Raw genomic sequence first — 108795 nt, forward strand, 5'->3', positions numbered from 1 at the left:
AGTCAAGTCTGTAATAACCTTGGTGTGTGGAAGTACTGAGCAAAGGCACCTGCTTGTTCTTCCCGTCCTTTCAGCACACATCCAAACAAGAAACTATTACTAGACAGAGGTGTCTAATCGAAACGTTACCAGAAGCAGCCATTTGGCAGCACCATGAGGCAATACTTGGCAACATTAATCCTCAAAGGGAAGGCAGGAAAGTCTTTTAATGATGGGGGGGTCTGAGTGAGGGGCATTGAGGGGGGCTGCTTCCCTCCTCCGCTCCCCAGTGCTGGGCTCTGGGGCATCAGTGGCAGCGCACACGGGGTCAGGGTGTCATGCCAAAATGCAAGCTGCAAAGAAAGGCACGGGAGGTCTGTGCCCCGGGAGACTCCTCCAGGTTTAGAAGCACGCCTTTCCACCAGGCTGCAGTTCTTACCCCCGCCTCCTTTTGGAAACAAGGGACGTTGCACTGATTTGTTGCTTTCCCTTTGGCTTTGCAGCTGCTTAAAAAGTTGCCTGGGAGGACAAGTGTGCGAGTCGGCGTAAGGGGCAATTTCAAGAGGAGGGTCTCTGTTAATGGAGCCCAGCATCTGCCCAGCTGGGCGAGGGATGGGCAGGTTTGTTGTGACATAACTCTTTGGGGGATTGTGGCAGAGAGAGGCAGAGAGAGAGAGATCTGGAGTCTGCAGCACCCCGGCGGTGGTATCAGACACGGGATCTGGCAGCTGGGGGGTAAGCTGCCACCTCTCCGCTCCGCCACTCCGAGCATCCTGGATCTCCAGCTCAAAGGAGAGAGCGAGCCGGCAGCGGCAATCATGGCAACGCCAACTGGTTTTATTTCTTCGTGACCCCTCTCTTCTCCTCTCTCTCATCAATAATTCACCTGAGGGCTTTTTTTTTTTTTTTTTTTTTTTCCCACCCACCCCCCTCCTTCTTACTCTCTTTTTTTTGATGTGGAGAGAGGGGAGAAAAGGGGGAACCGGGAAGTGTTTATTTTGTCCGGCTGCTTTTTTGCGGCGGGTTTGAAAGAGGACTCGGGTAAAAAAAAAAAAAAAAAAGACAAAGTGGTGGCGGGGAGGGGGGGGGGCGGAGGAGAAGAAAAGGAGAGGGGGAAAAAAAAAATAAAAGAGGCAGAGGGAAGAAGCCGGAGGAAAAGCGAGAGGACTTCGGAGCGGCGGTGCCGGGAGGTGCGGGTGCGGGGCAGTGCGGGGCTGCCGGCGGGGCCTCCCGCGGGTGCGCGGTGGCCGGAGCGGGGCGCGGAGCGGCGCGGAGGGGCCGCGGGTGCCGACCATGGGCTGGCGGCTGCTGCCCGCCCTCCTCCTCCTGGCCCTGGCGCTGGGCGGCCCCGCGGCGAGGGCGCAGAACGACACGGAGCCCATCGTCCTGGAGGGCAAGTGCCTGGTGGTCTGCGACTCCAACCCGGCCACCGACGCCAAGGGCTCGTCCTCCTCCTCCCCGCTCGGCATCTCCGTGCGGGCGGCCAACTCCAAGGTCGCCTTCTCGGCCGTGAGGAGCACCAACCACGAGCCCTCCGAGATGAGCAACAAGACGCGCATCATCTACTTCGACCAGGTGGGCTGCGGGGCCCGGGGGGGGTCCCGGGGGGGATTCCCGGGGGGCTGGGGGGGGCGATCAACAGGTGCCGTCCCCCTCGTGTCCCGCGGAACCGGGGCGCCCTGGGGTGATGTTCGCGGGGAGCCCCAGCCCCAAAGCTGGGGAAATGGGAGGCTGGGGGCTCCTGAGGAGCCGGGGGCCTTAATTCCAGTCCCCCCCCCCCCCCCCTCCCCCCGGGAAGGAAGGGGCTGCCCTCCCGGGAGGGCGGAGCGGGGCGCGGAGGGGGGCGGCCGCCGTCGGGGCTCCGGGGCCGTGCGCTCCGTGCCCTCCGGCCCCTCCCGGCCCGGCGGTGGATGGCACCCGGCAGGGTGGCGAGGTGAAGCCCGGCCGGGGGGGCTGCGAGGCCGGGAGAGCCGGGGGGGAGACGGCCGGGACCCTGCGAGCATCCCCAGGGCAGCCCTCGGGGACCCCGAGGCGCTGGGGGACCGGCGGTGCCCGGGTGCGGGCAGCCCCATCACACTTCGGTTGGCTGGCAGAGCCTTGGAGGGAGGAGAGAAGAGCGGATTTTAAGGAAAAATAATTCAAGTTTTCTCTAAAAAACACAGGTTCCTAGTACAGCCCCTCTCAGTCAGTCATGCTTTAATATACAGGTTGCGGCACGTATTTCGTATGCCAGGTCCTGTCCTAGGGCAGGTAATTGAGACTGATGGTCATTTTACTTCCTAGATCATATCAAAATGAGTAGTAAATTATCCTGACAGCCGAAGCCAGATTTGTTACGTAGCTTTATGCTGGCGATCTGAATCGCCCTAACTTCGTGGGCATTCCTCGTGGCTTTCTAGGGCTGTGTCTGGCATAAAGGAGCCTGAAAAATATCAAAAATAGAGCATAACTGAGTGGGAAGAAAGAAAAAATTAGTCATTGAAGAAGAGATTTAGCATATGTATGATGCACTCGTCTGGTCCGTTCCTCTCGGTTCCTTGTCTCTGTTTAATCAAACCCAAATTATTATTAGTGCTTTACAAAAACAAAGCAGCAAAAGCTCACAGCCAGATCTCGCTCATATGCCAGGTATTTCGGTAGCTCAGGCTTACTCTGAACTGCTGAATGAATTATAGCATTCACACACACCCTTCCTCACAGCTTGATACTTTCAGGAAGGCGGTGTTGGCTTGGCCAGTGCTTTTTAGCCAAAACCAATATGCCACTCCCAGAATCAGTGTTTTGATGTCATTTTTGGGGAATGATGAACAAAAAAATGCCTTTTCTTAATATCCTCTAAACGTGTAGAAGAAAGATCTTGTGGGCATGACATAGTAGCAAAGTAAGAAATATTCTCCCCCTAGCTTACTTATAGTAAAGTTGTACGATAAATATAAATAAACATCCATTTTATCAGAAATATTTCAACTTAGGTGGTAGAACGATGAATGAAAAATCAGAGATGTAGATGGACAAATATCTATGGGGGAACAGTTAATAGTCTAAATGTTTTATTTAGCGCTGAATATGTGTACTAATTCCCATTGTGTACTTTCTGTTTGTAGATCCTAGTAAATGTGGGCAATTTTTTCACATTGGAATCTGTCTTTGTAGCACCAAGAAAAGGAATTTACAGTTTCAGTTTTCACGTAATTAAAGTCTATCAGAGCCAAACAATACAGGTACGTTGATCAAGTATGACTATAAAATCTTTTACTTAAATCGTTTATTCGCAATAGAATCTTGACCGAACACAAGCATTTAATAAACTTTCAAGGAAGAATAGCTTAGTTTAAAGCAACTTGTGGTGTACAGTTCCTAGCAATAGAGTGAATATATTTAAACCGAACAGCTGGAATGAGGCAGGATTCTCACCTGAGATAAATTGTCATAGTTCCACTTCTGTACTCTGAGAACTAAGTGTCTGGGGTAGTATGAAGTATTGAATAGAATGAGCCAACGAAGAGTAAAATATATCTCTGAATTTCATTCGATTGCATAAATACTATTGAAAAGTCATGTTTTGCTACTGGTTAAACTCATTGTCTTGAACACAGGGGTTCTGATACATACCACAGTTGCTTGTTTTGGTAATGTCTTGTCACCTGGTTGTCAGATCACGATGCCAGATAGACGCTCATGAAACCAGTCTGCTGTGCTCTGCTCGTTCTGCAACTACACCAGAATGTTGTGCAGCTATAGGGATATCTTCTAGGGAACCTTTATAGCATTTTAAACTTGCTAACTTGCTTCGCCATACAATGCATAAAAGATACCTCTTATACTAAAAAAAGGTGCAATTCTATGCTTTCTTTTGCAGCTTAATAGCAGCTGAACTGCTTAATTAAATATAAATATGCACTAGCTTAGAGGAAAAGCCTCTAAGTTCCTGAACATCGCCTTGCTGAGCCAAAAGTAAATTCCTTAAAGTCATTCCTTAATCTTCACCCCAGGTCATACAATTTCTGTGACATATATGCTGGCTTTCTAGATTTGGAATAATGTCTGTAGCTTTCCCCACTTCCACCTACGAGTCCACTGGATTCATGGAAGTATCTGATGCTTTTACCCTGCTTCGATTTGCTCCTGAATATGGTTTTCAGTGTACAGGACTGAGAGGAAACTGATTTCTGCAGGAGGTGTGATCAGCTCTCTCGTTGTGGCAGCTCTGGCTTTGGGTTGCCAGAAAAGCTCCTGAGAAAAGTGTAAATGGTATAGAAGGCAGAGGAAGCTGGTGTAAGGCACATTCTCATCCCTGGGGAAATTCACCTTCAGTTTACAACTTGAAATCTTGCTTCCATTCAGGTCAAAGATAAAAGTCTTAGATGAAATATTGACATCATGAACTCCCCTATAATGAGCTTGTAAGCTATTTAATAGGACCAAATGCTGTTCCTCTCACTCTCTGAAATGCTGAGGGTTGAAAAGGCCTAGAATGACTGTATGTCAGTCACCTTCATTGGATTTAGAATACATATTGCAAGGAAAGATGTTCAATCTTGCGTTCAGAAAGTCCAGTGCAGTCTTCAGTGTTTTATGGGGAATTTAATGACCTACCACATGACCTAAAATCTTTCACAGATCAAGGTTTTCAAAAGTGATGGATGAGTTTGGTTAGCTCCATTTTGACACAGTTAATGTAAGATCACCTGAGGCAAACCTGTGGTATGTCTTGTGCTGTAATCCAAATAGTTGTAAGATGACCTGCAGGGAAACCTGACCAACAGAGATGGTACAGAACAAATAAGATGAACCTAAATAAAGCAACAAGTTAAATCTTGATGACCTTTTTATGTGTGTGATAATGAAGGGGAGGACTGAAAACCATTGCAGTAGAGCAAACCAGCTTGAGTCTCAGCCACATGCAGACTTAAACACCACTAAATCACCTGAAGGCTTCCTACATAAGTGATATTACTATGCCCCTGAAACATCTGTTAGTGCCATTAAGTATTATTAAACTGAAATTGGTTCCCTGGGGACATCTGATTAAGTGGATATTCCAGATAAGCAAATCCCAAATCAGGGCCAGATTCTGATGCCCTGACTTATGCTGAGCAGTAATTTATTCCACTGTGACTCCCATTAAAATTAATGTAAGCATATGCAAGGCCAGAATACTCAGTATAACCAAGCATTTCTTAACTCACCCTTCTGTGACTGTATTATAGTCATTCAAAAAGAAAAAGAAGAGGAAAACTAATAGGAGAAATGAAAATGCCTGGATCTGTCCATTCCTTTGACCCCTGCCCAACTTTATTTACACAATTGTCTGTATGGTGTGGCTTTCACAGAAGAGGCTGTGTGGACGTCCAGAAGTGTTTTATGGACAAATGAATTCAGTATCAAAAGACAGTGCAGTGGTTCCTAAAATTGAAGGGCTGTTCTAGCCTTTAAAATCAAGCTGCAGTCAATAATGGAAAGGATGTATACTTTGCTCTCAATGAAGTGTAAGCTCCCAGCCTACTGCAGTACTTTTGAAATCTCATTAGGTGCCTACATTGCATCTCTGGCTGCCTAAGTTTCTCTAAAATGTCATCTTTGCTAGTATAATACCCCGTTTAAATACCTTCTGAAGTAGGCAATGTGAAACAAAACCGAGGTACTAGCTCAAAGGTCCGTATCACCAGAGAGTTAGCATAGACAGGGCCGTCCTGCCAACAATTAATGTGCATGTGCAACTGATGATGACAAAATCTCATTTCCCTTTCACACTGTCTGAGCCTGAGCCATTGTAGTCCATGGGCAGCGTCGCACTGACCCCATTCAGCCACAGACCAAGCCCATGAAACACATCCACATTGTGTGAATGTAATTAGTTAAAAAGAAACAACAACAGCGAACAGCAGGACCTCAAACAGACCTCTGGCACTGCAGTTAATATTCATTGGGACTTGTTGACGTTTTCCTGTTAATTAGAGCTTTTCAGTGTTTTTTCTCTCGTAGGTTAATTTGATGCTAAACGGAAAGCCAGTCATTTCTGCTTTTGCTGGGGACAAGGATGTCACACGCGAAGCTGCCACTAATGGAGTCCTGCTCTATCTAGACAAGGAGGATAAGGTTTACCTGAAATTGGAGAAAGGTAATCTGGTCGGTGGATGGCAGTATTCTACGTTTTCTGGCTTTCTGGTCTTTCCCCTGTAAAGTCAGTTTTCCTGTGACATTCATCCAGGTGTGGACTCATCATTGCCCCTGTTACATGAAGATCATTTTATCATCATGGGATTGATGTTTCTTTATTGTTTTTTCATGGGTGAATATGGATTCTCTTTATGGATTTTGGCCCCATCTGAACTACTCAGAAGTTTCACAGAATTTCGTGTGTTTAAATACAATATGTTTGGATTGAAACTAAAGCAGACGATAAATATCTATGCTTAATGTTACAGTCTAAAGCTGCCTGCAAGATTTATTCAGATTTCATTTACTGGACTTATTGGATTCATGAGAGAAGTGGATTTTCTTTAATTACGAAAAGACTGGCAACCAGGTCTATAATTTAGGAAAGTTTGAGTTAAGACTTCAATCAAGAGTTAGTGTGTTGCTGCCAAAGAACTGTATATTGATATATTGGTCATACATGTTTTTGTCACTGGGACTTAACTGACATGATTTATTCCATTGTCTTGAGAAAGGTAATTATTATTGATATGTGATTGACTTTAATTCTCCTCTGCGTGTAGTCTGTTGGATGGCTCACCCATATATCTACGCTCTGTCACCGGTCACAATCATGTCTAGCTCACATAAAGCTAAGGGGTTATGATTGTATTTTAGTTGTGTATGTAAGGTATTCCTCTTTTCCACGTGGTGTTTTCTAAAAAGAAGAGCAGATTATTATAACCATTAAGAAAAATACTCTTACCAGGGTTAAAGGCGATCATTCAGGCACAACTTTGCAAAACAGCTTTGCCCTTCAGGAAATCTCACACTTATTAATCTCACAATTTTAATTAATGTGATTGATAATAACTGCTTTATTAAAAATCTAAGGGATTCCTTCCTTAGACACAGCCACTTTATTAGCTGGAGATGAGATTCCCCTCTTTGTAATTATGTCTATTTTTCAAACCTTCTGTTGTGTTAAAGGTATCATCTAGTTTTGCCTTAACTCCACAACTGTATATAATTTTAGATCATATGTTTAACAAATATTAAATCCAAATAGCCTGTACCTAACTTGGTGCAATATCTTTTTGGCTTTTTGTACAGGTCATATGAACTCATAAACTTATTTATTATGTCATTGTTACATAATAAAGATTAATATATGTTAGCTGAATTTTTGACCTTTGGATTTTGGTAGTCACTTCATGCTATTTTTTTATTGGCTATAATAATTATATGCAAAGTGTAAGCTTTTAGGATTCACAGAAACTGTCCTTGGAGGCAGGCAAACTGTCACAGTTTAGTCTGGCAGAATCCTACAGGTGATCAGAATGATCTAGAAGTAACCTATGCATTTTATTTGAAAGTATTTAGGTAGAAATCCTGGCTTCACAGAAGTTAGTGTTAGGAATCACATTGATTCCAAAGGATTTTGGATGAGACCTGTGCTTTAGGTTTTGCCATCAGCATTAAACTCCAGTGCAATGAAATCAAATATCAACTGAAAATGATTTTCACATGAACTGCTAATGAAACGTCCCTTCCTCATGTTCAAAAGTACACACTGAATTCGATGGACATTTGTGCCTTGCATATCATGAAGGATATGGTTCTAATTTAAAACATACTATGTAGTCGAGAAAGATTCTGGATGCAAGGATATCCAGAAATCTAGGACCTTTTCTAAAATCCAGGCTTTGGCTTGAGCTGCTGTTTTAGTTGTTTCCAATTTCTTCGCATGTTAGCTAAGTGCAGTATATCATATTGCTCTAACTGTTGTAAATGGTTATTTCACTGATATAAAGTCTAATCGTGGCTGATGGTTGATATCAGATCCTGATAAAATTTTAGAGAATCACTGGCACAGAATAGTACCCAAATTCCCTATTTTTATGGATCCAACATACAGGGTGGTTTTTATTTTTATTTATCTATTTATTTATTTAAATTTCAGGAAGATAGGTGGGTACATTCACAATCCTACAGGGTAAGTCAGATGAGAAGAAGGTCATCTGATAGACAGTATAGTTTCTGCACATAACACTGAAGTTTGAGAGAACTTGGAAAGATCTGCCAAAAAGGCAAATGATTTACTTCTTTGAAAAATATAAAAAAATGTTTGTTTTGATTAATCAAAGTTTATCACCACTACACCAAACAAATGTGTATATATACGTATATAGATATCTTAAAAAAACTGGGATTGCAGCACATAATATGCATGATACTATGAAAAATATATTTGCCATAAGAGTTGATTCAGAGGGGAACATCAGTATTTTGTATAAAATTGGTAAAATCTGAAAGCTAACTTTACCCATTGGTATATATGTAATGTAAAGGAAATATTATTCCTGCACAGATGGAAGAAAAATGATATTAAAGTTGTCAGTATACATTTTGGAATGATCAAATGCATCTAACTCCTTTAGTTTGTAAACATCTGATCTCTAAAAGCTGCCTTTAGCATTCAGCATTAATACTCAACTATCTTAATATACTGTTGATTTCCCCTTGGCAAAACATTTCTGATTGCTTGACTCATTAGCAGTTATTTACTTTAACAAGAGAGTCTAGGAAGTTATTCAATTAAAGAGAGATATTTTGATGGAAATGTCCTAAATTTTTCTGCTCAGCCTCCAAAATTGGAATTCCTAGCTAATTATTTTGGTAGCGAAGGGAACAAAAAGTGTCAGGGAAGTCACTGAGAAGCAGCTCGTGTCACCTGTGCACAGCGCTGAGAGCTGAGGTGGCCTCTGGAGGTGGGCAAGTGCACTCCAGTTGTCTCGGCTCACATTTAAACATTTCAGCAAGGATAAACTCTGGCTTTTAGGTTACAGTTTGAGCTATCTCCTAGACCCTGAGCTCATTTTCACTGCATTGTCCCACACTTCAGTTGCTTCAGTAGGAGTTTCTCCCAGAAGAGGTGTTTAGCATAGCTCACCAAGTCCATGAGGAGCTGGGTTTGGCAATCACCATTTTTCCTTTTTTTCCTCATTCCCTTTCCCTTTGTCTTCCTATGTTAATGCTACAGCAGTCAGCTTTGTAGCTGATACAGAAGGCTGAGTGTGCAAGAAAACATTCTGGCCACGTGTGGTTATCAGTGTTTGTTACATTGTTATCAGTGGTCTCTTTACAAATAAAATCAGTATTTTTACTTTTTTTAATCTGTATTTTAGTTATGCTTCATCCATGTTTTATTATAAGACTGAGGAAATAAAAAGGACCACTTTGTCATGCTTAGGTGATGTTTTTTAGCAGAGCTAGGTATCTGGGAGAGCCAGGAACACCCCAATCTCCTAAATTCATCCTGTATAGAAAACAGCTCTCGTCTTTGAATCCTGGTTTTTAGGATGAGTTGAGGATGTATGTGCCAAAAGGCTGTGGAGCCAAAACCGATACTGTTTAAAAGAACCTGGGTAACGGAAGGCACTGAGGTAGCTTTGAAAATTTCACAAGCACTTTTCTCTTTATAAAGAAAGGAAACTTTGGAGTATCTTTATAAAGAAAGGAACTTTGAAGTATGGAGAAGGAAAAAGCAACATTTCTTTATTTTTATTTTATTATTATTATTTTTTTATTATTATTAATTTTTTTAGGCAATAATTTGTATTTGTTTTGCATTATGCCATTTTCTAGTGGTATCAGAATATTTTCTGAGTGTCGATTAAATCACCTTCCCCAGGCCATGGCAGAAGTATTGTGACCTTGGTGTCACTACTGAGGAATGGGAGATGGGTTCGGAAAACAACCAGTGCCGCATCCGGAGCGCAAACACATCCAGTGCTCTTGCTGCTCCTGTTCAATCTGTGGGACTGCTCCTTTTTCTGACAGAAGGCATTTTTTGAAAGGATGTTTTGGAATGAATAGCATATTGCGATATTTCCTCTTACATATTATCTAGATCTCTATTTCTAGGAATATGAATGCAGTGAACTGGACGGTTTTAAGTGTCCTGAGAAACTCAATATTTGTTATTAACTCTGTTTTTTTAAAGTTATTTTTATTTTTATATTTTCCAAGCTCACAGAAGAACACAGCTGCAGAATGTATACTATTTTTACAAGCAGAATTTAGGATAGAGAAGATAAATGCAAGAAGCAGTGTATCATAATCACAAGACGGAAGCCGAACCATTAACATGAAATATGGGCTGAGGCAGAGAAGCAGATATATTTTCTCCTCCTTTCATAAGGGTTTTTGAGTTGGTTACATGCTTTACCTTAGCAATTCATTACAGTTGCCCTTCATGTTGTAAGAGCTCTTTATAATATTAAAACTCTTTGTCTTCTAAAGACAAAATTAACCAAATGACTCAATGTAAACAAATGAAGATCCCCAGAGAATGAGTTTAGTGGTTGGCACATGCCATGACACCATATATTTTGTGCTATTGTTATCCAGATGGAAAAGGCTCCTCTGAGAAAACACATTGTTAGACTCAGACACTGAGCTAAAGGTATGTATCTGTTGCTGGTTAGCAAAGGGATGGGGTGGGGGGAAACCTTTCCTACCCTAGAGCACTAAGGGGAATGCATACAAAGAATAATGATAAAATCAGTCACCGTTATATAAGCGATGGATGAATAATGGAAATGTGGCTTGAATAGTCTGGTTAGTGAAAGCTGTGATCTAAGGCCTTTGATAGAAACAATCACTATTTTAATCTTCACAGTCTGGGGAAGGGAAAAAAACAGTTGCATCATTTTTAACAGGTTCCTCTGCCCCTTTTTCTTTCTGCCTTGTGGTTCAGCTTAGCTGTAAAAAAAATATGTGATCAGAAATGATCTAAGAAAAGTTCATTTCTGAAAGGAGATGGGAGAGTGTTTTTTTTTTTTTTCCCGTGTCTAATGTGGGAAAAAAAATCCATAAGAGAGCAGGAAAATAACAAAGTTGACTTCCATGCAACTTGACTTAACTCAAATACATTCTTGACCTATTGTCCAGTTTAGTGAATTGCCTGTGTTCTGCTTATATGCATAATACTTTTCTACAACGCATGATGCTGACCCATCGTGTTAAGGCCACCATATTGTAATCTGATGGCTTTTATCTTGCTGGAGGAAACTAGATGTAGAAGTGTAGTGCAGAGCACTGGAGATTGGCAAATAAAACAGCTTTATCTCTGTACTTACGTGTGTGCATGGATTTACTCCTGCAAAGCAGGGCTGTCACCCCTGGGCCATTTGTGGTGCAGAGGGCAAATATGTGTATGAACATTTACACACCTGAAAACAAGCTGAGCGTGGTGATTTCTGAATTCCTGCTGACACAAGAAAAACTGTACTCTAATCTCATTGTGAGGACATTTAATGTCCTAATGCTGGAAGGAGGCAGATCTCCATGGGATCTGGGCAGTGACCAAAACTCTGAAGAGGGAACAAGACCTGATGGCAGAAGGAGGGCCTAGGTATTGGGGCCCTCTGTAGAAGCTTTTGAGCAGTTTTATATCAGTTGGGCATGTTATCCCTCCTTAAGTTTTACTGTATTTAAAAGTCTATTTATTATTATTATTATTTAATCCCTTTCTTTGCAAATGAAGATCTATTTACAGTGAACATATTCTCAAACAAAGGCAGTCTTTAAAATGAGCACTGTCTGAAAATAAAGCTAGGAAAGAGGTCTCCTAATTACATAGCAAAGCGAAATTTCTCTTAGGTTGAAGGCATGCAGTTAAGTAGCAACCCAAATTGAAATAAAGATACGTCTGTGCTCTCCTACGCAACCAAACATACAGGAGCAAAATTGGTTCTGGCATCTATCCCACGGACCTGCAAACCAGCTGAAAAGCTCGGTACAACAGAGTAACAACTGCTGATGGTGGCTGCTCCCACTGGGCAGCAGCAAAACCACTTGGCCAAACTGATCTGGCTCCTGCTAATGAGACGCTTTTCGGCACGAGGAAGGCTGGTGCTGGTGTCAGAGCGTGCCCCTGCAGCAACAGGGCTCCGTGCGGCTCCGTCAGAGCCTCTCAAGCACCCGGACAGACCTGACCAGCCTTTGAAATGATCCGAGCCAGAGCAGGTTGCAAAATTTTCCTTGAAACAATTTGCTGTCAGGGAACACTGTTTGGATTCAGTTGCTGCTTGCAAGAAGCAGACCCATTAGAAGGTTTTTTTTTTTTTTTTTTTCAAATAAAAGGAAAGAATTGTTTTGGATCACAAAACTTCTGTATTTAATTTTAAGCTCAGACTTTACTTTGAAAGGGAAAGAACTAAAACTGAAATAAAACATTTAAACTTTTGAAATAAATATTTGAAAATAAAACATTTAGACTGGTTTAAAATAATTTATTCAACCAGAATTTCATATGCATAAAGATTATACAGTTTTGGTCGTTCATTCAGACTTTTTGAATGATTATATTTCCACATCTCTCATTATGTTTTTTTTTTTTTTTAAACAGAAAGCATAGGTATTCCCACAAGCGTTACTTCCATCCTATTAATCACGTTGCTAAAGTATGCAAAACAGCTTGTTGAAAAGTCTGCACAAAGTTTTCATAAACAGTAGTTTTTGATTTCAGACAATATCTTTAATAGGCTGAGGAACACTGCTTTAATCTTCAGGGAGGATCAAAGAGCAAATTTCCTCTATTGAGAAAGCCCCGCTCACGTTAAGCACGCCTGGCTTAGAGGTTTCACTAGAGCCTCACTGAAGTTCAGCAGAAGGTTCGTGAAGGCCTTCAACACTTCAGGGTCAGGAGGGTCCAGGTTTCACACAAGATATGACTTTCTTTGTGCCCACAACCAGACTCCACCTTCAGCCCCAGTTACTGCTTCAAGTTAGGGCCACCCAACTTAGGTACAGAAGAGTCAGGTCAAAGTTACTGCTTTCCCCTGAGCTTGTGTCTTCTAGACTTCAATAAATCTTTAAAGCCACTAGGTTATTTGGTGGTAGGTGACAAGGGGAAAGTCTTCAGAGAAGCAATGCCCATCCAGATCAGCCGAGCTTTCACCTCAGCATGACATGAAATAATGTTAGAGGCTTGCTTGGTGCTCCTAGCGGCTGTCAGAACTTGTGCTTTACTGGAGGTTTCTGCTGAAGGTGAGAAAGCCATCTGCCTTCCCCTCTTATGAGTGGCTGTCGATAGACACGTCCTCATCCCGTACATTCCTAGTGACAATAGAAACCTATCATTTACGTAGTAAATAAATCAGTAACCATTTAAGCACTGTAGGGCTGTGCAACTTCAGGAGCAAGACAGAGTTGCCTATAAGCTTAGTCTTTTTCCCTCTACTGTAAATCTGAGTTTAAGGTGTTCAAAAGGCATTGTTAAATATTTTTTTTTCTCTTTTCTTCTGGAAAGGCCAGCTAAGGAATTTGGTTTTCATGATGCCCCTTAGGGTCCCCACAAAGTAATAAGTCAGCATCATTTTCTAGCTGCAGTTGATAACATTTATTGCTAATTCTTTAAACCCTTCTTTAAAAGAAAACAACTCTGCAACCTGCATTGCACCCACAGGAATAATCTTTCTTTTCCTCAGTTTGGTAATTCAATTGTGACTTGTAAACTTGTGCAGTTGTAGCAAAAAAAGTATACAGTCAACTCCAATCTATCTTGAGGAAAGTAAAAAGTGCTTACCACTACTGGTGTAGTAAATCCTGGCTGCTTTATTAAATAAATGTAGAATTTCACTCAGAAGCCTTAAGGAAGAAGAGTTTTAGAATATCTGAACAATTTAGCACAGTTTAAAGCTGAATAAAGACTGATTCAATTTTCAAGTGAGATTTAAACTGATGACATACCAAATCCAACTTAAATTAACTTGAAAAGTGTGGGCATTATTTATGTCTTTTGAATTGTGAAAGGCAAACCAGCCTACCGGATAAATTCTTGAGTATCATAATCTTGGGTACTGGAAAAATAAAGACTCTAAAAAAAGATCCCACGACAGTTTATAATTTTAAGTCAGCCCTTAAATAGCCTTTTTTTACATAACCTTTACACATGTGAGCAGGCCAAGAACCAGTGGACAGTTAAGCACAAGCATAAGGCTAAATGCTGAAGCCACTTCACTGATTTTAATATACCTGTTTCTGTGCCTAAAGTTATGCCTCTTCTTAATTCTTTGTTGCATCAACAGAAAAGACTTTACAGGGATAGGAAATACTTTAACAAGCATTTTGACATGTTGCTCAGAGACGAAATGTCCTCCCCTCTTCCAGGGTCTTCTGTCTGAGCGGTAACAGTGCAGGTGGACTTAGGCACCAGACCCCACCTTCAGAGAACAATGGAGCCAAGATGACTCCTCACATTAGTATTCATGCAATATCCGCTCTCTTCTAGCAAAGGAAGGAATATGACAAGATAGAAAATATTAAAAACACCCCCCTCTATAAGCCAGGAGGGGCTATGGGAGCATATATTGCTTTATCTATGGTGCTGCTGCCCCCAGCTCTCACCCCACCTGGGCTGTGAGCTGGGAAGAGAAGCAATGCCAGCACAGGACCCACAGCAGTGCCCTGCCCTTCTGCAAAGACCAGGCATGGGAAGATGCTGGCTCTCACGAGGCTGTTCTCATGGTGTAATATGTTGGCACAAGTCACCATTTGTCCCTGGTGTCAGGGAGGAGAAAGAGGTCCCTCCTGGATCTGTCCCCAGAGGAGAGTTTCTTTCTCTTGAGGACCAAAGGAGATGATCTCGAGGCCACTGACCTCCCGTCGGCGTTGGTGAGCCCTCTCCTGTTTGGGAGGACTCCTTGCCCAGCTGGTGGGAAGATGAGCCCTGCAGAATTTCTCTTTGCTGTGTCTTGGGGCCATTTAATCTTTCTCCCACTTGCCAAGAAGAACACAGTGAGAGCTTCTTGCCAGAGCACTTGGTCTCTTAGCTGTACCATGCCTGGGGACTTTCCCTGGGAAGCTCCTAAATCACTTTGGGTGCTCTTGGAAAGACCTTTTGCCAGGTGAACTAAGAACTGGGGGTGATCCTGGGGCATATTCCTGCAGCAACGGGGTGCTCCCCCAGCTGCTGGCCAAACAGCTGTGACCCTGCTTTCCTCTGTGCAGTCTGTGACGGGAGAGTCGGCTCTGGCAAAGCCCTGAGAAAGGGACCCCTACAAACTTATAAAAGCCACAGTATCTTGTTCAAACAAAGAAAGGTGGAAAACACAGACAGAAAAATCTCCTATGAGCAGAATTTACTATCATTACTTCCTTCACATTATTGCAAAAAGCTGGCGAAGTCTTACAAAAGAGTCTTCCTAGTCTTTGTATGAGTCATGGTAATAATGTGAACCTTATGCTGCTTTCTCCATCTGTGGAACCTCTCTTATCTCAGAACAGTCTAACAGTGCAGAGGTGTCCGTATTGTAGCTGTAGAGAAACTGAGTCATAGACAATTTGCTTGGTTGGTCCCCAGACACAGAGGGAGCCGTTATCAGACAAGGACACAGAACTCAGGCTCCCCGTGTCTGTTCCCCAGGTTTAACCAATCCTTTTGCACCTAGCAATTATAACTACTTTAAGCAATGATCTTCATTGTGATCTCTCATATAGACTTCTGCAAAGCTGATCTCCAAGCATTTCATGTATTTTTATTCCTGCAAATAACCAACGCTGTCGCCAGCATAGAAGTACTGGCACAGAGTGGGTTACAAGATATATTGTCCTTTAATGTATTAAAGACACTTTCTCAAAATTCATACTGGCATTGGGAATAGACAAACTCCCTTTGGCAGTCCGTCTGATGTTGTCTATACGGATTGAAGTGAGTGGTTGGCATTTACCTTTGAAATGGTTAGGAACTGGATTATTTATGTATTTATGCATCATGGTTTCGAGATGCTTATTCTTTACCAACAGATAAGGAGTCCCAGTTTAGACTTATAAATGTAAGTCTGGGTGAAGCTGTAAAACTGGAGAATATTACTACACTGCTAGGAACTGTTTTGTAAGTGAGATTAATTTCTGTGGCAATGAGTTGCCAGGTCACTGGCCTTGAACATATCTCTGTGGTTAAAATGCAGTTGAAACAGTACTTCAGAGACAATTATGAATGGCCTTCAGTATTGCTCGTATGACTGCATTTAATTAGCTTGTAAAATGAGATTTCTATGGGAAGAGGCTGGCTGTCCTTGTTAGTTAAATATGTAAAAACTAGTTTTGTCATTAAGGTGAGCTAGCTAAATCTAAAACTGTGTCCAGTATCCACTGAATGTACCTGAAAGAGGGGGAAGGCACTGCCTTGTGAATGTCCTTGGACTCTTCTTTAAGAAGCTGCTTTTGGGAAACTGAGTACCTGAAATGAAACAGTTTTAAATCATTTTAATTTATGGCCAGACTCCAAGTTCAATTCTCCACAGCTGTAAAAGTTGTAGCAAAATGACGCTTGCCCTTTAAACATTGAGTAAAATGCTCAAAGGCAATGCAAAAAATACTACACCAACAATATAATTTTTTCCTGTTTGAAGCTGATGAATTTTGGAACTGGTCACAGAGAAAGTGAGAACCAGGCAGCACAGGGACATTTCTTTGCTCCCAGCTTTCTTCCCAGCTACTATTTTACAAAAATATTGCAGAATTCAACAGCTTAGTATAGCAAAGTTTTCCTTAGCTCTGTGCTCATTACTGTGGTTCTGTAGGCTACAGAAATACCTGTAAGCCACATAAAAACATTAATGCACTAAGTGAGTGTCAGAGCTCAAAGAGCTTAAAACCTGGTGCAATGTTCTGCTTCAGTCCAAATCAGCACACAGGTAGGGGACTGGTGGCACAACGGCCGCCAGCGTGAGCAGGGCTGGGGAAGGGACAGTTCAAGCTGTGCCGAAGCCAGAAGGATATGCTCAGACTCACCTTGGCTGCTTAATTTGCAAGCCTGGGGAGATTTGGGGCTATAAAAGGAGCAGAATTGACTGCTGAGTCCAGGATTGGAAATCAAGCAAGCTAAAGTGTATGAATGAGGTTACAGGAGCCTCCACAAGTGTTGTTTTTTTTTTTTTTCCTTTTTCTTTTCTTTCTATAATATGACCTCAAGCCCTCAAAAATAGGAAAACCTACGCTTTATTGCCGTGGTCTGGCCAGAGCTGACCTACTCAACAGATGGTACGTGTCCAACAGATCCTTAGATCCTCAATCAGATCCTCAATCTTCTGTCCTGTTACAGAAAATTCCTTCTAGAAAGTTGAAAGAATTACAGTGATGTGTGAAGAGAGTTCTAAGCTGCAGTCTTGAATTTTAGATTTCTGGGGATGGGAGAACTGAATTCAATGCTCAGAATCCTAATTGACCCTTGTGGTTTTAGTAAAAGTCGTATCAAAACTGAAAATGGAATTACTGCTACAGAAATGGTGGGAAAGTAATCATACATATTTCATACGGGGACTTCAGCTTGATTCATTCTTATTCCAGTTTCTGCATATTTACAACTTGGCAGAGCTCTCGGGGTGGACTGGATGATTTGCCTTGAAGTATGTGAGATTTGTCAGCAATTTGAGACACTGGTGTGGATGCCCATTTACACTGTCTTAAGTGTCCCATATTTTTGTTGTGAAACAGCATGTTACAGCTTCCAAATGAATGCTCTGTTTAGGGATAAAATAAGCTTACAACTATGTAAATGAATTTCAGAGGAGTGGCGGGGAGGTTTATGTTGTCCCATACTTAAGGCACTTTTCTCCTGAGCAAATACATTCAACATTTTTAGTGTACTCTAATTTGTATACTTTATATCCTTGGTTGATTCTCTTCTCAAACTGCTTCTATGCAGAAAAAGCCATAAGCAAACAACAGCACTGGGAGAGCTTGGTGTATTTTGCCTTGACACGCTGTGCGGAGCGGCGCGGCGTGGTCCCCGGGTGTGCAGATGTGCAGGCCGGGCAAGCAGTAATCGAGGGAGCAGCAGTGAGGAGCAGAGAGCTGACAACCCATACAGTTAGTGTGGCCAGTAAAGCACAGATACTGGGACTGAACCAGGTATTTGGTTCCTTTCCAGACCAAGAGTTTGTTCATGACACTCGTTCAACAGTTTTAAATGCAAAGCATTTGCAAATTCAGAGGCTGATTCACAAGTGTCTAACTTGCTGATTTGTGAATTGGGCCAGCTCAGCTTATTTCTGCTTTCCATTTGACATGGCTAAAATCTTCTTACTTGCTTACACGAGTCTTTGGCTAAAGCCTTCCATTTACTGGGTCTGCAGTTTCTCAGGAAGAGAGTGAGGTACTTTCTTTTGAATTGGGATTTGAAACCTATATAGACTTAGCCTATTCCTAACCTGGAACTGAGCCATGTTTTCTTTCTCCAGACCTAGATGTGATGGCATTTCAGCATCACGGATAAGCTATTTTCTTTATGAGAAAGACTGCAGAGCCTATAAAACAGAAGTCAAATTAACAGGCTTGAAAACAAGGATGCAGAGAAGTTGATCTGGTATTTCTGTGTGGGGGAGATTGGCATTTGCTTTCATTATGGTGCTAACAAATGAAGTTGTTTGCCTCATCCTTTCTGGATACTTCAGGCATTCAGTATGTGGCCAGAGCTTAGAAAAGCTGCATTTCAAGGAACTCAGTTGCACGTCAAGGAAATTAGTCCTAATTGTTAACCAAGATATATCGAGCCACTGATGCACTCAGCATCCCCGTTGCATCCTGCTGATTGCTTTCACAAAGTTCTGCTCTCTGCTGTCTGCCGAGGTTTTCTGAATGCATGGTGTAGGCACAGATAGCACAGTCTCAAATAAATAGCAGGTTACTGATAAATCTTCAGCCTATTTACTAAGGCTGCCCTCCTGCAGATTGCCACACTGAGGCAAGTTGTTGGACAGAGTAGAAGAAGGCAAAGAGCTGTACAGAACAGGAGAGGGGTTACAGAAAATCCGCCTCAGAGAAGAATCCGGCCTGCTTCCCATTTCTGTCAGGTCACAGCTCAGTGTCTTCAACGCCCAAAGTAAAAACAGGTGAACGCATCCGTGTCTGTTTGAGTTCACTCAACAGAGCCATAATAACTACCACGTCTGACTAAGTAATTGAGGATTATATAGTTTAAAAATGGCTTTACCGTCATATGGGAATAGATATTTTCATGTTTGAGAGGGACTCCAAGGGCTAAAAGTACTATGAACAAGAGACCTCATGTAACAAGAAAATTTGGTACTGGTGTAATACTATTAGGAAAAAGCCTTGCTGCTAGCTGAAATCTTAATGCTGGATCATAACCCACGTGTAGTCCGGTTCTGAATGGGCAGATTATAGGTCAAAATTGAAGGCTAAAAGTACAAAAATAACATTTCAGGGTAATCAGCTAAAACCTTTTATAAATAAGAAGAATTGAAGGTTGCAGGTAGTTTCTTAAAAAAACAGCCCTGGTGAAGAAAATTCAAACACTGGCCCTGGTTACTAGAAATCTTCAGGCCGATGTTTGAAAAATACCAGCCAGTAAGAATCTGGAAAGCTGAGTCCTTTGGAAGTCATTTGTTAGTTAAACTCTGGTTTTCTCCACCAGTCCCTTCCTGTCCTCACCAACACCTATGGATTTAGCTGTGCAAGGTCTTTAGGATTCAGCCCTGCAAGGATCTGCAGCTTTTCTTGACCCTGGTAAAAATAAACCCTGTCTCATTGTCTTTTATGAAGCAGAGCAGCAGCAGCAACATCTGGCAAAACAGACACCGGCTTGTGTTATGTGGCAGCTTTTCTCGTGGTGCTGTTTCACCCTTCTGTAAGATGCAGAGAGGACTTTGCTAACACGTCAAGTCTCAGGTGAAAACTGAGATCTTTTTTGCCTCGCAGTGTTGCAAACTGGGCCATAACTGAGTCCATCCATGCAGCTGCCTAAGACCGTTTAATTGCTTTATAACTCAGAAACAAATGGTGGTGATTTAACTGTGTTATAAAAGAGGCTTTGATACCATTTCTTTGCGAAGTGCAAAACCCCAAAACCCTGGCGCTTTTTTTTTTTTTTTTCTGGAGAATTTACTGTCTTTTAAAATTTCAAGTTAATAGCTCTTCTGACAAATGTGAAAGAACTGTATTTATGACATTATCATCCTAGTTCTTACATACCTCAGTCTTGGGATATGTCAGCACTTTTATTCAAGTGTTAGCTTTTGTTGTATTTTTTCCTTATTCCAGTTTTAATGAAAATTTTAAGAATGTAATGAAAATATAATCCTGATGTTTAATTATGGCATTCGCTTGTAGGGTTTATGCATAACAAAAATTTCAAGGCCCATATATTCTACTGGAAGCCCTTACTTTTAAGCAATGAGATTAATTATTCTTGATCATCTTGGAAGTTTATTGCTTCAGATAAAAGCATTCAATGCAGCTTCTTTACTATGATTTCTCAAAGACAAACAATGTAAAATAAAGATAATTAAAGCATCTTGGACAGACTTTTTTTTTTTTTTTAATGAAGTGTGTTGTCTTAAAAAAAGAACCTCCTTAAACAAATTTACTAGAAACCACTTTGCACCCAAAATTTTACGCCAGGCTAGATCATAATTTATTTTATTCCGTGCCTTTAAATATACCATTGTTCATTTACATTGGTAATCTAGATGCCAGTTTAATTATCTAATGTCAGCTTCTGTAAGACTGATAAAACTATTAAAACAGAAAGTCAGTGCTAGGGTGGAATAACACTAATAAACTTGAAAAATAGCCCTTTAGTTCTGTCAGCAATACTGACACTGCTAAATCTCCTTCCAATATAAAAGGTGTTCGGTGTAAGTGCTACTGAATGGAAGTCCGTGACCATATTATGAAGACACATGAAGCTAAATCTGAGGGCCGTGCCTTCAAGAATTGCACTAAGCTGTTTTATTGTGGTTAGGATTTTGACACTAATGTGATTGACTGCTGTATGCATCTTCTGGAGGAGGAAAAAAAATCCATTAAAACGTTACACTTAAATAAAAGCCCCCAGCACATTACTTGCTGCAGTGAGATGTTTGCATGAGAAAGAAGCAAGGACATAAGAAGCTTTTTCAAAGCAGTAGTATATGTTTCCTGATTAAATGTGCAATTCTTGCCTTCTCATTGTGCATTTTAGTCATCATGTCTAGTTATAAGAAACTCAAACTGATTTTTATCAATTTGATTTAAAAAAATGTATTTTTTTTTCCAACAGCCAGGTTTAGTTTTTTATGGAGCAACTTTTATTTTGTTTAATCAATGATATTGATTTCCCTTTAAATATAAGGATTGCACAGTTCAACACTGGAAGTAACAACAGTATTTTAAAGATGAAGTGACTGCCTTGTTTGCTAAGGTCTCTTCTCAATAAATCACCCTGAGTTTAACAATTTTGGTTAGAATGAATCTTCATGAATTAGTGTCTTTTGATCCTTGATAGTGAAAGCTTTATAATATGGTAAAACAAAGCTCATCACTTTTCTGTATACGTTCTAGATTATTTTTTCTAATTAACTGTAACTAATTAAAAACTATCATATGGAATTCCTGGGCCTCCTTGAGTTAGCTTCTCTTATTCTTTTAAAATATTCTCTTTTTCCTTCCTCCTGTTGCTCATGGAATTATGAAAAATTACTAGCCTATGGTAAGCTCCTCCTTGTCTCACTTTTCTAAGACTTTCTTGTAAAAAATGTTGGAGAAAATTCACCACAAACATACAAACAATCCAAACCCGATCCCCAACTCATCCTCTTATTATGTTAGGTGTTTTCCTTCAATGTATGTGAATGTGTACTTAATATATACATGTAATAAATACGAATGCATTCTCAGCCAGCCCTAGTCCCCCTTTTTCTTTCTTTTTCTTTTTTTGGCCTTCCACCAGCTTTTTCCTGCAATAAAACAAGGAAAAAAGAGAATTCTTTATATTCTCCCCATTTCATTTTGTTACAAGTTTCTCCAAAAGAATTTAAGAAATGTTAGATAGTGGTGGTTGTAGTGAGGGGCCTCTGTGCTCCAAATAACTCTAATTTTCCTATGTAAGAAATTGAAAGGACCTAAGTTTTTAATTCAAGTTATTAGACTGGAATGCAGCTGAAAGAAGAATGCCTATTTCATTCTGGACTGAAACTTCTGAGGAACCTTTAATGGAAAATTTCTGAATGGATTTTGAACACCAAAAAGAATTACAGGAAAAAGAAAGAGGAACATTTGACCATCTGCAGCATGAAATGTTGAAGTCTGATCTTTTTATCCTTCTTGTAAAGAAAGGCTGATGCCTTTTGAGGAGAGGTATTTTTGGTTTCTGCTGTTCATGGTTTCTGCGTGCTGCTTTAACATGAGCTCAGAAATCTGGAGGGCTAGAGATGTTCATTCTTAAAAACATTAATATTTATTAAATGTAATTAATGCTTTTACACACCACTTACACCTAACAGAAATGATCTGTGAGCTTGCTACAAGGTGTGAAATGCATCTATTTATAGTATTCAAAAATACACTAAATACTTTCACAGCCACTCTACATAGTCAGCATGAAAAAAAGGAAGCTATAAGAAAACAAAGAAACCCAAAGCTTTTGAATGAAGCTCACTCCTGTATGGAGGGGTGAGTTAACCAGGGATTCAGAGAATCAAAATCCTTGCACTGATGCTGTGCAAAGGAGTAAAATTCATCATAGTGGAGATAAGAGGAAAACTGTAGCAAGACTTGAACTAGGAAATATGAAATTACACCACTAAATTTTACGAACTTTTAAACTCCAAATGATACATCTAACGTAAAAACAAAACAAAACAAAATGAAACAAAGGAACCAAAATACTGGTTTCTGACAGAGAAAAAATGTAATGAATTATCATGGCAACGTGAATTACTGAATATTTTTGTTGAAGGTAAGACAAGCCAAGTACAGAGGCTGGTCAGAAGATTATCATCCTTTCCCATATAGGTATTTGGGTTTGCTCTATGCTGTCCTATACAGAGCTGAGCTGATTACACTCATCTGAGAATCACTAGAGCAAGCTGTCAGTAAGACATGAAGTAGGAATTAGAAACGTTTGCTCTCCATATGCTCTGATTTGAGAATATCTTCAAGAGGATGACTGTGAGCAAGGGCTGTGTGTTTGGTGACTTTGGGTCTTCCTAACAGAACAGCAGTTATCATAGAAAACACACTGTGCTGATAGCAGACTTACAGATTGAATGGCATATACATATTAGCACAATTAAGCACGCTTCCTTTAACATTAACTGTTTTTATGAAATCAGTGAACCTACTCTGATTTGTTCTACCTGGAAATCAGGATGATATGCTTTTGTACAGTCTCAGGAAAGAGAGCAAGATCCTGAGTTTAAGAGTTCTCTAGCTCCCAATTCATGCTAGTGGCTTCATGTCTTTCCACTTTGTCCTGGGACCCTCAAAATTGTCTTTCTTATATCATCAAACCCTATTAGTATTGCCTCTATAGCATAACACATTTGATATCCTATAATTCAATAACAGTCAACTAGTCTACTTTTGACATCTGAATTATATTAAGAAAGGAAAATCATTACAAAATGAATATGGTGAGTTTCCAGGACTCTGGATGATGCCCTCCTAAAGGCTGCTCATGTGCCACTGAAGCCAAGGAGAAAAAAAGGGCATCACAAATGCCTTAAAGATTTTTTGACAGTCATAGTGTTTGAATATGAGCAAATTCTTATTTACTTTGTTCAGTGCCACAATTAGTGAAAATCAAAGTGTCTGTAGCTGCATTTTATGCTGTAAATTATTAGGTAATTAACCTTAATGCACCCTGCTCAGACTCCACAGCTTTCAAACATAGCCAAGAGCATCTTTCAAATGCAACAATACATATGACTGCATCACTGCTTAATTATAAATAAAACAAGCCTCTAATGCAATGTGAGGGATTTGGATGGTGCTAATGGAGAGTGCAGGAGGAAGAGGGAAAAAGAGAGATAGAGAGAATGAAATCATCTTTCAGCAGAGCAGAAAGACAAAGATTCATATCACAAGGATGCAAATAAAAGAGCATCCAACCAAAGGATGCTTTACTTGCACACTGATTTATTTTATTATGTTCATTATCTTCCACAAGGGATTGTGTTTATTCTCTTTCACATGCAAAAGTGTTTTATATTTAATAAAACAGGGATGATAAATAATTAAACCAGACTGTCTATAAATAAAATTGAGATTTTGGAAATCTGTATCAGTCCTACCCATTTCTGGTTTTATGGCAGAAGTGGGCCCTAGCAATGCCAGGGACCGCAAGACCGAAACTGGTACGTTCACAAAGATTTTCACAGAGAAACAGCTAATGTGATTAGGTTTAATAGAGGATCCTGCCTCCTAACAGACAGTAGGAATATGCATAAAGTAACAGGGCCTGCTTAGATTTTCCAGTGTAAGAGTGCTGATGTACTCCTGGAGGTCGAAATATTTCCATCTAAGTGTACCTACTGTATTTGACAGGAGCAAGACAACATTAATCCTAGCTACTGGAACTATATTACATGTATTAAATAAATTATCATTCTCTGTATTTGAGATGTAGGGGAGAGAGAGTTTGTATCACCGCTGGCTATATAGCTCGATTTCAGTTTGAGGCACTGAAGTTGCAGTACATGAAAGTTTTACCCTCCTCATCAGAAAGCTCAGACAGGGCAGCTCAAAGCAGCAAATTTTCCCCCTCCTGGACAAGATGGCGTTTGTTCCCTAGATCATTCCTTTGCATTTCACATCTGTGATAGCTGGAGCCCTAGAAAGAGCAGTGATGTAGAATAACCCAGAAGGGATGCACAACATCCTTAAGACAAAAGTGTTACAGATGGGGTTAGATGAGCTCCATGTTAGGTAGCACACCACCATCAGAGGCAGAGCCCAGGAGGGCAGACTCCCATTCTCTTGCTGCAGCCAATGTATCTTATCTTAGATGTGCTCCACCTTGTCTGTGAAAAAGCTCATCCAGATTTGTCAAAAATGAATGTGTTACCTTTTGCCTTCAGCCTTGCAGCTGGAGCTATTAGGAGGAAGTAGCTAAATTACGACTTACTACCCAAATAGTACTAATATGAGAAATGAGGTATTTTCCCAGTGAATGGAATTGCTGTGACATTGTGTTTGTATGAAAAAAAAAAAAAGAGAAGGAAAAAGAAAAAAGGACACTCATCTAGTAACACGTTGCTGGCCCCACGGCTGTTTCAAAGGACCAAATATAGGCCATTCTTGTGTAGTCTGAACGGGGAGGAAGGAGGAACAGGTCTGATGACACATATGAGATCTGTCGTTAAATTGCAGCATTAAAAAGAATACTTCAAGATTTCTGCATGCATGTAAAGAACTGAAAGGGCTATTTGTCTCCATGGGTGTGAATAACGCCTATTGACATTAATGGTTTAATTTATTTTGTGCACAGCTCAAGAGGTGAGGCTGGTTTATGCACTGAGTAACAGTGGTGAAGCTTGCTGGAGGAAGCAGAATAACCTGAGCGGAGCTGCTAAGTCTGGCAGAGCCTTCAGCTCCTGCGTGCTGTTAGCAATGTGTCAGCTCTCCACAGCCAAGTGAGGACTGCAGACTTCTTAAAACAAGGGAGTTGTAGCTGCAGGTTCCCCACTGTGAAAGCAAGTATAAATGCAAGTGTCAACACAAAAGTACAGGGCTATGAGGAAATGGCAGGAAACAAGCCTTTACACAGCAGATTATTCATCTCTTGTGCTGTAGCTTTCTATCCTGTGTGCTGGCATATAATATGACTGCAAATATTGCACTGTTCGCACTTTAAAATACACTAAATAACATTTATAAAACAGTCAGAACTGAGAAAAAAAGGATTAGGGATAAAATTCAAGGCTGTTGGCTCTGGATCTGCTCTACGCATGGATGCTGCTGCAGAGGTTGGTGCTCTGCGTGGCATGAAGAGGAAAGTAGACCAGTGCCTGAGTACCAAGCAGTAGGGTGGGTAAAGGCTCCCATTTTCAATGGGAATTTTCTCTGAAGTCCCAGGGATGTTTTGCCCCCATACAAGCACTATTGTAAGGGGACAGGCAGGATGGAGGACTCAGGCCAGTTCCAACAACCAATCACAACTACTGCTACCTTGCAGGACTTCTCTCATAACTCAAGAAGAAGGGATTATTCTCCTCTGTCATTTCAGTTGTCACTAAACAGCCAAAGCCAGCAAGCACCTTGTGAGTCACAGCTTCAAAAATGGCTTGTTACAAAACGGCTATTCCTCTAAGAGCTGAGCAGTACAGGTCAGGTCCAGACACTGTCTGGGCCTTTTCATCAAAAGGCAAAGAAGGAAAGAGGCTTTTCACTTGTGATCTTGATCCAGTCAGCTGGATTTTTGCTCTGTGTGAAAGCAAGTACCAGACACGCTGTCTTTCCCCTATCCTAGATCTCACTCGGAGGCTCAGCATCTTCCTCAGCATCAAACACAGCATTGTCCCTGTGAGGGGACAATGGGACCTGTGAGGGGAACAATGTTGCCTACCTATTTATCCCATGACTCCACACAGTTATAACAGTTATACTTCTGGAAATGCTGTGCCAAGACCAACAGTTAATATTCCATTAGGAGTTAAACAGGCAGGGGTTTACAATTGCTAGGCTACACAGCTCCAGCAGCCATGTCATCTTACTTTAATGGGATATCCGAACCCGATTTCCCTAACCAGAGGTCATTGACTTTTAGCACATAGAAAGGGAACATATTTTTCTCCATCTTTTTTTTTTTTTTTTTCAAATTAGGTGTGTCTAAAAATGTCCATATTCACGAAAGACAGCTCAGCAGAAATGTACAATATATTATATAAACACTAGAACACAAATCAATTTGAGAGGTTGAATCCTCTGTGCAAAACAAGGAGCTCAGTACCCCTCAAAGATGAGTCACAGAGAAAGAAGCTCAGGACTGCAAAAATAAAATATACAAATTTATCTGAGAATAATCACTATTTCATGCTTGCTTATAATTATAATTTAATTATAAACCCAATTTTGCAACAATTTTTTAAAGTAGGCAGTTAGCATTGAAGTATTTTATATGCAACAATCTGCTATTGAACTTCCTCATTATACAACAATTGCTATATAGATTTCCCTGTTGTTTAAGCATATTTTTTTGCCACTTGCAGATTTCAGTTGTAATCTGATAATACAAACTATTTGATCCAAGATCAATGGTACTATTTTACATGCCACATTGCAAGAAATGGTAGTTGAATATTTGATATAATACATATCGATGGAGAAGCTCGTATTTTTTTCCTTTTGCGTGCAGACGGATTGACAAATAGAAAACTTTTGGATATTTGATAGTCTTCCCCACCCCCATAATCATTCATCTTAGAAAAAAACAAATCTATTTAATAAATCAGATGTTTACCCCATGTGAGGGCCCCTACTCTTCAGTGGAATTTCTAACCTGGCTGAGCAGAGGGAAATCCTAGATTAAAGAATAAATTATCTCAATTTCATGCGCTTCCCAACTGGTTCAAACCACTGAAGCTTCACCGACTTCAGCAGAACCAGGGCAATTTCTGTCATTTGAGGATCTGTCACCTAACTTCTAGAAAGAGAATAAATTTCTGCCTCTCGCAGTGCACAAAACTAGCTTATCTCACAGGTGTGACAACTGGGTCTCCAAAATCATCAGCAGCTATTCCCTTGGGAGAAACATTGCTTTGTGGTGCAGCCACTGTTCTGGTAGGTAACGTCATGCAATCAATATGTAGAAAAGGACCTCACATTTTATTTGAGCCTGCAGGGGTCTGTAGGAATCATATTGTGTAGGGACTTTCCTATGATTACATATTGACTCTTTCACAATATGATAGAGAGAGGAAACTATTTCGTTTGAGCTCACTGAGAGAAAGGGGAGGAGGCAGAACGCAGATTTTTCTCATCAGGCGTTCCCAAGGAGGCTCTGATTTTTTATTGTGTATATGGTAATAGCTTCGGACAATTTTAGCAAATGGCATGAGTTGCACCTTATGGGGAAAAGGAGAAAGACATTCTTTCACAAAGAAAATCAGAACGTATCAAGCTATAAGTGCTTGGGGATAGTTGTGAGAACATTTTAAATTTGGGTGACTTTTTGCTGAGACTGCCACGTTTTGGTGTGCAGTTCTGAAAGCTACAGGAAGAAAATCCTGTGTGTAACACAGAGCCCTGGCAGGAATAATCAGTTCAGCCCCTGAGCAACGCTGGCTTCACAGTGCTGTTGCGAGGTCCCTGAGCTACACCAGGCTGTGCAGAAATTCCTCATGCTTTTCCACACATTCAGATGTGTTGGGAGAGGTATTTGGTGAGGCTCCCAGACATTTCTTCAGCTCCGTGGGAAGACCCTGTCACCACGTGGCTACAACTGTTGCCAAATCAATTATATTTGCAAGCACAGAAAGGCAGGGAGAAGGGGAAGGGCTGGGTTTCCATGTGGCATATGCTCTTCAGTTTTCCTGCTCTAAACTGTCATGCAGAGTGATTTAGCAGTATTGGAAAGACTAAAAGAAATTGATTTAGCCATTAAAAAATAAGAAGAGCTCTCAGTGTTGTATCAGCTGTAGCTGGAAGGAGAGTTCAGGCTGGCACTAGAAAATTTATTAAATTGTTAGAGTCCACAGAGAAGATGAACTTACAAAAACTCAGTGGTTGATCTATTTTAGTATTTTTGGAGAGCAGCAGAGTGCTCATCTCCTGAAGTACCAGCAAAGATTTCAGGGAGAGTTTTATACGACCATAGCTCTGCTTTGGCAAGAAGGGTAATACTAACGATAATAATATATACAGTTCTATTATTTTTTTTTAATCTGAGCTATGAAAGGCATGATTATCCTGGCCCCAAACTGAGATGCATTGTTTGGCTTCCTAGGGTGGAGCTGGAATTGCTCCTAAATTCCACTGGGATAAATCAGAGAACAAATCTTTAAGTTTTGAATGAAAATGTTCTTCATTGAATATGTTTGCATTTAATAGAAATAAAACGAACCCATGAACATACTAAACTAGGGCAAATCAACCTCAATGAATAATATGCAAGTCTTTGAAGTGAAGCTTCCCACTCAATTTTTGTATCTATTTACACTGATACATTAATTAATGCTAAGTAATTCCTAATTGTAGTGATTTGATGGCAAACTTTTAAGCATACTGAAAAAGGGAAGAATAATAAATAAAAAGAGGTGAGAAATTTCCAGTAGCCTGAACTATTTTCTACTAATAACTTCACTTGAACGTAAAATACTACACAAAACCAGCTAGTCAATTAATTAACAGTTGGTAAATAAACATACATTTTATTTCTGGAAGATATATGTAGTTATTGTGTAGCATCTATATTCAGGAAGCCGTTGTAACATGAAAATATACCTCACTGCTGTATTAGTAATCATAGAAATGTTATTCTGTCAGCATTATAAAATATTCCTAGATGAAATTTACGCTGGTAGGATGCAAGCAGGTATGAGTCAGGGAGTTCTGGGTTCTTATATACTTGAGTCGCATTTGAAATAGGCATATAAGCACAGATTTCTCCAGCTCTTACATGTGTAGACATTTTTAATGCTTTCTGCTCCAAAAAAAAAAAGGGGGGGGGGGCAGGGGGAAGAAAAGAAACAGAAAAAAGCTCTGCCCTTTGTGCTTCCCATTGTGAATAGAAATTGTTTTCCCTTGGATTGATAACTTATTGATAGTTACCTTGCTAATCTTGTAGAGTTACGTCAGCTGAATTCATTTAAACAGTGCTGTTCACTAAATCCCTCTGATCTCAGAGAGAAAGCAGGGCTTGCAGAAATCAGAAGGCAGCAAAAACATCCAAACTACAGAGAGTGGCTGATGATGAACGTCTACTCCTCCAGGTCCTGCTGGATCCATCTTGAGCAATGCAAGACATAGACTTGACTCTGATTGTCTGAACAAATGACCACCAAAGGGTTTTTGCTTCAGGAATAGCATAAGCAATTTTATAATCACATATTACAGACTTATGAGACAGGAATAACATGAGAGATATGATCATCATAGCTTTGTACTGTTCTTTCATATTTAAAAGCACAGCTGGAAACTTTCTGGAGATGAAAGATATAAGATTCAAGTAACAAAGCACAAGAATCTTAAAGGTATGAGATAATATTGCATATATCACAGAACAGTCACTCACCGTCCCCAGATTAGATAATTCAAGAGACTGATTTCCATGAAGTTGAGATATGCAGTTCATAAAATGCATGTGTAATTGCTTTCCTAAACTGATTAAGCAATTCCCATATCTGTGCATCCCAATCAGTAATTGCAGACCTAACCATCCATTTGCATATTTTCTGTTACTCACTTGGCATATACAATCACTGTGCATGCAAACTAAGAGCAGTATTTTACATCCTAACAATTTGAGAATCAAACCTCTAAGCCTTTTTCTTGTCTAACTTTTGTAATAGATTTCACATTGTTATATTTAAAGTGGATTTTGGCCATTCCTCCTTCAGAACAAATAATAGGAGCTCTTCACTGTAAACTGAGATAATGAATCAGACAGTTTCTGGAGGGGTTTCAGATAAATATCTCCTGTAATTAATAAGGCTAAATGAACACACATTGATCTGGTTACTTCTTGTCCACCACTGATACCAGTAAAATACAAAGTTTGTGAAGAAAATTGAATATTTATGTAGGAAATTAATAGAAAAATAATAGAATACAGCATTCCTTGTTTCTCATTCTTTTCATGTCTATCACCTTCTCTATGCTGCACTCTTTTATTGGCTTTATCAGCTTCCTCCTCCCCCCCCCCAAAACCCTTTAAAAGAAAAAAAGAAAAGAATTAATTATTAACTGTTTACTTTGTCACCTAAGGTCTCAACTGCACCTGCCCCAAACTGCATGTAGACAAAAAAAGAGAAGATGGTTTTGGAATGCCTCTCCTCAAGGTAAGACTTTGCTCCATCCCATGTAAGCATTAAATCTACCTCTTGTTGAGAAGTGAAAACCTTCAACAGGGAGAGGGAGAGTAGCACCAACATGGGACCAAGGGCACGTTCCTGGGCCTCTGTCTCGGCTCCCCATGCAGAGGGTGGAACTGAACTGGGTAGGTGTGCTCCATCCAAAATGAGCTGTGTTCTGCTACCCTTTGTTTATTATAGCAAAAAAGTGACCCTTGCTTCCCTTTAAGAAAAAAAAAAAAAAAAAAAAAAGAAGGAAGGATTTTTATGAGGCAATTCCTCAGGTGACCACAGAGTAACATAAAGTAAGAGAGGTAAATGCTGGCCATTCCCTTCCCAGCCAGTACTGGCAACTCCCTTACTAATGTGCTGTACCTCATGAGACTTATTCTGAGCTGTTCTGTACTTCCCCTGCATTGCAGATGGATGCATGCACAAATCCAGAGGGGTCAGCCACTGACAGATGAGATGCTGTGATGCTTCCTGATGCCAAAGTCCAGTATGGATGCAGTTATTTGTTGTCTTTTCCAAAGCAGTCAGAATTGCTCATCTCTGAAACTATTTAGGTGGTTCAAGATGCAGATAAAAATGACAATGTTTTCTAGGAATAGATCCAAATTTGGGATCCTGATCCAAAAGGTAAAGTGTTGTAGGTATTATAGTGCTTTACCCATAGTACACATAGGCAGGAGACAAGTACCCACCCTCTCCATCATCAGCTTAATGCACGAGATTCTGAACTAACATGAATCAAAGCTGCAGGAGATTTTTATACATTTGTAATTTTACCAAGTCAGACTTTATGGATAGAGAAAATGAATAACCTCATTTTTAAAGGGGTCTATATCTCTGAGATAGTAAATGCATAAGCCACATCAGTATTAATGGAAGTAATGTGCATGCATGTGTAGCAGAATAAACACATTAAGTGCTGTTAATCATCACTTAAACATAGAAATCTCTTTGAATATCAACAGCGCTGGCAGCTCCCTTGACTACAATGTTTTGGGATGCAGAGCCAGAAATGTCTTTCACTTTTTAATGATTTTTGAAATTATGTTTTATTTTATGGATTAAACTCTGAGGAGGTGTTAACTGACATAGCAGCACTAACTTTTATGGAGTAGTGCCAATTCATTCTTTAAGGCAATCTGTCTCTAGATATGAATAAGAGGTAAGATTAAATATAAATAATATGGCAGAAACATCTTATTTTTAACAAATACAGAAAAAAAATACTTCCTCACCGTTTTCTTGAAAGTAGCTTTTTGTAGTAAAAAAATTTAGATTTTTTTCAAAAAGTTGATTTTATTGTACTATAATTGTATACACTTAAGACTGTTCAAAAATAGTTTTCATATCTTTGAAAACAGCTGCCATCTTGAGTGTTTATTAATACTAGTGTTATTATTAATATGAAGATTACTGTGGACAACATTTGCAGCCTTCCAAAGTTCAGTTTCATTGCAGCTATCCTACTTAATCCAAAATTAAGCTACTGAACCACGGGTCAGAAGCACCGCAGTTGACGCAGTAACAGTAGATAGTAAGTTGATACATGGGAACTGCATGCAAGGCGGAAACCTCAGGCCAGTGCAGGAATAGTAGGGACTTTATAACTGTTAACAGCCTTGAATTCTTTCCAAAGCCATACACCACTATATAAATTTATGTTTCTTATTGATCCTTTTGCATCATAGAGAATCCGTATGTAAACAAGTGACAGGAGCTACTGTACGCTTCAGATCCAGTGACTAGTTATGCATATGTGTACACAGGGTCTGAAGCATGGACTCATATCAAATAGTATTGCCCAAAGTATGAAGGCAGAGTTAATTTCAGTGTCTTGCTTGCTTCCCTGCATCTGTTTGGTTCACACAGCCTGATAGAAAAAGACATTCTTCAAAGACTCACTGAATCACTTTTCAGAGTACTTTAGAGCTTACACATCTAACGGAGGGTACCTTCTCCTGATTTCTTGCCAGTCGCTGGCTACAGTCCCTAGGAAAGGTGGTAGAAAGGGAGAAGACACAATCCACTGAACAACCCACCCCACTCAGCCTGCATCTCCTTTGCTCTCAAACTATTTCTGTGTGGCTTATCAAAACATGTGACAGCAAAATAACTTTGGTGCCCAGCCCACGTTTTCAGACATAAGAAATTAAATTATTTTGCTGTATTAATTATACTCTTCTAGGTGCAAAGGTTATACTGTAACTCCTTTAATCTTACCAAACTGCAGAAGTCCAAATTACCTAGGCCTTCCAAAGCCTTTCAGCCCTTCTCCCAGCTTTAAGTTCTACAAAACTAAAATCATTAATGTAGTCAATGTTAGGATTCAGATACTGGCCAAGGAGAATAAAATTTTGGTCTTCTAAAACACGGATATCATCTGGAGGCCCCAGTTGCCACTGAAGGTAATAAATTCCAGGATAAGACGTGTGATTCAGCCTCACCACATCATGTCACTTTGAGAGCTAGCTCCTTCCAGATGAAATATTTCTGTATTCTGTGACATGTTATCTACCTCCAGCTCTTTGAATGAGGTTCAAATCAGACTGAGACCGTAATAAGGAGGAATAAACAGAGTTTCCAACTCAGTTTTTCTAATGCAGCACTGGACTTATCAGTGCCAGTGCTGAAGGCTGCCAACTCCTCCTGCAAGTCAGGTATCTCAGATATAGTCCCAGAGGCAGCTTTTCTTTGAGGTCAATACATAACCAGAATATAGCTGGGAACCTTATAGGGTTTAATTAATCATCTATGATTTTTGAGGAAAAAAATACAGTCAACGACCCCTTGATTTTCACTCAAAAGATAAGATTAGCCAAAAGATTTTATATGCAGAGACAGTAAATAATTTTATGTTCTTTCTCCTCCAATGCCTTTGGTGGTCCTCATGAGCAGAGTTCCACCAGGGCCACTGTTGTGATTCTGTTTCCAGCAATAAGAGATGAACGTACCTTTGATACATTTACTATTTGGAGCACGCTTTATTGCCAGTCTGCACTGTGTATTTGCCTGCCAGGGAAGTTATAACACAACTGGGAGCACCAGAGTGACTGTTTTATGCACAACCAGGATTCAAGTGTGGTTCCATTCCATTGGGCTACTAAGGAAAGAAAGAGAACGAAATACCTGCTGAAGTGGATGGCCAGAATTTCTTGTCTTATACAAGCCATTTATTTCTGTATCATTTGTGGGATATATTTTGGAAGGATAAATATTTTTAAAACCAGTCAGTATTTTATTGCATTCTCACAACTTATTTAAAACCTCAAAGCAAATGCTTTACTCTATTACTTAAATATATATATATATATAGAGAGAGAACACAGCTGTATATCATCTGTAAAAACATCACTCACTATTAGTTCCTTGTATTAAAATGCAACTTTATTACCTACTGCAATTATGAGAAATTTAGTCTGGTTCATATATTTTCCAAGGTATGGAGAATTACATCATATTATTTTTGGTAGTAGACAGCAACATATTGTGCCTTTCTCATAGCTAAGTCTAAAATTATATACTAAGACAGTGATTCCATTACAGAATATGATTTTAAGATATTCTTCTAATTTTTTCATTAATGGCTTGAATGGTCACAGCAAATTCCAGATGATGTGTGGTAGTAACTGCTTTTCTGGTTCCATCAGATATGAACCATCACTTAGCCTAAGAATTTCTTTCAGCTCGGCTGTGATTATATATACAGAAGCAGAGAAAATAGTACTTCTGTTAGAATTAGTGACAAGCTAGCATAAGTCATTGGGACCCATCAGCGAAGATCACTCATGAGAAAAAGCTTTCTGTATTGAGTCCTAAATCTTTAGGATGAAATTCTGACCCTACTGAAGAACTGATCTAAATTCTACCTATGCAGTACAAAGCAGCTTCTCACAAAGCAGGTGTTTGTATGAACCTACTTTTTTGTTTAAAAGTCTGTTTGCATTTTCTAAACTCCACGGAGCAGGCTGAAGAGAAGAAATATTTTTAAAATTTAAACCACTGAACTTGAAAAGTTTTCTGGATCTCATGCGAAGGGAAGTTAATATAAATAAAACAAGACTTCAGTACCTCTGAAATTTTTATTATAATAAAACAATTTTCACTGTGTTCACAAACCTGAGGCAAAATATTGCTCTCAGTGATGTAAATAGGAATCTTTTCAATATGCATAAAAGGTACCAGCCAAGTCCTAAATTCATGTTTTTATTAGAGAAAACTGATCAAAAAAGCTGTTTTTAAACATTATTGGATTAGATAGCAACATCATGCATTTCCATCTGATAATCTAAAGTTATTTCTGAGAGTTCCAGCTCCCATGCTAGCATTGCAGAAGTCTCCCCCAAAAATTCTCAATGTTTTTAATTAAAAAATGCCTGAAAATGCTTTTTCTTGACTTTGATGCTGTCACTTCAGGAGCAACAATGTCCAGAGAGGGCAGCATTAATGCTTGATTGGTGAGAGATGGGAGTGTAACCAGGGGGAGGTGGGAGACAGAGGGGCAGATTGTGGGTCTGAGGGCAACAGGGGCAGTATTTCTCCAGGACATGAGCCAGGGAGATGGAAGAGGCGAAGCCTTTTAGGCCAACAGACATTTAAATGGGCAAGGGATTGGACTGTGGACCCAAGCAGAATAGCCTGCTTAGTATCCAGAGAGGGGTCTGACTGCAGCTCTAATAATTTACTAGACCCTTAATTACCCGAATAATTACTAGGTGGTCAGTGTGATGAATTTGGTCCATCTGAAGTCAAGGCACTCTACTTTAATTTTTTTCTCTTTTTTTTTTAAATGGAATTAAACTGTGTTGTGATAGATTTTTCCACTTTGCATTTGTAACTCATAGCATTCAATTTTTCACAGAGAGGCAAAAGTTATGTTAAAGCAAATCAAGTATAGCTCTGCCTTCCTTTTCCACTTTTTCAGCTATGGAGAAATATATTGCTAATCAACATGAAATGCAATTTTGACTGCATGAAAACTACTTTTTGCAACTCTAGGCAATTATAACAAGTCTATTGAAAAATTTGCACTCTTGCAGTACTATCAAAATGTGGTATTTTTCAAATTACACACTGGATACAAATACTGTATTGAACAGACTTTTTCCACTACCTTGGGATGGACTCTTATGCCCTTATCCCTGCTGAATAGGTATTTCTTGAAGAGCAAAGCTATTGACTTCTGAGGTGCTATTTGCAGTATCAAGTTTTAAGAAACTCAAAAACTCATCCTGAAGCTATTTTCTCCCCTTGGTTTCAGACAGTTATTAGACAGAACTGAGAAGGGGCCCAGGATCTTAACACCCAGAACAGCACCCAGAGCTCCCTCAGCTTCTGCCTTTACTAATTCAGATAGTATTTCACTCAGCAAAAACTATTTTTTCCCACTTTTCTAAAGTCAGTATGAAAGCATTCACAGGGGCCTGGAAATTAAACTTCCTCAGCTGTGATTGTGTAGGTCTGAGAAACTGGAGCATGGTCAGTTTTCAATGCTGAGTGTACTAGCACAGGTGATGCTGTAGCCTGGAAGAGGTAGAAGGAAGCCTGTGTTTGCTGTGTTCTGAGCCATCAGGATCCAACCTTTCTCCTGTTTTGCTTGCAAAAGTCTCTTGAGTTCCAAAACTGAGGGAACAAAAGCTGATTTTCATCCTCTGGATAGATTTTCTGATTTTAAAAAAGCTCATTTCCTATGTGATTAATATTAAGAATATGCTCAACTCCCATTGCATTCAGGGGGTACTAAGAGCATAGTCATGGCTTTCTGGATGAAAAAAAAAATAATAATAATAAAAAAGGAGTTTACCACTGCCTAAGAGCTGTGATTTACAGTTTTGCTAAATTACAGGATTTCCCACAATCTCACTGCCAATCTCACTCCAAGTTCAATGAGCACCAAATTAGGCAGTGTTTGCATGCAGTGGTGCACACACTGCTCAGTGCCCATACACAAGCTACTGCTATATTTGCCAGCTATGAATCATACTCCAAAGTGGATACTTGGTTTGTCACACTTATTGTGCTGGCAGCTTATTGTTGTTGGAGTAGGATAGTATTTCTTATAGATGATTAAAATGATGAATGAGTTAGGAGAACCAGAAACTGGACCGGGAGCTGAAGTCCTGTACTCAAAGCTTATGGGATTATATTTATTGGGATGTAACTCATGGAAGACAGGGGCTCTTTGGAGTACACTGGGGGAAGAAGCTCATCTATCTCAGGTGTGAAGGTCCATAAAGCAACAGGTAACAAATCACCGGCAGAATTGTTGGTGGACAGATGGGCAATGTGCACCAGCCTGCATCCACCATCCACAGAGTGTCTGTCCTTGATGGTCTCTGTCTACAAATCTGGGCTTTATTGCTCTTAACTTTATTCATAGAAAAGAGTATGCAAGCTGTGCTGGTTTATAGTTCAGAAGTTCAGAAGTGTTATACACACCTGGCTTGGGTTGCAAAACTATGGCATTTATTCCCAGTATATAAGGAGGGGTACTTGATTTCAGAATATCCTTTCAATTAAAGGAATACTTGTACATAACCCAGAATCTTATTATGCAGTTCAGGGCTCCTTACTCCTAAATTCCTTTTTTTCTGTCTTCTTCCAAAAATTGTTTTAGTCTTCTTATATTTTTTGCTTTAATTTTCAGTTTTATTCATTTTTATTCTAATTAAGCTCTGAAAAGCCTTTCTTCATATCATATGCAGATTGATAATTAGTTTGAAGGTATTCGTCAGTCTACAATATCTTTTGTTATTGTGGAGTTTTTATAAAAAAAAAAAGTATTAAAATAGTGCTACCTCCTCACTCCTGAGAAGCCTGTAATCCAACATCCACAGATAACAAGGAATAAGGTATTAGTTCTGATTTTATATCTTTTAAGCACTGGTCTGCAGAGCAAAAAGATATATAGATTTATATAAAAACATCTGTTTAGTCAAACACTGACACGCATTTAATGGAAAACAAGGGTGATTCTAATAACATTCACTTAATCTATGACAGTTAATACTGACTTCCTTTCTTACTTCTATTTCCAGAGTCAAAGATGGGTAATCCAAGAAGGACACACAAAGTTTTCTCCCAGTGTGTTAGTGCTAGCGTCAGGTTATTTGACCTTCCCACTATCTCTGGACAGATTCCCCCAAACACAGTTGGACAGGAATGGACCCTTGACAAGAATGCTAAGTTAAGTAATCCACCAGCCTTGCATGTAGTGTTTCATATATTTGTTTGTATTTATTTATTACCTTACCAGAGCTCGTTAGAAGACTCTTACCAAGGGTAACACTGAAGCTGTTCAGGTCCGTGTAGGGAGGCCTATGTGAACACTGATTCAGTGGGGTTGGATAAAGCCCCACCGAGCATTAGTAGCATTAGCATCATATCCCTTTATATGATGTCACGCACGCAGTTCCAATTGGCTCTCTCATAAGTGAAACTCCTTGCAGACATATAATGAGGATTTGGTATTTTCTTAATAGAAAGTACTAATACTGAAACAGATGGTAGAAGAGGGGGAAAGTATCAAGAGAGATTATTGAGTTTTTATCTTGCAATCTGCCAATAATCGTGAACTGGTGCCCTGGGATGAAGACAATGAAAGAAATCAGAATTAGCAGGTGAGGTCAGGCCTGTGAAAGCAGAGGGGATAAAAGGAAGAAAAAAAGCCTCCTGTCCTCTACTTGACACTTTAGGAATCGATTTATTAGTCTGTTTCTTTGGGGAAAAGCAACAGCAAAAAACAATTTGCAATTAATTTTCCTCCTAACAAACTTTATAATAGTTCCTAATAGCTATTTATTTTGGCAGTTTGATGAAGAAATAGTCCTTGTTTCATATAGTTGCTGTGGATACCGCTGAGCACCCAGCGGTGCTCCCCAGCACATGCCCACCAGATGTGCTGTGCTTCTGCTCCGCCGAGCCGCCCAAGCACTGGTGGACACTGGAGCTTCCTCCCAGCACTGGTTTTCTCCCAAGGAAGATGAGGGCCTGTACAAAGAAGACGGAAGGATGGGAAAGGCCACAAGGCAGAACTGCAGCAGGCTGCAGCTGGGACACCAACAGAAGCATCCACTTGTCAGTGTTAATGAAGGAACGTGACTCATAGGAAGCGTACGAAAAATGAACCTGCAGATTTCATCCTTCCCAATGCTAACACAGAGAGTCAGAGCCTTCTATGATCAGGTAGTAAGGAAACTTGTTTGAAAATAATTATTGCCTAGCCTTTTGAAGGATCAGGGAATAAGACAGAGAAATATGCTGTGGCCCTGAACATACATTTTATAAAAGCCAAAAAATATTCTAGCTTCAAAGAATTTGGAATGTGCTGTAAATCTAGAATAGGGTGTATGTGTTTTTCCCTTCATGAGAAGCAGCTTCTTAAATCCAGTCTGAATGTGAAAAAAATGAGTCAAAAATAGGCAGGTTGCTGAATGCTAGAATTAATGAATTCTAATTCCTATGGATTTGTGTTGCCTGATTAAATAACTCCGCCTGAATTCTACCAAGGTTTCCTGTCATCTGCATATACCACTTTCTGCATGTAGCTACCATCTCCTGAGTTAGATATATTGATGTATATCGATCCCCTGCAATATTTTCTAGCGTAGACAAGCCCCTGGAGTCTGGCATTGCTACGTTTATAGAAGAGTCCTGAGCAGCCTGGCTTTACCCAGCCCCTCACAGTTCCCATCAATAGTGATTTCTGAATGCTAGGAACTAAAGCAATCCACCATCCTTTTCTTCCCTCCAATCCCATCAGCCCCAAGCACTGAACAGTCCCCAGACTCACCTGTTAAGGCCCTCATGCAGCCTCAGATGTATCTCCTGGCTGGAGCATGGTGTCTTCAGAGTTTGAAAGCTGTTTTCTCTCAGGTCACAAATTCCCCCCATGTGAATTTCTGGAGCTCAGGAAGTTGTATGTCTGTGTAAAGTTCTTCCAGTATTTTGAATCTTGAAGTGTTTATAATGCTGCTGGCTGCTGTAGATTCTCTGGTGTTTAATAAGCTGCAAACCCCCCCCCCCCCCCCCCCCCCCCCGAGAAAACTGAAATGAAACAATGGGAATTCTTAGAAGTGAACACAGAAGGACAGATGTACATGGGTAAACCTCCCACCCACCCACCCCCCAAAGTGAGGATTTCCTCAGGGAACCAGGCTCAAAATGAGAGAAAACATCCTGAAGAAAACCCCCAGTGTTTTACATATCTACAAGATTGCAGCGCCTTGAATACAAAATGGTTGTCTACCTCAAAAGCCCGAGGATTCCTTAGAGATTTAAAGGTATAACATACAGTGAAGGAATTTGTAGTAGTTATCTGGCTCAATACAACATTCAAGCATTTTTTGGCAGAATGAGCTTTTCTATTTCTGCTCTAAAAGCCATCCAAGAGCAGAACAATCCTTTAGCAAATGTCAGCAGCAAAAATATATATTCTGCTTTTTATTAAGCTAGTCTGTGCTAATCTGTTTTAGACGCTGGTTTCAAATTCTTTAGCCAGAGCCTTTTTTGTTGTTGAGAATGGGGTGATTTGACATGCCAGGTGCAGAAGTGTCTTTTGCATACTCAGACACAGTCTGAATCTCTGCCAGCACTTAAAGAAGGTCCTGCTGAGACCGTGCTACAGAAAACTGCTTCTGAAGCTGGAGAGCTTCTCTTCCACAGCTCGTACAGATGGTTAGGGCTCATCTACTTGACTTGTCAGCACTAGGTACTGTCAGTTGTGCACTCACCTGGAGTTTCCCAAGGATCAGTAAGGGCTGATTGACTACCTGGCTCATGTTTCACAATAGAAGGAAAATTCTTGACAATGTTACCCAACTACCCTCTCATTCCCTTGTTTTGATGTGTGTGCATTTTTTCAGGGAAAGGGGTTTTCATGCCAACAGGCACAGTTGGCAGCAGGCTGGAAGCCTCCTCTGCACAGTGCTGGCAGCAAATTAGCTGAAGATCACAGCCTCCACCGAGCCAAGGAGCAGTTCAAAGAGACAAGGACTGCGCTCCCTGGGAAACTGGTGTAGATAAAAAGACGAGGGGTCATGTAGTGTTTGTAGTTTAATAATTTAATCTGGGAGATCTTAGAAAAGTTTGTGATGTTTCTTTGTCCAATCCAAGCAGGTTGATAATGGGGCATGCCTGGCATTCCCTCCCCAAGCGGCCCATTTGCTCTCTGTGTGACACTGGGCAAACCATGAGGGACAAGACTTTCATGTAGCTCTGAGGTTTGACATCTGTGGCTCTTCATATAGATCAGAAAGTTTGGCACACTGAAACAATTGCCAGCCTAATAAATCTTACCTACTGTGAATGTGCTAGACTTTACTAGGAGATTCACAGAAATAGCTATATGGTTTGTTTCACACCTTAATACATGAAACAGCCATTACAGCTATTCTAAGTAGTCAATACAGAGAATTCCCCCCAAGATGTCTGCTCAGAGCAATAATTTTGGAAAGAAATGTAAACAATCCTTAGCTTCTGTCATATTAGAGTGGTTTACACTGTGATACCAGGCATATCTCAAATGCACCAAAAAAAACAAAAAAAAAAGCCAACAGTAATAATCTGACTAATTATAATTACTTACATTTTGCAAAATCAGAGATGTTACATCACATCTAAAAAAAGGAAAGCTCATCCATTTGCTGGCTACAGTATTCCCTGAGTACTGTTTGTTAGAGACTGAACAAAGGCTTCAGGCATGAAGCAAACAACCAAGAACAGACCTATCTAAATTATGGTACTTTTGAAAAACAAAACAAAACAAGAAACCCCAATCAAATCCAATCCCAATTTTATTGTTTTTCATAAAATTTTAATTTCACATTTAACACCTATAATTGGAAGACCATGACATATTGCCAAGGCCAGTGTGTATCTCCAGAGTTTGCATGCCATGCTGAATGAGATGCGCTATTAGGTAGGGCCACCAGGGTTGTGTTGTGTTCTTCATCTGTGATACGCTAATGGCATTTGTCTAGTTAAGAACTTGTTATAATTATTGCTCTGTATATGTGAGTTGCAGCCCAACTACAGCAGGGAATTCTGCATATGAAACAATTTGGAAATTTCATATTTTTGGTAATGCTTAGTGCTTACTTTAGAATGGAGAAGCAGAACGTCAATATGTTTGTTTATCCAAGGTGTGTGTAAGCACCTTATGCAGGGATGGTTAACCTGTGAATGATTCACAGTTTCTCAGTAGTTCAAGAGCAGAGGCTGTATTTTTTTCGCTGTCACCTGTTGCTAGATGCCCACAGTATCAGGAAAGTAGGTAGGCTGATTAGTGGATTTTCAGAAGAGCCAGAATCTGGCACCCAGTGCATTTCATAGAATATCCCAAGATGGAAGGAACACACAAGGATCATTGAGTCCAACTCCTATTTCCCAGTTTCAGTGGGAATTTCCTACTCTGCCAGTAGCCGTTCTTTGTCCATCACAATATATGTATCTTTAGCTACCTAAACGTCCTTCTGCCTCTCAGTTCTGTCCCTTTTTCAAAGTCAGTCATTTTTCCTGTCTAGAGACTAAATGGAGAGATTTGGACTTTATATTACAAGCACCCAACAGTCAAATACATGAAAGAACTCAAGTCCCATACAAAATTACACAACACATGCAGATTTTCAAAGATTTTGATTTTAGGCCATTTCCAAAATCCTAGGGTTACATACATTGGGTTTTAATTTATATTATTTTCTCCCAGATAAATCAGAAATAATGCCACTGGGGTCAGTGGAACAGCAAGGATTTAGAATCATCCTTAAAGGAATACATATTGAAAGGTTGCATGGAAGCACATTCTTGAGGGCAAATGTAACAGGTATTTGGTACAAACCCTTACATTAAACACTCTACAAGAATCAAACTATTCAGATTACTTCTGTGTCTCCTTTTCTAAAGCCTTGACTATCAAGCTATATTGGAAATGGCTAGGTTGATTAGCAGAAGTCTTGGCAGATATCAGCAGTATATTGTTGAAGGTCTTTTGGAGATCAGCTAATTTTCATTAATCTTTTCTTTTTCCATGGACCTGAAGGGTCTAGGTTCCATGATATTAAGTAAAGCTAGTGCTTTAAAATAACTCTTCAAATGTAGTCAATGTCTTATTCCCCAGAAGTTTATGCAAGAAGTTAAAGTAAAAAAATGAAGACAGTCAAGAATTTTCAATGAGAATGGTGGTTTAGCAACCATCATTTTCACCGAGAAAATATAATTTTCAACAAAAAGTTGATGAATCTGGCATCTGACTCTTTTCCAGGAAAAGGGAAAAAACAGAAGCCAAAATGCCCATTTGATGTCTCTGTAAAGAGTTTTTTTTCCCATGTAAAACTGGAGAGAATTCTGTTTGGGAAAGGGTTGCTTTGTGTTTTGTTTTTGTGGCTGGTTGTTTTCAATCCCACATTAAAAATGAGATAAAAATTATGTTTTCTGGCCATCAGTACTGGCTGACTTCCATATGTATCTTATTTATTTTCTGATTCTACATTCTTTCTTTTATTGCCAATATAGACACTTCCATTACTGTTGAATACAAACTAAATGAAAATCTGTGGTCCATTGTACATTCCTTTTTCATTGCCTAGGAAACCATGAAAGATTAGCAAGGCAAACTTGTGAAGACACATAATATCCATCATCTGTATGGCTGCATGAAACTGTATCTCAGGTATTAATGCTTCTATGACAGTAAGACAGTGGATTTTTGTATCCAAGGCAAAAGGATGTCAGTAAATCCCTTCTGAAACTGCAAAAGTGAATAGTTCAGGTGACGTGGCCTTGGATCTGGTCTTCATTCCCAGCCTTGCCCCTACTGTGTTAGCCATAGCAAGCCACTGCGTCATCCTGTAAGTGATCATATTATCCTAGGCTTCTTTTTAAATAGAACTTTATTCTAAGGGCTATCTGCTGTCCTGTGCCTGCTTTCCCGTAGTGCATGCAGATCTTGATTACAACTGAGTTGTCCAGACAATGCTGCAATAGCTGAATGTAATGAAGCACCACGCAAAACCAAACATATTTTTTTCCTCTTGATTTCCTTAAAACCTTCCTCTTCTCTGTAGCCATCATCTCACCTAAATTACAGCCCATCTGACTCAACACAGCCTCCCAAGTCTTGTTGAACTCCTAAAGCCTCTGCCTTTGCTGTGCAGAGGACTGGACCAAGCAGGGGTATGTCCAAGAATAGTGTTTCCTCTGCCTTGTCTTTATACCTGTCTACATTGAAACATGCCATGGGAGCCATTAAAATCTCATAAGTTGCAGTATCTCCTTTTTAAAGTATAAGAATATGTTACAATTACTGCAAATGCCTAAGGCAATGAATCCTGAGCTTTTAGCAGCATCCATTGTATGCATGTCTTACGGTCCTTTTTTGCAAACCAAATATTTGATGGAATTATAGTTCTGGCATCATGAAAGGGAATGGTTATCTGTTACTTTTTCAGTGTTTCCCAGCCTGGGGCATCTGTCTGCAGATGACAGCAATAACACAAAGGACTCTTATCCCAGTAACCTGAAGTGCTCTGGATCTCAGACACATTACAGATTTACATTTACACTTTGTTGGTACCCTCGATGAAAAGAACTGCAAACTCATCATTATAAAGAGATATGCAAATCCCTCTTTTGTTTTCAAAGAAACCATTTAATTGTCTATTTTTCATCCTCAGATTTTTCCCAGCAGTTTCATTAGCTGACATGACAAAATGCCAGCTCATTTCATATTTAAATACAGGACCAATTTGAAATAATATATCTTTACTTTGGGAGCAAATTCATCTGTTATTATTCTATGAATAATATCCAAAAGAAAGAACTTAAGCCCTTTTCTCCCATTTGCATTATACTGTAGAAATGCAGGGTGAGTTGACAGACAATTTGTATTTTCTGTAATAAAATAAGGTGCTTTTAGTTGTTTTCTTTTTTATTTTCTGCAACTGTAAATGTTTAAAAACAAACAATGATCAGAAAAATTGAAAGAATCCTATAAAATCTAGCAGCAACATTTTCTCCAAGCACCCACACTGACTGTCTATTTTAATGCTCTGTGTGAATAGTAGACATGTCTCATACCTTACATTTTGGTCCTCAACCTTCTACTGAGAGATATATGTATGAATCTTCCTCATTCTCCTTTTCTCCTTCACCAAAAAGCCCTCTCAGAGTTCCTTGTTACAATATGCATCCAAAATAACCGGGCCATCATTCTGGCACTCATTTTTGTCCATGCAAGTGACTAGAGCTGCCAAAAACAGTTCTACCTGCTGTCTCCACACAGTGGGCTTGCTAGTATTTGGGCTTGGAAGTGAATGTTGGTGAGTGGCTCCCCACCAAGGTGGCCGGGTGAGTGACCACACACCATTGTCCCAGGCAGCCAGCAGCACCCAACAGCTGCTTACAGATCCCTGGGTCCTTCCAGACTCATGAAGAATCAGTGGGAGCCCTGCTAGGTTTCTGAGAGGTTTTGGATTCTCCATTGTTGGAAGAGTTTAATTCACTCCTGATGACTATTTTTTTTTTTTTTTGTCTTTAACATCTACAAGTATAGGGGGTGTGGAGCATTGTGCTTCTCCCTGAAGAATCCCTGTCCCTTCCTAAGTGCAGATTTTACTGTCTTTTAGTGTAAGTCTCCCTCTTTCATGCATGCACAAAAAGGAAAAAAGAAATGTAATTACATACATTGCTACTGATATATCCATTGAAGTAGTGGATTTTTTGCTAATAATAGACAATAAATGAACACAGTAACAATGGATCCCATCTGAACTCTCACTTACACCAAACTGATAAAAGCAAATTCCAATTCCTTTGCTATTTTTATCAGATACTTTCAGTGTAAGTGACTCATATGGTGGATAATGGTTTCCAATCCCTGCTGCAAGATTAATGCCTTAGTGAAGTCCATGAATTTATAGAGAACATATTTGTAAGGTTTGAAGCCTGGTTTTATTCTTAAGAGGGGACACAGAGAGGTACATCTTCTAGGCTCACTCACAGTTCTACTGTTACACAAGTACCTAATGATTTATTTCAAAATAATTAAAGAGGAATGTGACAAGCAAGCAGGAATCCTATGTCCTCTCTATCTTACTAAGAAAATTCATCCTGAGACAAAAGATCTGTAAAATGGTCTGTGGAGTTACTTAAATCCAGCTTTGAACACTTAGAATATAGGAGCGAGGGTGTCTATGTGATGACAATGCCATTTCTTAAAACGAAAGAAAAGAAAAGAAAACAAAAAGGTTTCCAGCCCTGGCCTACAACTTAGAGTCTGTGAAAGTCCACAAAAACCCATGGAGTTCCTTCTACAAGGAGCAGAGTGCATTCATGATCCTTTTACATTCCCTTCTAAGCTAAGCAGTTTTTTCCAGGGAAACACAAATCAAGCAGATATATAACACGTATGAGATGTTGCCTTCATTCTGAAAAATCACACTCTAGATACTGCTAGGCTGGTTCACCCAGGAGTTGAAGATGAAAATTTTCTGTGGAAAGTGAAATAATTCCTTTTTTCTCCCACCAGAACATGCTGACTCATTGAAATAGGAACATTTTCCAAGTTCAGTGTAAAATTTCTAATCAAAACATGAGAGAGAAGGAACTTACATAAGACACAGAAACCCTGAGGTCATATCCCACCCTGCCTGATTATGTCCAGATAAATGTTCTAATTGCAGAGCTATGGCTAACTGGGGCAGATCTCACTTCCTTTTCTGAAAAATTTCAAAAGATTCAAGTTTCATTCTCTTGCAGAACAAAAAAGTCTGCTTCAGAACTCCTGATATTTTACAAAACACATATTCCCAGACAGGTATAATGCCTGAAATCAGTGAGCTTCAATTTTGCCTTCTTCAAGGAGGACTTTAGAATACCAGCCACCTCATATAACCTCCTCAGTTGTAAAGAGACACAACAGCAACACCCCAGCCTCACGCACATCTGCCCACTACGGTCCATTTTTTGTAGGAACTGTGCTATAAATATCTTTTCAGAGTAGTTTAGCCTATGGTTGAGTGCCAGCTATGAAAAATTGTAAAAAATTCTTACTCCAGCCATAGCATCACAGGCTATAAAATCTGGGGAGAAATCTAATGGGATATAGCACGTGCAATGCAATAAAAAGACAGTGGCTGTAGTAATGTGGCAAAAAACCTAGGTAGGTGACGGGAAGGGTTCGAGGCAAAGCCCTGCCTTTGTGAGAGGCAGTTAGATGCTATGTTGTTTTGCACAGCTGAACATCATTCTTGCCTGTTCTATGCTACATCAGGTTTTGCTTTAGCAAGTCACCGAAGAACACACTTCAGATCAATTATGCAATCACATGCTTCCTTGAATGAAAGCCAGACCTTCTGTGACCTAGGAGTTTTGTACCTGGAAGACTTATTTTCTATCCATAAATGGTATTAATTGTTTGCAGTCTTGAATGTTTTAATTGTTCTCTTTTGCTTTTGTTGCGCCCTTAATTCCAAAGCAAAGCATTTCCTGTTGTCATTACCACAAACACCTTTCACGATGCCCTTAACCTTGGGCACATATCACTGTCAAAAAAAGGTATTTCTGTAAAACTGCATTGTCAGTAGAACAAGTGCAGCTATTTTCATAAATATCTGCACCATGATATTACTGACAAGGACTGACAACAATTCCATGCACTGACAGTCCATAGCAGGGAAACATAATTTTATAGGAATGATGAGGAGTAACATTATTCCACTGTTCGACCCAAATTATTTGGTATTTGACCAGATATCTTCCTTCAGTATAGCTTTTATTTCTGTGAGGGAAGGGAGCTCTTTTGGGATTGGCATGCACTGAAGTTCATAACTCATCAAAGATAATGTAATCATGGTGTTGTATTAATTGATCTTATTCAAAATGACTGCTGCATGTCATGCAGGCTATTCCACAGCTAAAGCAGACAGTAGGATACTCCTTGATATATTATTTAGAGCAGGAGAATTCACTTCTTACAATGCAAGTTTTTATTCTACCCAAGTTTCAGAAGCTCTTGTTTGGGAGATATTCAACAATAAGGCAAAGCTCTGATCTCCTTTCTCATGAATGATGGAGGAATTCTTAGATTTATTGCCTAAAATTTCCACTTTATTAAGCTGTCAAGTTTTGCTTGCTGGCCTACTACAGAGTGAAATACTAAATTTGATTTAAAGGTCAGAGGAGATGTGTGGCACCTACAATCTGCCTTTGAATTGTTTTTGTAACACTAAATAGAGTTTACAAGGAGAGAAAATTGGAACTGGTCAGCATAAGTCATTCCAATCACAGTGTCTTTGAAAAGACAGCTCTACTTTTAACTACACTAAAGGAGATAAAGGAAATGGATACATTAGTGTGTTGCTCTGGGATTTATGAAACTCCGAGCAGAATTCTGTGACTGTAATTGTAACAGCTAAGTAAGGGAAAGGCATCAGGAAAATGGTTCAGGTTTTGCTATTAATGCAGTAACCACAATTATAAAAAAACACTGATTTGTGGAGATGTTTTAATCTGAATTTACTAGAGTTTTAAATAAACTTGCAACAGTAAGCTCTGACCACTCTCCCAACAGACCTTTTTATTATCTCTGCATCACTACATCTTTTAGTTCACAAGCCAAATAAGGCCCCAGAAGAAATTACTTTCTTTTAAAATAATTTTACAACTGATGCAAAATATATTATCATGTTAATTAAATATATGAAGTATAACAAGGGCTGAGATATACATTTGTGGAAGAAGGAAACTTAATTTAATTTCCACCTTTTATATATAAAACTCTTGAAATATAAGAACTCCTAATATCCTCGTTTACCTCTTAGTACAGTCCTTTATCATGAACATTTCATTAGTCACACAGATAAAAGAAAACAATTACAAACTAGCTGTTAAGTCTATACGAGACATTGCTAGGTAACAAAATTTGGTATTATACTAAGTGGAAATTTGTGTTTCAGAAAAAAAGAGAGGCAATTTCCTTCTGCCTCGTTAAAGGAAATAGAAGTTCACTCATAATCACTATCTAATTCCCTAAAGGTGTCAGACTTCGTTTTCTGATTTTCTTGTTTGGAAATGTAGAAGAGCGTATCTCTTGCCTTGATTAAGAATCCTGAAAAAGAACTAAACCTTCAAGGACTTATTCTGTTACATTGCTCTCCTCTGTAGATAGAAAAAAAACAATGGACAACACTGAAACAAATGAAAATATTGACATTCAGCTGAGAAAGGATCAAGGAAGCAAATCTGTCCTAAACTTGCCTCCTGATAGAGGCAATGAAACACAAAACAACTTGGGTTTGCTGCCTGGGAGCACATTGCTCAGATTTGGCATAATCCAAGATCAGAGTAAGCAGAAATACACTAAGGGTGCTCTCTGTGTTTTGATCTGACAGTTGCCATTTGGGCTGTGTATGTAAAACTTCATTTTGGAAAGCTCACACTTCTCCTTTCCCCAGGTGTTTCACACAGTCTTCAGTAAAAATATCTGTAACTCATACATGTATATATATATATATTTTTTTTTTCTTTTGGCATTTCCACTTATATTAAGGGTCATTGTGAATTAAAAATATGGTTTGAAGGGAAGTGGCCATGGTTTCCAAGTTTCAGTTTTTGACTTTTTCTTTGAGGTTTCACATAAAACCCTTACACTGAAAGCAAACCTGAGACTTTGATCCAAAAAGGATCCGAGTATAGTTCTAGTTCAGGGCTGCTGAAGAAATGTGACATTTCAGAGATGAAGTCAGATAAAATTTATGAATTCTTTAAATCAAATAGATTTGGCATTCCCCCCCCCCCTTCAGATTTACAAGCCATCATTGCTTTTCAGCACAGAATTGTAGCATTGTAAAAAAAAATACACCACCAAAAAACAAAACAAAACAACAAAAAAACACAAAACACATTATATGTGTCTTTTCTGAAGGTGGCATTGCAGTTGAAAGAGTCACTCAGTGTAACCAAAGAGACTTTGTCCCCATATTTTGTGTGCAAGCCAAGAGACTTTTCAGTTGGGTTAAAACATCTCTGGTCCAGCACTATTTGTACATATGACTTGCTGATCACTACCTGGCAGTACAAACATTTTAGCTTCTGTACTTGAAGTGATGGAAAATTTGAACATGACTGCATCGTGGTATATTTTGGGACATTTTGGGAATAAGACACTGTAAAATTAGGAAACTGTCACTATTTAAAGCTGTCCTGAACCCATTAATAAGTCACCGATCAAAGGATTGCAGAAATTCCAGCCAACCTTAGCAATTTTAGTTTGCAGTAGAAATTAACAAAAATTAATGTCTCTGAGCTGAGGGGAGAGAAGTAACTAAACAGAAGTAGGTACCATTTCTAAGGCTTTGTAATAGGGAGTCTGACATGCCATTATGTTGATTTTTGAAAAGGAACCCACATAAAGTAAAGTAGGTTAGAACTGAAGAACAGCACCAAAACAAGAGCCCAGTAACAGCAAAGTCTGGATTTGGATGCTCGTTCTGGAATGGCACAAGAGAACCTTTGGTGTTTGCTCTATGTATGCTGCCAAGATCTCTCTGATACCTCTCAAAATTGAGGCCAATTTCTCTGCTGGAATCAAAGATATAATGTCACAGAAATGTTTCCCAGAAGTATTTCTAAACTGCCAAGCTAAACATATGCTTATCATCCGTCAGATTTCACTTCTTATACAGAGATGGATTCTGCTAAAAAGTGTGACTTTAGGAGTGTCCTATAGGCTAAACAATGATGGAGGGATTGCTTTTCAAATAGAGAGGGATTTTTTGATAAATGGGGCTGGTGGGGTCTGAACTTTAAACAGTAAAGTGGCTGCATGCCAAGTATGGCAAATTGCTGAGGAAGACAAAAATTAGAAGTATATCCTTTCAGTTGATCACTCAATCCCTTGGGACTGCCCCTAAAGCAGTAAATTCTGCATACAATACGTAGAAGTTCTATAAGCATTTGAAAGATACTGAGTGCCCTCAACTTCTATTGATTACAGTTCTGTATCTTTGTAGAATATAAATGATGAATTGCTTGATTCAGTAGCTCTAAACAAAAGAAGAGCCTAGATGGAAAATGTTTAGAAGAACCCATTTAATAAGCTAGCACAGAAAAGATGTCAAAGCTTTCTTCATACAAATACTTTCAGCAGCAATCATAGAAGCATATCCATGGATTTATGAACTCTCATTATTTTGATGTATTGCTGCATTTCTGCCTAAAAATAAAATGAAATGTGTTAAGTTTGGCCTGAGATGAAATACTGAGTTTCCAGTACTAAAATGTTTCAATTATTCATACTGAAAGATCAGGAAACTAGCAAGGAGATAAACATTGTTGTTCATATACTGACAAAGTGTGCCAACTGTTAGAAACATGTGTTTCTATTTCAGAATAATCTAATTAACATTAGCAGGAGTGTCAAGTTATTAACGTATTCTTCTGAACAAAGTTATCAGGCTCTGATTTAAACTTCACTTTCACTCAATTAAATGTATAGCTAATTTTGCCATCATTCAAGTAACACTCATAAAAAAAAAAAAAAAGGAGAGAGAGAAAGAAAGAAAATCATACATCATACACCTGTTACTGAAGATTTCAAATTTCTGTATTAAAATGTCATTGTCAGGAGTTCTGGCCTGAAGATTTGATTCACAGCTATCTCCACATAAGAGTGAGCACACGCAAATCAGAATGGTGTTAGAGAGAAATCTGAGAGCCCACTTGAGATACATACTTCAGAAATATCTCCACAGGAAATAACTCAATAACTAAGATTAAACAAGGTGGGGTCTGGTTTAAAGTAACCTTGGTTATATCTCTTTTCTTTTCTTTCCTTTTTTTTTTTTTTTTAATCTGTGTTTTCCAGTTTATCACTAAACTCAGTGAGAAGGCTCCCTTCATTTTGATGGAGCCACAGAAATTTCAGAAGCAAGATGTGGTTATCACTGCTGAAATTAAACCAAGGAAAGAGAAGATCTAGTTAGTGGTCAAATAAGCACTATTTATACTAGAAGACAATATTTTTCAAAACCTTTGAAGACTGATATTCTCACAGCATGAAGGACTACAACAATGTTGTGAGGTAACTACAACTACAGATTAGTAAGCAAACTTCCATGATCAGCAATCCAATGTTGTTGGAAAAAAATTTTTACCTATCTCTATTTATTTATTATTGATTATCATTAATTGTAAAGACTCTGACTACTGCAATATCTGACTGATGATTTTTCATTTTTCATGAAGGTCGTTAGCATATTCATCTGGATATTGCAATCACTTTCAAGTATTATAACTCAGCTGCCATACAGATTACCTAATTATACAGCATTCACCTATAAAGAAAAATACCTCAGATATGAGAACTATACCAATAAAGGCAACGATTCACAGTCTGAGCGGAACTTTATTTATAATTTGCAGAGACGGAACTTAAAATATACTCAAACATTTGGAAATTCAAAAGCAAAACCCCTTGCAAACAGTACCTTCAATTCAACATAGCAATGCTCAATCTGATCAGACTGTGATTTTTCTTTGAGCCTGAGTATTGATGTTTCTTTAAGTTGGGGTTTGCACAGAGCTTTTATGGTGGCATCTCAAGGAAAAAAAACAATGGGGAAATGGGAATGTCTTCACTTATCTCATAAACACCATTGATCAGTTCTAGTTGTCAGTGAGGGATGACATGATTTGCGAGCCAATTCCCATGCAGAGGTTGGAGTTGGGGGCCACTGTACAGCATGGAGATGCTCAAAAATTGTATTCAAGAGTTTCTGAAGCTGCTCAGTGCCCTGGTTATTTATACAGCAGCTACAGCACCGTTATGGTTTTCTTTACTCTCATCTGTAACGCTGAAGTATGTCAACACATCCCGTAATAGTACTCTCAGCACCCTGAAAGCCCTCCCTGCTGGAAACCTGCAGCTCTTTGTTTCACCCTCACGCTTGGATAGATGCTCGGATAACTTTATCATCATCTTGCATGTTGTTTGGCTTTCTGATGAGACCTCTTAAACCATGCAATGGCATCAGGATTCAAATTCAAACTCTCCTTTTCCAAAAGTATATTCTAAACTCAATCAGCTGTTAGAGGGGTAACATTTGAAACAGAGAATGGTTTATACAATTGATGGAGCTCACCCCCTGTATCTTCACTAGTTTGTTTCATCTAAAAATGTCCATTATATATAATATCATATGTTTTTACTGAAAGTTTAATAAGAAGTGACTTCTATGAAGCTCAGTTAGAACAGCAACAGTAAAACAAAAAGATCCCTATCAAACTACTGAAGCAATGAAATATATATCAGAGTCCCAAATGACCTTCATAAATTCTTGTTCACCAACAGTGATATTTGTTAACAGCAAAATTAACTTTTATTACTTTCTTTCTGTGACTTGTATTTGCCAACACTCATTTTTGAAGCTCCTCAGATCAAGCAGAACAGATAAATTAAATTAGTTTCAGTGGCCAAGATGCGAAGACACAAACATAACTCTGAGGTTTATATTAAGCCATGATTTGAAGAACTTCATATAATGTACTATACACTGGAGGCTAATGGAGAGAAAGAAAAGGAAAAGAGCTGCTCTATCTGATGCTTGTACAACATCTTCTGGATGCTGTATACATAAAGAGCTACCTCCCAGCCTGACACGCAGCATACAGTACTCTGCATGGGGGGAAAAAAAAAAAAGCCTAAATAAAATCCAGTCTTTCACTGATGAAGTGACAATAGGACTGTGCTCTGAGCAAATACTATGGACAAGTTTTCAACATAGAGACACAGATGAGACTCTGAGGTGCCAAAACAGAAGCAGGCGTAGTCTTCTCTTGATTCAGATGAGAGTAAAAAATGTCTGAGATGCAAAAACGTGTTTACTATTTCAAACAGGAGGGGAAATAAAGTGGATCCCAATACTTTAAAAATTTTTTTTTTTTTTTTTTTTTTTTTTTTAGTGAAGGTCATGCAGGTGACAACAGTAACAGATGATCGTTTTTTTGGAATCTGTTTTACTGGTTACCTCAATAGCCACAGCCATGAGACTGTCGAACCTTGAGAGTACAGAACTAATGGGCAGGCCATGGCAAGCCCATGGAGATGCAACAGGTGATCTGAGCTGATCTCTTGGGGGGGGGGTGGGATAAGTACTTCCCACAGGACCTGAGGGTCAAGAATGAAGTGTCTCCCTTCCAATCGCTTTATTGCTTTCTCTTTTCCCATCACCCATGGATCCCTGCAACCTTTTTTTCTCCAACGTTTCTCTGTGGGTACCTGAAGGACCAGGAAATGCAGGGAGGGAGAATGGCGTGTAGACACATCTGGACAGCTTGACACACCACGGGGTAGGATCATGACACTTTTTATAATGGTGCTGCTGCTGACTACTGGGCATACCTGTGATGCTATCATGACACCAGTATTGTACCCCTGCAAGGCGCTCATCTAAGTGAGAGCCATAGTATCTTTCAAGTCCTGCAAAGGTTACCACGGGGAAGAGCCTCTGCTAGGCTAGTTTACTTGTTTTCTGTTGTTCATACTGGTGTCTCTGTCTCAGTGCCAAGGAGATAGACTTAATACAGCACCACTGAACACTAACCTTGGCCCTCACTGTGAAAAATTTGCTAAGTGACATATAACAGGGACATATGATTCATTTTTATCCTATCAAGATTGTCTACAGGCAGCAGGCAATATGTTTTTTAACATACTGCCTTTATACTGGAGCTTTCCTTGACATGTTTGTGCTGTTTATGAAGAGAAGAGGTTAGGATCCTTGGCAGAAATGTAAATTGCTTTAATATTTTCTTAACAATTCTTTGGCTTGAATTTATGTGAGAAACCAGATGTGAGGATTTATGAAGGACACTTATGATAGGTCTGCTCTGCAAAAACTGAAGAGCAAAAATCAATAAATAGCATTAAAATAAATAAATAAATACAAAATAAAAATTGAAAGTATCTCAAAACTACTCTGCTCCATCTATATGCAAGTTCCTAGAAATGCACCAATATCTTCTAGTGCTCTGCCTGTGCATTAATCAAATGATTTGAAATGAGACAAGAGACCAATCTGAAGTGCAAAAGAAACTAAAGAGATAAAATTAATCTTGCTCCAACTTGACTTCCTAAATTTTGCAGCTGCTCCAGTATTTTGTAAAGTTCCTGAGGCTTATCTAGTGAAAGTAACTATGAAGTACCCATGGGTAAATGTCAATGCTTTAGTGTAGATTGGCATGAGGCCTTACCCTGCCCCCCTTCTGATGATGGAAATCCTGTATGGGGTCTTGCTTTGGTCCAATGAAGGGGAAAATCACTATAGCCCGAACTGGAGATGTGTTTGCTTGGTTAGCTGGGAATGCAAGTGTGCAAAATTTCTTAAAGAAGCTTATTCCTAAAACATAAACTCTAAATGTGCAAAAGCAAGTTATCTGTGAGTCCTTAATTTTACTGATGGGTGACTTTTGGCATGGGACATGTGGCCTTTGAAAGAAGGAGGTTATTTTTTAAAAAGTTAATAACCATATATATGTATATATACATTTGAGAATCTCTATCTACGGATAAGGAAAAATAAATAAAATCTTGCCTCATGGATAAAATCAAAAAATGGCAGAGCTGGGAGAAACATTATTTCATGGATATCAGAAACTTTAGTCTAAAATGACTGTTGTGTGCAAACATTTTTACTATACCAGAGCAGGGTGCCCAAAGAGCTAGCTCAAGGCTCCCTGTAGCTTTTCCCAGGTCCAAGAGACAGGTATTTCTAGAATTCCCACTTCAGACTAACATGTTATTCTTACTCCAAAACTTACTTTTTTTTTTTTTTTGGAAATAGTCCCCATATTCCTGAAGAGTCTTAATTTCCCTTTCCCAAACATGTTGAAAACTGCTGCCTTTATACTTCTCCAGGAAAACACTATAGCCTGGCCATTCATATGGACTTGAATCAAATAAATTCACTCCAGAATAGCCAGTATAAGAAATTACCTCTGTTTCTGAGAAATACCAAATAAATCAATTTCCAGTGTTGTATGTCCTTGAATCGGCTTAATAACCAGGACTTATATGTCCCAACTGGAGGAAAAACAAACAAACAGAAAAAAAAACCACCCGATCTCCAGATTCAAAATTCACATTGGTGTTACTGTTACCCCAAATCTTGGCTCTGCACTGCCCTGGATGAGGCAAAGCACCAGGCCCTGCTGTGCAGGGGAGGGTGCTTGTCTTTCGGCTTGAATTGAGAGAAGAGCACAGTGCTGCAGTCCCTGTCCTGGATCCCAGGCACAGAGCTTTGATCGGCTTTATATTTCACTGCAAAACTTTGTGGTAATGTCAGACCCAGAGATGTTCTCAAACATGAAACGTTAGAGCCAGACAATCGTTGTTTGGAAGACAGAAATGTGTGCTCTATGCTGAGACTGCAAAGCAGCAGCTGCAGTTTTAATTAAAACTTATGTCCTGTATATCTTTGTGTGTTTGAGTGTTTCTTTGTTTTTAATGAATTTTTTAGATAAAGGGAGCTTTTTTAAATTATACTTCTGCCTCCTGGTGCATGCCTTCCTTATTCATTTTTGCTATCATGCCTTTTTTTCAATTTACATTAACAGATTAGGCCATATCAGAGCTTCTGAGTATATTAAAGGTGACGGTAGCAAAACACAGCTCCATTTCTTGATCTATTCGGTAAGAGTCTCTTTAGCCACCCCTCTTTGTGCCCCTCCCCACCACACACACTGTAATTACTGTGACATATATGGATCTTAAGCATATTTGACAAAGTGTAATGAATGAAGTCTCAACGATCATCAAGAAAATGCCTCAACATTTGCATAAATTAACATTGCCATCATTCTGGGGATCTGTAGGTTAAGATTAGGGATTTTTAATGTGGGTGATTTGACTGTAATATCAATTCCTGAATAGCTGTTGTTCCAATGGATTTCATCACATAGAGCAGTTTGACCTTTATAAGAGCTGAACCCACACTTATGTCCAACAGAAGTCAGAGGAGAATTTTTTGGCTGCTTGAAATCAAAACCTTAGATCTTTGCAAATGGGCAAACATGAGGAACAGGGAAGCTAAAGGAAAACTAGCGGGAGCTGGAGATAAAGCAGATGGAAGCCAAAAGCTTTAAAACGAGAGAAAATAATTAACCAGAAGAAGAAAGAGTTTAATCTAATGTGAAGTTAAATTAAAATTAAGAAGCAAATCACAAAAGAATTGAAAAAAATAGCATTAAACACAACACATGGATCATGGCCTAGGTCTCCAGATACAGGACTCTGTATTCATTGTTTGGATGATACATGAAAGAGAATTCCTTGCCATTAGCTTGATAACACAACAAGAGGTGATAGGAATTTGCCTGCTTGACAATTAATAAATAGATTCAAGGAAACAACTGAACTATATTAAAATGCTGGCAGCTAATTTTCCTGATGTTTTCTTTCTTGCTTGCTTTTTCTTGCTTATGCAGACGACTTCTTTAGTTTTCTTTTTATAGGCTAAGACAAAAAGCAAATCTTCCTTCCTATGTAGAAAGCAGAACAATTTTAGTAATTCTGTCCCTTGAAAAACAGGGAAATTTAATTTAAATTTGGTTCCAAGGAACTAGGCAAGAAAAAGGATAATTGGGATGAAGTAGACTTAGTTCTGATTTCCCAGTCCTGCCAGAGATTTTTTCTTTTTTTCTCTTCTGTCAAGACTCAATATCTTACAAGCTGCTTGCTACAATTTTACTCTTCATGCAAAATAATTGCTGAGCATAAACTGTGTTTATATCAATCATTGTAGAAATGTAAACAAAATAGAAGCAGTAGAATTATGAATGAAGACTTGATTAAGAAGTGACAGCAAAGATTTGTGATAATGAAAGGATGAATAGCACTTGTTTGGTTATGTGCCAGTTACTTGCAATTAATTTTGCTAGCTAGCGAGCAGGACACCTGCTGGCTTGCAGTCAGAGTGGGCATTTTCTACTCATGTCGGTATGCATCTATCCATTCTTCTGTACTAAGATATTTGTAATTATTTATGATTATGGGCTGGAATAACGAAAGCACAGAAGGTCTAACAACCCTGACAGTAGTTCCTGTTGAATTTTGGTGCTCTGATCATAAACTGTTGTCTCCAGACCTTAGAGCCCTGGCTTTTCACCACAGGTGCTCCTACCTGCCTGCTGACGAGCATGCCCAGAGCCCCCACTTCACGGGGCTGACAGAGCAAGTTCTCAATTCACAAACTAGTTGGAGGGTGTTCGCCTTTCTAAACAGATAACGGGGCATCCTAGATTGATCTACCATAAAAATCTACACCTTGCAGATGTGAAATGAACGCTAAACCTTATTATATAGTACCAGTCAATGCGAAAGATCCCTTGACTCATAGGAACGTTGTCCAAGGCATCAGCTGCTGGCAGCTTGGACACAAGCCTGGGGAGCAGGCACTGCGCCCTGGGTGCCCATACCTTATCACAGAAAGGTCAGATTCTTAGAGTGAAAATAAGTGTCACAAAAATGCCATAGCACAGGATAGTCACTTGAGAAGGGGCAGATATGGGTCCTGGATCCTGCTCAGTAAAATGGTTAGCCAGGACCAAGAAGCCTGGCTTTTCTTCCTAGTGAACACATTTGCATATAGAAGCAGTTTTCCATGGCGAATTCATGAGTTTCGTTTATAGAGATGGATTAACTGAAATGGATGAGAAGAGAAAATGTCATATGATTTTTTTTTTTTTTTAAATCATGCAGCAAACAAGTGACAGACCAGGACAGCATGCCCGTGGTGTAATGATACTCCAGTCTCTCCTTCTGATCACATGCCTATCTTGCAGCTCACTTAAAGAAAACCAAATAAGCCTAGATCAAACCTCTGGAAAAAAAACATAGCACAATGTGTCCACACGTTCAATGAAACTATTCCCTTATGCTTCTTAGACTCTAAAAAATGCACATTTTTATCTACTAGCTGAAGTATTTAACTAGTCCCAAACGTAGGGTGATGACTAATCAATCCCTGGCCGATCAATCTATTGAATTCAGGAACAACCAACAGCTCACCAGTAGCTTTGCAAAAGCCAGTGTATGAGAAGAATTTCAAAACAAGATGCAAGTTTGAACAGGTCCAATGTTTCTTTCTGTTACAGACAAATTACAAAGAAAGTTGTCTGAATCTTAGTACAGAAGGTAAGATTATTAAAATGCAAAGTGTTTTTTTTTGCTGGTTGTATGATTAGGACCATGAAGGAAAACTAGGATGTGAAAGTAAAAGAAGGAAACCTAATGATTCTTTTAATTAAAGGAATGATTAAACTTGAAGACTTGTTAGATCTCACATTTTCATTAGCAAACATTTCTATTTATTTATTTATTTATTTATTTATTTTTCTTCATTTGTTGAAACTCTTCCAGATACTGTGTGCAATTTACCAAGTGTGATTTATGGAGCCAGCCCAACCTCTGCCGAAATCCACAGGAGGCTTTACATTGATTACAAAAGTCAGTCATTACAGAAGCAAAAAAATTTTTGATGAATTCTCACTGCAGCCATAGCTTTGTGAATCCCAATGTCTTTATGTTAAATACTACTGATGTCACAAAATTTTAGGAATGCAATTAGTTTTTTTTTTTCCCTCTAATATTACTTAGATGTAAATAAATTTAGGACCTATGAGTGGAGATTATAAATTTCCTTCCCTGTTATTATTCTATGTCATTGTAAACACTGGACGTAGTCAAATTATTGAGATGTCTCTCAATCTTGAGAGCCAGCTAATATAATGATATCTGCTAATTTATCAGAACAATATTAGCAGTTAATGAGGTTGCATTTAGTTGGTGCCAAGTAATTAAACAGAATGTAATGAAGTGCTAAATATATCTAAAACTAAGCTTTGGTATTTTAATATAGAAGTTGTGTGTGTGAGAGAAAGCAGGAAAAAGAGAGAGAAAGAGAGTCAATATCATTTAATCTTCTATGCTTCTGTCATTCACTGAAATACACTTCACTGCATAGCTGAAAACTAGAGAAATGAAATATATATTTTAATTTGTAGTTATGCTGAAACTTTCACCAAACTCACAGAATTAGCTCACCTAAAGTTTTAGTCAATTAAAACTGTTAAAACATGGTTAAAACTGAATGTACATGTTCATGCATACATCCATACTAAATAATTACAGTTTAAAAATTAAGTTTTTCTCAGAGGTACCTTTGCATACAAAATTCAGATGTCAAGGTCCAAAAGACGAGGTGAAACTTCCCCCAAATCTTTGGTCACTAAAGTTTCACAGAAAATCTGCAGAACAGTGAAGCTATTTGTCTTGCAGAATTTCCTGACAGATACAGCCCAAAGGCACCCTCTGTTTTGGCACACATAGCTCAAAATGGAGCAAGAGAAAGTCTGGTCCAGTTCTGGATCCATGCCTGGCTTTTGCTGGGCAGAAACTGGAAATTTAAAATGCTCAGCGTTTTCCCTACCTCAGGCTGCTGCACATTCTCTACCTGTTCCTGATTCAGTATCTAACAGATATCATTTTCTCTTCCCAGTTAGATAACACTATGTAATGTAGGTGAGAAATATAGTGATCAAGTGAATATGTAGCTAATTGCAGACAGGAAGATATTTCGATTCCAGTAGTTCTTTATTGGTTTGAATTAGGTTTAATCCTGCTCAGAACTCTGCTTTTAAAATCTTGCTTCCAGTATTTGGGAGTAAACCCACTATCACTCACCTCTTGTTAAAATAAACACATCAGTAAAGATTCATCTTTAATAAAATTTCATAGGTTATATATGCAGAAATGCACATATAGTAGAATATATATGCTGTATTTTAAAATCATTAAAAACACACCATTTTATTGATAAAAACACTTAAACTCTCTCCTTTTCTCTCCCTGTGCTTCTCTCGGGAGCTTTAAACTCAAACGACTCTAATAAAATATGAATGCTTCCATTGATTTATTGTTAATAGCAAATAAATAAATTTAGGGGAGAAAATGTACTTTGAGGCATTATTGTCACTGAGGGACCAACAATGTCTTCAGTTTTCATATATCTGTACAGAAATCTGTTGAGAATCTCTTTTGCATATTCATGGACATGATCATTCTAGTAAACACTATCTGTAAGTAAAACTTTTCATTCCTTTACCATACTACCTAGTTTACAGACAAAAAAAAAGTCATTATTAGCATTTTTGGTAAAAGTTAATATTAAAAACATAATTTCTAGAATGAAGCAAGGAGGATGCTTATACAAATGATTAAAAAGAAAAATTAGCAATAGTCTCAAGATCATTGCTTTAGAGCTTCTCTATGAAATTAACTTGCCATGTCTTTTCGTCACTTGATACACAGATGCCTGTTGTGCCTTTTTTTAGTGTTATTTTGCTGCCTTTCCTCTTAAGTGCTGTTATTTCTTTGAAATGTAAAATCATTTGTAAAATTATGATAAAGACATACTTAAAGCATCCTTCAGAAGATTTAAAAGCACAAAAGTTTAAAAGCAAATATCCGTGCCTTTTATATGAATGGTGAAAATACCAGAAATAAGCAAACCCCAAGTCTGGATCTGCTCGTGTGGATTGCAACACTGGCTTCCTGCAGCCTAACCTGCACTACAGCAGACAGCAGTGCAGAGTCTGAAAGAAAGAGCTCCTTTTCATTTCTGAATCAATCCAAAGTTGCCAGTAAGATTTCCATTGGACCTCTTGGGTCTCCAAGGGCACTGCACAGTGCTGTGGTGCATGGATGTACCAACACAGGCAGAGAATTTTGTGGCATGATGAAGGAAAAGTACTTTGGAACACCTAAGGAAATTATCTGGGCCAGATTTTCATAGTCAAATGTCCAAAGCAATCCACACGCTGCAGTTGTGCAACAAGAGAATACAGACTATTGTCGACTACATTGCTGAGTGAGATTTGCGCTAGCAGTCTTCAGCAATTACCCCATTCTAGCAGCCACTACTCAAAAGTAAGAATCAGAAAGAGCCAGAGAAACCTCATTGGGGTAGTCGGTTTTAGTGACAGCTGTGAGTTTTCCTGGACATTTTCTTCCTACCAATTTATTGATCATTGTGTATAACATAATTCATTTGTATTAGATGGACCTTTGGAGAGCAAATGTTCATCAAGACCTTTTGGTTTTGGCAGAGACTGGGTGAAGATGACCGACTCCTGCTGCTTACTCAGCACTTAGCTTATGCCTGAGACTAACGGAGATCTAGAAAAGAAGCTTTCTTTTGCTTACATCTGCTAAGGAATGTAATGAAAGAAAGGTGTTGTCACAGCACATCTAACACACTGTTATAGCAAGGGTCCTATGAAATTGACTGGATATGGGCACTTCATTACTTTTTTTGAAATAGGACCTCTAATATCTTGGTAGAACACCAGAGTGGAGCAAAAGCCTAAGTCAGGTTGGTTTCAAGTTGTCTTTGGTCTTCACTGGCTTTGGGACTTAATATATATATAATATATATATATATGTACTTTTAGTATATATGTGAATTTGAAAGGATCAAAATATCTTTGAACATTTGGCCTTTAATGATGATATGCCCCCATTTACCTATCTGTATGTTGATAATGATTATCTTTTACCTTTGAGGTCTGCAGATCAAAGGGACCTTTTGAAATGATCTCGAGAAAAGAGATCCCTATTAACTGTAAAAGTTAAAGCTTACTGAGCCCAAATCAACTTCACATTAAACATGATATTTTTATGGTTTATGCAATGCTGGCTCAATGTTTCCCATAACTTCTGATTTCTCTAAGAATTTCCTGGAAGAAGAAAATTCTTCAGAAATCGCTGTTTCTGACTAAAATGCCATTGAAGAGTGTTTTTTTTTTTTTTTTAATGGGTCTTTGTGCTTATTAAAAAGCAGTGCAATCAATTGCTGTAGCTCTACAAGGTTTTCCTTTAGTTATTCTAATGTTGATAAAAAAGGAACCAGGAATAGCTTGAACTGCTTTATTTGATACGGGTATTACTGGCAATGTATTTGCCTTAATGAGAAAAGCCAACACCACCGTGGACTTTTATTTTTCTTTTTCTTCTGTTGTTTTGTTTATTGCTGTAGCATTTTAAAATACTTTTATTTCAGATTCTGTGCTCAATTTAGGGCTTAAAGTAAATATTATGCTTTGCACTGCTGCTCAAATGAAGCTCATAGTGTAGAACCTACTGGTAGCAGAGTTTGACTTATATTTCACATTTCACAAATGTTATGAAGTCTTACTTAACAAAAAATCAGAGTTTCACAGCCTAAAGCTTGTTATTTAAAACCAACCTTTTTTGGGTAAATCAAACTCAGTACAACTTAGTAATAAAAGTTTACCTCCAGTACCTCCATAATTCCCTACAGTTGCTGAATAAAAACATGCTACTGCAATGCCACCCAGCTTTGTCAAACAGTAAGAAAATACCTCAGAAAGCATTCTTCCTAGTTTCACAGAGATTTATGAGCGAAAAAGAAAAAAAAGAAGCCCACTCTGTAATAACTTTTTGCAGCTGAAGGCTTATTTACAAAAATGTGATATTTGTCTTAGATTATAATTCACTGTAAGTAGAATTATTTCACAGATTTTTCATGCAGATTGGGTGCTACACATTTTGCCCTAATCCGTTTAAACAAGACTATCATTCCCCCAATCTAGACACGAGCTGTGATTCACCTCATGTAATTTCAGCCCTGGAGAAAAATCTGGTTTACAGGGGAAGCCAGCGGCTCAGCTCCCTCCAGAGCTGAGGGAGGGAAGCACAAACCTCTCGGGAGCAATTCCTCTCCTTCATGCAAGTCTAATGTAGGTGGAGAGCCCTGCTTTCCCTCTGAGTTGAGAAGGAGCCTAAATGCTGAGCTGAGCTCCAGATCTGGGGGTCACCTGCACCCAAACCCGCACATCCGAACCTTGCACAGGCATCCTTGCTAGCAGCACAGTTGTGCCTTCCTCTGCTGGTCACCCGACAGGGCCTTGTGTAACTGGGGCTGTAGGAAGTCCCTGACAAAGAGCAATAGCAATTCATTTCATTAAATGATCAAGAAGAACTACAGGCAAGGATTTATGTTTTCCAGAATCCCTTGCACCGGTAAGCTGCAGCCGAGCACTTACAATATAAAATCCTTGGACAGAAATTGAGACCTGCCTGAAGTGTACTTACTGCAGCGGGGTAGTGGATGACCTTGGATGAGGTGGCTGGGTACCAGTTCAGATAAATATTAAGTGGAACAATAAACTTAATGGTTCTTTTGAAAAATGCAGCGTGGCTCAGACTCTAATCTGGTTTGTTTAACAGTGAAAAACATTTTCCCTCATAAGCTTCATTTTTTTTTTCCCTTGCATGGACTTAGTTCAATTGGAGACTTCTAACTCTGTGCTACAGAAATAAAATGACTTAATGTGTACCTTTAAACCGGGTCATTAATCTTCCATCATTCACCTCCTTTATTATGCCTTAGCTTACATTTAATGGAATATTTAACTGCCTTAAGAGGAACAATAAATTGAAGTCAATGCTTCCCTTCAAGTTTTTATCCATAATTTCACAGAAATAAAAGAAAAACTGTTGACTGGGAACCATTGTGATGTTTTCTTAATAGCATTTTTTTGTGAGTATACAGTGAAATTCCATTTCAAAACGTGCTAACAAAATTAAAAAAAAAGAAAAAGAAAAAGGATGGTTTATAATTCCTCAGCTTCAAAAGCTGCAGAGTGTAATGCACGGAAGGGTTTTTCCTTGGTTATCCTGGGAGACCACACGCTTTTTAGTGCTTGATGCAAGGTTCTAAAAAGAAAAGCTTTTCTCCCTTGATTTTGAATAATATATTGTTCAAAAAATAAAGCATATCTTTGAGGACAGGTATCCTCAAAACACTTTCTAAAAATAATGAATTCAGAAATTCCCTTTCCACTGCTCACACCCAAATTTCTTTCCCCACAGAGGATTCAGATAATAGTGAACCTTTCCCAACCAAAACCTCACCCCAAGTATTGAAACGTGGAGCATACCCTGAAGATAGCAACACACCAGGTAGAAAATAATCCGTAACAATTTTCTGCAGAGACATCAGATCTGTGGGCTGGTGCTTCATGCCCACCGCCAGCCTTCCTCTCGCAGGGAAATCCGTGGGGTTTCTGCAGTCAGGAGGGGTGAGTCCCTCTGCTCCCACAGAACAAGCACGTGGATGGCATCACCAACGAATTGTTTGGTGGAGACATAGGATGAGATCATAACACCAGGAAGCTAATTCCCCTCTGTTCCCAGTCACTCACAGGGAATCTATTTCACACTGGAAGAGCCCCAGAGTCCTACTCGGGCTGCAGCTGTCCTGGCACACTAACTACAGAACAAGACCCAGCAAAAGAGTGTTTCCATCCTATTATACCTGCCAAAATCATGCTCACATGACTGTTACGGTTTTAGTATGCCCCGCCTGACCTGCCATTGTGCCACAATTTTTAGAGAAATGAAAACTGGAAAATCCCAAGAAAATATTTCACAATCCCACATGTAAATACTCTGGCAGCTTTGAGATTCATTTTGCCATGTGCCAGGATGGTGGCGAAATGGCTCTGCCAGTGGAGTTCTGGGGACACTACAGAGACATGCTGGCTGCCAGATGACTCTGCTGAACAGCCTTTTCCAGATCAACATCCTTTCCTTTCTCTTTCTTCTTCTCTAATTATTTATTTATTTTTAAGGAAGAATGCCTACAACATTAACAAATAGCTGTCACTGTACATATGCCATACCTCTGTGCCCACCAGAAAGATGGGATGTGCTCTGATGCATACCGACAATGATAAAAACTACAGTGGAGCCAAAGGGCCTGTCTGCTGCATTGAAAACTACTTAGAAGAAATGTAAATGAAATGTAATTTAAAAAGCTTTTTTCATTATTGACCAAACTTTTTTGTATTATGACATGAAGAGAAAGCAGTCTCTTGCCCCAACCCAGGCGAAGGTGCTGCACGAGACTGGCCCTTCCCCAGTCAATGCAGGCAGCAGTTTCCTGCTCTGTAGGTTTTGACCTTGTCCAGATGGTCTTCACAAGTTTCAGATCCTATTACTCATTCCTCCAGGAAGTACAATTTCTGGTGCCATGTAAGTGCCAAGAAGTAGGATCAAACTGATAGGTACATGGAGCACACTGTGCAGGCTTCCACAGCCAGGTCAGTTGCACTGCTCTGCAAGCTTTACATATAAATCACGGTTATTGCTATTTACCCTCTAAGCAGGGAATCTGGCAAAGTTAGGAGTGAGTCCAATGCATCTGAACCAGATGGCCTTTGAAGAAGTTGTCCAGGAAATCATATATTTGTATCAAGTGTGCTCTGAGAGGATAGAAAGGAGCCAGGAATCTTAAGTGCCTCTCCATTCTCTGCTCGCTTATCCATCTCGTGGGATAGATCCCTTTCAGTCTTATTTGAGAACGAATTAACTTTCAAAATTGCTTTAGAATCAACTGAATGTGAATGGCAAGTTTTCTGTTGGCTTCAGGAAGCAGCACTGCAAGTGGGGATTTTTTGTTTTTATTTATTTTTCTGGGAGATTGCAAAATAGAAACCTCCCCCAGATTTCTTCCCTTTCTGCAGACAGCACACAAGATTAGTCCTAAGTGTAAAAATCCAGCAAAGAGTAATAGAGAAATGAGCACAGCCTCGGTGTGTGCCAGGGACGGGGTTGCTCAGGGCTGAGGTGACACGTGCTCCTGCTCACCATGAGGCTGGTGGCTTTAGCACGCCTCCGGGATGAGCAGCCACGGTACTGTGCTCAGCATCTGCCAGCTGCCGTGCCAGGCTCCGCAGTCAGCCTTGGCGATGCCAGGGCAATTTGTGCCGACGCAGGCAAAGATCACAGAAACCCTCGTCACTTCTCTTGGCAACCTCTGTAATCACAGATGTGCAGAAAAGGCTGGGACAGGATGGGGTGTCAGGAGTCAGAAGTAAGGCCAAGTCAGATCATTAGGAACTGTTTTCCTCTGTCCCTAGTTTTTGTACACGGAAACAGCTCATCTTTTAAGGATAACCTTTCTGTTATCAGGGAGTCTCTGGCCTCTTTAACGACTTATCAGGGAAAGCATTCCAGAGAGGTATGGTTATTACACTCTTAGATGTGGAAAACCATGAACATATACTACAAGGGCGTTACCAGATTTCACTCCTGTGTGAACAATTAGAGTTACACACATTCTGAGCAGATATTGTTAGAGATTAAAATGTGCTTAGCTTGCATGCTGACTGGAGACACACTGCTTGAAAATCTGCCTTTGCTCACATCTCCTGAAAAGGAGAGAGTAAGGTGCTAAGACACAAGCCTATATATATATATATATATGTGCAAATTTCGTGCTTTGCAGATGTGGGTCAACGTATTGGCTTCATCAAAAGGAAGCAGCCGAGCTCTCCTGAAAGGGAGCACACCTGCAGACGTGCTGCCACACTGACTCTGTGCACTGGATGTGGTGGAATGGGGGAAGCACCCCACAAGAGCTGTGCAGTGCATACATGGGGCCTGACACATATCATGCTCAGCTGTCATCCTACCAGGACTCTCTCTTGCTTCAGGGAAACAGGATTTGTCCCTTAATAGTGTTTGCTCCAGTCTTTGCAACTGCTATAATGTAGACCTTAAGCAAAGTTATGAATAAGACCAATTAGGAAAGTAACATTATTTTATTAAATCACATTAAGTATTAAGGGATCATAATTTACACATAGTCAGCATACATAATCTTATTCCTAGGGCAAAAAGTGTAACCCTAACTCGATACTAAAACCGGAGAGAAAATGAATCTGCATAACATCAAATTATTTAATGTCTAGATCACAATAACACACTGCAGGTAGTGAAAGTTATCTGGGCATCAGGCAGTAGTGAGGCAGCTTTAAAATGGCTTATATTAATCCTGGAAAATCAGTAATTCTATCTGAATTGGTATTTTCTCTTCACAGCTTTTGTTTGGATAAGCAAAAATTTAAAGAAGGAAAACCATTTTTTTTTACAGTATTGTAGGGAGTTGAATAAAATTATTCTACTTTTCACTAACTGTAGAAGAGGTGTTTTGGTTAGACGCTTATCTAATGTCCTCTTCTTCTAGATTTTGTATATTGTGAATGTTTCAGGATCAGTTGGGAATGGAAATCCAGATGGCATAATGGAGGTAAGAAACTTCTATTCGAGTCCTAAGGATAGCAATGACAAATTGCTGTAGAAAGGTCAAATACTTTGTGATAGTTCAACTCACTGGAGGCGGACTAGTTAATGAAAACCTTATCCAGTTGTTGCACGTTACACTCTTCCATGGAAAATTTTACTTTTAACTTCTCTCACCCCCGTGACTGTTATAGAGCAGGGATTTGACTTTCCTCCAGTGTTTAATGAGATAGCGAAGGAAGCAGATGAAGACGGTATGTGACGTAGGATGGATAAGCATGGAAAATATCAATAGTAGCTCAGTATACACAACAGTGAAGGGTCAAAAGGATGAATACGTGCTGGCGTTAAGTATCAGCGCTTCCAGCATGTAGATAGCACTCTTCAGAAGCAGAAGGCATAGTCTGCCCAGCCTCACGCCTGCATTTCCATTCTGAACACTGAGAGCAATCACATAAGCTCTGATAGCATTTTGGTAGGTATGGCCTGTTGTGATGAGTTGTAATCAGCGTTTACTTCACAGATAAAAAGAGCTCTAAAGTCAATGACAACAGAAACACAATTTTTCCTGTTGATTTCTTTCCTTTTGTGCTCCTAAAGTGGCTTCTTTTCATTTCAGCCCAAAGAGACCACAGCTACAGTTCACTTCCATAATGACACAGCTAGGAAAGAGCAACTCATTTCAACCAAATCCTGCTTCTCCTGGAGGCCTCAGACACTTAACCCTGACAGTCTCTCTTTGAAGGACAAATTATCGTTATGCTAGTACTACTGCCCAGGAAAAAAATGTGTATAGTAGGGTTTACATGCCAAATGGCTGATTCTAATCTACTATTGTCATCGTTTAGTAATCATAAAGGTAATAGGTGTGTTTTATCTAAGCACGCTGCATAAGTGTTTTGTGTTTTGGAAATCCCAGCCATGTTTCCTGCTCACCTGGTGCATGCTATGGGACAAGCAGATGTTCAAATATCAGAGTAACTATTAAATTTCCATCAATCAAACCAAAATAGGATGCATGTTTCTAGTTTGAGCCCCCTGCTATTTGATCTGCGTGTAAAATGTAGTTATTTTTTAAAAATAATGCAGTTTTAAAACACAACATTGAGCCATTCTAAATGAGTACCAATACTTCGCAGAAGCCTGGACTCTGACCTTTCCAGGATACACTACCACTAATGATACACCTTAGAAACTAGCAAAGCTCCTTTATCCATTATGATTAATGCAGTTTTATTTGGACCATATGTTGTTCTTCCAACATTAGACAGATCTGATAGCACCAGCTTAGGAACTGGCTTAACTTCTGAAGATATAAATAGCCTTACTGAAACCAGGGAGAGCTCAGTACACACTAAAATAAAGCCTGTGCTTAGGCAGTTTGCTCCGTTAGGGTTATAGGTGTGAGAGAGAGACTGAAAGTTCAGGTCTCGTGTGCAAGAGACCCGGCTGAAAGATGTGTAATGGGTGCAAGTGAAAAAAGTGGGGAAAAAAAAAAAACGGGGTGTTCAGGGCTGTGCCCCACATCCCAACACAGAGCAGACAAGGTGCGATGCTAGAGGTAAACCTGGAAGTAGCATTTAACTGACAAATGTCAGATGTATGTCCCTAAGTTTAGATCCCCAGACTGCCCACTCCCGACACCACTGAGCCCCAAATCTAATTGGTGCAGGATTTACGTGCTGCTGAGGCTCCCTTCTTCATCTGGCTTGCAACGCTCAAATTAGCAGGCACTTTCAAAATGAACCTAGCAGAGTAATTTCTGCATAAAACACAACCTGGAGAGCAGAGAACCAAAGATACTGCTCTCATATCAAAGCAGCAGTGTTTTGAGGACCTGTTACTGCCCCACAGGTGCTGTGGTCCCAGCCCGCGTGTGGCTGAGCAGAAGGGATGGCACGCGGATGCAGCCAGGGAAAATAGTCACTTTGGGAAATTGTGCTCCATTCCCACCCCTTCATCGCAGCATCCCCTGACAGCTGAAGAGCTGCGATTTGATCAGTTTCTGCACTGATATTAACAGACCTACAGTCCAAGATATAAAGCGCAGCTGAGAGAGGAAAAAGTCCAGAGGCTTTTGCTTGAAGGGCTGTAATAGTTTTATTTCTCCTGCACAGATTATAGAACAATTTCACTGTCTCAGGTTTATACGGTGAATAGAAAATTCAGTTTCAAGTGATTGGGTTTAGATTTCCAAGTAGCTGTTAAAATAGAGCCCAAATATAATGGAACATTGCTGTCATCTGAGGGCTCTTTGGTGTTCTTCATGAAAGGAGCTCAGTTCAAAAAGGAATGAGTACCTACAACCTAAAATATCTCGGCACATTTGACAACCTCATTGAAAACCTCAGCGGAGAGGCCTATTCTCAATTTTACAGGTGACAATCGAGGCAGAAAGTGTGGGGTTGCGTGAATGTTTCTTCTACTGATGTTCACAACTTTGTTTGAACAAGTCTTCGCCCAACAGTTTTGCTCATACCCCGTATCAGCAAAGCATTTGGACACATTCTGTACCTTAACAGTGTGAGTTTTCCCAGTGAATTCTTTGACAGTTCCCTGCCCTACAAATCTTTAAAGATTCAGGGCTTGGATTCACACAGAATGTGGCACAAGTAAGAAAGAAAAGTATGTGATGGTTTCTTATTTGTTTCTGTATTTGTGGCATTTTCTACTGCTTTATAAAAGTGCTCATTATCACAGCCTCATCTACCTTGTCATCTGTACTGAGACAAGGAAAGAAAACATTTGCATATATAATGAAGAAGGTAAATAAAGCACTGCCCTGTAGGTTCTTCATGGAAAAACCTAGGATATTGCTGATACTGTTGCCCCTCTTTGGTTGTTTTATGCGAAGATTCAGCCATACATGTCAGAAATGGTGCGTGGATATGAAGAACTAATCAAGAGCAAGCTGCTGGAGAGCACAATACACACAATACTTAAATGGTACCAAGTTCCAGGGTCTCACAGCATAAATGGAGATGTCTCATTAAAGAGACCCATCACTGTATACAGAATCCTTTTTTACTAATCATCTCCTCTTCTCCTTTTTTCTCACTCTCAGTGCTTTGGTTTGTGATCTGCTTCCAAAAAAAAAAAAAAAATAGAATTCTCTAGCTTGGAAAGCAAGAAATCAAATTTCAAAGTTAATACCTGATTCTCATCTTCGTGTATATTTTATTTTGTTGTTTTCATTTTTAGCTGCTGTGTAAATTTTCCCCTCTCCCTTGAGAAATTTTGCTTGGAAACAGACCTGAAACTTCACAGCTTTTATTCCCTTTTTCCTGACTGTCCTAATCCTTACAATACATAACTTTGAGTTCTTTGTGGTTGTTGAGCTGCTTCTCTATTCATCTTTGAACCATCTTGGTGGCTGAGAAATAGATAGCAATACTAACATTGAACAACAGTAAAATAGAGGTAGTAAAAGGGCTATTGCCCCCAAATGCACAAAAACAAATCTCCACATGATTAACAAACAGCTTTTTGGCTGGTTGAATTCAGCTCTGCCTGCAGGCAGAACTGTGCTAAGGATGCTTGGGTACCTCTGCCACCACTTCCAGTTCCCAGCTGGCACCCAGGGTGAACGTTCCCAGGGGAAAGGGATTTCAGACCACAGGAGCTGAAAACCCAGACTGCCTACTCCTCAATTTTCAGTGTTTGAGGAGAACCAACCTCGAGTGGACCATAGACTTTTCAGTGTTCAGACTGCCAGCTTTCCCATAGCAATGTATTTCCGGTGGCAATACAGGTCCAGAACTATTATGTTCTACAAGGACCAACCTGTGTTATAATTTGTTTAAAGAATCCATACTGTTATTAGCTGAACATATCCACTTTTGGCTGACCCCTACCTATTCATAGCAGAGAGAACCAAGGGACAAATTATATCCTTCTGCTTCTGATGTAGATAAATATGATCATATAAAAATTACTCCTTCATTTACGGAAATTGCCTTTCAGTCTTAAAAGAGATGTGTGTGTCCATTGTACCTCTTTCTTGATCAGATATTATTTGAATCATCATCTCTATGATTCACAGTATGCACCCTTATAATTTTTCCAGCTACATCTCTTAGTAATATCTCCAGAGAGAACTAATTATGCATGCAAAGACGACTCACAGAAAAACTGTTGCTAACAAATCATCCAAAATCCCAATTCTTAGCAAGTTTTTCTTTTCTCTTCCTGCACTGATATGATCTTTTTGTTTCAACCCCCTTTTAACTGTTTTACCTCCAGTCCCTGCTCCTCCAGTATCTTTCGAAAGGAATGATGCTAATAACAGACAGAGTTCAAATCAGTTATTTTTTCTTTTTGTCAAAACTTACTGAAAGAAAAATAAGATAAAGATATCAAAACCTGTCCAATAAAGAAATCTTTGCCTTCCCAGCCTCCTCAAGGAATCATCTCGAGGAAGTGTGATTTGTCTCTGATGACAGAGACAAAATTAGAGAATGTACTAAACAGTCACCTGTGAGAAGGTGGGATTGGATTTTTCATTACATTTTTTAAAGTATAAAAGCCCTCATCACTGTTCAAAAGAGAACCATCACAGAACCTTAACATGATTTTACATCTGGTCAAGAGATTGCTCAGAAATGATATGTTAGTAGAAAACATAGAATATAATGTGCCACACAGGAAGAAATTCATATTGCTTGGACCATCAAGGAATGGTTTTAATATTTTTAATTTCAGGAGGGCTGTATTTGGTAACTCAAGCAATGGAAGCTGATTACATAGCATTTTAATTATACAAAAACGCTGTGTTTTGAAGGCAGCAGACTCCAAATGAACTGGGAAAAATCTTGCAGAGGAATCAGAATATCCTTGTCATTCCTAAGAGTCCATAGAGTTTCTTGTGAAGAATTTTTTTTTTTTTTTAGAAAAAATAGTTTTACTCTGATGTTGCACAGCAGCAGACAAACTCTGAGAACTTGCGAACACTTCCTTTGTCTTTTCTTGCCAGATTTGACTCAGAAAGGGCAGCGAGTACAATACAGACAAAACCCCCCAGTTTAGCAACACTACACCTTACCCATGCCACTTGTTGGGCACTGTACTGCTCTATGGCTCGTGTCCTTGCACTGGGTGTTCAGAGGCTGGTGCTGTACTGAAAGCACGCACAACACGGACTCCTGATGGCTCTTGAACAGGAGGACGTTTATTGCCATTTTTCACCACTACATATACTTTCCCTGTAGCCCCACACGCTGTCCACACGCCTGAATCTGTGTTACAATCGGTTAGAGACCCTCGGACACGCGCCTTGAGCCAGCCGGCAATTGGCCACTGTCCAAAACTCATCTTTAACACTGTAGCCAATTTACTTTATCTCGTCCTTGCTCAAGTTTTTGGTTCTACCCCTGTTTTCCTCGTTATCTCTACCTCAGGGACGTGTGAAACAGCGCGAAGCCACCTGCGAATTCCTTTCCCACAAAACAGCACAAAGCTCCCTGCGAATTCTTCTCCCACACTCTACCAAACTGCCCATTTTACAGACCCTTTCTGTTCATATTTTTAGTGATTTTTTTGGTCTTTATAGGACCCCAGGTCAGAAGGATTGTTATAACTAGAGGTGCACAGCTAATTCTTCAACTTATGGAGTTCATTAATATAATTCATTTTTATTTAATAAAAATTGGCTATTTCAATTTGCTTAAATCAACAGGAGTATCCCATGCCCTCAGCACTCACAGTAGTATCTGAGAACCTAAGAACTCATTGGTTTAAAACTAAAGGCTTAGACTGGAGTTCTTTGCTGGATCAGTGTGCAGAGGGACTACCTTCCTTGTAAAGCTATCCCAAAAGTTTTATCAATAGTCAGAATTTCCTGTTTGGCCTCACATTTCTCCGACATTTTGTGACAAGGGTTTTTTCATATGGCCCTATGATTCCTTATACAGATGAATCCTGACTGCTGATATTTTCAAGTCATATTTAACACTATTGTACAACAATCATTCAAAAATGTGTTCACATTCTTCCTTTTCTAATCAATAGCTAAAGCAATTGTCAGTAAAAGTCAAATAGGAAATTATGAGAGCTTAAAGGAGAAAATTGCCCCAGTATGCCCTTCTCAAAAGTCTATAAGAAACTGATTTCATTACAAGTTATTTCCCTAGGTTTGGGCTTTTCTCAATTGCTGATGATTGATGTGGCAAATTTTATTTTCACATTTAATAGATTTTAATCTGTAAAACATTTCTGTATCAAAATGAATCTGGAGATGCTTTTTATGAGGTTTACCTCCCAATAAACTCCTGCAGAATTCTCCCAAGCTGGCAATGAGCCTGTCATTTCAAGCTTAGCAGCATATTCTCAGCAATAGTTAGAAAAGCTGTACCCTTGTGACAGCTTTACAGTGCAGTAATATCACTTTGTCCATAACCTTGAAGAAGCTGCTGTCCGGGTTACTACTGTCACATTGGAAAACATTTTTCTTCTTTCCTGTATTAAGTCTATAGGTCTGCAAGTGACAATAATTAAACACAAAGCTAGGGTTTGGGGCCCAGTGCACCACCTAGAATAAGCCGATATAACTCATTTGACATAAACAGCCCTGCGTTGCCTCTCATACAAAAAATCGTGCCCTCAATAGATAAGAATTTGTAAAGCAACGAAATAAATCAATTGCAGAGGCAATCCATAGATTTACAATATCACTAGAAAAGAAAGAAACATCTTTTAGACAGAAAAATCTTGACTGCGGTGGAACCACCATTTGGCAACACCTGCTAATGTGGAAAGAAATATTTAGTCTAACTGAGATTTTTTTTTATTATTTTAGTTCTGAGGATTTCCACAGTAGAAGTTAATGTCTTACCCTAAAAGTAGATTTTCTCTCTTTACAATAAGTAAATAAATAAAAAAGAAAAAACCCTACCAGCAAAGAACTTTACTAGGAAACTGAATTGCCCTCTCAAAAATGCAGCCATCAACAAAAATGGAAATCTTGACTACAGCCATTTCTCCTGGCTGCACATCTCTTAACAAAAAATAATGGAACTGAAGGAACAGCAAGAAGGTTAGATATCAAAGAAGGATTTATCTAAGTGAGTGTGAGCTTTTCCATATCTATCTGCATACAGAGCCACCTAGAAAGGGACAAGTTTTGTGTTTCGGGAAGCTACCTATAACCTTGGCCCATTACCTACAGAGGCATAGTCTACATGCCTATCTATGACCCTTCTCAGAAAGTCAACAAAGCTCTGGCACCAAAAATGGGAGAGCCTCTGCAAGCAATGGATCTGAACATTTCTATATGAAAAGAAATCTTATGCAAATAACTGTGAGATCTCAACACATGCAAATACTTGCTTGTATAAGGCCCTAGTGAGATTACAAGAAGAGATACAGTATTGTGAGACAATTCCACATACAGCTCCAGCATCCAAACCTTTAGAAACCCAGGCAAAGTCCCATGTTTCAAGTAGTAGCTGTTATTCTATTACACAGCCAATAAATGTAACTAACATATCTGTCATTGTAAAAGGGTATTTTGAAAACCCCAAATGTATAACTCATATTATTTGACCTTCCTTTAGCAACACACACACCAAGTGGAGTACTGCCCATATTCACCTGTGAAAGCTGTATTGCTCATCTCCTGGAGATAAAGGAAAAAACCTGTCTTCATAAAATTGGCAACATAACTGAACAAGGGGGAAATGGCATTTTAAATCAGATGTGCTACAGTTTTCATGGTTAATGCAAGTCTTTAAACTTGATTTAGGTAACACATGCCTGTGTTACTGCAGCAGGCTTTGCTCTGAGAAAGAAAGGGCATTGTTTGATTGAGGGTTTGTAGCTTTAAATAAGAACAATTAAAATGTATTTGATGTTTGAAAACAAACACACTTGTTTTCTTTATTGACTTTTAAAACCTGCCAAGCTGCTACTATTGAACCTGTCAATGGGCTCATGCGATGATTATAGACAGGAACACAGTGACTTTATTTTGAAAATATACAGGAAATGCTCTTGTTCTGGTAACTCAATTTTAAGATCAATATCATTCAATTATTTAGCATTTTAATCTTACTGATAGTGCAGAGAGTACTACTGTGTGTAATGGAGGAGGGAAGCTCTAGGATTATTTATTGGATACTGCGTGCTCATGACAGACTGGAGCTCACACTTGTAGGGTAGCTTTGAATAAATTTTATAGAGATGATCCTGACTCATCCTGGAAAGCTGTGTTTCTGAGCTGGTGGCAGAACCAGCTCTCAGCCATTCCCACGAGGCATCATTGAGATGTCAGCACTGGGGCAGTGGGGGGCTGCAACCCTGAGCGCTCAGCAGCAGCGGCAGGGCTTGTGATGGCAGAGAGACAGCAGGGGTCATTCTCTCAGCCCTGTGGCTGTCCCTGGGGTGCTGGTCCCAAGAGCTGTTTGATAGCATGGCCCCAGATCAGCAAACATGCTGGGAAACCGAAGAGAAAAATGGGGCAAGTGACTAGCAGAGAAACAATCCACAAACATTTGGTCTCAGGGAATGGGCTTCGGAAGTTTTTCTGGGAAACTGGAGGATCTGAACCTTCTCCCCACACTTACACTGAGGCGGAAGGTATAATGGAAAGGTCTCTGTGAAAGGCTTTTCGTGGTTATTTTCTGTCCAGGGATTTTCTATGGGATAGAATTATCACTTGTCACTAAATATTTAAGAGCATTACGCAAGAAAATACATACTGTCATTACAACTCAACACGGCAACAGCTATCAATATTTTACAAAGAGAACCGACATAAGCCAGAGCTTGAGGATCGCTTGACTTTTTTTTTTTAAGCTTGCTATTTGTCATCAATTAATTAGAACTCACAATTTCGAACCAAGATTTGTTTAAGAACACCCAGGAAGCCAGCGGCACTAGTCATTTCATAGTTTTGTGCCTCCTTTTCTGAATGTTGTACAGCTGGGAAAAGTATTGTATCACATGGGAGATGCAAGCTGAACATTTACCAAAACTTGTGGCAGGATTATTTTCTGTACATTAACTATATCTTGTATTTGGAGTGGCACAGACCACTTTGAAGGTCTGAAGTGAAGTTTGTGCTCTGCTTCAGTGCTGTAAAAGTAGCACTTAATTTTCACAATAAATGAACACACACTACTAAAAATGTACAGTGAGCACTCTTACACACTCCTTTAAGAGCTGCTAGAAAAGAATTTGCTATACTGTAATTTGAGAACAAGATATATGGGAATATGTTGGCATGACCCAAAGAGTGTACATCTGCCCTGTTCACCTGTTTGGCATCAGACTCCTCATGCAACTCAAACCTGCTTTGGCTCACTGTGCACTTTTCTCCTTTGGAACTGGGTGGCACTTCTTTCCTGTGATTCTGTGTTTCTGTTTATTACCTCATATCTAAAATCCTTGCGCTTATAGACATAATTCAATTTAACATCTGTTCAGATAAAAGTAAAAAAAATAAAAATCTACTGATTTAAGAGAAGTCAGGAGCTTTATCCTTTGTGAAGCTTCTGTTTCTGGGTACTTTCCTTTTTCCCAACATTTAAGCTGCATTTGTACAATATGGAATTATTTTTCCCTGAGATTAACGTAAATGGAGTTTGAATATATTGTAAATTTACAATGAAGGCCTTGCAGCACTTTCTATAAGTGATCAGATTCTGATTAATCTAATTCACTCTGGGAACCCATTCCACAGTGAAATCTTCATTACTGAAAATACCTTAAAGATTATTACTGTTTCTCTATTGATTTTACGGATGATGGAATCCTTGAAATTTTGTGGCTAGGGTCTGAAATGGACTCTTTCCTCTCTCTTGGTTAACTGCAGCTACAAATTGTATAATTCATGTCTCTGCAGTGAATAAATATGATTGTGTTGAACTATAAATTGCAGTTAGGAATCAATACGTTATATCCAAGAGTGTTTATGGAGAATGCTTCTATCCTTCTAAAATGATGTAATACAGCTGCATTTTCTTTCCTTTCCTTTTTTTTTTTCCCCCTTCTTTCTTTTTTTCCTCTCTCCTATTCTCAGATTTACTGTCGTTTGATTGCAATTCATTATGTGCAAAGGTTCTGCTGGAATTTGCTATGGAAAATTATCAGGACGTTCCTTTCTCTATTGCTATTGTACTGAACTGCTCTCAGTGAAATCCCAGGGCATACAAATTGAATAAGTTTATAGATGTTAGTAATCTCTGTCTAGAGACTACCAATCTCCCTCCTATTAAACCACAATATCCACACAATTAATTGATCAGTTAAGGAGGAAAAATCAGTCTTGCAGTTCACTCAATCTAACTTTTCTGATAAGTACTGCACACAGAGTTGAAATAGAAGGAAATAATTTTCTACTTAAAAATCTTCCCATGACATTGCATTATGCTATCAGCTATTAGAAGGATCTCAGTAACTTTCTTTAAAAAAAGAACACGTTAAAAGCACAGTTGAAATCAGTGTTAGACAAATATAGATTGCACAGAGCTATGAAATGAAAACAAATTAAAGAGTGCTTTGTCATGCTACTTGATTTTAGCAAACATGAACATCTTATCTATTTGTAATATTCCTTCTGAATACTGTTTCATATTAATATTAAACTGGTAATATAGAAATATTGTATAGCTGAGCAGTAACAGAGAAGAAAAAGTATGGCAAAGTAGATGTAGTTTTGAACCCTGCCCCACTGAAATTGTGAATTCTGCTGTATGTTTCAGTAAGACCAGGGCCACCAGTTCTAATTTTAAGTTAATCCAGAAAAATGTATTCTTCATGACTTCAGTAGAGCTGAATCACTTGCCCTTTTAAAGGGAAAATAATCCAGTTTTGACAGAGACTTTTTTTTTTTCAGAAAAGATTTTGACAAATAATGATAGTAAGTTGGGAAAGAGACAATGAATGTAGTGCTCTGTGGCTAATTGTATGCCTGGAGTACAAAATCTTTTTGTAAGAATAAAATGCTATGATAGCTGCCAAGTATAAAAATCTATCTGCACAGAGCAACCCCCAGAAATTTCTATTTTCAGCAATCTAGAACTTCTGAAATAACTGTCAGGTTAAGTGAATTATTTGCCCTAAGATACGAAAAAAAAAAAAAAAAACACAAAACTTTGTCTTTACTCAAAAGAACTATTTTGCCCTCTTTAAAGTTTTATTTGTATTATGTGATTACATGGATACCTAGTTTACTCTTTGCTATGCTGAATTATTAATTTCATATCTAAACATTTCTTTTTGGCTAATGTATTTTTTTTCATAACAGAATTCTCACTGGAAATAATTTTCAGTTGCATCTTGAGTTCAAACAATTCAAGTGAAATAAGAGCAAGGTTAAATACTAATTCTATTTTTTTAATATAAATTCTATATTTGTAATGCTAATACACTAATGGATGTGGTTGCTTCTTGACACAGCAGCCTGTGCTTCCGGTCAGTAATTAATTTTCATATCTTCATTGACTTGCAGGACAAAACATGACTCAAACATCGCTAGGTTACAACTAGCATTGTGGCTAATGTTTGAAAGATTGCAGAGGAATTTGATTACTTGAAATTGCTACCAAGAACTAACGCACTGCAGTGTGTGCAGCGTTAAGGAGTTAAAGGCTCAGTGAAGGAATTCACTGCCTAGCACTGAGGTGCTGCAGGAGTTGGCACCTGAGCCAACTCCAAAACTAAGCAAGCCTCCTCAACTTTTTAGGCATCTGTGGGAAGATAACTGCTTCCAAAGGGCACTTCAAAGCCCCTGTTTGCCGAGCTGAGAACTGCCTACAACTGGTCAATAGGAAATATGAAACTAAACCCAGGTCTCCAGACAGATTAATTACTTGGATAGATTTATATCCCAAGTGTGTCCAGAGGTAGAAGTCAAAGATACAGGGATAGGTTTCTGCTGGATACATTCTAAAAAGAAATAATCCTGTCTCAACAAAATCCTGCAGCAGGCAGGCATTTTGTTCCTCTGTACCTGTTCAAATAGCATCAACACACCGTTCACGTAGCCAGAGACAAAAGCAATGAAGTACGAAACTTATTTATTCAGAATGTTTCTTCCGTGTAAGCCCAGTCCTGCTTTCCCCCTGAAAAGAAGAGATGTGTGTAGAAGTTGCCTTGTACATTGGAAAGAGAGTGGAGCACTCTTCTGGACAGCTCTTCCTTCACTGGCTCAATGAAAATCCCCCAGCAGTTTTTTTTTTTTTTAACCCAAACTTCAGTTTTTTACCTCTTTCTGCTAAGCTTGCAAGACTTCTAAACAATACCATTTTCAATAATTCACTAAATAATACCTAATGTCTTAAAACTTTTATAGCACTTCAGGTTGCAAGCTGGAAGAGTTTTTACAGCCTCTGAGTCTGCTACAAATCAGAGAATTCATTATACAGCAAAATACCCTCTCAAATTGAGACTGGTGTTGAAAACAAGCCTATTTTTTCTGCTATGATAGTTGCAAAATAAGTGCAGCTCTTAAGGCAAATAGACTCCTTCACCTATGAAATAAGTGTTAAATCATTTGCCAGGCAGACACTGTAGTGCAAAAAGGATTCCCACTGGCCTCCTTCCCCAAAGCGACCTAGGCAAAGATTCATTTTTAATCAGCTATGGAGAGGCTGGAAAGGCTCAGGTTACTGCAGATCAGCTGGTTCTGACAAGGCTACAGCTTGTTCCTGGGTGACCCTAGCTATTCCTCTAGTAAACTATTCAGTAGAGAAAGGATATATTTTTTTTTCCTCCAACATTTAGTTCAGGATAGGGGGGAGATACACTTATGCCCTGAAATATGAGAAGCAGAGTTTAATCACAAAAAAGCTAAAGAAATATAAATGGAAATGAAAAATAACCCTGGACTTAATGCTGTTTGTCACTCCCTCTTATCTCGCGCAATATCAGGAAGAGTGTGATTGCATTTCTGTGCTCCAACCAAGCTGCTTCTAGGAAACAATGGCAGACAGAGTAAAGCAACGGAGATGCCAGTTACTTTGGACAGAGGCAGAATGACAAGTCTTGTGGCAAGGCAAACTGATAACATTTCATTATTTTACTGTGCTTTATAATAGAAACTGAAATAAGCTTTGGTTGTCTATAAAGCAAGCCCAGAAAATTTGTCAGTTTTATGCAGAATACTCCCTGAACCTCTTTGTTGTAGCTCTTTTCCTTGGAGACATGTAATTTCTCCCCCACAAATCCAAGTTTACTCCTGGTCAGGAAAGATTCAGACCCATCATGGGAAACTGCCGGGTTGTGTCCACTTCCTGCCCGCTGTTAGGAGCGGAAAACTCTTGGAGGTTATACCTGGCAAGGACCGCTGAAAACTTCTCAGCTGAAGGTGCCACCAAAGTGGGTGGTAAGTGGGTGAATAAGACATTCTCAAACTGACAGCTTGCATCTAGTTAAAGGCTGGATCCATTTAAGAATCGGAAGGCTTATGCTTTGATGGAGCAGTTGTGAGCTGTCAGCTTTGGATCTAAGAACATGCTTTTGTTGCCAGAAAGATTTCCCTAACTCTCACAGCATCCCTGTCCACTGCACCTCTCCCATTTTGTTAATGTCACTGTTCTGTCGTTTCCCTCCATAGTAAAACAGCCATCTATTACTTATGCAATGAAGGGTCAATATTTCCCCCTTGATTTTGCAGCTGCTCTATAGCAAGTCATTTTGTGTCTGCTAATACATCTCCTTTACAACGTACCTAACAAAAACTGATTGCTTTTGGCAAATCACGTTGTTAGCACAATTTCACTGCATTACTTCTTTGCTGAGTGTCTCTACATTACAGGAGATCTGCTGCCATTAAGAGACAAGGATAAGAAAACAGTCATTTGGTTTAGAATGGGGTAGGAGATGAAAACACTTCATGTTGCTCTTACAGACTTAATCTAGTTCCCTGGAAACCTTTCCTTTCACTTCTTTCTTACTCTTTTACTAAGTCCTCAACAATCAGAAGTCTAAATAACAGAACTGTTAAGCAACACACAATGAACTAAATAATTTACTTACTGGAGGGCTTCCTAAGCAGAGCTTTTTTCTTTCTGAAGTTTAAGGGCTGTCAATGTACTTCAAAATCTGTTGCTTTTCAAGCTCTTCCTTGCCAGGAATACATCTGGTTCATCTATGTGTCTGTAAACGTTGAGCTTTAATTGCTTGCTGGAAAGTCTGCATCTACAACCCAGGCTCCTCATTTAAAGGACTTCCTGAATATCTTTACTAAGAAAAAAAAAATCTCACTTGTTCTCACGGCCTCACCTTTTTTACATACTGCATCAAAAGAACAACAACAAAAAAATTAGTTATCTTTGTTGTCTTCTGTTTTTTATTCTTCTACAGTCAAACTCTTCCAAAAATTAGGTGTGTGGGTATAACTTTAAATATACAAATGTAGGAAGAAATTTGTGTCATTGTGATGCACCTATTTGGTGCATCTGGTGCAATCCCAGAATGGGGAGAATGAGTTGAAATATAAAACTGTTACATAGTGTAAGAAGTTCAGAATATTTTTTAATAGAAACATTTACAAACAAAATGCTTGTGCCAGGGAGACTGGAAAACCTCCATTGCAGAACTCTGAAGGAACTACTCCAGAACAGAGACCACACTACCCAAATACAAAAAAAAAGGAAGAAAGTTATTTGGGCAATTAAAGGCTTCTAAGTCAAATTTCAGCTGTAAACAAAGATTTAGAACAAAATTTGAAGGAAAGAAATATTCTAAGACAGATCTTAGTATTTTCACTAACAAATGACACATATAAGGCATATGCCAATGAGAGGAGTGACACAAACCCATGGCCCGTGACCTCAACAGCACGCAGAAGTGCACGGCCCATGTACCAGGTAGGAGACAGGTAATGAAGGGTAAGGGAAGGCACTCAAGAACAAACCGCTATTCAGCCATGAGGTGGCAGCTCATCAACTGAAAGTCACAAAAGGAGGAAGATCTGCAGGGCTTAGATACTCTTAGGAAGGACTGTGAGCGGCTGTGATTCAGCTGGTGAGATGTCAGTTGAAACCATGGAAATTTTTGCTCTACTTCCACCTTAAAGCAGATGGGTTGTAATACATCCTCCCAATGAAAACAAAGTAACAGAAAGCACATGCGATTGTCTTTCCATATTTTTACTAGGTTTTTGTTTAGGCAACTGTCTGTTGCTTCTCTGAGCAGAAAATAAAGATCTTCAGTAACACCTTATCCCACTGTCTTCTGTATTTAGAAAAGTGCTGCTTGCAGTGCTGCTCTGCAGCCACGTTCAGGTCTGCCTGCTGCAGCCCTCCCTTCTCAAGGATGCACACATTTCAGTACTCAGAAAGTTACGGAAGAATTGCTTGAATTTGTCCTCATCTTGACTAGATCTCTTTGGAGATTTAATTCATGCATTTTAGCACAAGACGGATTATAGTAATATGAATTTGGCTGATCTCTCAAAGGTAAGTATTGGCAAACTACAAACAAAATGTTGCTGTCAAACACTTGACACATACAAAGTACCAAGAGCCTGATTTTGTCAGTTTTACATTGGCTGTCTGTCAGAGAATGAGAAGAGTTGAAAGTCAGCCTGGAACAACCAATGTCACAGAACAGATCTGTGAATTAGGAGGCACAAGTATCATGCAAGTCATATCTCCTTTTCCTGCTTACCCATTATTTCTTCTACAATAATATCCTGTGACTAACTCATTCATACGGTTATGTAGAAATTTTGCTCCTATCGACAAAATTTGGCCAATTATGATTTTGTCATTTGGAGGCATTGAGATTGACTCTTGACCCAGTTACACTGATAATTCCCTTGTAGTACTACAAAAGTACACGGTTACTTTGTGGGCATGAAAGTTATCTTTCCTGAAATACTCTCATTTTAATTTACAACTGCTAAACTTCCAGTGAAGTGCAATTATTTCTTATGACTTTTTCCTACTTCTTTTCCAAAGAAGTCACTTTAATTGACTTCTTATGTAAGAGACATTCACTGGGGGTTTACAGAATGCAGAACTTATTTACTAAACTAGTTGCTTCCCAACCTTTGGAAGGGAGGGCTAATACAATGGTGCTGTATGATTCTATAAATTCAGATTAGCATAAAATACATTATTTAATGCAGACTGTGCCCCACCCCCCAAAAAAAGATTGGTGGAATATATATGAAGTATTTCAAGTAATTGCTTGATTGTCATGCTAATATGAAAGAAGAAGAGTTACTTTTTTATCTCTTTCTTCCTCTTTTTGTGTGCATGTGTGTGAATTTCAAGACCTTTCTGAAAGCATTTCCAGTTTCTAGTCATCTTTAATTTACCGGTATTCAGAAGCATAAGAAAGAAGGATAGGGAGGAAAAGAAAGGTATGTTTAAGCTTCAAAAAACCCACCAAAAAAAAGATGAATGTCCAATTTAGCTCAAAAATGCAATACCATTTGATGTCAGATAAAAGGCTGGATTTTCATTTACTTTGTTAATCATAAATACAATGAAGAGAGGAGAATATCTTTTTTAATTATTTCATTTCATCACAAGTATGATTGCAGTGATGCAGATCATAAAAACGCATTCACTGAGGTGAACTAAAACCCTTTTACTTACATACTCAATAAAATCAGCAGAGTAAATTGTGTTATTGAGTTCTCTTTGCCAGCTGCCCATGCCCTCTTGGAAGCAGTGATCTGTGCGTCAGACACTCATCTCCAAGTGTGGTTAGAAGTATCAAGGTCAGCTGGAAAAAAATGCTAAATTAAATAAATCAATAATAAACATACTGATACGTAATCACAGATGATCTGAAGTCATGTTGTTCAGCTGGACAGCAGCAATAGGCAATACATGATTGACATCCCTGTCACCTTTATGCCAGATGTTGCTGTCAGCAACATGGATTAGGTATGACTAGCGTAAGTCTACCATAGGGGAATTTCTAAAATTTGGGGAGTTCCATCCTGAGAAGAACCTGCAAGAAACCACAATTCACTATCTACAAGAAATGAGTCTCAGAAGTGGGGGAAACTTTAGGAAACAACAAAAAATAGAAATTAAACCAAAGAACAACAACAAATCCATAGAAAAAAAAAGACAAAACTGTCATTAGCTTGGAAAACACAGCAAACTAATTGCACTAGTCAAGTGCAGCTCAGGCAGGTGCTGTGAGCCCTGCATATCTTTGCCCCTTCCCTGTTACTGAACCCCACTTGCACACTGCTGGCAGTGGGGAATGCAGTCCTGAGGCAGCTTTGGGCCTGGCTCCCTTCCATACTGAATGAAACGGTGTCTCATCCAGTTCTGGAAGCCCACTTCACAAAGAAGCTTTTGCTCAGTGGCTCCATGGAAGAGCCTTACACAACTTCCCTCTCCCCCCGCTGCAGCCCTCTGCAACAGGGGTGTAAGGGTCCTTGGTGTCACATCCCCCTGAGGGAGCGCCATGTTTTCTGTGTCACTGTTTCTTCAGTGACACAGTGCAGAAACACTGTTTGAAAGGATACAGAAACATAAAAACATGACTGTGTCCTCAGTGGCCGAGACACCCTCCTTCCCAGAGACTATCATTTCCATCCCTGAGACCTAAACTGCTCACATCACTTTAACCAGTTTCATATCATTTTTGCAGTTATGCTGGCTCACAAAACATCACTGGAGGAATGTGGAATGGAAAGTTGAAGAGAAAGAAGCCGTTTCAGTCCAAACTCCTGTTGCCTGAGGCATCAGGAAGCAAGGCAGCTCACTCTGGGCAGTGGCAGCACTTCACCTGCTAATGCAGGTGAAGAGTTTTGAGATCCTCCCTCCCTGCGCATCGGTGCACAGGGGCAAAGGCCTCCTTACCCCCTGCAGGTCTGCTCCTCAGGGCTTACAGGAATTGCTCAAATGGAAGGCAGCAATGAAAGAACACAGAAGGATCAATGTATGGAGAACATACAACTCAGAGAAATCAATCTGCAAAAGTCTGAGGGAATCTTATTCCACTGTATGTTCGCTTTCTGATATTCATATAGAGAATAGCTGAAAAGCATGTTTAGAAAAAATCCCCATGGAAGGACCGATTAATATTCTGTTTATACAGAAAGAAAGGTATGGATCATCGAAGGAATAACAGGATTTCAAGTGAGAAAAAACAACAAACAGTTTTTCTTCCTGCAACTTTCTCTCACCCTAGCCACATGGGGTTTCTAATTTTAATGCTGAGATTAATCCTACTAAATCCTTGCTTATATGAGTAGAGTCCTGAGTTATACTGTTAGTAACACTATGTAATCAAATTAGTTTTTTGATACCAGAGATCTGATAGCTACCAAAACCAAAACTAAAGTGTTGCTTTAATAAGGAGCATCAGCTTGTTAGCAACCTCTGCCTTTACTTTGCAAACTGGAATGACTTGGATGCCCAAATCCAGAACACATTACACGAACACCACTCCCATCCCCCAAACACTAGTATTTTACTTAAATCACAAACTAGATAAGCCCACATCAGGTTTCCTCTTACTAACATGTAGCTTAGCAAAGATTTGCAAAAATCAATATCAAAATAGTTCCTGAACCTACTAGTTGTTTTTATTAATATTGGCTAGGCAGACAGGGACGAAAGGCTTCCCCGGCTTCCACGCAGTTTGCCAATGCTCTGGAGAAGACACACTGGCACAACAAATCCTGTGCACACAGCGACAGCAGCTCACCACCAACAACCCAGGCAGCGGGGATGATGCATTTCATGGATCACTCACTATGGGCTGAGGCTTTTCTTAAAGCAGATTATCTCAGCATTGCCAAAGAACAAACACAGGTAGACTTTTTTTTTTTTTTTTAAATCTCAGATCCAGAGACACTGAGCAGAGGTTTTGTTCCAGTGTGTTGCACTGGAGTACAAAGTCACAGCTCTCTTATGCAACATCACAACTGTGCAGCAGGGATTGTTTTAACAGCCTGATCAGCTGCCTGAACACTGGGTTCGTGTTGCTGCTGTATTACAAGATTGACTAATACTGAAGAGACATGTCCTGAAATTATCACTGAGCAAATACAAATGGAAAGATACGTGTGTTGTTCTCTGAGGACTCAAAATAAGGCACATTTTGAACGCCTAATTTAGCGTAAAGTATTACAAATAAGAGAGGCATGAGAAATAAATGAAACTCAGCATAACTTTCTACTGCTGGAATATGAAAAGAAATATACCAGAGATGTACATTACAAAAGGACCAGGCAAAGATGAGTGGGGAAGAAAGTAATTTGAGGGGTAGAAAAAAAATAAATGCAAACCCACAAGACGTGAATATTCATTGATAAACAGCAAAAGAGAATCAGGACCTGCTGTTGGAAAGTCTTCCAAGGTGCTGCACCATGCACACAGAGGAGCTGAACTGGTCTTTGCCAGAATGAGACAGGTTTTGGGTGGGCTCAGCAGCCTCCTGGGCATGCCCGTCTTTGTAGTCTGTCACATGGAGTGTCCTCATTAGGGAAAAAGTTTTTAGCTGTTGGATTGCAGGTGATCACAGGGAGCCTTGTGGGAAGAGGCACAGCACAGCTCTGAGCACAGATGCCACACATACAAGAGTTGTTATTGCAGGAGATTTATCTGAGTGCACATAAAAGTAATAGTTATTTGTAAAGGAAACTGGAGAGACGAAGGTATTTCTCCAGGTGCTGCAGAGCTTCTTTCTTAGTTTTCTGAGCAGCTTCACACGTTTAGAGGGAACTGGAGCAAGTCTTAGGAAGAGATCCAGGCATACTAAATAAACTTGAAGCTGAAGGGCATCTAGTAGGGACCGGCTGCAATAGCAGATAATTAGAAATGCCCATGAGGGTACACAAAGGGCTGGGGCATGTAAACCAAGTGTTTTGTCTTTAGCGAGAAATATAAAATATACAGAAGAATTTTCTGTTTGAACACAGTCACAGAAACTGACGTTGAAAAGATCGAAGTGTTTATGAAACAGTGGAAACTCTTCACTGTTCAGCATAAGCAGGTAAAGTTATTACCTGTGCCAGCTAAGGGGTCTGTTTGTGTCCCAAAGCAGGGCCCATTGCTGACAGCAACAAAATTCCCACTGACTGTGGTTATACAAGCTTGGCCTTCATTGTAATCAATTTTCAGGCAAACTATAAATAAACATATAACATCTCAGCAGATACAGGCTCAGAGGGTACAATACCTTAAAAGAAAACACGCACACGGCTGTCAGTCCAGACTGTGGGTAACAGCGCTGGCCAAACAATTTCTTTTGTTAATATTTAGCTTCTTACCCCCCCCCCCCCCCCCCCAGTTATTGACAAATGCACTTGGTGGATTTCATAATTAACTTGTTCATTAAAAATTATTTTCAAGACAGTTTATGCTAATGCCGTGCAGCCTATGAATGTGCCATGTGTGCTGTTGCTCTAGGCACTCATTAGCAGCTCCGTGCAAGAGGTAGCTCCCACCACAAAGCATCGCTCCGCAAGGAGCCATGGTTGGGGCTCCCCGGGAGCCCTCGGGCAGGCACAGCCCTGGCTGAGGAATGCTTCCAAGAGAGCTGCCTCCGCTTCCCCAAAATCCTCAGCAGGAAAGCCACACACGTATAAATATTTACAGGAAACAAATACAAGGGATGACGCCTCATGAATGCAAAGCGATTTCTCTGTTTTCATCAAATAGCTTCTGCAAATATTTTTTTCCATCTATCCCATGGAGATTACTTTAACTAAGAAAACTCATTCCTATTACTACAGGAAATTTTAGTCTTTGTTACTACAAAGAATAAAATGAAAATTGTCAGGAGATTTGAACAAGACATGTAGCTAACTTTAAAATGCCTTTATAAGTTGCTGGCTCCATCTTCATCCATTAATAATAGTGATAGTGATGGAAATAGCCTCTGTGAACATGTGGGATACCCCTACCAGTCCAAGATTGTCTTGTCAAGTGTAGTTTTCCTTTTGATTTTTGCAGATTATTTGAAGTTTTCAACAAGAGAATAGACCTCTCACCACCTTCCCTCATCTATATGTGCCAATTAAGAAATTCACCTGTTGTTATTTATTAAAAGTAAGTAAAGTTTAAACAGGACACAAACTTGGTGCCTATGCAGCGTCCACATGTCTGAGGCTACTCTGGCAGCCACGTCCTGAGTTCTCACTGCCATTTGGCAACAAAAATGCATTTTTGCAACTAAAAGTGACTCTGCTCTGTGCTGGCAGTTCTGACCAAATTTGGCTGTGAAAGCCAGTGTGCAAAACCAGAGGGCAAACGGATGGTGACTGGAAACGCAGTCTTTAATATATAGTTCCCATATTCCATACTAATACTCTTTATTCATTTCTCTGCAAGCTAGCTTTATTGTCTGGTATGCATTCATTGTGAAGGATCAGAAACTATTATTTTTCCCCTTGCTGAACAGGAGACAAAGGCTTACTTTTCACAAGCTCCTGTATAAGCTGAAAGCACTTTTCCTACCCAGTTGGTTAGCAGTGCAGGCAGCGACAGTCCTGCCCTTCCTTTATTTTCTCTGCAAGCTGGCATATCCAGAAAGCATCTATCAATAGGTTCTTGTCTCTTTCTTCAGGCAAATGAGCTGGCCAGCCTTGCTGAGGCAACACAGAGAGAAAAACACGGTGGTAAGGAAAGCAGTGCATCTGATGGCAGGAGCCAAGCAGGACTGGATGCACTGCACATCACCCAGGCCCCTCCATGGCACAGATCATGGCTGGTCCTTGGGACGTGCCAAGGAGCCCCAGCACCCCTGGGAGAGCTTCTACAGCCCACAAGGAGTTGTGGCAAGAAGCAGGAGGTTGGCAGCTGGCCCCTCTGACGGTTTCCATGTGCTGGCTGCGGAGGCCCATCAAGTCAAAACTTTCAGTTCACTTTTTTCTCCTTCTGTGTTAATTTTCAGTCACAAGTTCAGCTAAGTGAACCATTAAAAGCGAAACAAACCGAGCTGAGCGACAAATTAAGATGTGCCTCAGGCAGCCAACACGTTTCTTTTTTAACTTCCATCTGTCGAGTGCTGGCATCTGAGGTATGTGACAAAAAAAATGTCTCTGCTTATGAACAGCTTCTGACTCCTGCTGCTAGGTGGCTGTGCTGAGGAAGAGGAGGGGGAGGCAGGGCAGGCTGTGGATCTTGAGTCTATCACTCACACTACTGGAAGCTGCTGGATGATTTGGAAATTACATGGAAGTAAATTAAAAAAAAACACAAAACAACAACACTTCAGAACTGGAAAACTGATTTGGATGAGGAGATGTATTTTCCTTTTAAAGAAAGGTAACATGGGACTGAGCTAAAGTACCTGCGCTTAACTTTTGTCTTTAGCCATGCTCCAAAATACAACATAAAGCGTCAGATATGGATGTTAAACATTAGGCAGTGTGAATACACTCCTAATATCTAATATAAGAGAAAGGACATTTGTGGCACTGTTATTTACTGAATTGTAGCCCTAGTTAGAAAAAAAGGAGTTTAGAAGTATAGTCCCTTCGCTGAAGAGTTTAGAAATAACAGTGCTGCTCAGCAGTATGGAAATCAATGCATCCCTCCATTTGTTCATGACAGACCTAGATGCATTAAAAAAAATTATTGCCTGACAGGCTAAAAAACATTGAAAGAGTTTCACTGACAGTGTGAGAGAAACACCATTTCTGTTTTACAGAGAGCCATGTAGGGCTCAATTTTTGGTTTTCCTGCAACACATGAAACTAAAAGCCTCTGACAGCAACAAATGGAGGGCTCTGTAAAGGCTTGGTCAGAGCTGAAGAGGGAAGGCTGATTAATTCTCTGTTAAAAAAAAGGTTTGTTGAAATCATTGGCAATCATTCCACCTGAAGATTACCAGTGAAGGCATTTATTAACATATTTATTAATTTAGCTATATGAACAGTAAAATCACATCTGGTGAATCAGAATTATTCCTCCCCAGAAGTGCTATTTGTGAGGAAACAACCGAACAGCCCTGAACTGGGGGATGCTCTGCAGTTTGTAGGAAATGTTCAGTCCACCATGGGATTAGTCCTTGGAGAAGAAAAAAACACAGCAGGGAAGCACCACAAGTGCGTGTGTTTGTGCCCGATTTTTGTTTAAATTGAAATTCCCTTTTAGTTTCTCCAGTATTAGGAAGACCTCAGTGCACATGAGGTGCAGCTCTCTGGTGCAGAGTACGGATTTCAGCAGTCCTCTTGCAAAATTAGCTGAGCGACTGATGACCAGGCCTCTTGGGAAGACAGAGGAAGGATTACATAGCAGGCTGGTTCACTCCCTTTCCAACAAAAGGGAAGCTAGTTTGGGTACAGGGAGTTTATAACAAACATTTGTATCTAGAAGTGAACATCTGCCAGTCTGTCTAGTCTACCATGACCTTTCCTAGCTGGTGCTTTTTAACTAAATCTTTTAATCTTAACTCCTTCTAAACGGGTTCGGTTTTAAAACAGTCTGGTGTTCATTGGTGTGAGCACTTATATAAGAGCTGGAAAGCCATTCACAGGCTACTGACTGGATACGTCTGGTAAAAAGATGGATATAACAAAGCAGACAAATTAAAAATCCTCCAGGGTGGGGGGAAGAAGATTTTCCTACCTGTTCCTTTATCTATAAATTGAAGCTTATATACTTGGCCACAGTTTTGCCTGACCACGGTGACATCAGGCTGCCAGCCACCTGCTCTTGACGTACTCCAGAGAGCTGTTTTTGGGAGAGGGCCTATCTGGGAGAGGACATATTTGCCTAGTAATGCAGCATAAAACCGGTGCTCCCCTTGCATTGTAAAGGCCAGCTCATTTCTAAACCTTTCACAGAAGTGTGCAGAAGCACCCCTAGGTGCTAAGTTTATAGCCTGGCAAGAAACGTATGCATTTCTAGCATCCGCAGTAGGAATCCCAATACAAAAGTTATAGCAGAAAGCACATAAATACACTTGAGATGTAAATTGAACACAATTTTTAAAAAGAATGCACTAGTCTGCAACAATATGCAGACAACACTAAGTGTTGGAAAATATCCAAAAATTCCCTGGGGAGTTAGTTGTTTTAGCTAACTTGGTTTCCCAATTTATCACCAACTTTTTCCTTACTAGCTTATATTAGTTATTCTTTAACTAGGCAAAAAATACATCTGTAAATAGTTTAAGAGATCTCATCTGAGGAGAGTACTACATAGAAATATATTTTTAATTTGTTTTCAGCATAAACCTGTATTACATACAATTATTAAAACCCTTTCCAAATGTTGAGTTGAGGCTGATTTTGTTTCTTGGATATGAAAAAAATGGTTCAGAGCAACATCAGATCTACGGGTTGTGCTGGAATATTAAAAAGTATAAAATATTTATATACAGACAGACACAGAAGAGATATGAGTTCTTCAGAACATTACATAGATTATATACAATGCTTGATTTAAGTAGAAGTTTAATTTTATAGAAAACATCCACCTGAGCTTAATTTCATTTTTTTTTTTCCTTTTAAAATCAATGCTAGCCTCATGCTTAGAACAATATTGGAATTTTAGCTCAACACTCTGAAAGTAGGTTAAAAAAGGCCCATCAACTATAAACGTTATCTCTGCCTCCCTGTAACAAAAACAATTACATTTACCAAAGATGAAGATGTACCTTGAGTGAAAGGGAACACCAGGATTTTTACTGTAGTAATAAAGATCTTCATGAGTTTTGAGCATACTCTGCAGGACAGCTAGGATGACACCCCAGCAAAGTCCCAGCTCTTTATGGCTCTTAGTGAAGCTTCTTTCTTAATTATGTTATAGCAGACCAAGCACTGATTGAGCAGCAAAATTGCATAATATATATATAAATCTACAAAAGCTTTCCTAACTGTGAGGTTTGTTTATTTAAAGAATGGTATCTTTTGCTTTGCTTTCTTTATTCAGGCTTTCTGCTGGGACTTCTCAGAGATCTGGATCAAAGCTACAGTTTAATTTTATTTTGCATCGGGCTGTATAACTTACCACAAATAAACTTGCAGCAGGGAAATAAACATCCCCTCACCTTAAGTGCTCATTTATTGTTCTTGATTTGTCACACTTGATTAAAATATAGAGCTTGCCTCCCAGGCTGAAATTAGCTTTTCATTTTAAATGACTAGCATTCAGGTCTGAAAAATAACAACCCATTTGTTTCAATATTTACCATGTCCATTCAGAAGGGGCTTACATTATGGCCAATTAGTAGTTAATTGTGATCCATAATTCAAACATTTGCTTGCTATTTGGAAGTGCAGAAATTGGGTTGTACACTCCCCGCCCTACAAGGCTTTGCTCTTCCACTGAGTGATGAGTTACAGCATAGACCCGGGATGGTGCAGCACAACGGCTGTCAGAACTTGATGTGTGTTAATCTTGGGAAGAGAGGGAAAGACAGACACTGTATAATTTGGATAGGAGCACAGATCTATTTGAAGAAGTGACCTTACTCTCACTTTGAGTGCATGTTCTCGGGCTATGAATGTGTCCACTGCAGAATCCAAATTCAATACAAAACACATTGATCCTTGCTCTCTACTTACTGGATTCCAACTCCTCAAGCAATTTCATCAGTGATGCTTCCTTTTTCTCTGAGTATGTGCATGGAAATGGATAGAAACAATTTCACTGCAAAAATATGTTCAAAAAGAAGGCTCTTGCATGGATCCTACGCTGAAAAAAGTAGGAATGTCTCCCTAAGGTGCAAACATCCCTACAGTGGTTATGGTGAACCAAAAGGCAGGAGTTCACTTCAGCCCATGTTCATCCAAAAGCCTGAAATGGACAGTAAATGAGCATCCATAGATCCCATCTGTCTGACCTGGATGGCCAAAGCTTTCACGTTCACACCGGAAGTCCTGCGACCAGGCTCTCTTTAAACAGACAACAGTGCTTTAGAAAGATAAAACAAAACACCTTCTCATTTCATTGATTTTCATAGGTATTGCTCTTCACAAGTGTTCTGCACTACCTACAAGCTGCGAGTGTCCAGCAGCCCAGGAAAGGACACCCCTCCTGTCTCAAGAACAAGCACATACAGATGAACTGGGTGCAACAGGATTTGTCTGGAGGCCTTCTCCACCACAACAGGGCCTGCATTGCCTCAAAAAGGAAGCCACCTTTCCAATAAACCTTCCAAAGAAGGCTTTCTACCTCAGCTCCACATATAACTCCACTGTCTGCCACTGCAGAATTTGGTCAGTCCCCAGTGGCACTTATCAGTGGTCACACACAGCGGTGCAAAGCTTACAGGGCCCACACAACAGGACTTAAATTTTATACTGACAGTTTACTGTTTTCCATTTAAAAATACAATTCCTCTGGATTATTGTCATTGCTACGGGCAATGCTTTGTGCTGGAAGGCAAGGAGAATAACAACTTCATTTTAATGGCTCTTCCAGTGGCCTGTAGTTCTGAAGACAATTTTGACAAAGAAGCTGGTAACAGGATTGAATTCAGAGCAATCAGTCTTCCAAATGGAAGAAAATATGAATAACAAGAGATTGAAGTATACCCAAGCTGTTTTCCCAATGCTGTCTTACTCATCTCCTGGCTTCTGTTCTTCTCTCTCCCTCGTCTGTCCCCATTTATTACTGTCAGAGTTGTTTTATATGAAGAGAGGACTTCCAGAAATGTGCCCTCAGTACCAGGCTCTCAACACTTTCTGCAAGGACTGCTGCTAATTCTGCATCATAGTCAGTACTAAAACTTTTCTGAGGTTCTCTTAATAAAGGCCTGTTCTAAACGACTCGTGGCAGAGTCATAAAGCAGCTTAAGAAATAAAATCAATGTCACCTGGCAAAGTAGCCACTGAGACATCATCATTTTAATTACAGGTTTTAAGAAACAACACTGAGAAGCTGAATTTGTGACAAAGCTTTATGCCTAAAGGAGGGGATTATTCAGCAATGATGGCTTTACCCTTAAACAGTGAAGCGATTTATTGAGATGTGCTGTGACAACTACCACATTACAGCTGTAGAAGCGCTCATGTGAAATAACCAACCAGAGAGGATTTTCTAATCAGTAGCATCTACTCTTTTTTATTAGCACTGCACCCATGATGCCTATGAAATGATAGCATTGCTTGTCTGTAGTACAGGATTTTTAAATGCATCTAATCTGTGGGACCTCAGTGTTTTACAATATATTAGTATTTTATAGGGCTTTCTTGCCCTCTCCTCCCAGTTTTGATAGAAAAATGCAGGGTGGATGATGTGTAGGAACATGAATTTGAAACACAGCTTTTTTTTTCCTTCCACCTTTTTTTAAGGAAGGTTCTTTCTAACACCCCTGGGTCTTGACAAAGCAGGTAGTGGTATCTTAAGGATCTTAAATCATAATGTAATCAACATTTGTTCCCTTCCTCCCATGATACATGATTTTGGATACTATAATTCCCCCCCCCCCCATCCCTTTTATTTTTAAATATTTTCTAAAAAACATTACAGAAAATAACCTGAAGCATGAAGTGATTTAACCCAGGATACATATTTGACCAGCAAAAGAGCACGGCAGAAAAGGGACACAGTCTTCTGAAAGTATGATAGAAGCCTGGAAGTCTGTAAAGCTGAATAAACAAGAATTAAGGGATGGGATGCAGGACAGGACATCTAGAGACCTGGCCTAAGAAAACTACTCCTTGGCAGGTGGACACAGAGCCCAGGCCTGGAGGCATTAATGGAGGGGAATAGTCTGTTGCAGGCCACAGGGCTACAGAGAGAGATCATGAAATTTAAAGGAGTTTTGGAGGTGTTAATGTCCCATCCTCTCCCAAATAGCTGCCTCAGCAGCTAGAAGGGGAGTGGGATGGGTAGGGTCAGAGTGTGTGCTGTGCCTATTACCTCCCTTCTTCTTGCTGGGCTGGATCAGGGTGGTAGCCTCATGCTGCAAGCCCCTCTCATCAAGCTTTAACTCTTATGTAGAAGCAAGTGAGACAAACTCAGGTTGTACTTGAAGAAGGTAAAATTTGTTCTCTAAAAGGCAAACCACTTCATCCCCTCTCCCCCACAATAATAAAGACAATTCAACCAACTTTCATTGCCACTCAACTTTTTGCTAAGTGTCTCAAACATACAAGCACTATATTTAGTTTCATAATAACTTGGGGAAAGCAATTAAAGCATACAGCTGCTGAAGCAACTGCAAATACTTAGAAAACAGTATCTTTCAAGCTTGAACACAACACATTTGTACTTCTTGATGCTCATACCTAGAGGATTTTACTGTCTCTGAAGACTAGAGATAAAAACATAGTAGCTCAACACATTTTAACTGATAACTTAACAAAAACGTAATTTATGAAATATAATGAATTTCCTACTTTCTGAAACTGAAGAGCTCATCATCCCTTACTATCATATACTAGACTCCAAAATGCACTGCTCCCTCTGGGTAAGATCATTCTCCTTTTATGTTGTTTCTAACTGCTTGTTTTACAGTTGAAGGCTTGCATGGGGACACACACACAAAATTAATTTCTTGAACTTCATGAAACTCATGTTTCATCTCTCTTTCCAGGATAACTGTCCCAACAAGAGCACAGGTGATCCACATTATCATGAAACATCTATATTTTGCAGAACTTTCCTTCTGCTCTGCTCAGTACAGAGAGCTCCTGAGCTCCACACTAGCTGCATCTGTGCTACAGGAGGAAGTACACAGCAGTTCTCACCTTCTTCTTTCCACCCAGACTTTCTGCCAGTGCAAAGCCAAAAATACAGGGAAATGGCATCCACCCAGGCATTACCCATATAACTAAGGAGCACAGGGTGAATCACAGAGTGCAGCTACCCTTATGATATTGAGGGAAAAAGCTATTGGACCGTAAGCTAGATTCAAAGCAAACAGGAGATTCACATATAAAAAAAAAAATAACAGCACTGCAAACAAATTAGCACAACAGTTCCCCTTAGACTAGTACTGGAAGGGCAAGAAAATAAAGCTTCTTTCTCCAGAAATGCAGAGTTTTCATTTCTTTCTCAAAATACAAAACCCATTTGAACATCTCTGTGAGCAAGAGAGAGAAGCCACCTACCAGAATAACCAGGTCCTGCCAGGCTAGGGACACCCGTGAATCAGAGACGTTAACTTTTCTTTTGGCTCTTCATCACTACCTCCAGATGACCACCTTGCTTTTCTTCGGTTCCTGAGAAATGGCGTGGTCAACACAATAAAGCCCATCCAACTAGAACTACTACTTAAACTCATACAGACCCCCCAAAAGTTTTGTAAAATAGTAATAACATTCAAAGAACTGATAAAGTTGTTCAAACACAGGGACTGTCTTTGAATTTACACCTTGTAGTAGTTGGCATTAACATCTATGCAGATTCAAGCTTTAACTGAAACTTCCTAACTGATTGAGTACTTAAAAGGGATTTCTCCCAGCTTTCTCTGATGTCTAAAAAAGTATTAACTGATCCTACAGCTGGGATCAATTCATTACTTTCCATCAACTGGGCACTGAAGAGCTTCTTTCCTTAGCAGAGCTGCCTATGAATGTGATTTTATAAAAAGAATTTTAAACATTTTCTTAAAAAAAGGCCATGAATCTTAGGCTGGCTCCCCAGAAAGACTAATATTTAAAGACTGAATTGCCCCCCCCTTATCCCAACCTTTTATGTCATTTCTCTAAAGTTAATTTAGTACATATTAACAGGACAGTAGAGAAAAATTCTGTCATCTTCCCTCCGGCTGCTCTATGGAGCTTTGACCCTAAGCTGTTTAACAACCAAGTGGAAATTAATAACTCTTAAAAGAAAAATTAGGAAAAAAAAAAACACACAAGACTATCAGAAATACTTTGAAACAAATCCATTCATGTGAAATCATGACATTAGCATTCAACAGCTGAAGATTTGCAAAGCATAAAAAGGGTATAATCAGCAAACAAAAGGAAATAAAGCACTACAGTGAGTTGCCATACCTTCTCAGGAGGAATTTGTCAGGCTTTTGATAGCAGGTGCTTTAAATTAGTTGACTTAATTGAGCTCTGCATCTGTAAGAAGAGAGATTTTGGAATTTTAACACACATTTTAAAGCATGGTCTTCCAAAACGGAAACTGTCACTCATGAAGATAAGAAACTTTTGAACAAAGGGTTAGTAAAGCAAGTTGAACACCACAAAAAGATACAATTTGTGCCTTCTGAACTCCAATAGTTGCATAATTGGATCATATAACACTCCTTGTCATCATTTTCCATTTTTTTCCATTTTCTCTGGTTCTCTTATTTTTCTTATTTTTCTGTGGTTTCCTTTTCAGTTTAGGAAATTAAGAGGGAAGAGAGGACAATGAAAGTGTTTTTAAATGGCCAAATGCTTGATATAACGCCATTTCCCTTGCAGAAAAGAAGTCATCTGTTCTGCCTATGCATGGAAATATTTTAATTTAACAACATAATAAACATTTAGAAACCCATTAATACTTGATTACTAAGTGGTGTTATTATACTAGTGCCACTTCTTTTTTAGAAATATTGGCTCTAAAATTGTATAGATTAAACATCTAGAGGATAAAGTGTACACACTAGTTGAAATTCTCTTGACTAGCTTGCAGAGAATGGCTTGCAGAGAGGGATTGCTTATTGGCCCTTAAATTAGGCCATATCCTGGATTTTAACAGCTCACAAAGAAAGCTTTAAAATTAATCAGAGGGCTTCTTGTTAGTAGTTCAGTTTTGGTACATAAAAAGGAATGATTAGGATGTGAAGAAACAAAACAGAACAGCGAATTAAAAACACAAAGTGGGACAGCTCCAGAAAAAAATGCAGAGAGGGTGTGTGCAGGGAAAATCAACGGACTGCCAGTCAGGACTTTCTTTTTCTTTTTTCTTTTTTGATACAAGGAAAGGCAAAATAGAGAACTGAACCTCAGAGCCTGAATTTCAACCACAGGATTGCTAGCTATTCTGGAATTTTCTCACTCGTGTGTTGAGAAGAAACACCAAAATTTAAATGCCTTTTTCTGCTGCTCATTTTCCTCGGAGAAATCCATTAACAGAGAAAACTGAATAGAATTAAGTGAAAGAAACACATAATTCTCCAAAAGTTTTGGTCCAGAAAAACTCACTTCCCACCATGCCGTCCTCCAAAGCCATTTTATGTGCCAAACATTATTTTATATGAAGTTCTGTAGGGAAACATGATGGACAGTCTCACTCAAATGCAATAGATGGTGCTGCTCAGTTACGGTCCTGCCCTGGAGGCAGTCATCAAAGGCTCCCATCACAGCACAGCATTTCCATTGCTCTCAGACCTCTGTGGTCACCTTGCAGCTCTTCTGTACATCTTGTTTCTGTACTGAAGTAGTCGTTTAGATTTTTTTTCCCTGTTCATCGTGATTCAATGAAATGCTGCAGGGAAAAAGAGGGTGAGGAACTGGCATTTGGGATACAGAGATACGTTTTTAATTTATTTATTTTGATTAGGTTTTTAAGTATGTTATACTGCACAGCCAATATCATGTCTACTCTCTACTCACCTAGAAACATCAGGAAAAGTTCCATTTGAGCCAAGTATATGACAACTGAGGGGAAAAAAAAAAGGAATAAACAAATAAACAAGGTGAGGATTAAACATGAGCATGCCGGCAATTGCAGTGTGGTAGGATTGAAGTCCTTGTGTGGTTCCTGGGTTAGCACTGTATCTGTGCAACAATTATCCTTTGATTTTTATGTCTTGCAGTTCTTTCTTTTTACTATTCAGCTTGTTTTTTGGTAATTCAGTCTTTCATTCAAGCTATGAAAATGCATCTGTTTTGGGTGAGCACAGACACAATACAAGTAGTGAAGAGTTTTTCTATTACAAAAATTTTCTATTCCTTCTTACGAGGAGCGGCTGAGGGAGCTGGGCTTGTTCAGCCTGGAGAAGAGGAGGCTCAGGGGCGACCTCATCGCTCTCTACAGTTACCTGAAAGGAGGCTGTAGAGAGGTGGGGGTTGGTCTATTCTCCCACGTGCCTAGTGACAGGACGAGGGGGAATGGGCTAAAGTTGCGACAGGGGAGTTTTAGGTTGGATGTTAGGAAGTACTTCCTTACGAAAGGGTTATTAAGCATTGGAACGGGCTGCCCAGGGAGTGGAGTCACCATCCCTGGAGGTCTTTAAAAGATTAGATGTAGAGCTTAGGGATATGGTTTAGTGGAGTACTTAGTGTTAGGTCGGAACTCGATGATTTGATTTAGAATCTTGAATCTGTAAACAGATTGAACATTTATTTAGTACGTGTAGTCCAACTAAGAGGTGACATAGAGAATGCAAAATGGCAGCTATATCTGTTCTCACTAATGCACTGGCAAATCTCAGTCTTTCCACTTCTGTCTTGCATCAGTCTTTAGCACTAAGTACTCAAACCCATTGCCTTGATGATTATGGATTTCTCTTTTTCCTCAGAAATAAACATTATTTCCATCCAGCAAAACATTATACCTAATGTTCAGACCTGAAGAACACCTGAATAAGTAAAAAAAATAAAATAAAATAAAATAAAATAAATAAAAAGCATCTCTATTCTCTGGAGATCCATCAGGAATGATTACTTCCCCATCCTGAGTTCAAATGAGAATCCTTCCAGCACAGGCACACGTATTTTCCTGCAGAAACCAAACATTTCTGCTGGCTGCTATCTCAACGCCTCATAGAATGAGGTGTGAGGTGTGGAAAGGTGCAGGAAAGGGATGCTCTGTTGTGCTAAAGCAGCACATCACTGCTCTACACCTGCAGTCACCCTCCCTTGGGCAGCCCCAGTGCATACAGGCAGGCAGTGGTCACTCTGTCTGTGGCAGGGGGAGACAGACAGACAGACATTTGAAATTGTCACAGCCACAGAAGTTCTGTCAATGGGGATGCTGAAGTCACTGGTTTTTATTTTCTCACATTCTCACTTTTTTTTTTTTTTAAATTAGCACAAACGCATTTTCAAATAGACAATCGAGGAAAAAATATTTTCCGTAGCTTTATCGTGAAGCACTTGGCATTCTTTGTTCCTCAGTCTTTTAGGATAATGCGTCTTTTTATAACAGAGGGGGTCTTATGAGTCTCCTGAAATGGTAAAATCAGATCATTTACATGTGGGAATTGCCAGCTGGAGAGGAGAAAACATACGCTTGTGTTCAAGAAAAGTTTCACATGACGTTAAAAGAAACCATCTGCCTTTTCTTTTTTGTTCTTGTTTAAGAACAGCTTGTGTTTGCAGATCACAATTTAACACATGGTAATAACCTACAGGACTTTGTGAAGCATGGATCTTGTTTTCCTGCATGCATAAAAAAATATAAAAGATTGTGAGGAAGACATTTCCTTCTGATCAGTGTCTTTTTGTGCTTGGTTATGTTTTCACAACGTCTATAATACTGCAGTAAAACCCAACCGATGGGTATAAAATGTAATGTAAGGCATAGATAGCAATTTATACTATACACTCAAGTAAAGCTGAGCATTTATTTATTTTATTATTATTTTTAAGTGCACATGCAGCCAGTTTCTGATTATGATAGGCAAACAAATTACTTATCTGCTCACAATATAAACTAAGGTTTCAATAGTGTTGGGACCTTCAATTGTACTAGCGATAAAAATATCCCTAACGGCCACAGAACTACTTCAAGGAATTCCCTCCAGCCCTTTCTAAACACCATTTCATTAGCTGTCTGTTTCAGTGAGTGATTTTCTTCTCATGCTAGCAGTAACTAGAGGTAAGGTACGTATGATGTAGCATGAGTGATGGCTGGACCCTGCGGGGGCAGTTGGGCCTAACCTTCACACATACCGGCCCATTCATTTTTCTGCTCATCTGCTCCGCGGCATTTCTGTCTGAACCAGGACAGGTAGATGATTATAAACAAAATGCCAGATTTCCAGGCAGATTGTAATTCATTTGATGGTAAAGAATTCACTTTCATTTCCTGTTTCAGCAGAGCTTTGGGGCCCAGTGTTATCTTTTCGTAAGCCCCTTCAGGATCCCTTAAGTCAGCCCGGATTTCAAAGTGCCTAGCACAAGGCAGGGCTTCCGTGTGCCAGCATTTTCAAGAAAATACCCTGCTATCCTATATGAATGACAGATTTAAGGGTCATATCTTTGGCTGCCTGCGTAGCACGGCTTGGAGTTTACCTCTTATTGTGTTTTACATTTATAAATCTTTTTAGACTTTTTAGTCATTGTGACTGCCTGCCAAAAATAAAAAGTAAAAAAAATTAAAAATGGGCAGAATAAAGCACTAACTGAAATTAGCGATCTTGAACAATGGATCTTTCTCTTAAAATGCCAGTCTGGCTGAATCTCTTGTTGAAATAATGCACTTTAGTACATTAACAAAGGTAGGATATTACTGAATATTTCCTCCCCCTTGTCTCTTCCCTATATCCCCTAGAACATCTGATGATTTGGTCTGGCACATGAATGATCCCATATGCACCATTGTGGTATCAGACATCTGGTACCCATCAAGATGTCAGCTTAATTTGAAAAGAAAACATCTATAAACACATGTATAAGCACCAGCCAGAATGCTTTGTGACCTTTGGATATTTACTTAAAGAAATTAAATGCACATCTGATAAAATCAGAATTATGGTAAGTGTGAAAAGACCTGGTGTGAGTTGGTTCCCTTAAGTGGAACTGTGAATTCAGGAACATTTTATTTTTATTCTTTTGCCTCAAAAGGAGAAATGACCTTCTACCTTCCCAAATGAAAAATGACTACAGAATATCAGAACCATTTGTTTACCACATGTTGCTCTGATGGAAGGACAAACTCTAGTAGATTTAGATGGTATAACTCGCCATCCATTGCATTTCTAGTAGGTTTGAATGTAGAAGTTGTGGAATAGATAATAAAACTTCTGTCTCCCCTCCTGGATCTCTTCCACTTCTCCAGAATCCAGTCAGATTGCCCAGGTTCACTCTTCCCATGAGAGAAGTATCACAAAAATATATAATTTTAGGTAGGCTGGGGAAACCACAGCATGAAATCAGGGGGAAGGTGGTAGTGAAAATCCTGCTTTGACATGATTAGAGATCCTTGAGGATCTTCTAGGTTAAAGTTGTATATGCATAGCATAAAATCGTAGTTGTTTATTATTTATTATATATATTATATATATATTAAAATTAATTATTTTGAGAGAAAAAAAGCATGGTCAGAAATTGCATGGGTGTTTAGAGAAAGTCTTCAGCAAGTGTCATATGTAATAATGGAAGACAATAATACTTTGCAGTGGCTTTTGACTGCTATGAAAAAGATGGTAGTAGAAAATAAGACCAGTCAAAACACCAGTGTCAATTAAATGGGAAGAGAAAAACAGATCAAAATCAAAGGCTTTTTGATCTAAAAGAGCTCAATCTGAGAATGGAGGGAACCAGTTAATATGATCAAATTAAAGTGACAAACTCAGGAATGTAAATGTAATACAGGGCTAACTGCTTTAATTCAAAGGTGCAAAATCAGCCTGGAATCTGTAGCCCAACCAGCGGGGAAACGAAGGGAAGAATTCCAACCTAACGGGTTGAAAAAGCATACTGCAAGTACGTGAAAAACTGCTCAAAAGTCAAGCTGAGTTAGAATTTGCCAAAGGATATTAAGGGGTAAAGACTTTTTAACAATATAAATAAAAGGAGAACAAGAATAAAAATGGTCTGCTATGCAGTAAGGATGGGGTCAAGAACAAAGGTAATCTAGATATTGCCCCCAAAATAGTGCTGACACATTTCAGCATAGGAACAACAGCAGAATGGATGATGGGGATGAATGTATTGCAATTCATTACCACATTCGAGGTGGCAGCAAAACGCTAAGTATTTCTTGCACTCCAGGTGAGAAAACCCATTCATCTCCAGCCCAGGCATCTGCAGGGAGCAATACAGGAAGCAGCAAGTCTGGTAGCACGCACTGATGAAACCTCGTCTGGACAGGTACAGGGCTGGGCCCTGGTAAGGTGACTTCAGATGAGGGTAGATGCAGAACTGGGCTGTGACAGCAGATGAAGAGTGTCTCACAGGAGGAAGACCTTGGTAAGTTCAGCCAAGCTACAGGCAGGTTGAGAGGGTACAAAATCGTTCTCTGAAATTTTTTCATGGAGTAAACATAAGGGAGAGAGAAGTGCTTTTAAGCCAGAGGAAAATGAGGCTTCATCCAACAAATAAAGTAAAAGCTGAAAGCATACACATTGACTAGGAATAAATCTCAGTGGGCAGTTAGGAACCTTCAACACTATCAGTTGAACACTAGAACGATCCCTGCTTTATAGTTGAACACTAGGAACATGTCAGATACAAAACCAAGCAGAAATCCACAAGCTTTATAGTTAATACTTTGAGGTTTATGAATCCATTTCTATCATACCAACTGCTTGGATTAGGTGATTTAGGAAGTCCTTAATCCCTGTGCTATGAATCCCTTTAGGGCAGAAATCAGTAAGGAGTGCCAATGAAATTTGAATGCAATCTCACTTGCTCCCTACAGACTCACATAAAACTCTAATAGGGAAATACCAAGGTATAAAAGATCCGTTTAGCACTCCTGTAGCAGTGTCTTTTAAGGCTGAGCTCAGGTGGTATTGTACTTTCCCTGGCAGAAGCAAGAAGTCTCAGGGGGAACCAGCAAGCACCTCTGCTGTCTTGTTCCCCTTCACCACAACAGGATGTTTTATCAGCTGCTCAGCACTGCTACTTTGCACAGTGGACCATCTCAGTGCCATTTACCAGAGATATTTCTTAATTTGGGCACGCAGACTGACAAACACCATGTTCAATGCTCATCAGACCGTTGGGACTTGTGGTAATGAGCCAGCATGGAGCTTTGCATGTGTTGGGGTGTAAGCTGGGAGCTTCATGCCCTTCTGGCCACGTTACATGCAGGCAGGGTTAGGTAAACAGTGTGGGCAGGAAAGTGTCCTGTCATAAGATTTTACACTGTCCTGTGCTAAACTTCTAACGTACAACTGACTGTACCTACAAGAGGAGGCATGCCTCACCGTAGTAAACATTGAGGACAGATCATTTCCCCAGTTTTCCAGTCTGAAGAGACTTCACACATTGGATACTGCATGTCAGATTGGGCATACGGATTTAGCTGGCAGGTGAAACAGTTTATACTCAGAACAGTGTCTGTAGGATACCTTGCTATTATGGAAACACCATCCTACCAGTCTGCCGTACAAAGTAGCCAGCCAAATACAGCCCTGCATGGGGAGATGACTAACCCTCCTTTTCCATGGTTATTTTAATATTTGTGTGATGACATCTCACTCCTTTAATTTATGAGAAAAATGACAAATGCTTCAAAGTCTAGATTCTGTCCAGTCTTTTGATCAATAGTAGAAAACTTATTTTTTTTTCTGGCATTCCTTTCCCTTAACATCAATTTTAAAACAATCTGATAATTGGTATAAACATGCTAATGATCAGGACAAACAATCTGAATCTGGTTTAGAAGTTTAGTTAGCTCTTTATAAAATACTTCTGGTTTCTAAACCTATAAAATCTCACCATAACACAAACATCTCATTTTAAGAGGTTTGCAAGTTTCACATCCACACCAGAGGATCTGATTGTACCAACCACCAGTATAAAAATGGTGCACAAGCAGACGATGACCCACATGTGCCCAATGTGTCTAAGCCTTCACTGAGCAGAGATACCTGAAGATGTTTTCCTCCTTTCCCCGCCGAACTGTGGAAAGAGTTAAGCTCTCAGTTAAAGAAGCTTTTGTCAGAAAAAGCTCAGTTTGTAATGGATCAGATGTAAGCTAATTTCACAGGGCTCTGAAGACCCTGAAGGTTTGTCACAATAAATAACATATTCCCTGGCCAGCTAATGTTCAGCCTCCTGTTCCTCTGAGCAGCAGTGACAACGCTGACCTCCCCGTAGTCGTTTTCTTCACAAATCTCATGGTTTGGAGTGGTTTGTTCTTGTTGAGTTTGAAACGTCTGCTAATTTTGTTCCCATATATTATGATGTACTGGAAATAACATGAATTAATTTAACTAGGTGACCTTTTACAACTGTCAGAGTGAAGTAATTTCAGCTTTCTTGATTGTCTCTGGACCCACTGAAAAAGCATTAGAAAAGGAAGCTTAGTGTGGCTGACACTGCATTGTATCATGGATACGTTGGAGTCTTGAGCGGTTACCTGATGAACTGCAGTGCCAAGAAAAAGGACAATCTACAGTAAAATGACATAATTTGTTTCTGAGATGTCTCTTAGGCTCTTTCAAAGTGAACAGTTCTTGGTTTGAAAAAACCTTCCATGTAAACTTATGTTAGAAACCTACTGGATTATACTTAATAGAAAAATAAAAATAGGAATAAGAATATGAAAGCAGATAAAAGATACTATTTCAACACTATTTCATGCTTCTTGCTAATTCGATTATGTTGTTAAAACCTGACAAATTGGAAATCAAAATAAAACACCGGCTTTGTTCAGAAGTAAAGATCTGCAACTATATTAAGCAACTTCAGAAGAAAAAGAAATGGTCTTAGAATTTTGTTCTTGTTATTATAGTTTCTGTGGTCTCTGTAGGCATAAATAAGAGTAAGAATGCTCCACTTTTTGTTTTCACAGATACAGTGAATTTACCCTGATGTGTAAGTTAACCAACTTCATTTTGTTATCCACGGTGAAGCGTATCTGTTTAGACAGATCTGCTCAAGTTCCTAAAAGCAGAATTTGCAGTGAGTATTCACTGGCAAATTGCTTCAAAGCCAATTTGCTTAACAGAGGAGCCTCATAAAAATCAAAAAAGTCTCCAAAATGAACTTAGCAGAAAATAGGAGACGCTCTTTAGAAACTTGAGGCACACAATAACACACCTAAGATGATTGGCAATTCTATGCCCCATTTTCACCTTTAATTCCCACTGTGTGTGTTCAACACAGCTAACTGTATTTGCAGGTAAGTCTTACTGTTTATTTATACTCATTTCTGCTCAGTGTGTGTGCTGTCATGGTTACTTTGCACTAGTTTTTCCACGCAGTTGATATCTGAAAATGCTGGGTGCATAAATATTTTAAAATTGGTAAAAATGTTCAGTCTTGTCTTCTCTTTCATTAGTGTCTACTTGACTACCTGCAAATTAGCTCTTCTAGTGACCTGAGCTGCACTTACCTTTCGCTTATGCATAGAGAGGTGTTGAGCATTAAACCATCCTGCTGCCAAAGTACAGTTGCTTCCATTATTTAAGTCACTCGTCACAACAAATTTTGGGTGATATTAGTTATGAAGCTGAGATCCCATCATAAACCATAACTCTGGAGGTTACAGTCTCATTTTAAAATATTTGTCGGGAAATACACTGGAGTGACAAGCGTCAGTTGATCTATTACCATCTGTTGGGCTGCTTGACTGTCCTGGATCTGAAGAGTTACAGAAAAGATTTGTTCTCTCTACATGTTCACAAGCTTTGGAAGATTTCTCCTTTGCCTTGTATTTCTCCTAGTATTACTGAGCAACCAGAGCAGTTACTTGGTCTGAAAACAGACACGTTCACACACACACACACACACACACACACACACACACACAATGATGACCCAAAGACAAGGCTGGGCCAGAACCGGTCCCTCCCTTAGCACTCAGAACAGGCCAAAAGACAAAATGTTGTGTTTAAAATTACATTTTGCAGCAACAAGAAGGATTTTTAAGTAAACTGTTTTCTTTCCCTTATGTCAACTAATAACAAAGGGGAAGAGCTAAGCTGAGACATCCTCTTATGGATGCAAAAAGCAAAGATCCAAACGTTGCAACGAGTCTTTCTGCAATTTGTTTCAAGCACCCCATTAAAGCCTAGTTTTGCCAGCACATTCAGCCTGAGATCCGAATGCAAACATTTGTGGCCAAAATTATGTTCTCTCAGAAAACTGCAGGCAGGCAGTTTTCTCCCTCTACCAGCTGCAGAGCAGATTTACAATGCATATAAAGAACGTCTATGAAAGTACCTGTACATCCCTACTCCATGCACTGAGGAGTCCCCGTTCTCAGCACAGGAGCTGGGGAGATGGCACTGCTGACCGGCACACAGCAGTGCTGCAGGGCTGTCTGGGACTACCTGGCACTTGTCGCCAACCCAAACATTTTTATGGCCTCCATAAGAATGCACAGAGCATCATTTGAAGCCAGTCAAAAACTAAATGACTCATCTTAAAAACAGACAGTCTAATCAAACTAACGGTGATGTTTTAAAATAAGAAATATTAGCTTTGTCACTACTTAGCAGTTTTGGAGTGCTCTGCCATGTCTGTCTGTCACCTCAGAAAATCCTGGAAGAAAACTAACACAAACAAACCAGTATTTTGAGCTGCTGTTGCAACTTCAAATCAATTTTCTCCAGAGATGTTGTGATTCTGTCTTCCCATAGTAGTGACAGACGGTGCCTTATATTTTTTTAATTGCATTTAATCTTTTACTTACCTACAGAAATAAAGAGAATTCTTAAGTGCATCATCATGCAAAACAAAGAGAAAGTGGCATAAGAAGAAAAAAGAAAGACTCAAAGAAAGAATCTAAAGGGCTTTTTTTCTTGTCTGTTACATGAGCGATGCTGCAGCTTGTTATGCCCTTTGCTTGGCATTCTTCTGCATAATTTTTCCTTTCCTCCTATGCTGATATAGAAAAAGAAGAAAATACAAATTTAAACCCTTAACGTTGAATTTTCACCTTAGGAACAGTAAGATGTGATTTGGCAAACACATAGCTGATTCTCTTATTCTTGTTCTTATTTATTTATTATTTTTTTTTATTTTTCGGTGATGAATTCTCATCTTGCAAATATCAGCTTCCTTAGGTTACAGGTCGCTTACTTGCAACCTCATTG

General features: G+C 39.4%; 1 protein-coding gene and 1 long non-coding RNA gene across 5 annotated transcripts; one reads left to right on the forward strand and one right to left on the reverse strand.

Moving 5' to 3' along the window:
• Window positions 1–415: 415 nt before the first annotated feature.
• On the forward strand, window positions 416–69838 carry CBLN4 (cerebellin 4 precursor). 4 transcript variants are annotated; one of them, XM_048072600.2, is made up of 6 exons: window positions 416–1554; window positions 3084–3200; window positions 5965–6100; window positions 30835–30908; window positions 68036–68098; window positions 68711–69838. In XM_048072600.2, the coding sequence occupies exons 1-6, from the start codon at window positions 1273–1275 to the stop codon at window positions 68855–68857; spliced, it is 819 nt and encodes a 272-aa protein (XP_047928557.2). In that variant the 5' UTR covers window positions 416–1272; the 3' UTR covers window positions 68858–69838. The 4 variants fall into 4 exon arrangements, with proteins under 4 accessions (XP_047928557.2, XP_047928556.2, XP_047928555.2 ...); XM_048072599.2 differs by lacking the exons at window positions 68036–68098; window positions 68711–69838 and adding an exon at window positions 51790–52208 and having other exon boundaries at window positions 421–1554; XM_048072598.2 differs by lacking the exons at window positions 30835–30908; window positions 68036–68098; window positions 68711–69838 and adding an exon at window positions 6191–12291 and having other exon boundaries at window positions 435–1554.
• LOC136786486 (uncharacterized) lies at window positions 38741–97327 on the reverse strand. The gene is made up of 3 exons (XR_010825314.1): window positions 97025–97327; window positions 39721–39935; window positions 38741–38918 (listed from the first exon to the last, which is right to left on the reverse strand). It is a non-coding gene; the product is annotated as an uncharacterized lncRNA (long non-coding RNA).
• Window positions 97328–108795: the final 11468 nt, after the last annotated feature.

This window comes from Anser cygnoides, chromosome 16, assembly GCF_040182565.1.
Source record: "Anser cygnoides isolate HZ-2024a breed goose chromosome 16, Taihu_goose_T2T_genome, whole genome shotgun sequence".
Taxonomy (NCBI): Eukaryota; Metazoa; Chordata; class Aves; order Anseriformes; family Anatidae; genus Anser; species Anser cygnoides.

What these genes read in the sequence shown, in the direction of transcription:
- CBLN4 (XM_048072600.2), top strand. Translation starts at nt 1,273, where the DNA reads ATGGGCTGGCGGCTGCTGCCCGCCCTCCTCCTCCTGGCCCTGGCGCTG. An exon ending in ATCAGAGCCAAACAATACAG is followed by an intron (nt 3,201 to 5,964) that starts GTACGTTGATCA and finishes TTTCTCTCGTAG; the next exon opens with GTTAATTTGATGCTAAACGG. An exon ending in TTGGAATGCCTCTCCTCAAG is followed by an intron (nt 30,909 to 68,035) that starts GTAAGACTTTGC and finishes CTCTTCTTCTAG; the next exon opens with ATTTTGTATATTGTGAATGT.